Source organism: Acanthochromis polyacanthus, chromosome 6, assembly GCF_021347895.1.
Source record: "Acanthochromis polyacanthus isolate Apoly-LR-REF ecotype Palm Island chromosome 6, KAUST_Apoly_ChrSc, whole genome shotgun sequence".
Taxonomy (NCBI): Eukaryota; Metazoa; Chordata; class Actinopteri; family Pomacentridae; genus Acanthochromis; species Acanthochromis polyacanthus.
Genome location: NC_067118.1, coordinates 31,646,599 through 31,759,606, shown reverse-complemented (window position 1 = coordinate 31,759,606; position 113,008 = coordinate 31,646,599). Strand labels below are relative to the sequence as shown.

The following is a 113,008-nucleotide window of genomic DNA, read 5'->3' as shown; positions in this document are numbered from 1 at the left end:
AGTGATTTAATTGGTTATACGTCATGAATAAAACTCCTTTAACTTAACATCTGTAAACAAAACAAAAACGTATTAACAAAAGTTTTCTGTTAAAGCTTGTGTTCTTCTAAGTTTAAATCCAGGATTTGAAATACTTTAATTTACTGCAAATGAATATCTCCTCCAAATGTCTCACTAATAATAATTATAAATCCACAAAGCACCCCTCTATACTGGACCACATTTAGTACAGTCCAGTTCTCCCTTCTATAAATCTGCTTGGAATCTTCCACTTCCTGCTTGTCAAAGAGGCCTTCTACCTGGACAGGTTTTGTTGGAGCTCATGCAACAAACATTTTGAGTAACTGCACTTTAATATGAATGGATGACACTGAATTAGAGTCTGTTTTAATGAGACTGAGTTCAGATGTGTAGCTCTGTCATTAAATAGTAAATTATTTCTCAGAATTCACAGAGAAAAGTAAGAAATGTTTGCTAGGTTAGCGTCCCACATGTTCTTTAGCTCAGCTAAAGCTAACTCTCTCCAGCTTCTGGATCTCTTGAGTTGCTTGTTGTTCAAATATCTTGCTAGAGGTGCTGAAGCTCAGAAAGTCTGAGATGTTTGTTCAAAATAAGCTCATTCTCAAGTCTTATCTGAACCGCAATCTTTTGTTTGAACTTTCCCTAAACTTAGGAGTTAATAACAAAGCAGCACATCCAGACTCAGTCTCATTTATGTAGAGTTTAAACTTCAGTGTCATTCATTGATGTTAAAGTGAAGTTTTTCAAATGTTTGTTGCACATGCTCCCAACCAAACCAGTCCAGGTGGAAGACGAGGTGAAGAGAAGCTCCAGAGGATGAATATCACACATTTACGTTGGAAATAAATGTCCTTCGATTAGACATTGTCATGCAAAAGTTGGATTTCCCTTTAATGATGTTCAAATCTTTGAGTGTTTTGTTGATGTTGGTTTCTAAATGTTTGACACTCGGCCCCAAAGATTAAAACCTTTTACAGCTCACAAGCTGCAACAATTCACACATTATCAACTATCTTTCTGACTAAACTAAGATAAAAAAGTGAAAAACTGAAAACCACCTTCTGATACCTGGAATCTCTGAGTTTTCACACATAGAACACCTGAACATGTCAAACTGGTTTCATAGAAGAACCTTCACTGTAAAAACGTCATAGTATGGTGTGTTGCTCAAAAAACATTACGACCAGCTGTCTAGGGTCGCCTAGGAGCAACACACAAACAGGACAAACACTGGTTTCCAGGGGGTTAGGCAGCTATTGATTTGAAAGAGTAAGTTTACAACAACACAACATGTGAGCAGAAAAGTCCGTCTTTAGTTCAGCTGAAAATATTAGTTTTTGTCTTTTTTATTGACCAAACTTTTCAGGAAGTAGGTGAAGAATAACTAAAGCTCTCATGTAGAAGTCCAACTTATTTTGGATCCTTGTGGAGAGTTCAATCTTAGAATTTGTAAAGCTGTTGGGTTTTTAGAGTCACATGGATTGTTTTGACATTTAATAACCAAGTCCTGAATTAAAATTACAGTTGTGGAGTTCTGTCATTTAGTCTGGACTAAACAAATAACAGCAGCATAAATCTCAAACGTCATTATAAGGAGTCTGGTTTGAGGTTTCTCACTTGATAACGATCAAGCATGAAATTTAGGTTGGGTTAAAGGAACATTCCGCCTTTGGTTTCAGAAAGTACTCCACCTACAAGGTCCTCACACATCCACCTTAAAGGAACATTCCACCAAAAATCCCTTGACATGCACCTACACACGTGGACAAAATTGTTGGTACCCCTCAGTTAAAGAAGGAAAAACCCACAATTCTCACTGAAATCACTTGAAACTCACAAAAGTAACAATAAATAAAAATTTATTGAAAATTAAATAATCAAAATCAGCCATCACTTTTGAATTGTTGATTAACATAATTATTTAAAAAAACAAACTAATGAAATAGGGCTGGACAAAAATGATGGTACCCATAACTTAATATTTTGTTGCACAACCTTTTGAGGCAATCACTGCAATTAAACGATTTCTGTATTTGTCAATGAGCGTTCTGCAGCTGTCAACAGGTATTTTGGCCCACTCCTCATGAGCAAACAGCTCCAGTTGTCTCAGGTTTGATGGGTGTCTTCTCCAAATGGCATGTTTCAGCTCCTTCCACATATGTTCAATGGGATTCAGATCTGGGCTCATAGAAGGCCACTTTAGAATAGTCCAACGCTTTTCTCTCAGCCATTCTTGGGTGTTTTTGGCTGTGTGTTTTGGATCGTTGTCCTGTTGGAAGACCCATGACCTGCGACTGAGACCAAGCTTTCTGACACTAGGCAGCACATTTCTCTCCAGAATGCCTTGATAGTCTTCAGATTTCATCGTACCTTGCACACTTTCAAGACACCCTGTGCCAGATGCAGCAAAGCAGCCCCAAAACATTACTGAGCCTCCTCCATGTTTCACCGTAGGGACAGTGTTCTTTTCTTCGTATGCTTGGTTTTTGAGTCTATGAACACAGAGTTGATGTGCCTTACCAAAAAGCTCCAGTTTGGTCTCATCTGTCCAAAGGACATTCTCCCAGAAGCTTTGTGGCTTGTCAACATGCATTTTTGCAAATTCCAGTCTCGCTTTTTTATGAGTTTTTTTCAGCAGTGGTGTCCTCCTTGGTCGTCTCCCATGAAGTCCACTTTGGCTCAAACAACGACGAATGGTGCGATCTGACACTGATGTACCTTGGCCTTGGAGTTCACCTTTAATTTCTTTGGAGGTTGCTCTGGGCTCTTTGGATACAATTCCAACGATCCGTCTCTTCAATTTGTCATCAATTTTCCTCTTGCGGCCACATCCAGGGAGGTTGGCTACTGTCCCGTGGGTCTTGAACTTCTGAATAATATGAGCCACTGTTGTCACAGGAACTTCAAGCTGTTTAGAGATGGTCTTATAGCCTTTACCTTTAAGATGTTTGTCTATCATTTTTTTTCGGATGTCCTGGGACAATTCTCTCCTTCGCTTTCTGTTGTCCATGTTCAGTGTGGTACACACCTTTTCACCAAACAGCAGGGTGACTACTTGTCTCCCTTTAAATAGGCAGACTGACTGATTATGAGTTTGGAAACACCTGTGATGTCAATTAAATGACACACCTGAGTTAATCATGTCACTCTGGTCAAATAGTTTTCAATCTTTTATAGAGGTACCATCATTTTTGTCCAGGCCTGTTTCATTAGTTTGTTTTTTTAAATAATTATGTTAATCAACAATTCAAAAGTAATGGCTGTTTTTGATTATTTAATTTTCAATAAATTTTTATTTATTGTTACTTTTGTGAGTTTCAAGTGATTTCAGTGAGAATTGTGGGTTTTTCCTTCTTTAACTGAGGGGTACCAACAATTTTGTCCACGTGTGTAAAATGTTGGTTTAACCGAGTATTCCATCCAAAATCTTCAAAGAGACCTGAGGGGCTGCTGAAAAGGAATATTCCACCTAAAACCTCAAAAGGGTGGTTTAGAAAAAATCAGAATGTTGTTGACATCACTGGCTCCAAAAATCCAAGATGTCAACCAGGAAGTAACAAAATCCGGGCTTCATTTTCTCAGTGCAGAAACCAATGGGTGACGTCACGGATGCTACATCCATCTTTATATACAGTCTATACTTACACCACTACTGCACATGGGACGCAGTGCTTAGCTCTGTGCGGGTAGAGGCTCAGAGCCCAAGTTGGGAAAGTTGGGCGGGATCAAAGCATTTCTGAGGCAAGATGTATTTTTGTTGTTAAAACATTACGTATCAACCTAGTACTGTATGGTTTTTACACTTTTCTGGTTTGTTTAAAAAAGGACATGCAATACAAAAAAATCTCTCAAATTTTAGGGGTGCTGGGATTGAATTTAGGGGTGCTTGAGCACCAGCCAAAATGGGCTAGAAACGCCTATGTTTTTCATTATGATAACTTGGACACTGTAGTTTATTATGAAATGAATGAAAATTTGAGATTTTATTGTTGACTCCTTTTATAAAGGACAAATGGGCTCAGAACAGAGAGCCACAGACGATGGCACATGGACAAGCAAGCAAATAGACGGTTTTTATAAAACAATGTTCTGTATTTTTAAAGAAAGATTTTAGCTTACATACCATGTGGTCACATTGAAGACTATAAACCATAAAGTACAGTATAAAACAAAGCAAACAACAAAAAATAAAATGTCAGCTTTCCTACAGCTCTTGGTCTGTTGGGTTTATTTAAAAGAGCTGCTACCATACAGTAAATATGAGGCCACTGCCAGTAGCTAGTTTGCTTATCTAAGCTCCAAAAACTGGAAACAGGGTGAATGTGGGTTTTGCTATGTCCAAATATAACAAAATCCACTCAATCAGCGTCTCTAAAATTCATCCTTCTTTCTTTTCGCATCCCTAAAATTTATACAGTTTAATTTGTACAAAAAACAAATTCTAAAAGAGGCAGTTCACTGTTTTCTGGGAGCTATGTGTCTATTTTTTGGTCTGCAGTCGTTGCCAGGCAACCAGCAAATACTCCAGGAAGTGACTGCGTCCAGCTGTGACACATAACCTCATGCAAACCTGCAGCTTCTCATTTTTACCCACACAGGCTAAAGAAACAAGGTTTTATGAGTTAATCAGTGAGCTAACTGGCTGCAGCTTCAGAATTACTGAGCAGACATGAGATAGATCCTTTTTTCATTGAATTCTTGGCAAGAATATACATGTTCCCTAAAATGTTCATGTATTTGTGCATCCTTTATGCAGTGGTAGAGGAAGAATTAACATCCTTTACTTGTGGTAAAAGAATTAACATTCCACTCTGTCCTGCATTTAAAATATTACTTGAACGTATGTAATCAAGTACTTAAATTTAAAGTATTTCAAATTAAAGTACTCATTGCAATATCCCTCATGACTGTTACACCATTACATGTTATATCATTCAATTATTTTTACTCACACAGTAATGGAAAAGCTGGATTTTTCTGTTTTATTTGGTTGAGGAGGAGCTCTTTTTGTTCTATTTTCTGCATGTATTATTTTCATAGAGGATCTATTGTTTATTTTCTGCAATAAACAGTTCATGGTTTGGATGATAAACATTCTGAACAGTGAGAAATGCTGGTACAGTTAGAGGACAAAGTGACACCTTCACCTTAATTTTATTTGTCCAACGAACAGTCCAAACCTCAAAATTAATAATAATAAAAAACATTCCATTTATTAAACTAACTCGGCGTATAAACAGAAAATTTATATTTGTGAAGCTGGAGCCGTGAAATGTTTCTGCATGAAAAACAGCTTAAGCTTGCTGACTGGTTTTAAAGGCATGCTATCTTTAAAAAAAAACAAAACAAACAAAAAAAATCTCCAAATTTACACCATTTATCAGAGCCAGAAACAGAGAATAGTGAGATTTTAATATTTTAACAAATCACGAAGGACATGTGGTATAATAGTCAAATCTAAGCTTAAAAATATATTTAATCAAAAATCACATTTCTAAATTGATCAAAAATCAATCATTTGCACCAGACCCTATTAAAATAAAATAAAAAACCCCACTGTAACTGAAAAGTCATGAGCGACTCAGCAGCGAGTAAGAGTCATATGACAAAAATTCAGGGACTTTTCAGGTGAACTGCAGGTTGTGTTTACTCAGAGCAGAGATGAAACAACGAGAGAGGAAAATGAAACCCACCTTATCAATAAAATAAATGCAACATGGCTCAAAACAGAGGATCAAGTTGTTGGAAGATACTTTCAGCATGGTAGAAGGCTGTTTGCTGATTTGATGCGCACAGAGGTGTGAAAAGAGGTTGTAAATAATGTAAAACTTTTGATATCTATAACATGTGGAGCCCCCATGTTTCTTCCAATATTGGTAAAACCTGCAGGCATTCAGAATAATATTGCACATATTGATTATAGGCTTTTTCAATATTTTACCACCTTTTATTCTTTTTAACAATTAATGGAACTATAATTGTGTCATACTGTGCTTCATTCTATATTTTGTAGTTTTTAATAGTTCTCCCTGCTTTAAGCTAAGTTTATTATATTTGCATTTATGTGCTGGACCTCTTATTGCAATGAAAATGAGCTTACATTGAGCAAAAAAAATGCCAGAAAGTACATTTTTCCCTTTGAAATGTAGTTGAGTATATAATTGAGTAAGTATAAATTGTTTCAATTAAACTACAACCTCAAATTTGTTAAAGTAAAGAGTAAATGTAGTTAATTTCACATCAACACTTTCATAGGTCATCAGTGCAAACTATCTCAGCGACATAAATATCATGTGTGACTCTCTGGATTGCTTCTAGTCTTTATTCAGCTGCTATTTATTACACATATATAATCCACAATTACTGCACTCTTTCCACAGTCAGTAAAAAAAAAAAAGATAGCAAGTCTCATTTAGAAATATTCATTTTATTTTGCATATTTGTTTAAAATGTGATGTATGGCTTGTGTTAAGACTACTAAATGGCGCCACGGCACCAAGAGACTCCAGTATCAGTATTCGGCAGCTGGGAAAAGACAAAGAAACAACTCTGACCAGTACAAGTGGCTGGAAAAGGAGCTTCGTCCTGACACTGGCATTTACTGCATCGCTCTATTTCTCGCTTACTCTCACACACACAGACAGCAAACACGCACTCACACTCACTCACACACACACACTTCTGGAACACATTTACTTGATATGTATCGACAACTATGTAACTAAATATCACAAAACTGAACAGTGCCCAAAGTCCGAATCCAAAGACACTCCTGTTCCAAACGTTGCGGTCTCGAAAGCCTAATACGCAGCTACAGGAAATCCATGTGATGAATCTTGTGTTTTAAGTGTTAAAGTTGTTCTCTGAGTAATGGCCTTGCAGTCGCAATACAAAAAAAAAACAATATACCAGTGTTGTCTACCTTATTCATGCTCATCCACTGTCGTCAATATTGCATATTCTGTGATAATCACCATGTAATAACTTGCCAGCAGTAAATGAAAGGAAATAAAGGGAGTACAATAAACATTTTGTTCATCTGACACAGAGACTAATAAAAATGACAAACGGAACCAGGTACAGAGAGAGAAATCTAAGGCCATAGACAGAAAGGTAACCTTGAGGAGGAGGTAATTGGACCTGTGTTTCTCGAAGAGGAACTGGCTCTCAGCTTGGCTTAAGTCCAGCATTCAGCTCAGTACCTGTGGAGAAACTGCAGCCACAGCATCATGTCAAACAGACATATTTCCCATTGTCTTTACCCGCGTGCCTCCAAACTCAGCGGTAAGAGCGAGACATCCAGAAGATTACCAGTCGTCTGATTCCAGTCCCCAACCGCTGCCATTTATGAAAAACATTCAGTGTATGCTGATGACAATAGCAGTAGAACATCTTTTGTTACCTATTACAACAATAATATATATATATAAAAAACAGGAATGAGAGTGCTCTCGAAAAGCCCTTTTGATTACATCACACTCTCTGATCCAGTCTCTCCCTGATGATGTCACAGGTCAACAGTCAGGCTGTTTTGAATCATCAGGTCGGCGGCCGCAGCTCGGCTCACTGCATGCGGTCGGGCTGGTGCAGAGGGTAGTGGAGGAAGGCCTGCGGGGCCGACACAGTGGTGAGCGCAGCCAGAGGAGGGTGGATGGCAGCTGGAGGGTCGGGGAGGCGGTGAGAGCCGGTGCTGGCGTACCGGGGGAGAAGCTGTAGCTGAGGTAGCCAGCGGAGGGCGACGGCGAGGGGGTGTAGGGGTACTGCTCCAGCCCTGTGGGGGCGTAGGGGCCGTAGGCCGAGCTGTAGTCCAGGTAGGGGGATGTGAGGGCTGCCGCTGTGGGACTGAGATGAGACTGCAGCAGGAGGCTGGGCTGGAGGAAGGCCTGGGGGTAGACGTACTGCTGGGCCAGCCTGGAGGGACAGACGGACACAAAGTCAGGGTAAGAGTGAAGTCACCAACCATTATTTTATTATCTATTAACCCATGATGCCTGAATGTATTCATAATTACATAAAAAGCTTTTTTTGTGTGTTTTTGCTTGCCAGCTGATGCTAAAATAAGCAGAGACTGTTAATTTATCTATTACACATAGAACAGATATATAATAATAATAACAGATATATAATCATTAGGTCCCACTCTGACTGGTCCTACAAGAAACCAGTGCTTGCAAAAGGTTCCTAGGTACGTATTAAATATGCACAAATCGGCACTGGGGAATGGATACGCTATCTTGGCTGCAGTCTGAATGAAAGTGGTATGTTGTGAATTCATGACAATAGGCGTCAACGGGTTAACTGCATTCTCTTTTCTAGACAATAGTGAAAAATGTCCTTCACAGTTCGCTAGAGTACAAAGAGTTTATCTAAACAACAGTATAAAGCCCAAAATCATTCCGATGACTCTAATGTACAACAAGGAAAACCAGCAAATTTCCACTTCTGAGTAGATGGAACCTCAAATATTTCAGATTTGTTCTTGTAAAGCGACTCAAATACAAAAATTATTGTCGGCCGATCAACTACTTTGTTCATTTACTATCATAACAGCTCCATGTTTACATATTGACCAAATAATGAGCATATACAAGGACTCCATTTTATCTTTGCTCTCGAAATACACAAAAAAATGTTTTAGACAAGGGCAACAGGTTAAAGAATGGAAATGAGTGTTTAACTGCTGTCTGCTATCTGTAAGTTAGGATTGTTTACGAGGATAAACTTACAAAACATCAAGCTTGGCTGCGGGCGTTTGTTTTCAGCTGAGAAGTCTACCGTGTAAATGTAGTTTTTTGACCTTCTCTGTCACTTTCTTGGTCTGTTTTTAAGCTCTTACCGCACAGTTGTACAATTTTATGAGCAAAATAACAAACAGAAGGGCTAAACAAATCAGGCAAACAAAACAAAACATGTGGGTCAGTGTACGACATGAATGGTTAGGAAAGGAGCATAAGAAACAAAGCTGATACTCCTGTTGTGCCTCAAGAATAACAACAGTGGAACAAAAATTACACACACAGGCCACGTCTGTATCTGAATATCCGATGGCAATGTCAAACAATGTGTGTTCAGAGCTGCTACTCGGCTTAACAACAGTAATAAGAGACACTGTATGTACAAACACACAGTCAGAGATGCAAATGGAGAACAGCTTCTTCAATAATTGCTCCTTTTTATTATATCCCAAATACTGACTCCTATAAAGGCATTCTCCTTTTTTAAGAGCAATTATCTGCACTGTTGCCTTAAAATAGAGCATCTCCCTTGTGTTTAAGTTTAATTAGCACACTGCCTGAGAATTCTTCAGAAAAGAAGCTTTGATCCAAATGAAACATGTAACTACAAACACTAAAATGAAAGAAATGACTAAATATGGTGTATGAAATGGACACCTGTGCAAAAACACACACACACAACTTGCCACAGCAGATGAATTGCATGAGCTCATTGGTACTCTGGGCCACAGAGATAATGAGAGAAAAAAAAAAACACTCCACTGTCCTCCTGTATTCAGTCATGGCTTTGCCTAAGGCTGCCCACTTAACCTGAACTGCCTCAGTTACATCTGGCAGGAGCAACTGCGATCATATCAGAGGAACAAGGCTACGCTGCAGTGCTTAAATAAAAACAACACAACATGACAGTGTTTAACACTTACAGTCCCGTGATCAGCGCCTGCAGTCAAACCCATTAACCTGACAGTAACCTTGTCACTGAGTCTGAGCAGGTGATCGGAGCCGCGGCCTGCTGCTGCTGTTTAGCCCCAAACAGGGATCAGGTGTGCTTTCACAACAAACACCGAGTCCGGGCCTGCTCACATCAATTCTGTTGTATACACACAAACACACCAGTACGAGCAGGGTAACTGCCAGTATATTCCAGTGCCGATATGAGCATTTTAAACAAATCTGATCCAATTTAACTAACTTACTTTGAATTTATTTAACCCTGTTGTGTGGTACTGTTAACACTCCAAATGTTTTCACAATTTATTAAAATATTTTGGAGCAGTGAGTGACTTGTCAAAGTATTGGCATGTATATTGTCTGATATGCGTTGATATGAAAATTTTAGGGGGGTTTGCTACAGAAGATAATGCAGATAAAGATAGCGGCAGTTTAGAAATAGTGTCAAGATAGATCCAGCAGAGTGCGACTTCTTTTTGTACACAACTCCCAGTGTTGCAGCACATGTAGCAGGGTACAGTGGTGTGGAGTTAAGCAGTGTGTTCATGGGACGCTGCTAAATCCTTTGTGAAATACATTTGTGGACAGTTAACAGTAACCACATTAGGCTATCATTTCAATTCCAGTATTAGTCAGGCTGTATGTTTTAAAGTAGCATAACGACTTACTGTCTGACCAAGTTTACTGAACTTGACCGCTAATAATAATTGAGTCAGTGACTCAATTGACGCTTTCACTAGTTTCAGCTGTAGTGCAGTAGTTTTACATGTAAATGAACATCTGTTGCATTCAAGTCTTTACCCAACAATAGACAATTTTCAACTGTAGTGAGTCGGCGACAAGCAATTTTGAAAGTGATGGAACCTGTGATTTAAAAACTAAGGAGGTGTCCAAAAAGGTTTCTGATACTTCAGGTATAAAAACAAACTTTATGTTCACAGGAAGGATTACAGTCAAAAAAAAAAGGAAAGAAATCAACAACGAGGCATACATCATAAGAACATGTAAACAGTGTTTGTCATTGCTCTCACTGCCAGTAAAAAGGCCTGCACTGCATGTTTAAGTCCTGGGCTATTTTTTAAAAATCCACTTTAAAAAACATCTCCGAGGCTGTGAGGCCAAATGAGTATCTTAGGTTCTGTCAGTTAGAAATGCTTAAAATGCACTTAATGTGCCAGGTTTCGCAACCTTTGAAAAATGGCATCGGGCTACATTTTAATAGCAGGATAAAGCTGCTGACAGTTAAGTATTTTATTATTATTACATTTTAGTAACTGAGCAAAAATCTGCCACAGTTATTCATTAACTGTAAACCCAATAAGAAAAGACAGGACCAAAAATGTCAAATAATCAAAAGTTATTCATACTAAATAAAAAAGTGTATATATTAATGTTGGATATAATCAGTCACGATAAGAAGCTGAGTGAAAAAAGAGTTTAAGGAAGTTCTGGCCAAGAACGTGTGGCATTGATAAAACTTGCAGAATAAGGACACGCTACAAAATATAAAGCTCACAAATGAAAGGCATCATCATGCACTCTGTCCAGCAAGGGGCGTTTACACGTAATTGTTTTACAGCACACTCAGCACTGCAGCACATGCAGCAGAGTACATATCACAGATGAGCAGACAGCGGTGCGGACTAAAGCTTGGTCTTCACAGTGAGCTGCTAATTACATTGAGAAATTAAAATGTTTTAGATTACTGGAAAGTTAATAAACAGTGACTTTTTTCCTTCTCGATTTTACTTATTTTTAGCTATGTTTCTCATTTTCAGTTGGTAATTACATCTATTATTATTCTCATTACACTTCACTCATTGAGAAACAATCAACCCTAACTATTCATTAATTGTAAAACCAATGAGAAAAGCAAGAACCAAAAATTTATAATAACTACAACTTTATATGTATGAAAAGCATATATTCATGTCGGACAACATCAGTCTCTGTAAGATGCAGATTTTGAAAAGAGTATCAGGGAGTTGTGGGCAGAAAAGCAACACAATGAGAAAATCTGCAAATTAATGACATACAACAATACTGTGTATAAAGCCAACACTAGAAAGGTGTCATCACACAGTTTGCCCAGCAGAGTGCGTTTACACACCAGCACAGCAGCACATGTAGCAGAGTACATATCACAGCTGAGCAGACAGTGGTGCGGAGTAAAGGCTTATCTCCATCTTAGCAGCACAGTGATGTCATACTTTTTCCTTGTCAACATTACTTGTTTTTTTTTTAAATATTTTGTTTTTGCCATTTTCGGATAGTTGTAGTGAAGGCAGACAGAAAACGGGGGAGAAGAGTTGGGGGAAGACATGCAGCAAAGGGCCGCGAGCAGGAATCGAACCTGGGCTGCTGCGTCGGAGACCAGCCCCTGTACATGGGTCACCCACTTAACCTGTTGAGCTGTACGAGCGCCCAACGTTACTTGTTTTTAAGCATTAAGCAGCCATGATTCTTCTTATTACACTTTACTGAAAGATTAATCTTAGTTATTTAACTGTAAAACCAATGAGAATTAACTGACCAAAAATGCAAAATATAAAACATTTTTTTTGAATGTATGAAAAGTGTACATTCATGGAAAACATCAGCCGGTGAGGCAGCTGACTGACAGCAGAGTTTCAGGGAGTCGCGGCTGAGAGAGCAAGGCGGTGATAAAATCTCCAGACTAATGACATCCAACAACATTTAAAGCTAATAACACCCTCCTCCACGACCACTCTGTATCTCCCAGAGCAGAAGTGCAGTGTCATTCCCACGGCTGTGTGCCGCTGCCTGCGCACCGGCCTGACTGATCCAATGTGACAGCGGCATCATACGAGAGGGAGCTTCGCCTCTCCTCTCTCCTCCCCGTGCCTGGCATCATTGCTGGCTGTCAAACACACATTTATATATATATATATATATATATATATAGTCACACACAGGAGATGTAGACGGACAGGCACGCAAACACTACATTACAAAGCACACAGTGAATCACACGGTCGAGCTGATCACATCCAGAGAGAGCCAACATGCACGCACGCGGCGCACGTACACGTTTAACAGGTTGTGTGTAGTTAGTTAAGCAGCTCAGAAGAGGGTATGTGGATGTATCTGTGTGGTGAGTGGGGGGGTTCAAGCATGGCGAGGCTAATTGGCGCAGCTGCATGGGTGTACGCTCACTAACAGACCCATGAGAGCAGAATAACCTCCACCGACTCCCCTCTCCTCCCTCCCCTCTCTGGGTTTACTCCCTCACAGCCATCTTCCTCTGCTGCACTCCCCCTCACTGTCCTCTCTCAAAACCCGGCAGTGGGATGAAAGAGATAGGATGCACTGACTAAAGAGAGCAAACTCAAAACATCCCCAGTGTTTTTTTGTAATGCGTGGGTCAGTGTCAGGACTCCTTGGATGAGGAGTGAGAGACGCTGAGAGGTGAAGGATCAGCCATCATATCCTTCATGCCTCAGGACGGCCTCGCCTTTAATAGTTCACATGAGGGATGTGAGGAGTGTGAGTCAGTCAAAGAGACACACTGACGGACACGCACGCGCTTGACCCTCCGTCCTCACTGATGAAGGCACTCGGCTGCAGGGAGGGTGAGCGATGGAAAGGCCAGCATCAGCGATGGACACTCAGCTCTCATGTCAGCAAGCGAGAAACACATTCAGATTGATTCATTCCAACAGGCTCGCATGAAATGGAGGAAATGTGATGTAACTCACAGGTTTACTGAATATGAATGTCATCATGACTTTAATATGTCACAGATTGCTCAAGTTTAACCCTACATTTGAACAGATTTTGCTGTCAGTATAATGGAATCCAAATAATTTCCTTCATAACTTGCTGCTTATCCAACAAGCTTTTAAAAAATATCCTGTTCTGGTGTCGGATCTATCAAACTATTTAAAGAATCTGGTGTTTTTTTTTTCAAGTAGTGTCACAGACGAATCAGTATAGTCATATATATCATCTGAAATGCATCAATAATGTTTGTAGGACCATTTATAAAGAAAAAAACGCTGCATTTAAATGCCATTTTATACACCACTATCAGCAGTGCAGCACATGTAGCGGAGTATTTATCACAGCTGAGCAGACAGTGGTACGGAGTCAAGCTTTGTCTTCATAGAAAGCTGCTATCTAGATTTTAAAACTACACCACTAGAAAGTAAAAAAAAAACAAAAAGAAAACATTTTTTCTTCATCACTTGTTGCTAATCCAACAAGCATGAAAAATATATCCTGTTCTGGAGTCAGATCTATCAAAATGCTTAAAGAATCTAATGTTCTTTAGTAGAGGCCGACCCATGTATCGGCTGATGCTGGCCTGTCACACATCAGTACAGTCATATGCATATACAGTTGTTCGATATGCGCCAATAGTTCTTCTACAGATCACATTTAAGGAAAAAGATGCTGGATTACTATAGCAGTGTGCATTTAAATGCCATTTTATACAAGATTATCAGCACTGCAGCACATGTAGCAGAGTACTGATCACAGCAGAGTAAAGTTTTGTCTTCATGGTTAGATGCTACTAGTTTGTGAAATGCATTGTTGGAAAGTTTTTAAAAAAACAGTGATCTCATCATTCCTTATCACAGGACATTCAAATTAGATTCCTTCGAACAAGGAGGAAATGTGAGATAACTGATTTCAATGTGTTGCAGATTTGAAGTGTAACCCTCCACTGGAACACATTTTGCTGTCAGTGTAATGGAATCCAAATAATTTCCTTCTTCACTTGTTGCTCATCCAACAAACATTTAAACAATATCTGACTCTGGAGTCAGATCTATCGAACTGCTGGGATTTTGAACTTTTTGGGGTAAAAATTGTTCAGTTAAAGCTGCTCATCATATTTCTGATGATTTATAAACTCTTAATTGTAAGAAAACTCCACAGGTCTCTGACCTCTGGTGAAGATTCAGTCATAGACGGCAGATGGTCAGAGACAGATGCGACACACATGTCACAGTATGATGACAGGCACCATGAAATTAGGACGGTTTTAGTTCACCACTTGCACTTCATTTCAGCATTTGATAGATGGTACACTCTTTTATTCACTTATTTATGTTTGCTTTAATCTCGGATGCAAACATCATAAATAAATTTAGCACCAGTGGAACTTAATTTACTGTTAATCTAAGGGCAGCTTTCAACTAATGAATATTTCCTCCACTAAATGTTTTGGTCAATAAAATGCCCATCACAATATTCTGGAAACTCTTTCAAAGCTCATTCTGTCTGAATTGAGCTTGTGTTCAGTTTACAATCATATAACAGAGAAAGGCAGTTACTCCTCCCAACTGAGAGTTACTGCTAAATGTTCAATTAAAATAGTTAACAGAGCTCCAGTCATGCAACAAACAACTGCTCACTCAAACAAGAAGCAAACCAAAAACTGTGCAGATGATCCATTTAGAGCAACTTTTATCCAGTTTTGACTGCAGTCGTTTATTAAACACCACATGTCTGCAGCAGCGTAACAATGAGACGTCCTCCTCACTGCTTCATGCCTTCCTCTCATCACATTTCTGGCACTTCGGCAGGTTTTTGTTGTGAGGCGCCTGCAGGCACATGATATACACAGAAGTGCTGATTTAGCCTGAAATGCAAAGTCATTGCTCATTAAAAACTCGCCTGAATCTATATTTTTATGCACTTTATTTGTCAACATCCTCCAACAGAAGACAGAAAAAAGGGGAAGCAGCCGTTGACTTTAGTGCTGAAATGCTCGTCACAAAACAACAACTGCAAATGCAGATCAAAATGTGAGTCATCTTTTAACAGACAACTGAACAAAATGGGAGCTTTATGTGCCATGAAAAGCTTCCAGTGTGGTATTTGGACGTTTTTTTTCCCCTTTCTTCTGATGGATGAAAAATCCAACAGAAGTGCCTCTCCTAATTGGGTCCCTGGGTAAGAGGAAAATCCACCTGAGGGTTCACCGTCTACCTAAACCCCTCGACAGACAGAGAGCGATAACTGCAGGCTGAGAGACGAGGGAAGAGAAAGAGAGATTATCGAGAGGGGGGAGGAAGGCACAGGAAGAGTGAAAAAAAATCAGACAAAGAGAGAAGACAGTCGAGGATGTGAGTGGTACTGATGTGTCATTGAGAGACATTTCATAATAAACGCATTTCACACACACACTAAAAAACCGAGCCCCAGCATCTGAAGCTTCACTGAACCCAGCCACAACTACACCCTGACACAGGTGTGATCTAAGCCTGTATCCTCCCCCCTCCTCCCCCACCCTGTTCCACCCTGCGCCTCAAACAGGAAGCTCCCCTCCCTTCACCTTAAACAGCCTCACCGCACATCCATCCCCTTCCTCTCTTTTCTTTTCTGTCAAAAAAATAAATGGCAGTGTCTCGCTTTTTTTTTTGATTCTGAAAAAAAAAAAAAAAAAAAGAATCTCGCTGCTGCCAAGCAACCGCGCTGATGTTGGGTGCTGAAGGCAGACGGCAGGCGGCCACGGGCGACAGATGCCTCCCCCACCACTGTCCCCGCTTCCCCTCCAGCGAGAACACCCCCTCACCCCTCCCCAACCCGACTCAGCCGTACCTCAAAGCCACATTTGGCATCAGGCCGTCCTCTGTCCTCTTAAAACCTTTAAGCAAACACGATGAAGCCACAGACAGAGCTGCGCTTTGTTTGACTTTATCTTTGATATTTGCTGTTTACTGTGTGGCTTCGTCTGAGCGGACAGACGCAGGAGCCCACTGGAGCTCCACATGTGACGAAACGGGGGCAACAAAACACCTGCACGAATGGTTTTGGGAAACCACATTTATTTGCTCTTTTTACTCTGAGATTCACATAAATTAATCTAAACCTTGCTCATAGAGGATCCAGGGAATCCTTGGATCTGGTGGGTTTTCATGGATATTTTTGTACAGTCAAAACTTTAACTCATCAGACTAATCTCCAAAATTGTAAACACTGTTGTATCTGGGCCATAGCATCATATTAGTTTAGCTAAGTTCCACAATTTATAACACCACAGGGTTTTTAGCTTTATTATAACATGAAATATGAGATACAGTTTGTATTTAAACAAACAATCACAAGTGTCTTGGGCAGAGCTAAGTGAAGGATGCAGCAATGGCGCACCCTTAAAACAGGTGGATTTATTTTGGCGGAACATTTGCACACAGGGAGACGAGCACTCTCACTAAAACAGCAATTTACAGAAAAACAATTGCAGGGCACAACTGTAGTGTGGTAGGTTGCTGCTCAGAGGTTGTTGTTGTTGTTTCCCATGGTGAAAAGGATTTTGAAAATGCTAACATGTACAGTTAAAATCACAAGTTTGCATACACTGTAAAAAAACAACCATAGCCTTTTCCCCTCATTGTCTGACATTAAATCAGACTAAATTTTTCCTTATTTACTAAATACTAAGGAAATGTATGTAAACTTCTGGCTTTGAAGACAGTAATAAAAAATGTCATTATTCTGGCATTTAGCAAATAGAAATATTTTTGGTAATCCTAACTGATGTAGAACATGAAAAGTTTTATTTGATTTATTGTTTGTCAGTGAGGGAAAAAAAAGATTGTGTCTTTTTATGCAGTGCATGTAAACGTCTGGTTTCAACTGTATATAGTAGAAAGGAAAGAGAAAGCTGCGTCAAATGCACACCCAATGAAAGATTCATTCCAGCAATCCCCATCCAGTGAGTCAGACTACATGCTGTTGGCTTTTCCCAGACAATACACACTATCATTAAGGTCTACATACCAGTGATTTTACATTACAGTCAATCTGATGTAGCAATGGTTAAAGGTTCAAGCTTGTGTTTTGTTTATAAAGGATGTAAAGGAAAAGGAATAGCTTTTCACATCATTGTCAACTTATACAGTATTTTCATCTTAACTGGGTGAGGTCAGATTGTGTTGTTGCTATAAGCTACAAACCATAACTTCAGCTTTGATGACATTTGTCAGGATATTGAATTTAGGACACATAAACATCCTCTGTGGCTGATTCTCCCTCTGATCATTATTCCTCTAACGCAGCTTCAGTTTCAAACATTCCTTCGCATCACACAACTTGATGCCTCACACTTTCTTTGTGAACATTGCTTTTTAATGTATTTTTTTAAAGTGTTAAAATTGATTACATCTAACTGCTGTTTTTACATCCAGCAGACTTTCTATGGAGTTTACTGATATTTCTGTCGGGTATGCCGGCTAAATAACACTAGTTTTTATCTAAACCATTAAAATGCGACTGTCTCAGTGATTTACTTGTTGAATAAAAAGGGAACAATATTAGAAAAAGTTGAACACTTGTATCTGTCATTAAAATCAGATTCTAAAAACACATCTTGTCAAATCTTCCTTTATAACTGTATTTTAAAGATTTTTTGTTCTCTCGAAAATTCGTTTATATCAAAATTACAAACTAATGGTCCAATTTTATTTGTGGAGCACATGACATGTGGATGTTTAGTGTATAGAACTGCAAAAAAAAAGACAGCATCTTATATAAAGTCATCCTAAACAGTTCAATCAAGTGAAGAATAAGGATTTTAAATTTGGGAGAAAGATTGGCAGCTGGTGCTGCTTGAAGATACCCTGAGTTGACCAGTGGAAGAACCAGTAAACTGCGATTCAAGACTGGGAAGGCGACCATTCTTTCTCAACAGCACCAGCCTGTTGAAACCTTGAGCTATTTCTTATTGTTCCTAAAATAAAAGTCCTTGAAGTCGCCAAGTAATGCTGAAAACTGACTGCAGTCATACTGATCATGTCAAAGACACACTGAGCCTCGGAGCAGAGAGATGTGAGCTGGACAGATGTACCCTGTGCAAGTACAAAACTGAGGAATATAAAGATGTCACGGGCTGTAACGTCTGTGTGTCCTTTGTTTAAATGTGTAATTTGTGTCTGAGCTGCAGTTTAGAGTGATTTAATTCTTTGTTTAAGCAGTTAATATTAGCTCAAGTAACTTTCTGTCTGTCTGCTGTGTGGTGGTCACCAGAGCAGGAGACATTCAACAAAATGATCTGCAAGGCTTCATTTGTCTTTTGTTCTGAGGAGACAAACAGCAATGCTGCCAGTGCAATGATAACAGAAATTTAAAATCGACAGCTTCCTGTTGAGAAAACGTGAATCGGCCACTCAGTCAAAGAAGCACACCTCTTGCAGCTGTGCAACGCTCAGATCTCCTGAGGTTAACGCTGCCGCAGACACCGGTATCGCTTCTTCTTCTGCAACAGATTTTTCCCTAAATAAACTGAACCATGTTTACATGACACACCGTGAACAGATGTTGCATTGAAAATGAAAGAAACTGTGTGTAAAGCTGAAGTGATGAACTGATTCAAGGGTTTTTCCTCACAGTAAGTTTTACGTTTTCACCGAATTGTTGGACTTGTGAGAAATTAACGGATGTATGGGCAGGATCTGATGAGTAGAAGCTGAGCTACACAAACACTGAATCCAACAACACAATGGAAATAAGTAAACACATAAAAAAAATCACTGGATAAATCTGAATTTTAAGGTCAAAGGAGCCGCTACTAACCTATTAGCTGACTGACAGCAAATGGACAACAATTTTAATGGTTAATTTGTAATTTGCATAACGAATCAAGTTAAAAAAAATCCAAACATTTGCTGCCTGCAGCTTTTCAGATGTGCTGATTTGCTTTCCCCCCCCCCGTTTTGTATCAATGCTAATTAACCACGCCTGACGTACACGTCAGTGGGGTTACTGCATTCGCTTCGGTATCTGGCTGGCTGGCTGGCTGGGTAAGTATGTATGTATGTGGGTGTATGTGTATGTCCGGTCAGATATCTCTGCAAGTGCTGAAGTCAGGATGATCAAACTTGGCACTGACGATCGGTCTAAGGTTCTCTGCTCACTTGTGGAGTTAGAGGTCAGAAGATCAAGTAGGGAGGGATATACGTAGGATGATCCAAATTGAAAGCTACATGTGTGACGGTCAGTTCTGCACAGTGGCAGCCAGTAGATGGTGTGGTTCTGCCATCTACTGAGGGCTTGTCTAGCTATTCATGTGAGTGATTTGGAAAAAAAAACTGACAGATTTATAATACAAAAAAAACTCATCATAATACTCCCTCTAAATAAAAGCTACTTAAAGTTACTTATTTATCACTCATAGATGGATAGATAGACTTTATTGTCTGCCTGAAACGGTGACAGAAAATTCACTTTTGAGTACGCTCCAACAATAAAAATGCAACACATCAAAACACACTTAGGACACAAGCTCACAAATATCAGATGTCTAAAGGAAATGTTAAATAGAAACAGCAGCCGATTTTAAAAAAATGTACATGTCAATGTCTTATTTTATTTTGTTCAGTGTGGTTATTGCAGTGGGGATAAAGGATTCTTTATAGATGTTTTTGCAGGCCAGTGGGACTACTATGACTAAAATGGATGTAAAACGGTAGCTTTTTGTTGTTAAAATGCTGCTATTCTCTCTCTAAACTACAGTTTTAATTGCAGTTAAAATGAGACTTTTTCAAACCTCACTCTGGTGTGGTGAAAAGGCTGAGGAGACTTATTGTATTTCAAAATTCTTCCAAGTGTCTCTTATTCATAGAACCAAAGGTTGTTCATTTTGGCCTCACAGTTTTGAAGATGTTACTGACTGAATTGGGTTTTTTTAGTGGTGGAAATTTCAGAAAATAGTCTGGGGCTCGAGGGGATAAAAGAAATTAATGACTGTGTTAACTGTGAGCTTGATGGCTCACTGCAAAAAAAGAAAACAACACTTTGTCAATGACTGCAGTCGGCTCATAACCTGTCAACCCAAACACTTGCTTTATTTATGCTTCATAACAGCTTATTACTGGTTGGTTAATTACTGGCAGTGTGGCTTGTTGTGAAGTTCCAGCATTTGTCTGAATGGATCCAGTGTTTTCATGCTTTTCAGTGTGGGGATGCATCCATTTAATTCTCATGTTATCGTACGAATTTGAGCATCCATCAGTAAGGAAGTGTATAATGCTTTGTCACAGTTTCCATAAAAAATAAAACAAAAAAGGAGCCGGTTCATGTCACAAAAGCAGCAAATATTCATCATTCTTTTCGTGACTAATGACTCAAATACCTCATAATTAAAACAGGTCCACACAGAGCTCATTTGTTACAAACATTTGCACAGGGACACAGTGCCACCTCTTCTCTGTGTGTTTGCCTTTGGGGTGTGGTAGTTAGTGAGTTCGCCAGGTGATGTTTTGTTTCCGTCTGCGAGGTGTCAAACTGTGACTCTTCCTAAAAGCAGAGATTAAAAGACGGACTCCCTCTGCTTCAAATGTCCGCCCTCGCTCTGGGAGACTTTCTATCAACCCTTCATCACTCATTCATAGACTCATCTGGGTCAGCCTCAATTCCCTCATCACTCATTCAGAAATTGAGGACTGCAATATTAATAGCACTCAGAACAGTTGAGGTTTTTAATGGACTTCACTGTAGCCGCAGGATGAGAATTTGTCAGCCTGCAGAACTTAAGAGTGACAAGATCTTTTCCAAAACATGACATCTTGCATATTCCTTAAAATACCTGTAAAACATAAAAGATCCAGGCTGAAAAGCTTCAAATTTTTTGTCAACCAAAGACCAAAAAGCCTTAGAATCAAAGACAGTGAACACTTTTCCCCCAAGTGGCAGCTATTTCATTTTGAAATGACGCTCCAAAAGTCAACAGCTCACCCACATACGCGGGACGAAATCAAGCAGACAGCTGTGATAGTTGACAACATCCTCGTCTAAGATCACCCCGGCAGCAGCAGCGATACACTGAATATCTGAGTCAAGCCTAAGGAAGAGCTGTCAGAAGAGTCATCCATGCTCGGCTTACACAACAACACAACGACTGGGCTCGACCTGCAGTGTTTTTCTCTGCAGTCTGTAACAGTCCTGGATATGAATCATCCTCCATGTTTCACTCAGTAACTGAGTCATTAAGATTTTCTTTCATGCTCAAACTGAAACTCTGTGAGAGTGGATGAGGAGGCAGAATGTCCGTCACATGTGGAATACATTTTTCCAGCAGTTTTCCAGCAGGTCAAGGTCTTCCTGAGAAACCATCAGCATAGGGTCACATGGGCAAAACTCTTTGATATGTATTGTGATATTATGTATTTTGCAATATATGAATAATCCAAGATTGTGAGCAGTTACATCAAGGGATCGCTGCTATGGATCGCTGAAGGGATGTTAATCATTAACAGTTAATCTACACATGTATGTCAGAAAATGTACTGTAGATAAGAAGAGAGCACTGTTGTTTTTTCTCTATAGTGAAGGGGCACCAAGACGTCTGTAACAGTTAAAGGGTGCTGGCCTGGATTCAAGCATTAGCACTAAGCTAAGCTAAGCTAAGCTAATCATAAGCTATTTGAAGGGCTCATACCCATATGTGAAATAATGTCTATTGTAGTCAATTGGTACCAACTACAACTAAGAATAATGTTCAGAATTAGCAATCCTTGGTGCCACTATACAATATTTCACCAAAAGAATCACAGCATAGAATAATAAAAATAATTTCATGTTGCAGAATGCTCCTTGCTAACAGCGTGGTGATGGAAATGTTATTTGCTTGCTGTACTAGTATCTTGGCAATAAATAAATTGGATTACCAAGAAATTTTGAGCAGACATTAAGAATACCGAAAGGAAAGATTCCACTAACTTTGGTGATGCCCTGATTTTTTTGTTTCACCCACCAGTAATTCAACTCAACATCTGGATGGATTAAGATTCCTCTGATATGTCTTCGTGCACCATCATGACGCTGCTATTTGTTGTTTTGAGTGAAATGTCTTGCCAGTTATTGGCCAGAACGCCATGAAATTTGGTACAAATAATCTTGTTCCCTTCCGGATATACCGCTGATGAACTAGAATGTGTGCAACACTGTTTCCTGCAAAACTACTGATATCTTTGAGCTCTGAAAACATTACACTAAAACCGACTTGATGCTCTAATCATTATGCACATAAACTGTGATGTCAATATGGTGCGCTTCCTCTTCCAATTGATTCCTGTCCCTGCAGACAAAAATACAATCTATACCACTAGATGAGATATTATAGAGATCATGGACCTGGGCTATAAAATATCTGTCTATCATATGTGAGACACGGACAAAAATGATCCAGTAGATTGACGAAATTAAACATTTTATCGTGATAGACTTCAGTGATGTCACTCAGCCCTTGCAGAAACATCTCATCTTTCCCAGATTGTGCAACCATCTCCATGAGTTCTGTGCCATCTGACGGTTTTGGCACAGGTTATGAAATCTGCGATACCAAAACACACCATGTGCCAGCAGTGACGACACATTTTTCAAAGTGCCAACGAGGGCAAGCATGAGCTCCACTTGATGCTGAACATGGTAAACATCATAGCATTGTCAGTGCAAGTATGTTAGCGTTACTGTGCACTTTTGTTTTTCAGCGAGCATCCTGTGACCTCTTGAAACCACTGTGCTAATTCACCCAGAGATATTAAAGGGTTAGCTGCCGTCGTGTTAACAGCGTCTCTTCATATTACACAACTGTATGTTGACTCATAAGAAGCATGATGTTGATGCAACAATCTCTGTGTGCACAAACGCGTGTGTGATGGGAAAGGGAGACGGGATGGAGGGAAGTTTGCCTAATTGGCTTATTGCCTCAGCGGAGCCCAACTCATGCGTGAGTGAAATTCAGAATTGAGCTTCTCATGTGTTTAATGGACCAGAGAGAGCAGATGACAGAAGACGCATCAGAATCCAGTGTACAGATACGGTTAGAGACGCAGGGCTGGAGACATACTTGAGGTGCTTAAACAAACATCATTTGTGCTGTGATGGCCTTTTCTTTCTTTCACATTGGCAGAGTGGCAGTAACTACCGGAGCCCAAGTGTAAAACAGGAATGAGTGCTCACAAATGTCAAGGACGGGGGAGTGAAATGTATTGTGTTGAGGAGGAGGCAGGTAAGAGAGACAGAGGGAGAGAGGTGGAAATAGTGGTATTGATTCTTCTTTGTCTTACCCATATTGCCTCTGAGCCCATGTAGGATGGACTTGCTGAACTCCAACAGAAAGACCTGTAAGCAAAGACAAAGGGAGAGAGGCAGCGGTAAGAAGGGATATTTTAGCTATCGGCAGCACACACAACAGGGGAGACGTTCAGACAAGGACAGAGCCGATTCTCTCCCTCTCCGGCTCTGTTTGTTTCGCTCAGATGTTAGCATGTATACGAGAGTATCACAGACTGACTGTTGTTCCCTCGGCACACACTCACACAAATAATGATGCACTCTTTGCTCACAAACATCTGTGACCTCGCTGCCTCCACATTTCACCAGGAATCAGCTGAGGCTGAGTAAGAAAGGAGAAACTTATCCTCCTCCTCTCTGCCCCTCATCTGACTTCACTTCTACATTCCTCCAGCTATTCATTCCTTTCGTATTTCGCTTTTCACTATGCACTGCCATGACTTCATTATTCTTCTTTTGTTCAAACTCGTATATCTAAATACATTTTCTTGCTGCACCAGGACAAAGAGGAGACAGGCTCGCTGTTATTTCTTGCTCTTAACAGTCCCATCCCCACTTGCTCTTCGCATTCTCTCCCTCTCCTATTCTCTTGCACACAATAACAAAATACCAAGCGCTGCCATCTCCCATCAGCTGCATGCTTGGGGAGTTGCGTCGCAGTGCTGGCCCAGGAATAAGGACACACAGTCAGTTGTTGTTGGCACCGCTGTTTGTCAATCACACCTACACTCCACTGTATTGCAGCCAGCGAGCTTAAAATGAACCAGTGAGGGAGAGCTGCTGTCAAGGTCTGGTGTGCACCCAGACGTCGGAGGGGAAGCATGAAGCATGTGCGGTGGTGGTTAACTCTGAAAAAGCCCAGCGGCAGGAAAGCTGTGCATAAATGCAAGTAAACAAAGAACAAATATATGGTGGGAATGAGCAGAGACAGCCGGCTGGGTGACAAGCATACCAGTGGTTTTCCATGATTTATCCAACTCACCACAAATTTGTACATACATTTATCGGCTTTGAGATTGATTTCCTATCATCCAGACAGCCATCCATTTCAGTGAAACATAAAAACAAACATGCAGAGACTTGAAACCTGCCTGAGATCCATTAACTTTGAGCATTTAGCTGCTTTTATTCTTTCGTTACGGTGAGATCACTCAATTTGTCATGAGCTCATTCAGTCTTATCCTGGTTTTGATCACAGTCAGGATGTGGTGTTTACAAGCTGCAAGATTATTTATATCTCTGTATGCATGATTTTAACAGCCTACAGACTTCTGAATGTCCACATGTAGGTTTTTTACATTTTAGCTATTTAACCCCCTCCTGCATTCAGCTTCACTTGTATAGGAACATAAGCATGACACAGAAAAGAAAGGGCTGAAACCTGCACATCCACATCCACCCACAAATAACTGGGACACTTGATCACAACCAGGACACTCATGCAAATGTAAACACATTCAGTGATGTTGCAAGCAGGGAATATTTCTGGCGTTTTCCTGCGCTTTTAAGATGCTGTGATATTTAATATGAACCTTTGTGAAGCAAAAATCCTCTGTACCACGTACACACCATCCTGAGATGCTTTGGTTGCTAAGATACAGAAAGTCTGTGGAAGTAATGTGTTGCCAGTATCAGCTGGCTGACTCGGCTGACTACCTGGTGGACCCACAGCGAAGATAATGTTCCTCCAAACATTACTTTCCACATTAATATTGTGGTAGTCCAGTGATTTCATGGACAGACATGGACACTCAGAAATCAGCATTAGTAACTTCCACTACATTGTTGTTTAAATTAGAATGTGATGGTTGGTCGATGTGATATTTATCTAACCTTCACTGTGATTGGATGAGTGAGTAAGGAGGGATATTAATGAGTACAACATTTTACCCAACGCTGAACATTTTTCAACTCTGAGCTAGCAAAAAAACATGCAGCAAATGCTGTGAAATAGACACTCAATGCCTTGTTGCACTGCTGGCATGTTTAACAATAAAAAAAAACAGACTGGGTACAGGATGAAAAAAAAAGCTTTGAAAAAATAAAGGAAAGCGTTGGTGGACAGACCACCTAAACTCTCTGCTATATCCAATAACTTGACTCAACTGACCAGTAACAGCAACCAAAGATACAATGTTCGTTTTCTCAATTAAACCCAAATAAAACAGAAATTCTTTACATTGGACCTGATCTGCCACAATAACAATCAGTCTGTTGCTCCATTTCACTCAAATATTAAACATCAAACAACAACCATCTTTAATCTTTGATTATCATATCACTTTTGACCATCATATTAAGAGTGTCAGTATAAAGTAAATGAATTTCTCTTTTTGGTTCTTGAAGAGGCCTGCTTCAGCTTTAACCAGTCGATGGGAAATCCAGATAATCATAATTATATATATCATCACCCCAAAATCATATGGATAATCTCTGTCTGGACTGGTGTTAATAGTACTGGAACTGCCAGATCAGGGAGGACTCAAGGTGTAAATGGAGGTGAAACTTTGTGGAGAGGAACCTCAAGACTGCACTGGAAGTACCTGATAAGTGGTGTCGTATATCCCATTAATTTATATATGGCTGTTCAGGTCAAACATAGATGGCTTCCTTCACTCTCCTTTAAACCTTCTTTCCTGTCTGTCCAAACCTCTGCTGTCCTGAAAAGAGTGTCCTTCATCCCATAAACGCAGATGGACTGCTGAGTTTTGTCTCATTCCTCTTTTTACCATTAAAATCAGATGCCTTCTAATGAATATCAGATTTTTATTTAATTCTTTTATTTTCTCTCATTTAAATGACAGTAATTCACTCTTCATGCGCCTCAGTCCAGCTGCTCTAAATCGACTACAGTTAAACTGCAGCTGTCGGGCTATTAACTAGAACCATCAGTCCCACATTACTCCTGTTCTTGCATCCCTCCATTGGCTTTGACAAAATTTTCAACAATGATTACACATTTGACCCTGCACGGCCTCGGCTGCAGTTATTTTTCTGATTTCCTCTCTCCTCATTCCCATTCTCAACCACTACGATCCTAAAATCTCAGCCTTTTATCTGTCTCTCACTCCAGCTGCAGAACAAGAGGTGATGGTGCCATTGTTGTTTTAACCCTAAACCTCTGGAATCCTCACATGTGCTGAATCTTTGGACTGTTTAAAAAATGTTTACATTTATAGTTAAACCTATTTAGACGTCTCTCCCTGTCTTGTGTTTTTGTTCCTCTGTCTGTACCATGTCATTTTCTAATTTATTTTTGCATGTGTGTGAAGCACTTTAAAGAATCTGTAACTGTGATTTCAAAAGTGCTGTACAAACTAAGCTTTACCTCCTTAAATATTTGTTGCGGTGCGTTTGACTTTGATATGATATGAGCCATCCGGCCTCTGTACAACCAAAGTGAGAGCTGTGTCCGCATACTCGGCACAAAGTCAGACAAGTTTCCAGCGGGTTTTGGACTCTGCCAGGGCTGCCCCTTATCGCTGATCCTGTTCATGGTTTTCATGGACAGGATCTCAAGGTGCAGCCGGGGTAAAGAAGGTGTCCAGTTTGAGAACCTCAGGATCGAATCCCTGCTTTTTGCAGATGATGTGGCTCTGCTGGCTTCCTCAGATTGTGACCTTCAGCACGCACTAGAACAGCGAGGATGTGGATCAGCACCTCAAAGGCCGAGGCCATGGTTCTCTACCAGAAACGGATGGATTGCTCCCTCTGGGTCAGGGGGAGATGCTTCCCCAAGCGAAGGAGTTCAAATATATTTGGATCTTGTTCACAAGTGATGGGAAAATGGAGCGTGAGATGGACAAGCGCATGGGTGCGGCGGCAGCAGTAATGCGGGTGTTGTATTGAACCGTTGTGGTGAAGAGGGAGCTGAGCTGCAACTCGAAGATCTTAATTTACCAGCCCATCTACGTTCCAAACCTCACCTATGGTCATGAGCTCTGGGTAGTGACCGAAAGAACAAGATCGTGGATATAAGAGGCTGAAATGAGCTTCCTCCACAGGGTAGCTGGGCTCACCCTTAGAGATACGGCGGGAAGCTCATATATGCAGAGGGAGCTCTGAGTAGAGCCACTGCTCCTTTGTGTTGGACGGAGCAGGTGAGGTGGTTTGGCCATCTGACTTGGATGCCTCCTGGAAGACTTCCTTTGGAGGTTTTCCGAACACGTCTGTCTGGGAGGAGACACCGGGTCAGACCCAGAACTCACTGGAGGGATTATTTATCTCATCTGGTCTGAGAACGCCTCGGGATCCCCCAAGAAGAGCTGGAAAGTGCTGCTAGGGGGAGGGATGCCTGCTTCTTTTGCTACCTCAACAACCTGACCCCGGATAAGCGGTTGACAACAGATGATGGATGGATGGATGTGGTTAAAAAAAATCATAGACTTCAGCTGCACTGCAGATGTGTTTGTACAGAATAAATAGGAGGCATTTACAGAAACAAATTAAAAATGTAAGGAATAAAATATCAATAGTATGTAGAGTCACCATTTTTTCCAGCATAGGTAACACGTGAAGGCACTTGGGAAATGTTGTACCTGTAGATTCCATTTTTTTTCAGTAAAATAAATAATTAAAAAAAACAACAACTTTTATTTTGCCTTTTTGAGGATTTATGACAATATAACTGTATCATACTTTTTAGTTCTCTCTACTTCTCGCAGTTGTAGTGCTGTTTCTATAGAGGTGAAAAAGTTTATATTGCTGAAAAAAATGGGTCCACAGTGTCTAAAAATTTGACAGCAGCAAAAACAACACCAGGAGCACTGCTGCTAGTTCAGAGGATTGACATTCTGAGATTTCTTGTACCACCACTGCATTTCTGAGTAGTTTGATAAGGTGCTCTATAATTAAAAGGCATTTTCAAATTTATTTATCTACAACCAGCAAACGCACTGCTAGTTTGTGATTCAGTAACATTTGCTGAAAGCAGTAGTGTCGAGCAGGGAATCGTTTGGCATTCTTCAAAAAGTGAAACTTTCTTTTATTTGTGACCCAATTTTTAAAGGTTTATGCCTCCAGCAGGAACCAGTGGGCTCGATGGGACTGAGTGCTGCGAACAGGCCAAGGAAGCTGTAAAGTACTGGCAGGTGGGCTAATGTGCTTCTGAATTTTTCATGAGATTTGCTGACAGTCGAATAAATATAAAATAATGGTAGAAGTACTAAGATTTGCAGGAGGTAAACGCATAATGTCACCTGTGATTCTTGTACAGGTACTTACTGGTCTGTGAGCTGCGAGGCTTCGCTCCCAGATAGGCCAGGTTCACGTTGGCCTTCCTGCCGTCGATGATGGGGTTTGCATCTTTGCACGCTCGCTCTGCCGCCCCTCTATCCACCATGGTCACCTGTTGACAGGATCACAACATGACTGATTAATATCACCGGTAACAAAAACCCATAAAGCTACAGAACTGCATCACGTCAAAGCTTCTCTCTCTGCATTCCAACATGAGCAACGGACACACAGAGTCATGACCCTGAGGGAACAGCTGTCCTCAACTCTCCTCCAGCGGCTCAATCTTTTTTTTTTGGTAAAATGCAAGAGAGGAAGCTGACTCCACTGCATGAAAGGAGCAGTCAGTGTGTTTTAAAGCTGTGTGTTGGGTCTGGTGTGGGCTGATATGTGGGAGGCAGATCTGTTTGGTTCACGCTGGGCTGCCAAGGATGAAAAAAGCTGGAGTCTACCTTGAGGGAGCGATTTGAGGAGTGGGCAGATAGAAACTGTAAGAGGTGATGAAGGTTCAGACACACACATAGTGCAGCTGCACTTAATGTACACGGTAAACCACAGCTGCACCACCAAAAAAAAAAAAAAAAATGGATCAGTGAAAGTATAAAAGCAGCCTCGCTTGCTTTCGTTTCACAGCATCAGACTCTGGACTCTTATGCAAACAGAGGCAGCGGATGGTTTGCAGAGAATTAAGTCTGCAAAGGGAAGTCAGGGATGAAATGAGCACACTGTCCCAAAGTGGAGAGAGCCTCAACACACACACATACACCCACATACACACTGCTCCTCGCCTCAGCTGATCAGACATGCAGCAGACAACTTAAAGTCCAATACACATTAATCGCTCTTTTCTTATCTCTCCGTCTCCTTCACATACACAAACTCGCAGTCAAACAAACAAGTGAAGCTCTCCTGGCAGAGGAAGGGGGAAGGGCTGCGAGGGAGGAAGTCAGAGAGAAACTGCAGCCTTATCTCACTGAGCCAACTGACATGTCACACCTCAGAGACCAAAGACCCCCCCCACCACCACCACCACCACCTCCTCCTCCTCCTCCTCTGCTCTGTTTTCTCTGTTTTTGCAGAAACACAGCAGAGAGAAACATCTGTCCACAGCTGCAGCAGCTCATCACCAACTCAAGTGTGTCTCTGTGAAGGCTGCACGCACAGCTGCACAGTGTGCGTCTCATCCCGTGTCTGCTTGCATCAGTATTTTAGGGAGAGTGGAGATAATTGATGACACACTTGTAAGAAATAACCTGCTGCTCATGCTTCAAGCATGTGACTGCCACCACCAGACACTCTGCACATGGCTGCTGCCTGAACAAAGTGGCATTCAGTGCAGCCTCCAAGGCCAAGAAGAGGGGGGAAATCCTGCAGGAGGTTGTGAAATAAAAAAATTAACCATATAGACTCAGCTGCGTAAAGTCAACACTGCCTGCAACAGTGTGTTTGGAGCTCCCAAATAAAGTGATAAAACCAACTCTACATGCTTCTCGTGTATTCTACATTGACACAGATGAACTTAGATTAACTCACAAAGCCGTATCCTCGGGATTTTCCCGTCTGTTTGTCCGTGATCACCACCGCCTCGTCGATGTCCCCGAAAGTCTCGAAATATTTCCGAAGTGAAGCGTCGTTGGTGTGGTAAGGCAGGCCTCCGACAAAGATCTTGGTGTAAGTTGTGTCTTTCTCCATGGTGGGGTGCATGATTTCTAACGGAACCCCGACCAGCTGACCTAAAAACAGCGGCGAACTCATGCGGCTTGGAGGATATTTAAAAATAAAAATAAAAGAAAGAGAATGTAACACAAAGGAAGAAAAAGGAGGATTAACTTTACGCTCCGTGGACAGCTTATAATAACGATAAGAGCGCGTCCATGGCCAAACACGCAGCCTCCGGTCGCCTCACATGCAGCTTCTGGATGAGTAGTCCTCCTGACAGGTGTCTCGGACCCTCTTGTCTCCTGTCCGGGAGAAGAGAGAGAGAGAGAGAGAAAAAAAAACGCACAGTCTTCGAGCCTGGGTAGGCGCTAACGTGCGCCCACTCTGCGTCTGGTCCAATAGACGAGCGGTGCGTCTTTTCCCATCTGCGCATCCCGCCTCCTGCTCCACCCCAAAGCTGCTGCGCGCACACGCAGGAAACCCCCACATGGCCGCTGACATAATGAAACGGAACAGTTGAATAATTTGATATCTTGTGCAGCGGAGAGGAGGGAAGACCAAATGTCTCTGTAGAGGCTGGCGAACAGTGGGATTCAATAAGGATGGGGTTTTGTAAGCGGTTGGAAGAATCAGCTGATGTCCAGCCAACAGAAAACACGTGAGAACCTGGCGTATTGAGAAAGAAATTACACAACTCCAGCACCAGATGCCTCATTTTTAATTCATGATTTTATGAAAGCATTATTTTTACTTTGTGTTTTAGGAGCAGAGCAGCCACAGAGGGGCTGCTGGATGCTTCTGGGTGGAGCTACTGTATGTTGAATCATAAAACTAAATAATTTGAAGGCTTTTATTGATGAAAAAACAGGCTTTGCTTGACTGAGAACACACAGGCAGTGTGGGCCAACTGCAGCTACTTTAACTGGTATAATTTGAAGAAAAGTAGCAGTCTACAGATATGCTGGCAGATCTGTGAAGCTGAACAAAGACTTACATTTCATGCCGAAGGGGACATTTCTGTCTAAAGTACATTTCATGAATACACTGGAAGAAAAACAAAGGTTTTGACTGATTTTTAAAGCAACTTACAGTTACTGCTACCTGTTTGTTTAATCACAGCAACAAAATTACAAAAAAAGGTATGAATGCTCACATTACAAACCTGTATTTTGACCATAAAATGATCCTTTTAAACAGTTTTTAGTCAGCACACATTATTGTTGGTTTACAGATATTTGTTATCATTTGAAAGAACAGTTATGTATATTATAGGATTGAAACATGGTAAATATTTTTTAAAAAGAAAACTTTATTTCACAGATTTTTCCTCCAATTGTTAAATTACAGATGAAGTCTAGTAAAATTACGGGAAACAGTATTCTGTTGTCTTTTAAAAACAGCCAAAACTGTAAATAATGTCAAAAATCTGTATTTTTAAAAGCAGTAATTTGTTCTTTCACAATGTGTGAATGTAAAATAAATTATATTCTATCTAAATCTGGCAAAAATATAAAAATACAGATATTTCGAGTAACTGACCATTTCACATTTTTTAATGCTACAGGATTCCACTATTTTTATGTATTTTTTTTCAGCCAGACTTTTTTTTTTTAAACTGTGTGTCTGTCCTGTACTTGTTTCTAGTCAGACATTTAACTAAAAGACAAAAATATCAACCTCATGGTTGGACTAGAAGTAAAGTTAAGGGACCAAAGTCATCTGATGTCATGCTCTGCACAAATCTGCACACAATTTCATGGAAATCCACCCAGTAGTTCCTGCGACATTTTAGTCTAAAGTAGTTTACCAGTAGACCAAAGCAGTTTTAAGGCAGAACTTACTAGAACTCAGAAATATACCGTTTTAGTGACTGGAATCTTAACCATTGCTTTGTGCCTGAACTGGGCATTGCACTTTAAAAGGTTGATCGAGTCAGCACACACCAACCTGGAGTCCTTAGAGTTAGACTGCAGTTTGTGTGTCATCTAGGTAAGGACAATCCAGAGAGCTTCATTAGAAAAAAACTGAGACGTTAATCAAGAAGTGAAACGGCGTCAAGAAGCTAAAAGAAAAGTCCAGTTACTTTTCCTGCAGCTCCCAGAATGAAAAGAAAGTTATTTAAAGCTTTGAACAGGCTGATGGGGGGCTGCAGGTTTGGTACAGTAACAGCAGCAGCAGCAGGGCTGGGAGGATGGGACAGCCTGAGGGGGGGTGTGTGAGATCTTTTCACAGGGGGCAGAATCATTAAGAGGAGCGAAGAAAGTGGGATGATTAATGACCAAAGCTCACTGAGGGGGAGGTGACCGGTTGCAGGAAACAAACAGCAGATGAAAGCGAGGCTGCAGACGGCACCGTGGACGTGAATGTCACTGACAACAGCCAGTCTGAGAGGAAGCCCGGGACTTGAAACACAGACGTCCTTCACACTCTGAATTCCCTCCACACGTCGACAGTGCCAATCCATACAAAATCACACTCGTCGAGAACTCCCTCTGCTCGTGCCCCGAGCTGGTGGCTCCTGAAAAGGCCTGATTACTGCAGAGAAACGCTGTTTGAAGCATGAGAAGGCTCCTCTGCCGGCTTTCTGACAGGATGGATTGTTGCTGCAGCGCTGGAGATTGATGAGTCACTGCGGATCAAACTTGCAAAAACCCACAACACAGACACTGTAATGTTTAAATATAAATTTGTATTTACATCAATATTAACATCAAGAAACAAGGTAAGAAAAAATGCAATAGTATTTTACATCCTGTAACAATGACTGTGTTTCCCAGATGTTGATTTTCTCTTTTCTTTAGCTCCATCGATTCACCACTGAGATGATTTTCTTTCCTTTAAAGCAAAACGCAGACTTTTTTTTTTTCGTTTTGTTTGTTGAATATTTGCAGATGAGTCTTTCATATTCATCATTGAGACTGGTGTTTTTGAAAGAAAACGACTCCAGGCAACTATTTCTGAGACATAAATGACATCAATCATGAATGAAACCTCCTTTTCCGGCTGAAAATCATTCTCCTGTGAAATTAAGGTTTGCAGCACCACAATTCAACTGGCCATAAGGTCTACAGAAAGGAAGAAACAATCACAAACAAAAAACTCAAAGCACCTCAGCAGAACCAGACTCATCTCTACTCTATTTCATACGGATGGGGGTATAATATATGCAATTAAACATACTTAGCTCGATGTATATTATAGGTTATGTGCAACAGTAAAAGCACACATGAGTACTTGCACGATCTACGTCAGGAACTGTTTCTACGCACTGCAGAATGACAAACAAAAATCTTTGGATTGAGCATGTGTTCAAAGGTAGATTTCTCCACAAAAGTTTCACAGGAAATACAACAGAAATCAAAGGCCAACTAAAAAAATGCCACTGTCAAGACTGACAGGTAATTAGAGGGTTCAGACTCCTTCCTGTGTTGCTTCCATCAGGAATAAATGACTGCTAACAAACCAAACGTGGACAGTTACACAAAGGGACTGATTTCTGCGAGTCTCGCGTCTGAGGCTGAACGACCAAATCGGCAAAATTCAGAGCACAGAAACCTCAGGAGTGAGTTGTAAATGGAAGCATGAGGTTAAGGAAATATCAACCCCACATACTGGTAAGACATCTGGGCCTTTAGAAGCCTAACACAATCATGTGTCAACTCTTTTTGTATAGGCATATTTTGTGTTGTTTTTAAAAGTTTTTTTGTCGAAAGAAAAATAATTTATTTTAAAAAAAAAAGAAAGAAAATACCCACTAGCACCTCTGTAGCTAAGACTATGTCCTCAGGAAAATAAAAAGTTCATGATTTGAAGATCACAAATTAAAAAAAAGTGCTTTCTGAGAGAAGGAAAAGTGGCAGTGTGAAAGAAAATCTACATGTACTGCTTACCAAAAAACAAGAGGCCCTTCCTTTCCAACCAACGGTTAAAGTATTGAAAATAAAAGCTGACCTATGACGGAATAAGAAAATTACGCTTTTAAATATTAAGCCTTACAATCTGTGCAAAAACAGTATGTGACCTACAAAAGCATATATATATTTATATATAGTACATTTGAAGCATATTTACAATTCATATTCACAGGCAAAAGGAAAAAAAACTCAAAAAGTTCCAAACAAGACAGCATGTCTAATACTGCAGTACCGTTGCTTCGAGTAAACGATGCTTCAGCTTTGTCCTTAGAGGAAAACCAGGAGGAAGGATTATTGCTAGAGATCTGCATGCCAACACTGAATCCCTTTCTCTTCCAGTGCCAGCTAATCTGGATGTAATTTCATAAGTGGCAATCGATTTTATTTCTGCACTTGTACTAACACTGTAAACTGGTGCAAGGTAACCAAAAGATCTGAGTTAAAAATTACCTCCTGAATGATAAAACAACCACCTCGTGAATCTGTAGAAATATAAGTGGAGTTTCCATCATTAATAGGAGACTGTTTGCTTCAACAGTGAGTTTAAAATGACTTAAAAATTGTCCCTGTTGTAATAAATCTGTAGATGAGAGCATTGGATAAAATCTGTGCTTACTGCCTTTCTACTGGTTCCCACTTCAGAGCAAAGATCGTCAAGTTTACTCATTTCCAATCAAAAAAAGTCCCCTTTTTTTCTCAGTGAGGAAAAACTTGGAGAACACGCACACAAAAATAAACAGTAAAACGTTGGCTGCTATGCTTTGATTCTTGGGTAAAAGGCCTCTATATTGCCACAATCCTTTTGATGTTGGCTTTTCCTTAAAGTGCAATCAGCCAACAAAGTAATTCAGTCGTACTTCAGCCTGGCGGCGCCCTGGAGGACGAATCAATGTGCTACTGCTTTAATGACATTCATGTGAGTGTCACAATCTGACGGCTCGTCATCGAGAACCGAGTTTACTGAGATCCTCCAGGAGCAGCGGAGAGGCGGTGGAGGAAAAAGCCCACGGAGTTCAGAAACAAGAGGAGGAATCCCGCATTTTAAATGTGTAATACAGCTTCATGGTACATTCGACAAAGGAGAGGATGTCTTAGCAACATTTGTCCACCTTCAGCGTTTGGTCCAGCAAAGTGATGTGCATTCACCGAGGCACGCACACCGCTCGGAAAGAGAGGAATATTAAACTACAGTCTATGAGAGGAATCACAGGGGTGATCTTTATGTCTTTGAGTGTGTAAAGGAGCATTTCCAAGTTTTTGGAACGCAGTGTGTTTTCATGTGACAGTCGGTGTGTTTATTTCCTCGGGATGCCAGACTGACATTACTGGCCGAGAGTCCAAAGGGAAGTTCACTCCCCCGTCTGGTGGGAGTGCAGCACTACACACCTCCTGCTCTACTCCACACACATCAGTGCTGCAGTTGACTCCCATCTCAGAACGGAGATCACAGTGAGACAAGCGCTTCAACACTGACGTTCAGCAGTATTTCTAGATAATTGTGAAGGAAAGAAAAAAGAGAGTCAGTTATCGCAGATCAAACAATAGCTTTCCTTGCCATAGCTACCAGAACTATACAGGATAGGTGCACATTTTTGCAAGTCTATTTATAAGCACCAAGCCTATATTTATGTCAAAACAGTCGCTAGTTCTTGTAACTGTTTCTCCTGTTTATGATTTCAATCAAAGCGCAGCTCAGCTCAAGTTAATATAAACTTTTAGCAGTCTGGCTGAAACAAACAAAGTGGTTATCATTCACAACTGCAGTCTTTTTTAATCCAAAATTCCCTCTTTGTGTCTCCACAGTGCTTCCTTGCTTAGCTGCAGCAGACTAGATAGCGACACAGAGTGGCAATTTAAACTAAGAGACAGTAAATGCATTATTTATTTAATATTTTATTTAAAGAGGCAGTGCAACTGACAGAATGCTCTCAGAAGGGACACAGAGAGTTCCCACCTTCATGTTTTATATTCAAATCAAGAATAGAAGTTACAAGCAAAATTGCAATTTGTTTCAAATATATCTTAAGATTGAGAAGTGAAATGAGTGATTGTATTTTAAAAGCTATTTTTGCTGTTTTTTTCCATTTCTTGTGTCTGGAAATATTCTGTGACTTGACTTTTCAAGTACTTGTATTGACAGAGCAATGAGCAATAAGTTTTAGAGATAAATTCAATACAGTGCAATCCCCAACTTTTCAGATAAGATGCTACATGCTAAATCATCATCATCAAATTCAGACATAACTGCATGGTGTAATTGTTCTGCACACTGATTTCATATTGGTGCTGGGGGTTTGCTTGTCAGATGTTCCACATCGGTCCTAAAGGTGAATCTAGTGTTCATCTAGGTGCCCAAATACTTAGAATATGTAACAAATTTAATCTAAAAACCCTGAACAGTGTGGACAGTAGGTTGGAAACAGAATTCAGAACAGAATTCAGAATTTAGGATAAGCAAAGTTTTGTGAAATGTGTCAATAGCAGGCTGCTGATTTGCAATGGCCAGATTAAGAGGATGACCTGTGGTGTATAAACTAGTACAATGGGTGTAAAAATTACAATTTGGAGTGTCTGAGATGATATTATTTTCATATATTGTGAAAAAAACAGAAGAACGAGAATAGAGCCCTGTGGAGCACCTTCAGACAAAAGCTAATGATATCTAGTTTATATACATGTGAGCTTGTAACCATTAAACAGACTTCAAAAATATGAACCTGTTCTTCAACCTTCTGAACAATAAAACACAATGGTGGGTTTAAACTATTGCCAAAATGACCCCTTTTATTAAAGCAAGAAGCAGATAAAAGGGGAGGATTTTGAACTTCTTCTCTGTGACATGCTGCTCAATTGGGGGAAATTAACCAAACCTTAGCATAAATTGAAAAAAAAACACTAGAATGTCAGGGCTCCTTTATGCTACCAAAAGGCGATTGGTGACTCAGATACAAGAAGAGTCATGAGACAAGAAAATGAGGAGTTTCCAGCTGCACGAGGATTAATTGCAGGCTGTGCTTTCACAGAGAAAATGACAGACAAATAGAGAACAAATTAAAAATGGAAGCAGTAAAATATTTATACTATGTAGAGAAAAGATTTTTCCAGTATTGGGAACACCTTTTGGTACTTGGAAAAATGTTGTTCATGTTGATTCAAGGCTTGTTTTCCAAATGCAATATGTAAAATTAATAATAAAATAATTTAAACTTTAGTTTTTTATGATTAACAGCATCATAACTTTGATATACAGCAAAACAGACATTTTGGAGTTCTCCCTACTTCTGGCTGTGGTTGTGTAGTTTCTATAGAGGTGCAGGGACTTGACCTTACATTAAGTAAAAATATGACAGGAGCAAAAAAGTAAGCATACTAGTATTAAGTATTTAAACTCTGCACTTACCTGATCAGGCCCCATAGGCATGCGTCCCATTACCATTGGGTTCATACCCATCTGCCCGCCCATCTGACCCATGTGACCTCCTCCGCTGCTCGGCATGCCCCCGTTCATCATCATGCCTCCATACTGGCCTGGATTCCCCTGTTGCACAAACTGCTGCTGCCCTGGAGGTCCCTGCTGCCCGAACTGCTGCTGAGGGTACGAACTGGTGAAGAAGAGTGACAGGAAAGAAGAATGGTTAAACTGAAGCCTTTCTCCTCTGTTGACAGCTAGGTGTAGAGTAGTAAATGTGTCACACCTGTTACGTCCCATCCCTCCCTGCGACCATCCTTTCATATCAGCCCCCTGGTACATAGGACCACCCTGTGGGTGCTGTTGCATCATGGGGTTTTGAGGTCCCAGGCGGCCAGGTATCATGGCATTAGGAGGGCTGCCCCCTGATGGGCCGAAAGAGGGGTCTCCCTGCTGGCCCATCCCTGTAGAGATTATTCACAAAGCTTTAAGTCACTCATTCCCCAGAAATTAGAAACATAACAAATAAAAAAAGATAATGTCCTGTAGCTTGGGAATGTGCTACTTGACTTTATTTTTCTGATACAAGGCAGGTGCATGTAAACTGAAGTCTGACAAATATTTTTTGATATGAATCTTGTCTCTTAAATGACAAATGTGACGCAAGAAGCCTGCAGTGCCTGGACTCACCACCAGGGAGCAGCAGTATTCTGGCTCAGTAAACTCACCGTAGTTTCCTCCATAGCCAAACTGCTGGGGGCCCGGCTGGCCCATGTTTGGCCCCCCCATGGGGTTGTCCATGCCGCCAGGAGCCGTGACGTTGGGAGGGGGACTGAAACCTCCTGCAGCCGCAGCAGCAGCTGCTGCCGCCTGCTGCTGCTGTTGCTGCTGCTGCATCAGCATCATCATACGCTGCCTCCTCATCTGCATGGTGACCATCTCCCTGCTGCGCTGAGCCATCATCTGAGCATTTATGAAGCCCGGCTACAAAAAATAAACACACAATCAGTCATTTTTGGCGTAAAAATATTTAGAACGTTCATAAAATATAAATGTTCTAAAAGCCAAATACATTCATAAAGCTGTAACTTGTGAATACTTGCAGCCTCCAACATTAGAAAAAAGATGCATCAAAAACACAAGAAGTGATATAATTACACCAAGACTGAAAGTATTTTTAAGTGGTAACTGGCAAAGTACATAATTGGCAAAGTAGATAATTTAAAAGCCATTAAGAATGTGATCATTTCTATTAGGTAATATAATACTAGAGACGATAATCCAATAACAACTTGCAAATACTACCCAAATAATACATCAAGTCTGCAGATATATATATATATGTTCACATTTATCAATGCAGGGATTTGGGTCCAGCTTTATCTGTAATGGAGAGTTTCTGATAAATTAATGTTATATAAAGGAAAGTATACTGCTGGAGGACAAATCACAGTCATAATTGAAAAGTTATTCAACTAATAGCATGGGATTATGAGTAGCATTATTAAAGGCATTAGTTGAGACTAAGAAACCTTACATAAAAGGGATGATTAATTATAAAGTTATATCACTCTCAAGGGCTTGAAAAAGAGGTAGGCAGACCACTCACACCAGATGCTAGAGATCACTTACTCCCACAAGTCATAATGCTAATGAAAAGTTAGCTCACATAAGGAAGGACTGAGCTTATATACATCAGCTACAGTTTACAACAGGAGTGCACCCCTGTGAAGTATTGCTAATGTCAAATTATTCAAAATTATATAACCTCTCTATGACTGCATTTCTTTTATGTTTAACAGTAGGATATTTACTCTGTTGTCAAAATATGTCACACTGTGTTATGGGTTATTGTGTTTACAGTTGTAAACTGTTCTAATTAAACTGTTTCATGAATTACCAGATTCCACAGATTTTATATCTGGACTGGAGGGTTGGAGTTGTTCTACCGTTCTCTTCAAAATACCCCAAATATGTTCTACTGGATTCAAGTATAGGTAAAGTAAGTGACAATAAGTTATAGTTTTGACATTTTTCTTCTTTAGAATCGCTTGTATGATTTTGGTAGGGTGCTTTGAATTGCTATCACGCTGGAAAATTCCTCTTTTGTCAAGTTTCTGCAGACCATCGGTCATCATGTCAGACAGTATTTTGTTGTATGTATTAATACAGTCCCAGATCATCACACTCCTACCTCTGTGCTTTATAGTCAGGACTATGCATTTACTGTGGCATCCCTAATCAGGTTCATACAAAACATGCTGGACCACATCTGAGTTGAACAAATTTATCTTTATCTCGCAATATTCATCAGGTTTTTTTACATGTTCTTTAGCAAAGTGCCATCTTGCAGTCTTGTGCTCAACAGCATAAAAAGTTTTTTTTTCTTAAATGCTATCCATAAAACTTCATGTTATACACTGTAATTCAAACTATCTGAGCTGTCAAAGAAACTCTTTCAGCATTTCAACTGATGACTCCTGTGCCAAGTCGGAAGCACTTGTCTGCCTGGTTTTCAGAGCTAGACCGTGTAAATAGCATGTGATGTGTAGCTTTATTTTAGGGTGTGGCAACTGAGGCCCTGATTAGTGGCATAAAAAATCTTTTGATATGTCCTGATTATGGATACAACTGTAATCTACTGATTTTTACTTGATAACAGACACTCTTTCAACCTTTTCATCTTTGTAACGTCTCAAAGTCAACTTTCTCATGATCTCTGACATTTTCTTTGCCATGTGGAGCCATGATGCAAACATGCAGACAGCAGATAGGTCCAAAACTATAAAGATTCTGGTGTTCACAGATCATTTATAACCGTGTTCATGCAGTTAAACTGTTTAAAAATGTACTTAGTTCCATTTTAGTGATTACAGGTCTATTCATTTATGTTGTAATGTAGCTTCCATTTTGGGGGTGTATTTTCAATACAGTCTTTTTAATGGTGATATAATTTTGAATCACAATTAAGTGATATTGCACATTTGTTTACTTTTGTTCTACACAGTATATCTATGCTATGATGTAGTGCTTAGCTACAAGCTACAGCTAAAATTTGTTCTATTTAAACAAAATAGTCTTATTGCAAGGACAGCATTCCAATGATTTACCACTAAATAGAAGCAATAAGGATTTTGTCACCTACCTGCCCTCCCATGCCAGGCTGCATGCCGGGCCTCATGCCAGGGTTGCCCCCTGGGTTCTCCATCTTCATGGCCATGCTCTGTCGTGTCTGATTCATAAACTTCAAGAAAGAGATAACATAAGAAGTTACAGCAAATGTTCACATTTACCTGACAGAATAATCATACGCACTGCACATAAAACCATGCATGGTGCATGAATATGTTATCTTCAAGAAAAGAAACCCACTGAATGAACTGTAACATTTTTGTGATGACAAGAAAATCAAGGATTAGACATCACTCGAGTCTCAACTCCAGGATGCTGCTCCCAATTTCAAAATGAAAAAGCCAATTTGTGTTTTCAAGGTCAGGCAGTTGGAATATTGCATTTGATATTTCCTTGCTTTCTCTGAGATGTAAGGCATCTGCTGATTTTATTTTAAATATTATTACACCTGAATCTGTTTTTCTTTCAGTGTGAATAACCTGCATACATTTGTAGTGAGATGAGATTTACAATATTGGGACAACTTCAAGATAAGCTTGTTTATGTGTAAATTAATAATCAATGATATTTTTGGGTTCGTACCTGTTGTCCCTGCAGTCTCTGTTGCAGCTGAAGCCTCATTGGCTTGTTGGCACTCATCATCCTGGGTCTCATCATGTTGGCACGAGGATGCCCCATGCCCCCCATTCCTCCCATACCAGGGAAGCTGCCCCCTTGGCCCATCTGTGAGAGAATAGGCCCAAAACCGCCCTGCTGAGCCTGACCCTGCATAGGGTTCCCTCCATAGCCAGACTGCATAGGCATGGCAGGCGGTCCAGGATACCCTTGTCCATACAGTGGCTTCTGGTCGAGCACCATGGAAGGGTCCTGCCCAGGAAAAGGCTCCAGCTGCTGCTCTGCTCCCTGCGTCTGGAGTAGACAGGACAAGAGGACAAAAAGTGAGGTTTGTCAAACTTCTTCCTCTAATTGATTAATTTTCAATTGGCTGGTTCTGTAATTGTCTTTTTTTAAGCAGCACAGACAGACTCCTCTGGGCTCATCTATCTCTTTTCAGTGAGAGAACAGTCTGAACACGATGAGTCATGGCTGAAATAGTGAATGCAAAGACGAACATAACGCTCGCCTGTGAGTCATCATATGCAAACTGATCTTTTCTCCTTTTAAATCACTTCAAAAGAGATCTAGACGAGCACATAGATGGTACATTGGTTAGCCAGGGTCTTTAAATGTTTTGTTACCTGACTGACGAGGTCTGGGATGCCCAGAGCTCGGTCAATCTCCTCCAATGCGATGCCATCTGTATTATTCAGCAGAGAGTCCAGCTGGTCCAGGAGCGCCCGTTCATCGCTCTGACCCTCACTGGTGGTCGGTGGAACCAGAAGATCATCCAAAGTGTTGCCAAACTGGCGTCTACAACACACACATATATACTGAAACTCACCACAAGGTTCAGGATAAACTATGTCTTTAGCCCATTTAAGCTGTTAAGGATTAAACAGAGACCATAATGGATGTTGCACTGACCTGTTGCCCTCCATGCTCATCATGGAGTCTGGCCAGGAGGGGGACTGGTTGGGTTGACCCTGCTGGCCAAAGGGGCTCATGCCCATCCCCATGTCAGCAGAGCCTCCTAAACCAAAAAGACAAAATCATTTATACATGTCGAGAGTGTCTAACAGTCAGTCGACACAGGTGATACAGACAGAATGTAATGAACAGGGACAACCTCGATGTGTTAGTCTGTTCATGTCATGTAAGGCTGCCTAAAAATTTGGTGCATTCCCCCCAAAAAACAGGCCAGTTCATAATCTTCGTCCAAGATCTAGTGGATTTGTGCTTTGATCACGTTTGTGATATCCATGGACCAGATCTAAAGGGGCCACTGGGGTGAGAAGGGTGTTTAAGTATCTCAGGATCTTGTTCACAAGTGACAGTGAAATGAAGCATGAGACAGACAGACTGATTAGTGCAGCATCAGCAGTAATGCAGTGTTGCACCAGACTGTCGTGGTCAGGAGGGAACTAAGGCAAAGCTATCGGTTTACAAGTTAATATGCGTTCGAAAACCTCACTTATGGTCATTAGCTCTGGGTAGTGACTGAAAGAATGAGGTCACAGAGACAAGTGGTTGGAATAAGTTTCCTCTGTAGGGTGGCTGGGCTCAGCCTTGGAGACTGAATGAGGAGCTAAGACATTTGGAAGAAGCTCAGAGTAGAGTCACCGTTCCAGCAGTGGAGGTTCGGACATTCGATAAGGATGCTTCCTGGGCGACTTCGTTTGAATAGGAAGACACTCTAAAGCAAACCTCGACCTCACTGGAGGAACTACATATCTTATCTAGCCTGGTAACACCACTGGAATTGGAATGTATTGATTGGGCAAGTTTTGTCTGGAATGGCCTGCTTGGCATACTGCTATCATGACTCAACCCCAGATAAAGGGAAGAAAACAGATGGACTAGTGCCGCAACGCAATGGATGATAATCCATAGTCCGTAGTCAGTGAGCTGCTTCACTTCTTTGCTTCAGACAGAAATATCTCAATGACTGTCATGAAGCATAAACCTTCATGTTCCCCCTAGAGTGAACTGTAACATAATGCCATCATCAGATTGAAATTTCAATTTCAACTTTAAGAACTAAACTTTTAAGAACCAATGCAATCCCCATCAGCCATAGCTGCACGTGTTCAGTTCTATCTTCCAAATGTTAGCATGCTAACAGGATTAAATTAAGATGGTGAATATGGAAACATGCTGATGTTTTCATGCAGCTCTGAGCAGTGCTGTGCCTGAGTGAAGCCTCACAGAGCTGCTAGCATGACTGCAGACTTTCTAAATGTGTTTTTTGACACTTTCACACTTCTCCCTGGAATATATCTTCATGTAGCTCTGTGTGTGAGATATTTCCTCTAAAGTCATCAATATGACAGACGAACCCATATCCATTAGCTGTTGCTGCAGCATCGACCTCGTTCCTGGTAAACTGTTGGACCGGCTGACCATGGATCCTGACATCATCTTGCCATTGTTGTACTCCATGCCTGGGCGCATCATGGATGGGTGGCCTGCTGAGCCCACAGGGCTGGCACTAGAACGGGGCATGCCCCAGTCCCCTGAACCCCCCATGGGAGACCTCTGGGGAACCATGCCTCTATTCATTGGTCCTGGTAGCACAAAAACACCCAATGTACATTTGTCAGAATCATTAAAGTGCTTAAGGAGGGCAATATGTCCGAGTCTTGGTCCTTAACTTTTAATTTTTTAATAATTTCTTGAATATGTTCGTCATGTAGGCAACAAGAAATTGAAATATCATCAAGGACCTGAACTGAACTGGGGAACAAATACCCAAAAAACAGTGCGAGGAGAGAGGCAGAGAAACAATGTAAGGAAATGTGCTGAGAAAATAAATGCTGGGTAACATGAACACACCCATGTTTCCTGGGTAGCCATCTGGGCTGCCCATCACGTTCTCCTGCTTGATAAGCATGGGGCGTCGACCTGGTCCTCCAGGCCCACCAGGAGGCTTCCCATCCATAGACATGGCCCTTTGGAAGGGCCCCCGAGGTCCTGGACCCATTCCTGGACTTCCTGTACACAAAAAGTATGAAGCGTTGAGAACTGTTAGTGATGTCTGTGTAATTTAAGTTAAATAAAAATATTCCAGCGCCCTGTGAAATTTTGAAAAAGACTGATACCTTATCCATAATATTTTTCACATTTTTGATAGATAGATAAAGTAAGTAACAATCAAAATTCTACTTCAAGAGGACCTTCAAAACACAAAAAAATTATATACAAAATAATCAACACAACAAAACTAATAGTCAGGCCACTAATAATGCAGAGAACAGACAAATACTCAACAGTAAAATAATATAGTTCAGATGAAAAGGAAGAAACAATCAATTAGAAAATGCAAATTGGAAACCAAATCTTTTGAAAAACAAACTTTGAAATGCACTTTATTTTGGGCAGACTCCCATTATAACTTGGTGCTGCTAAACTCAGTCACCTTTTTAGCCTCCCAGTGTACATAGCCTTATGAGTCATCATTTATTCAGAGAGTGAAGATATAAATGCATTTTCAAAGTATTCAATACTCCTGCACTTTTAAACAGCTTTTCTAAGTGCTGCATTTGAATCCAAAGCTTTGAATCTTCTAAACATAATTAAATTCTAAGTGTGATTCCATTGGGAGTGATTATAAGCCAGAGTTTAGCTTTTTGTTAAAAAAAAGTTTTTTTTTTCTTTCCTTTGAAACTAAAGCTGTACTTTTTGCCACTCTTTTGGTCAAATGATCAGTTCAAAATCTTGCAAGGAAGGAACAGACTTCATCACAGCTGAAAAAAAACCCGACACAGGAAAAATAGTGACATTTGTATTTGCTGTAGGAGTAAAACAAAACTCAGAAAAACAGCATATGATGGTGCCAGGCGCTGTTTCAGTGGCATTTTATATTGATATCATCACATATGATGTTATAACACCCGCCCTCTGTGTAACTGTCACTTCTCATAGGCGTTGATCCTTGAACCACTCACCCTGCAGGCTGTCGTCAAGGCAACCCTGGGATTTGTTTCCTGTGTCGTTGGTCCCTCCACCTCCAGCCTGATCTGGGTAAAAGTCAGAGCTTGAACCTCTCAGATCTCCCAGGATGGACTCCAGGTTGTGCAACTGTACATTAAAATAACACAAATTAGTCATTTCGTCTGTGAAGGTTCATACTCATCCAGATGGCCAAAGACAAAACATTTAATAACGACAAGGTTACAGTTACAGTAATTCCAATCTTACGTCATCGGGTGGTTCGGACTTGATTTTGCTCTCAGGATGTTCTGGTGCAGGGCCAGACCCAGATCCGGGGCCAGACCGTGGTGCACCACTGCCAGCTCCTGGTGGTCCCTTCCCCTCCAGCTCTTCTAGTTTGGGTTTGACATCAACTGGCTCTTTGGAATCATCCTTGTTGAGGAGGTAGTGGAGGAGGGCATGGGTCTTCTCCTTCTTGGGACTGTGCTGCTCCTGTTTGGGGTCCATGATCAACCCAGGGCCTGATCCTGCCCCTGAGCCTCCTGCTCCAACCTCACCACCTTCCTGCCCGCCGAGTGACACCTTTCCTGTAGCCTCTGCTGTGATCTTAGCAACTTCATCTGGAGTATTGCCGTTTTGAAGAAGCTTGTGGAGGATCTTGTGCTTTTCTTGCAGTGAACCTGTATAGTGGGCTGATGACATTGATGCTGACACAGCCCCTGGCCCGGTCGCCTGGCCTGGATTGGCACTGGCTGAAGAAGAAGAGGACACTCCAGTGGATGAAGGGCTGGTCATCCCTCCAGTGGTATCCTTACTGTCTGCGCCTGTAGGAGTGCTGCTGCTGGTTTGTGGAGGTGGTACAGGCGGCCCTGTTGGCCCGCTGCCACCTATTCCCAGCTCCTCAGTGGGTGAAGTAAGCAACTGAAGCAATTTCTTGTGGCCTTTACTGTCTGGCACCCTCCGTGGGGGTTCGGAGCTCGCCACCCCCGCCTCATTGCTTCCCTCTCCAGACTCTTTAGTCCCTATAGTTGCCTGGCTGTCTGGTCGATCTCCAGAACTCTCAGCCTGAGGATGCTGAAGATGGTGGTGATGGTGCATGGGGTGATGATGGTCGCCGGGTCCGGGCCCTAACCCTCCAGCTGGGCTTTTCGAGCCATCTTGGCCTGGTTTGGTCGACTGACTGGGTTGGGAGGAGGAGGAGGAGTGGATACTGGGAGAGCTGTCTGGTTTGTGGGCTGGTGAAGGGGAAGTTAGGGTGGAGGGGAGTGAGCTTCCTACTCCTTCACTGATGGCTTGTAGCGCATTTAGGGAGCTGCTGGAGAAGGTAGTGGAGTTGCCGCCACTTCCTCCACCACTGCCAATGCCACTCAGAGGAGAGTGCATGCCTGGAACAGGAAGAAAAATCATAAAACATCCAAACAAGCAGTCAACAAATTCATCAATGAAGCTGAAGTCACCAACAGACTTACCTCCAGGTGAGAACTGGTTGGCCCCCATCTTTGGGCTCCCTCGGTTACGGGGTGACATCAGGAGCCCTTGCTGTGGGCCGCCCATTCTGGGGCTCCCCGAGGGGCTGTTCATGCCACTGAGCCCAAACCCACCACTGCTCTGGAAAGGAGGCTGCTGTTGGTGCTGCTGCATGCCTTGACCTGGGTGACTCATGGGACCCATCTGATTCATGTGCCCCACTTGATTCATCTGCCCCATCTGATTCATCTGCATCATGCGGTTGCCCATTCCTCCACCTCCACCTCCTCCTCCACCACTCCCTCCGTACATAGAGCTGCCTCCCATCTGACCCATGTGACCCATGTGGCCCTGCTCATTCATGCTGAAGCCCCTGTTCATGCCACCCATGCCCCCCATCCCCATCCCTCCACCGGTATTCACATTCATTTGGGCATTTGGGTTGGGACCTCCCATGCCCTGTTGTCGCATAGCGTTTGGCATCATGTTCCCACCTGGTGCTGAGCGGTAACCATTTGGTTCCCTGTGTGGAAAGAGACAGAAAACTATCAAAAGGCTGGAAAAGTGCAAAAAACCTTGGAAATGGAAATCTTAGATTGCGGAGGTTCAGCCTGTGCGGAGTCTTCTTACTGTTCACCGACGTCGGTGTATAAAAGCTACTCGAGCTGCTACTTGAGCTATTTATGTGGAATGAATGCCTATGCTGCTTCACACAGACATGCTGGAAGTGCTTCTTTTTGTTGTATGGCAAATGAGACATACTTTGCTGTGTTAGAATGCTGCGTTTGTATTTCCAGTTTCTGACCTCTGTAGTAGGTGAGTGGAGATGAAGCCTTGAGGCTCGTTGCTCATGGGGTGACGGTACAGTTTGCTCTTGGTCTGCGCTGTGACTGGAGTGCCGTCAGACAGGGAGAAGCGGTACAGCGGCGTCTCGGCATGACCCTGCAGAAAGGCTGCACAGGCAGATAAAAGGACAGATTAAACACCCCGAAACACTTAACCGATAACAAAGGTCATCAATCACTGCCGTTATGTTGAAAGTAACTCTGCAATTACAACGAAGATCAATGTTGTAGCGCTCAGACATTCTTATTCATGAGATCAATATTGAACTACTAATGCATGAGGTGCGTATATGCGTTTATGTGTTTAAACAGCAGGTCTCATTGAGATTCTGGCTTTTTTTTTTCCCTTGAAAAGAGAAGCAGCAGCAACTGTTCACTGCTATCAATGCAGGCCTATAAATTAGACTAAACAAACTACAGAGTAACTTAAATGCAGCAGCATCCTTATGCCTTCGCCTCCAGATCTTCTTCAAAAAGTGGCTGATTCCAGCTGTGTGAGTGTTCATGTGTGACCCACCCTCATGGTAGTGGCGTTTGTGCGACCACGGCTGCCCGTCACTGTGCTGAAGGAACATCTGAATGCAGCGCCTCAACAAATCCTCCCAGCCGGGACGCATCGAAGCTCGCAGAGAGTTCTGGTCGATCTGAATCAGTTTACCTGCCGGGGAGGACAGAAGGAGGACAAGTGGAGAGAGAAAACAGGGAGACGCAAGAGGAATAAGTCAAAGCTGTTAATGGATGAAGAATGAACATCGTGGCCTGTCTGAGTTTCTGTGTTTGTTTAGTGAGGATGCAGCTGCTCACCTGAGAGCTCGTGCCGGGTGTTGAAACTCTCCGTTCTCTCCATGGCTGTCACTCGACGGGCCACACAGATCATACATGACTGGAGGTCTGCAGGTGAGACGGCGAGTGTCACTATTTATTACACGTACGTAGGGCTTACTGTTTTTGTTTTCAGCAGATCTCACTGAAAAATGACAAGAGATGTTTTAAAGGAAGTTTAAACCAAATTTAGACAAATGAAAGTGCAAAAGTTTGCACTCCTGAGCCCAGTGGGTGTCAAGATGAAGAGTTCCACATTAATGTCACTTTAATATTCTAAATTGATTTGTTTTGCATCTTAAGAGTTTCTTCTAGGTTTTTGTCAGACATTTGGCATTTTCTCAGCGACATAAAACCATTTTTACTGTATTATTTTTTGTTCGCATGCAACAAAAATCAGTTCTGTACCTGAGCACCTTTAGGTAAAAACAACAACAAAAAATTATATAGCTGTTTCGTTGCATTGGTATGTTTTATTTCCAACATTCGTCATTTTTTGATGTATTTTATTATACATTTAGATATAAATTTCTCTGTCTTTTAGATTTTCTCGTCAACTATGTTTAAGGACATAAAATACTGAATAATTGTGCATCGTGATGGGGTTTGTCTACAAAAAATAAATTTAACCTCCCCCTCCCCAACACATTGACTCAATTTGCCTCACTGAGAAATATATATAAAATAGTATGCAAATGTGCAAATATTATTCATTTCGAAGGTTTAACCACTACTGACAAGATGTGTTGAACTTTACTGTAAAGTCTATTTTCAGTCTATGTAGCTGTAATTTTCAAAATCACACCGACTATGATTCACAGTATCACGCTCTGAATTGAAGGCGAGCAGCGACAAATCTTCTCTCTTCATCTTTTACATCATTCTGCACAGTGAGAGTCAAACATACAAGGTAGATCACACTAATCATAACACATTTTTGAGTGTAGGAGGATGTTTCCGGCTCCCTCCTACCTTCCCCCTCCTCAATCATGGCCTTGGGCTGGGTAAGAGCAAAACACTGCATGGTCTCGTAGCGTGGCCCTCCTGGCCCCTCCTCCATGGGGCCGTGGCCATGGCCAAATTTGACCAGCATCCGGCAAGTGAAGGTGTGACTCTTCTGTCGGGCTGCCTCGTTCCCCACGACACTCCATTTACTAAAAAGGAACGCAAACAAAGGGAATTTACACTTGGGAGTAACACGGAATGAAGCTTCTGGGATTGAAAACCACAGACACAGCTATGAATGGATTGCCTGTAATCAAATATCACAAACAGCTCACACCCTATCCTGCCACAGATCCACACACACACACGACAACAAACAAAACAAACAAACCACACTGCAACATGTATTTTCCCTCTTAAATTGAGAAGCAGAAGCCTCTCCTGCTGTTCGGATCCCTGGCTAAATGGACCATGGGATTAATGTAGCCAAGGTGTCGATTTCCAATATCTTTCCCTCTCAGTCTGCTCTGCAGTGGGCAGAGGCCAGGGACACTCAGCCATCTATCCTCATTTAGACCCTGACTCCTCATCACGGCACGCACACACACACATTTAGACGGGGTCACCTTCACAGGGAGAGCGAGAAAAAGGGAGAGGGAAAGGGGAGCCAAACTTCAGAGAGACATCCAACTGTCCTCCAAGGTCTGTGTGAAGCCTTATCGGGGAGCCTTGAGCTGGCTGGAGGTTTCTGTCTGGCAGGTGCAGGGAGGATACAAGAGAGGACCCAGGAGAGCGAGACATGTCAGGGGGTAGCGTGGTAGTGGTGGGGAGGTGCTGTGTGATAGTGAGAGGTGATTTAACAAGGCCTTGGGTTTCTCTCCTCGACAGAGAAAAAACAGCAGTACAGTCACCGGGGCCGACATCTCCCCTCAGACGCAATTAGCTAACAGCGAGGCAAGACAGAGGGGTCAAAACACGGGGGCCAGCAACAAAAGCTCACTTCATGCTCTGCGCACGGGCGTGTGTGTGTCTGTTTTTGTTGCATGCGTGTGTTTCTGTGTGTGTATTTAACTATAGCTGGCATGGTCAGCGGTCATCCCACAGGAATGTGCAGCGAGAGCGCATTTCATTCATGGGCCCAAAAGATAATGAAGGGGCAGAGCAGCAGAGCAAGACACAATGAGGGGTGGGAGAGCGACGAGAGAGGCAGGTTGAGGAACAGACAACCACAATATTCATCTTCGCAGGCAGCCATATTAAGTATGAATGAGGCGGAGAAGGAGTGAGTTGAGAGAGACACGGGGGACGCTCAGAGGAAAAGTAGATAAAGATGAGTCTTAAAAGAGAGTGAATGAATAAAGGAGCGTGCAAGGGAAGAGGAGGAATAAGTGAGAGAACGTGTCAATGACATGCCGGAGACGCCAGCGCTCAGGAACATTACTGCCGAGTTAATCGACTAGCAGGTTCAGTCGAGCACACATATCCATAATTAATCAGCTTTATAAATAGTGCTCTGTGCACATACTCATGGGTTTACACGCACACACAGCATCCAAAAAAAACACATTACTGCCAAAGTCCTTGAGTAAAGTACATCTACTGAAGAACCGTGCTAAAGAACAAATAATTTCAACCATGTTTATGCAAAAACATTTCCTGCAGTCAGCCTCTTAAATGTGTTGATTTTCATTAAAATTACTGAAATGCGTTTTTTAATAATTTTGAGATTTGAACCGCTGTTGTGTGTTAAAGTGCCTCTTTAGTTAATCACAATGGGCAGTTCTTATTATATTCAGATTTTTTTTAACCGAATAAGCAAACAAGTCAATTAAAAATATATCAAGTATTAATACATAATGAAAATTATTAGTCGTAGGTCTATATAAAATAATTGTAGCACCCACCTCAACGAACCACAAGAATAAAATGCTGCTTACGCAATAATTCATGAAAATCTAATGATCAGCAAACCACTGGAGTCATTTTTCTCAACAGACATTTTTCTGATTATACTTACATATGTGTATTTAAGCAGAAATATAAAGATATTTAATGCAGGACTTTTAATTTGAAAAGCACATTTCTCAGACTTACAGTATTAATAGTATTTTGACTTGGGTCTGAATACTTCCTCCATAACTGACAGCAAGTCACACACGTGCACATGCAAACACATAGTGAATTAAGCAGAGGAAAGTGTGGAGGTGCATTATTCAGCAGTACGTAGTTTCCAGATGGCTGCCATGGGATCTGAATAGAGCCCGGGCCTGTTTTACACTGTCTGGACCACTGAGTGTGACTGACAGCTGCGCTACGCTCTGCCTGCTTAGCACCGAGTGGGTGGGTGCTCCTGTGCACACGTGTGTTTTGTCAGGTGTGTGTGTGTGTGTGTGTGTGTGTGTGTGTGTGTGTGTGTGTGTGTGTGTGTTTCTGAATAGCTCTCATGCACAGGAACCTTCTTCCCAGGAGCTCCTCATTATAACAAGAGATGGAGTAAAGACCGGAGGAGCATGAATAAATAAGTCAGTGAGTTTACGTTGACGTGTGCACAGAGGTGTTGTAACCTCTCAAAGTTTGTTCTATACCTCGGCCCTGTGGAAGATGTCAAGTAGGGTTTACTTCGGAGCAGATGTGCAGCTTCCCCCGTGAGTGTTTCTTTATATATGTGTGTGTGCGTGTGTGTGTGTGTGTGTGTGTGTGTGTGTGTGTGTGTGTGTGTGTGTGTGTGTGTGTGTGTGTGTGTGTGTGTGTGTGTGTGTGAGAGAGTGTTTCTCACTGTTGGTCTTGGGCAGGTTCTTGTGAAACTCCTCCCTGTCGTCCTCATGGAGAATGTTGTACACGCTGGTGTTGATGAGCTCCTCCTGTTTGTACTGCAGGTACTGCGTCACGTTGTCCGACACAAACACGATGCTGCCCTCCCGGTTCACCACAAACAGGAAACCGTCCAGAGCCTGGCAGCACAGAGAGAAGAAGTCACCACCTGCCGGCTGCCCGATCAAAACATGAATAAACATGGCATGATTGACAGGGCTGAGAGAGCTGGACTCACCTGCAGCAGCAGCGGCCCCAGGTGGTCCTTGTCGATGACCCCTTGACCAGTTGAGGACACGTCTGACTTCTGGACGTCGTCATCGTTGGAAGAAGCTTTTCCTGCGGGAGAGGCAGGGTAAGGTGAAGAGAAGAATGAGTTACAAAGAACATCACAAACAGCCTCTTGAATCGCAGCTGCCTGCAAAGGAAGCAACAAAAAGAGCAAAGGAGAAACACAAGGTGAGAGCCACGATACCTGAAACTCGAGGAAGCTGCCAGTCATTCACTACTCTAGCCGCACCAGCAGGGGGCAGCGTTTCTCAATCTTCACTTTTTTTAGGGAGGTGGGGGGGATTTAAAACTACAGGTGAGGAGGGAGATGGACGGAGGCAGGTTTCTCTGAGGAGCCCGTCAGGAGGAGTAGAGGGCTGGGTGCATGTGGAGCAGGTAGCTGCCGTCCTCATGCTTTATATTCAGTGTCAGACTGTGAGGGACTGTCTGGTAGGCTGGGGCTGAGAGAGAGAGAGGCAGGAGAGAGCTAGAGAGGCTCTGGAAGCTGTAATGGTGCAGGGGCAGGAGCTGAGACACCTGAATTAATGGAGGGGCTGAGGCTGGGAGAGGGAAAAAGGAAGACGGAGAGAAAGAGGGAGACGGGGAGGTCCGGGGCTGAAGACGATGCTTGCGATAATGTTTGGGTTGTATTAATACAGGGCTTGGTCTGAGAAAGAGGCGGGGGCTGCTTGGCTACAGGAATCATTCTATTTGATTAGCTCCCAAGGGGCACGGATACCCACACAAAGAAAGAAAAAAGCCACTGTTGCCTACAGACAGGCACTGTAAAGTTAGGTAGAGAAGGACTGAACGAAAGAGGGAAAGGAATGAGACAGAAAGAGAGAGGCTGCACTCAATCAGCTCATTCAATATCTTAAGATGCTGGGAGCAAACCTAAAGATGCTGCAACTCATTGTGCTGCAATACAGATGAGACATGAGGGGGGAAAAAAACTGAGAAGCCGAAGAGGAGGAAGACGCAAGAGCAGAGAATATTAAATCCCAGCCAGATGAAAAACAGGACAGAGTGATGGAGAAAAGAGCAAAATGAAGACTGGCAGGAAGAGCAACTGAAAGTGAGAAGAGGAGAAGAGGAACAGGTAGAAAGCGAGAGACGAGTCTAAACGCCCGTGTCATTTCTGTCTTCACTTCCTGTAACTATGGTAACCTGTCAGCAGCCAGTCAGGGCCAGCTGTAGCCTCTTCCCCTTCCTGTCGAGGTGGCAGACACTGACTGAGCTGAGCAGAAACAAGAAAGAACAAAATTCACCACCGGCTCTCCCCTCTGATCTCCAGAAATTCATCTCGAATGGAAAAATTCAAACTGACACACGTCTGAATCCAGGAGTTAAAATTCGTCAGCATGTGTCCCTGATGGTGCATCTATCTGCAAAGCAAACGTCCCAGCCGGCAGCTTTCTAAATTGTTTGCTGCAGAAATGACCGCAGCATAATGGAGACGGAACTGTGACAACAGCAGATGTAACTGAACTAATAATTTGGCAGTTCAGCAAAATGGATGGGCATGTGATTACCTGCAAACATCCAATTAAACAGCCCCCGGCGAGGCCAGCTGTGCATGGCCATAATACACATACATACACAAGAATGACAGGTTCACGGAGCATTGATGTTTCGACCCAACCATAAACAGTTAAAGCAGTGAAATTTGTGGGAGATGAATGACTGATTTGTCCTTGCACCTGGGCTCTGAGGAGGTACGTGTGCATTCTAACCCCCAGCTGTCTCCACTGCTTCCCTCCCTCCACAACACCTTTCCCAGTGTTTCCTACACACACTTTTAAACAGTCCACCTAACTTGCAGTGCACCTGTCCGGTTCCAACCCTCAGCAGCCTTCACCGTTCAAGACAACTGTGTCCACCACTCACCCTGCTCTTTGATCTGGCGGATCTGGCGCACCGTCTCTTTGAGGATGGCACATTTGTCTGGTTTGACGTTGAAGCTGTCGATGTCGCTCAGGTTGGCAGAGATCAGCTCCGCCAGCTCTTCAATGTATTTGCTCTCCTGCTCCCGCCGCTTCCTCTCACACCTACAGGGGGCAGTGTGAAAAGATCAAAGCTAAGCTAACATCACTTCAAACATTTTTCCATCCATCTATCCATCCATCCATCACCTCTCCCTGCTTTATCTTGTGTAGGGTTGCAGAGGAGCTGCAGCCACTCCCTGCTGACTCTGGACGGGGTAGACTCCCGACAGGCTGCTAGTCGATCACGAATTAGCTAACCACCACACTACTATGTCATCTCCAACAATACTCCACTTCTGCCAAATTACTTGTTGTTTCTTTATCTGAAAGCTATGCAGATAGATGAAAAGCTCCATACTTCTGAGTACAATGTGCAGCAAAACATGTCTCATCGGTGGGGTTTGCTGCAGTTTGAGAACGATGATTTCATCAAGAGCTGCAGCCTCGAGTCCTTCGCTGATAGTGGTAACTGGACATTGCGTTAAAAAGCTTTCAGTACTGTCACCTTTCTTCACAAGAATTAGATGAGAACATCATATTGTACTTTATTTGACCGCTGCATCAGAGGCATAGAAAGTAAATGCAGGGACAGATAATTAAATGCTGATACAAGGCTGGTGGAATTTGGCATTCATTTTTAAAAAGTGTGCAAAAATTTACCTTTCAATGTCATGTTTTTTTACCTGATCAAAAGCATTTTTTTTATTTATCTTGAAAAGCAAATAATGAGCCCCATGATACTTTTGCCTGAAATAAAGGTAAGAAAATGACAACTTTTTAGAGTTTTTTAACCAGCAGGAATAAGGGAGAAATATTTTGCTATCAAATGATGAAATTCAGTGCAGATATTGATTTTTATACCAAAACTACATGCAGAATCTTCTTACATTTTTCCACACTGTTTTAGCTCTTCCTCATCACAGCAGACATCAACAAACTAGCTGCGTGGCCCGGACTCAAGAAACCACTGACCCAGTAGCCCACTTTCTCTCCTCGTTTGCTGATCTCACACACACAAACACACACTCACCCCAGACCAGGCGTGTCGCAAGTGGAGAGTTTGCGTTTCCGGTTTTCTGAGCTCAGAGGCTCCATGGAGTTCTCCCCCAATCCGCTCATCGTGTACACATATCAGCACCTGCGTGGAAAAGGAGCACACGCAAACACAGAGTTGTAAATAAGACTTTAATGCAGGCAGAGAAGGGATTATATAGTCCCTCTTAGCCTTTTAGCCCTTATTATATAGGTAATTGTGAAGGGAAGAAGACATGGGAATCATCCTTTTGAACTCAGCGAAAATAACTAAAACACAGGCAGGTTGTAAAGCGGATCCGGCACAAAACAGTACACAGCAGAGTAAAATATGCTTATATCATGCAAATTGTATTCTCCTGGCAGAGACTGACGAACATAAACATGTCTCGTCGGCCGCCTCCTCCTCCTCCTGTTTGGAGAATATGAGAGTAAGCATGTGAGGTTGTGTTTATTTGTGTGTGGGCCTGTGCATGTATGAGTTCATCAGCTCATATGGTGTACACACACACACACACACACACACACACACACACACACACACACACACACACACACACACACACACACACACACACACACACACACACACACACACACACACACACACACACACACACACACACACACACACACACACACACACACACACACACACACACACACACACACACACACACACACAGGATTAGCAGTGTCTCTGATGATAAGCCACGCTGCACAACTAACCCTGTTAGACAGCCGTCTGTCTCCCATAATGCATCACATTTCGTCTCCAGGAAGTGAGCTGATAAAGGTTGTGGGGAAGAGAGGCAGATGGGACGAGAGGAGGAGGAGGAGGAGGAGGAGGAAGAGCAGAGAACAGAGGGAAGGAATGAAAGAAATAAGTGAGGGAGAGAGGGAGGGAGAAGCCGGTGCTGTGAAGTGAGCTCTGATTGGTCACTTTCTTTGCCACAGTGACAGCAGTTGACACTGGGGAAAGGTAGGAGGGAGGGAGGGAGGAAAGAGAGGAAAGTAAATGAAGGGGAGAGAGAGCACAAATATAGTGGGAGACAGAGGATATACAGAGAAAATGCAGAGGAAGAAAAAAATACAGAGGGGGGAATCAGAGCAAAAAGAGGCGGAGGCAGTAGGAGGGAGTGAGCTGAGAGAAAGAGAGATAAAGGCATGTCAAAGAAAGACGGGAGAGAAGGCGAACAGGTGAAAAGGAGGAGGAATTAGAGGAGGAGATGTAACATTCAGACTGTCTGGAGTGCGTTTTGAATGCATGTGTGGCACACAGAGTGGGCTGAAAGCCTCCAGTACCCCTCTTAACCTTCACAGCCAGAGCAGCTTTTTCATTCCATTGATTACATGGTTATCCTCTGACCAGAGCACCGCCGCTCCTGCATAGCAAATCAGGCCAACGGCAGGGGAGAGATGCCGGCCTGTTATTTAATCATCATGCACCATCATTTCAGGCTCCTCCTTCTGAAATAAGATTCCAAATTTTTTCAGGGATGTCCATGGCTTTGGGTAGACAAAGCAATAGTCTTTTTGACATGCAACAAGATCATATCCATCTGAAACAAGCAGGAAACGCACCTTCTTATTGAGGCAGAATCAATATGAGGGTGTCTTTCATGCATGTCTTCGAGACCAGGTGAAACACAAGTGTATTCTCTTGCAAGACACCACTGAGGAATACTCATGAGTCTTCTTCTAAAAGCAAGAGACACTCTGAAATCGTGCACATAGTCTTGCTCAATCCCTCCCTCTTTGAGTTTCTTTCAAATTTCTCTTTTAATCTCTCCCTTGAGTCCCTCCCATCTGACTGTCTGTCTGTCTCAGTGCCTTTGTCTGCTTGCCTACCTGCATCCCTTCTTGCCAATCCTCCAGTCTGCCTCCCTGTGTGCCCGTCTACCTGCCTCCCTGTCTGTGGCTCTTCGGAAGACAAAACCCCCACTTGCTGTTGTCTGATGAAACCTACCACGAGGGAGATGAGGAGCAGTGGAGGCAAAAATGAGAGAGAGGGGAGGTACAAAGTCAGAGGGTTCAGAACTCTAAGAGCCAAAGCAAAGTGTTTGAGTGAAACTCTGTCTTTGCTCCTACGCTGATCGAGCCCACCGCCTGCCTGCCTGCCTGCCAGCCTATTGATGGAGTTCTCAAAGGGGGAGTTGCTCTAATTGCGGAGTGAATGAGGCGGCCCCAGAGAATGGTTGATTAGGAGGTTGCTGAATGCCCCAGGGAAATGGGTCACCTCCAGCCTGGCGCGGGCCGCCCGCTTTTCCAGTGCAGGGAGAAAGTCAATTACACGCTACAGGCAGTGGGGCCTGGTGGCAGAGAGGCAGCAGGGCTGCGGTGGGTACAATACAGCAGCAGGGGGCAGTGGGAATGAGACGCGTAAAGAGAGAAATGGAAGAGGGTGATGGTGTTATTGAGGGCAGCAAGAGGGAGTGGAGAGACGGGCATTAAGATGCCAATTTAAAGGAGAGACTGAGATGCTGAAGATGGGAGAGTGCATGGAGCAGAAAGCAGACAGTAAGCTACTGGGTCATTTAGTATCAGAGCACTGAGAAGACTGGAGAAGAAACACTGGAAATTAAAAAAAAAACTCTGACAAGTTACTGTATCAAAATTGATGATGAAAACAGAAATGTTCGACAGAGTTGGGAAATAGAACTCATGAATCTAAAAAAAATACTTAAGAAAAATGTAAGTGCAGGATGTTATATTTTATTAAATTCTCTCTCTTTTTTTAACCTAGGAATAATCATTGGTTGTTCGAACACACAGCATCTTTAAAGCAGAACGGACGTCATGAAGCAACCAAGCATGGACTATGTTCAAGAAACAAAGAACAAGGATATTTATTGTCATTGCATTTTTACAACAAAGCTTTGTTGGCACTTTTAAAAAACAACACAGTATAACAACAACAAACAGCTTCATAAAAACGAGTATTAAAAAATAAAAACAAGTATTTTAAAAAGTGTAACAGTGCAATGAGCTGGGCTTTTTCCACCAAGTTGGAGGTGTTAAATGTCCATTTAAGATCCTTGATAATGTCAATGCCAAAGAATCTGTGTCCACGCTCTCTACTTCTTCGCTGATATGGAGTGGGGACTGTGTGACTTTTCTGGTCCTCCTTAAGTCTACGATGACTTCCTTTGTTTTGGTGGTGTTGAAGACCAGGTCACTGTCTGCACACCACCCTACCAGATGTTGGACCTCCTGCCTGGGCCAGGTCTTGTTGTTGTCCCTGATTAAGTCTACGAGCTTAGTATCATTGGCAAATTTTATCAGGGTGTTGGAGGAATGGGTGGGGACACGGTCTATGGTGAAGACGGTGAAGAGTGCCGGACTAAGCACACATCCCTGCGGTGTACCTGTGTTCATGATTATGGTGCTGGATGTCAGGTTCCCCATCATAACGTTCTGAGACCTGTTGGTCAGAAGGTTCATAATCCATGAGCATAGTGTGGTGGAGAGTCCAAGGTTGGTGAGTTTGTGTACCAATTTATGGGGGGATTACAGTGTTGAAGGCAGTGCTAAAATCCACAAAGAGCATCCTAACGAAGGTATCCGGCTGCTCCAGGTGGGTTAGGGCTGTACGAAGTGCAACCAAAACAGCATCCTCTGCAGATCTATTCATCCGGTACACAAACTGATGGCTGTCCAGATATGTAGCGATGCTTCTCTTGTTGTGTGCCAGCACCATCTTATCAAAGCATTCATAATGACTGGGTTGAGGGCAACTGGCTGGTAGTCACCGAGGGTTGTATTATCAGACTTCTTGGGCACTGGGATGATGGTGGTCGATTTGAGGCAGGTGTGGACTGCAGCTTTTTGTAGGGAGAGGTTGAAGATCGTCATGAACACCCCAGCCAGCTGGTCAGCACAAGTCCTCAGTAGGCGGCCTGTCACTCCATCCGGTCCTGCTGTTTTTATGGTGTCGATCTGCTTCAAGCCAGTGCGAGTGTACGCGCTGCCATCATGTTGGAAATGTGCAGATCAAGAATGACGTCGCAAACCAGAATTCACAAGTCAGTGTATCCACCATTTGTATCATGTAATGCCACAAATTTGTGACACGTAGTCAATAAAGTTGTTGGGTTACGGAATATCATCCTACTCTTCCTTAGGGGTTGATGAAGTTGGTGGACATGTGGGACAGGATTACGTTGTCGGATAATTCATCCAGAGCTGTCTGAACGGATTTCTCAGACAAAAATGGTGGAGCTGTGGACAGCAAACACCAACATACTAGCATCCAGCCAACAGCCTGCTCTTGTCTTTCTCGTCATCTCTGGCATCCTGTCATTTGAATAAAGCTGCATTTTGAAATGGCCTTTTATCGTCTGTATGCTGGTCAGGCTAATCTGATCATTGTCCTTTAGAGCAACACCTAATGAACGGTGTGGATTAGCTCAGTATTTGAGAATTTGTCACCAGTTAAACAGCCCAAAAACTTTTTGTGCACAGTTGGCATAAATTTAATGCTAAATTGAATTTTACATTTCTAAACATGAGAAATACCTTTGTTAACCTTTTCTCTATGTCTGAAAATAAGACCATTTGCATGTCCTCTTTATATTTGTGTTCAGTGCACTTTAAAATGAAAGAAATCAGCTATTTGTAGTCAGTGGTTGCAGGATACAGTTTGATAAAGGCCCAATTTGGGGGTGGCTGTCGCCCACCGATGTGAATGGACGGCACAAACTTCATCAGTACAGCTGCTCTTTTGATAATCTTTGACCCTCCTACTATGTAATGGAAACACTTTAATTATCGTGCAGATTTTTTGGAATAAATACTCAGGAGCACACCTAGCATGATGACAAAGAACCTAAAGAGAACTGAGATGTAAAAATAGAGCGGAACTAAGTAAAAAGGGGCTTTATTTGTGACACAAGAAGAAAAGCATCTTCCCCAGGCCATAAGTTCATTTCAGTCTACAGACTAAGTCATATAGTCGAAAATTTCTCACAGGCATTAATCACAGCCAAAGGCAATTGGGGGAAGCTGTTAATCAGGAGGGTTACTAAGCAGCAGAAACACAAATAGGAGCAGGGAGAAAAATTTAGCTCCCAGCTGGCTGAGCCGTCATGAGAAAGTCTTCTGTTGCACTGACAGTCACAGGTGAGAGCATCCATGCAGGTAAGCAGCTCTGAACTCTGGTACGAGGCTTGACCCAGTTCTATACCCTGATCTTGACCTGAGTGATTTCAAGGGGTCACCACCTTCACGCTGACAGTTGACCCACATATTTTCCAGGTCATTAGATGGGTGCAACGGGAGGATCCCTCGGGTCAACACTGCTGTGGTGAAGCTAAACTCTGAGTTCTGCTACAGGACAGTAGCCTGCCAGTGACCCTGGAGCCAAGAGCCCAGTGGGAGCATGGCTCACCAGGAACCACAGACTTTATGGCTTTATGGCAAAACCAGAGGAAGCAGGTCACCTCGTAAACTAGAAGCGTGCAATCCAGTCCCAATAAAGTTCACATGCTACAGGACAGGCGTGCGATGGCGAGCTGGGTAGGAAGAGATGTGATTCACACACAGATGCGTTGTTAAAATATGCTCCCAAGCACTGGACAGTCCTGAAGAACTGCACAGATTCTTTAGTCTTAGCAGTCAGAAGAAGCACACTGACCGATGGGTAGGTTATGACCTCAGTGACATTGCTAGGCAACTGAAATCCCGTGAGAAGCTGCTGCTGTACGTTCTCATGTTTAAAGAGCAGAAATGAAGATTATTCAGTGAGAAACCTTCTTCTTTTATACTATAATCCACACAGCAAAGATGGAAAAATGTGCATAACGTAGTGAAACGTAAACACCAAACATATTAAGATGAGAGAAAACTCCATAATCTCTACATCGGTGCTCAGGAGTTCTATTAACTGATCTAATACTTTTTCAGATTAACAGAATATTGAACCATTTTTTACTGCCATTTAAAAGAAAATCCTTATTTCTCTCACGAGCAGCTGTTTTTCCACGCAAATATCAAGAAAATTTGAGGACTACTTTCCAAATAAAATTAGTTTCTATTCATTACTTGCTCTGGAGCGAATAAACTAGGATGCACAGGGTCATCAGAAGGTGGTGGTGGACAAACGTCCCATAAGGCCGTAATAAAGAGAGTAGAAAGAGAAAAGAAGACAGAAATAAAACTCTAAACAAACACTGTTGTATTCCAACTACTAAATAACCTCGAAGAAGAAGACAAAGATAACTCCAAGAAAATGTGTTGAGAAGTCTTCAGGAATTAGATTCAGTTAGGCAAAGTTGTAATAATTCTGTCATGTCAGCTGGTATTGGCCATGTTTCATGTTCATGTCATGTCATGTCCAGAAATAGACGGCAAGAGAAGCTGAAACAGTTGATCAATTATTTGAGTTGTTTACTACGTCAGAACTTTCTCAGAAAAAGTGTCTCCATCTCATGCCAAAGGCCACCTCAGGCGAGTGTAGAGAATTTATTGTGAAATTCAAGAAGTTTTCCTGATTGTGTTACTACCACCTACCATTTCTAATGTAATACTTCATCTTGCACCGAGGAATACGTCACAGAAACATTCTAAATAATCTTAATTATGGTCGGCAGAGACTTTAGGAAAAATTAATGCCACACACTGAACATTTTTTTCTCTGGACTGCAAACAACAACCAATCAAATTCGCTTTCATCAGTCGTCAAACTTAAGTCAATGTCATAAGTGGGTCACAAGTCATAATATGTGTCCCCAAGTCCAAGTTTCTTCCTGTTCAGTCATAGTCTGTGTAAACACGGGCTATTATTACTGTATGACTGTTTTTTCTTTCCTTTTTTAACCTCTTTTAGCCCACATTGCAAGGGGTAAAAACCATTTTCATAGAGTAATCCAGCATGATATGAATCTCCTCCACAACTTCTAATTCACAGTATTACATCATTTGTGAAAGTAATTTAATTTTCTTTTAGGTAAGGAGGCGATACATTTATTTCAGTTATCTTAAAAAGGCAAACAAGGCATGTTTTTAATTTCTATCTGTGAACCTTTTACCTTTCCCTGCTTCAGCTTTTACATTTATCTCCCCGCATGTAATTCTGAGTTGCACCCGACCTAATAAGACTGAAAAAGTGAGATTATTCCTCACAGCAGGAGACCAAAATTTAAAGCTGCAATCAAATTCATTCTATGAAGTGCATGTCTGAAATAGGCATATGTCCTGAGAGCGACCACAGTCATGCTCTCCCCAGGATGAACCGTCCTCACTGTGGACACACCATAAGAGAAGCAATGTGGTTTTAATGAATGATGGTCTTCTAGCACGCCCGTGATAAATGCTTTATTTTAGCTCCTCTACTGATAACACCCAGAGGAACACAGTTGTCACAGTTTGTATAAATAGGATGCATGTGAAATTTCTATCTGTGTTTCACAGAGCTGAAGACTCTCAACCAAAACTGGAGCACCACTGGCAAACTATACATCGCCTGACATGCCTGCTGCCATTCTGGACCTTAGGAAATGTATTGCAAGGATACCAATCAGATATTTGCTTTCTGACATTCAGTTTTAAGTATTTGGGATGAAGAAGAGAGTTTTGTGCAGATAATGTTAACATAAATTCATTTGTAGAGTCATTTTATTCTTAACGTCTGCATGGTTTTGCACTGAGGAGCCAAATTCCAGAAATAAGTATGTTTTTTTTTGCGTTACAGTGTAAACAATAAAAATGTGCACAATAAGATGTGGACCACTTCAGTATAACTGGTAAATTCAACACATACACACTACATGAGCAGATTTCTTTTTAAAAAAAGAACAAAAGCAAAAAATTCAAGTTTGGGGAGACAGCAAACAAAGCGAAGAGACGACAGACCTCCCACGACAGCATGAGTCAGAGCGGAGGGGAAAAAACAAAGCAACAAACAAGAACGAGTCGGAAAGAGTTACTGGGTTCCAGACGATGAGCGAACGGGAAAAAATGAGCAACAACAAATACAGCCTTGATCGATGTTAATCTGCCTTGTACTTAATTTCTGTGCAGGCAGGATAATTCCTGTCTGAATGTCTTGGGATTCCCCCTGACAGGATTCAGTCAATGTTAAAGCTTCATTCAGGTTCCAGGTGAAACTCTTAGTCTGCTGTGCACAAGAGAGCTTCAAGGTTAAGACAGAAAAATCTATTTAGAAGCTAAAAATGTGTCTAAAATAGTGTTGGGCTGAATATAGCCATTCACCATCATTAAAATGCTGGTTGCCAATAAACTTTCTACGTATGTTTTTCCATCCTTCCTTCATTGGGGGCGACGAGACCATGAAGGCGGGAGGTTTGGGCAGGGTGAGGACTGTTGTTGGCGGTGAGAGGGAGGAGCAGACAGGAAGGGAGAGCAGGGGGGAGAGGGAAGGTGACAGAGTTAGAGGGGCCGGGTGTTGCAAACAGCCTCCCTCTCCTGCCCGCCGTGCTTTCATAATCTCTGTTGACAAAATAGAGGCACACGGCCGGGTCTGGCCATGTAAACCCACACTAGTGACAGGACGAGAGCTGTAGCTGCTTCACTTTGACTGCTTTCACCATAAACCATCAGTTTATCCTAAAAAACATGGCTCCCGATCGATGCCTGATCAGAACCGAGTTCAGATGTGTCGATTTGAACTTTGTCTAACCCAGACTTAAGTTCAGCAAAATATTTCCCACTTCCTATATTTTCTTTTAAAAAAACAACAGCGACCGTTAAGACTAAGAGAGTTTTATTGACTTTGAATGCAACAACACAACTGAAGGAACATCTTTGATCAAGTCATTCAGGGATCTAAAAGTACAATATCAAAGTACCATTAAAATTACAGTACAGTCTCTACCTCTTTATTATCCATTTGTCTCTTTATATATTTTTTAATGTTTTTTGTCTTCTTGTTATTGCACAGTCTTGAGGAACAGTCACTTTGCATTTTACTGGTTACACTGTATGAGTATGTGACCAACAGTGTCTTGAAGTACTAAATAAATTATATGAAACCAAAATATTGCAAAGAAACAGGAAGGTTTTCTGGATAAATTAGGCTTATGTTGTGACAGTTTTGAATGCAGGTTCAGGTTATCATTAACTGAACTTTATAATAAATCAAATGTAATTCTTGGACTGATGATTCGAAGCGCCCCAACTGCCAGTCACCTCGTAAGTACTTTCTTACTTCTAACTTGTTGTGGAAGAATCCTACAACCGCCTACCCCTCCTCATCTTCAAGCTCTGAGGTTTACCTCCTGTTCAGGACCAGTATCTCCCTCCCCATGAACAACTGGACTCTCCCTCTTTCTCTTCCTCTCACCCAGTCACTCCTACTATCTGTGCAAAGCCAGCACGTTTGCAGAAGCACGTATGTGAAAATGCACGTGAACGAAAGAGAGAATGTGGTTTGGTTAAGTCTGGGTGCGCTCATGTGGGAGTGTGTATATGTGTGTGTGTGTGTGTTGTTGTCACCTGCAGACAGGGGTAAAAGATTAATGCTCTCTTTCAGCCTCTGTGGCAGGTAGAGCGCAAAGAATAATTTGATTTCTCCTCCTGTCTCCCTGCTGTCTTCGCACTCTTCATTTTGTCATCTGCCTGAAAATTGTCCTCCGAACCCTCTTTGTTTCCCTCACCACCACCACCACCAGTCTTTCTCCAAAACTATTCCACCTTCAGAGATCCAGACCTCAAACACACAAAAAGACAACACCTCCATAAAACATTTGCTTCAGAAAACACGCAGTGTTCTCTGCATTTCAGCGCTCAGGTCAGGAGGATGTTGCAAGAGTGTGGCAACAACAAGAAACTGTCTCCGACAAACCGCTCAACCTAAACCCAGCAGGCCGTTACCATGCCAACCATACAGGATGTTAGCCCACCTTGCGACGGCGCCAAGATGATGGACGATCTGATGCCCCCCTCCCCTCTCTCTGGGGGTGTGGTCCGATGTGGGCTGGTCAATGGAATCTGGAGGCAGAAAAAAAACAACAACACACACACAAAAAAAGTTTAACAATCATCCTCAACAGTGCACGTTCATTATATTAATGAATAACAAGCAGCATTATTAATCAGCAGCCTGAAGACACATGCACAGGAAGCAGCATTAACAGCTTAATGAGGGATCCTGAGCCTTGCTATGAGCTTTTGTCTTCATTACGGGTGCACGCGGGCAGAGCAAACACACACTGCAGCTCCTGTGCATTTGCATTAACACACAGACCACTCCCACAGCCAGACCAAAAACACACACCACACAAAAAAAGGGATGTTGAGACACAAGTTTTACAGGAAGCCAAATGGTTGAAACCAGAAAGTGACGCCACCATGCGATCCACAATTCCGCTCTAACTATAAAAGGTAAAAGAAAGTGCTTCCACGTCTCTTCCACTAAACGAGCGCAGCAGATCCATACGAGTGGATTTAAACGTCAAGCCTTTATTGGCAAATATCTCCCGTGCTGTATGGACTCAGCGCAAGAGTGCAAAAACAGACTATTAGGCTAAATCACTGCTCTAATCCCAAAAGCACATAATAGGCTAATTTGTGTCCATTTAGATCCTGATAAGAAACAATGTGTGTGTGTGTGTGTGTGTGTGTGTGTGTGTGTGTGTGTGTGTGTGTGTGTGTGTGTGTGTGTGTGTGTGTGTGTGTGTGTGTTTTGCCCACTCTGAATTGTTGCAGAAGCTCAAGTGTTCTGTCTGAACAATCACAAGAGAGTATCCCGTAGGGGTAAACAGTGCGTAACCATGGAGAATGCAGGGCGTTTCCATGACACCCTGTCATCAGTGAAGCACACCACCAGGATGTCTCATGTTCATCTGTCACTGTGCCTCGATGTGTGCGTGTGTGTGTGTGTGTGTGTGTGTGTGATGGAAAGTAGGTTTACTTCCGTTTTTATGAAGTGGATGCTGAGAGCGTGGTGTCAGAGGGCATGTTTACAACTAGTTCAGTGTGAATGAAAGCGTGCGTTTGTTGGGCCTCGCGTTGCCTGTGTTGTGTATCCTTACATGTGTGTTAGCACGTGTCTGTATGCCGCTCACCGTCAGCGACCTGACCGCTGGCTGCACCCGTGATTGGGAGCAGATGGGGGCTGTCGGTGTGTATATGCGTGTGTTGGGAGGCAAGAGGAGGGGTGGGTGCTCTAGTTTAGGTGATGTATGGACTCGCACACCAACAAAGACCCTCCTTCAACCTTCAACCGATGTGTTTCCTACTAATTGAAAAGGGAGAAAAATAGAGCCAGAGACTGACTGTTTAAGTAGGGAGAATTTATAGCTGAGTGATGACAAAGACTGACTACATTTTTTTGTGCAAAAGTTCAGAAAAAAAGTGCAGCGTTCACAAGCGGGGACAAGAGAGCCTTCAGTGTGATCATTACTGCTCTTTGTACTCACTTTGACACAGCCATGAAAACCGGAGTGAATAAAATGGTAGTTAACGGCATGTGGCGCTGCTCATACCGGTGTAAAGCCTTGAATATAAAAGCGGTGTGAATGAGCTTAAGATGCCAAGTCAATGGAGAAATCTTAAGCTCGCAGTCGCAAAGGCCTCTCTACAGTCCGCTCTCCTATGAACACGTGTCTGTTTATCTCCTCGCTCTCTTCAATTACTTGTCACCGGAGAGCTAAACAAGCCTTCAACCTTGTACCGTATGAATGTGTGCTTGCTCGGCTTTCATCAATGCACTTGAGCAACACAATTAATATCTTACACGGCGGCATCTTCCTCTTGTTAAAGCAAAATGAGCCTAAAGATGCAATAAAGATGCAGCCAGAGTTCACGGTTTACTGTGCTTATACAGAGGCTGTTAACTTCGCCAACTTGAACTGTGCAGTATATCATGAGCAGCAGAGAGGAGCTGATATTTACTGCACAGATACTATCTCCGCGGCAGATCTGCATTTCAAAGCTGTGTATGCAGAAGGGAGTGTCAGAGAAGCTGATTTAACTCAGCGGTCAGTTCAGTGTGACTTTTGAGATTTCTTCCTCTTTCTGTGTTACAATAATACTGCAGAACTCATGGATGATGAATCATTGTTTACTTGACCTCTTCTTTGTTCCTGTATGTCTCCTTATGTTGCATTAAAGCTCACTTAAAGCTAGTGATAGTCAGATCTCTAATAAAGGGGCTAATAATGCTTGAAAACCAGATTGAAAGAGAAAAATTCCTGAAACAATGGTTTAAAAATGCAACACTAGGTTGAATCAGCAGCTCTAATACTCTAATCAACCAATTCTGGGCGGTTGAGACAATTAGAAGAAGAAAGATACGTTTCCAGTGACTATGGATGGTGATCTAAATCAAACTTTCCACCTCTAATGTGGCCCTCAAGCTGAAAAACAACATACAGTACACATCAGTGCTGTATGATTATTGCTCTGTCACTGAGCCATTGTGTTGTGTCTCTCTTGATCCAGACTTACAAGAAACACAACAAGAAATAACAGACACTTTCTCAGTTTGTGTTTTAGTGACGACTATAAAACTGCACGCAGCCAACAAACAGCCCTGATAAGCTCAAGATGGTAAAACCGCACACACGTCTCCATCTGTCACCTTCAGCTGAACCAGGAAGAAAACTGAGAGTCACGTTGCTCTGCGAGAGACGTTTTCCTCTTGCCAACAAAGTCCACTACAATCTGGATTCTATGAGGCAAATCAGTCAGTGTGTGATCGTTGTCAAGTTGATCTGAGGCCAGCAGACGGTTAAGAAAAGAAACATCTACTGTGGGTAATAGAGCTTCTGGTGGGGTTTTAAATCTCAGACTATATTTTAAACAGGCACACGAAAAACATGCCCAAACCCAAAGTTTAAAAAAAAAAAAAAAACTTGAAGAAACCACTCAGACCCATTAAGATCCAAGAAATATCAATAAAAACACCATCCATACCTTGGAAACAGCACAGGCTCATACCTGGACCCTGTTAGGATCAGGATACATACCGTAGGTGTTTTGGTAAAAAAAAACAAGAAAACATCCTTACATTCTAAAATCCATCAGTTTACTTCTGCTTATCCAGGACTGTTTTTCAGGCTAAGCAGGGTCTTCCAGATGTGCCTCACACAGCAGTGTTTTCCAGCTTCTCCTGGGGGATCCAAAGGTTCACAGGCAAAATGAGACATGTCGTCCCTTAAGTTAGTTCTGGGTCGACCCTGAGGTCTCCTCTCAGTTGAATAAGCCTGAAAAACCTCCAAAAGAAGACTCCCAGGAGGCATCCTAATCAGACGCTCAAACCAAATTGGCTGGTTTCTTTCGACATGAAGGAGCAGCAACTCTACTCCCCCAGGATGTCAAAGCTCCTCACTCTATCTCCAAGGCTGAGTCCAACCACCCTATAGAGGAAACTCAATTTGGCGATTTCATCCTTTCGGTCATTCATGACCATAGGTAAGGTTTGGAATTTAGACTGAATTGAGAGTTTTGCCTTCTGAATCCGCTGCTTCTTCACCACAACGGTCCAGTGCAGCATCCACATTACTGCTGATGCTGTATCAATCAGTCGGTCCTTCAAATGCTGCATTTTCGCGTCACTTGTGAGCAACATCCTGAGATACTTAAACTCTTCCATTTAAGGCAGCAGCTAATCCCCAAACCAGAGGGAGCAATCCACCAGTTTCCACCAGAATACCATAGCCTCAGATTTGGAGATGTTGGCTCTCATCCAGGCTGCACCACACTCAGCTAAAACCACCCCAGAGCTCAAGAATGCCACAGTCTGATGAAACCAACAGAACCACGTCATCTGGAGACAAACTGGAGAACTGACTATGAGGTTCCTTGATGGGACATCCCCCATGAATATCTCAAACAGGATCAGAGACAAAAGGACATCGCTGAAAGAATCCATGACTACATCAAAAGCATGTTTCTTCCAGGGTGCTGGAAAGAAGGTTTTGATCAACCATCAAACCTCAGATTCTGGAGAAACATTCTAATAATGGAAGAGAAAATTCCATATTTCTGTGTTCTGAGCTCAAGGTAAACAGCTGACATGTTGAAATTCATGTTATAAGATTCTCTTCATAGCAGCGTGTTTGGATGACGCTGCTTTACAATTTTACCAGAGCGAGCTGCATTCAATGAAAGGATCATTATGTCAATGGATAAACCTCATTTAAACCAATCAGAGTTTATCATTTAATGCAGGGCTTATACCAGGTTCTGAAACATAACTCAAAGGTTTTCCAAAAAAGAGAACAACAAAGGCAGGTTAAAAAAAATGGAGTTGACCAGTTGTGTAAAAAAACACAAAAAACAACTTTACTAAGGGAGGTTAAGCAAGCCTTAAAAAAATCATCCTGCTGTGCTAAAGCCAGCCTTTGCACAAACTGCACTTAAAGCCTAATGCAGCAATGCTAGGCCTTAGGGCTCAATAACATTTTACTGAGTTTGAATCCAGTAGGAAATCCTCTTAGCGAAGCCCAATCCTTTCCAATCTCTAATCAAATCTGATTAAGTTTAACTCCAAACATATACAATTAAGTGAAGTTGTAAATACCTAAAACTAAAAGATTTACATCAAATCACCCTCTTTTAGATTGAGCAGATGGTTACAGTGCCGCATGTCTAGTTAACACTGTGAAATCTATCTTTTTTTATACAAAAATTTGACTATTTATAAGAGCAACAAGCTGTGAAAACATACTTGTAACTTTCTGACTGTCCTTGAACTAATCATGTGTGGTTACGTAAAAAAAAAGTATCAAAATTCCGCTTAAGATCGTGATATTTAATCAAGATCACTTTATCCTACATGTGATTCAAAATTAGCTAAAAATAAGCCAAATCAGATTCTGTAAAAACTTAAAAAATTCTGCACTCTTCTGCACAAACAAAAAGCCATCAGTGACTCAGCCAACAGTCCCACGGCAAAATAAATTCTGCTACTTTTCGACTGAACTGCAGGTTGTGTTTACACAGAGCAAATGGGAGGCTTGAATGGTATTAGTGCAGATGTGCAAAAACAAACACTGAGTCAATTTATTGTGATCGGATTTTAAAAATCAATGCTCAGACTATGAAGAAACATTATCTGAATGTTTTGTGCATTGCCAGATACTAGCAATAAAGAAAGGGGAGAGATAAAACATACTTTGAGAAATTTCTTGATATCTAAGGCTGGAGAATCTGTGTTTTTGGAAACTGAGTCACAGGTGAGTCTTTAGCAGACCCTGAAAAACATTCATGTCCAGCCAAAAAGGATCTTTACGAAACATCTCCAGGCGCCTGATAGGGACAGAGGAAATTCAGGCAGAGTTGTTTCTTTGTGAGCTTTATTCTCCTCCCTCACTTCACCCCATCTTACTTTTTCATAACACGATTTTTCTCTCTGTGTCTATCTTCTGTAATGGCTGTGAAGGAAATTGTGCGCACTCGTCAGTATACACAACAGCGATGCATAAAAGTACATTGTGTGAGTGTGTGCATGTGCATGTGTGCCTGTGTGTGTGTGGTTGTACTCTGGGTGACTTTAGTTTTGCTTCGCCCAGTCCCCCTCCAACAAACCCGGCACTCACACTGGAGCAAAATACGAGCCAAGCCACATCTTGGCACCTTGCCTCCTCTTAAACAAATCAGACCACAGAGGCTAATAAAAAAACTCTGAGTCCAAAGCTCGCCTCCACAGACGAGGGGGTACCAAAGAGGGGAGCCATTCTCGGCTAAAAACGAACACTGCTATTCACCTCGAACAAAAAGTGCCAGTCTCTCCACTGTCCCCATCATCCACACCCCTTTTCTCACTGTTGTTAAATGGCGCTTTGGTGCTATATGGTTCTTAACTAGCCTCGCTAAAAGTAACACTCATTGGACACAAATTGCTCCTTAGTTCAGCGGCAAAGTGAGAGTGAACTTTCCATCTTTAGACCAATTACGGCTATCATAGCACAGAGCCCGCCGCTTCAAACCTTCACACTTCACAGAGGGATAAGAGGGGGTGGAGGATGAAGAAAAGCAGAGGAAAAGCGTCTGGCTCAGGGCAGAAATAGGCCAAGCAGGTCTAAAACTAAAACTCATCCAGCCATCCAGGGTGTGTCTGTTGTAGGCTGCCTTCAAACATGCATTTACATATTCAAAAAAGAAACAGGCGTTTGCATGAGTCATCCTTTCCAAGAAGGTAGAGAAAACCCAACTCACAGCTCAGTGTGCAGTGTTACAGTGTGAAGTGTGAAAGATTTAATTAACCTTAACTCTAATAATTAATCAGCTGTTAGACAGCTAAATGAACTCACAAGAAGGACAAACTATTGTAAAGAAACAACTGTAAAAAGAATGAAAGAAAAATGACTGGATCAGGTCTTTGTAATAGCTCAAGGCCACTTTAAAATGACTTTACGGTGCAACATCTGTTTTGAGTACAGGCTGACACTCCGTGTAATAAAAAATGCAATTTTCTTCTCTTAGAATTTACTGGGTATAAATACCATAAGACCATGTTTGAAGATGAAAAAAATCAGGGGATCACTTCACTCACGCATCACTAATCCTGAGCTGCTTTATTTCTGTTATTTCTGCTGATGAACTTAGCTGTCTGCGACTGAACAGCGACAACTGAGATAAATGAATCTTTTTCTTTTTGATTCGTGTCAGTTGCAATATGGGGAAAATACAGAAATAATAGATGTATAGTTCGGCAAACACTGAAGCTGCTATGTTCATTTATAACATTTAGCACAGCAATAGGTGTTAAGCAGTGTTAGTCAGGCAACTTCTTTTGTTCCGACTAAAGTACTGACCGTAACTATTTGAAGGTTTCCTTTAAATTAAATATTTGTTAATATTCGATCCTTTCAAGATAAACTGTCATAACTTTGTCAGACCTTTAGTGCTTTCGTTTATGACCAAATATTTTCAAAACTAATGACATTCTCATCAGCCTGAGCTGCTTTCTGTGATAATTAGCAAATGTTAGCATACTAATATGCTAAACTAAGATTTTCAAGAGTAGCAAAAAAAAACTTTGCTGATCTAGACGAAGAAGTGCTTTCGTCAACAATATTTAAAGCGCATTGTGGCGTGTGGGAAAGAGTGTCTCTTTGAAATGTGGTTCTTGACAGAAACTTAGTGAAAGTATCATAATGAAACTGATGCTTAACAGCTGTATACACTGACGTAAATGTTCTACTGTGACTCTCTAGCCAGTGAAAAAGTCAAGATATGCACGTTGAACCAAAAGCAAACTGGAATTAACACCAGTCCAGAAGCAGAATGTTGTTCACATTGTTGGAATAAGTCATTACTGATTAACTATACCAGTTTTTAAACTTTCGGCAGAAACATCTTGTCGTGACAGAATCAAATATAATTTTTTCAAATTCTGTAGTTCAAATTAAAAGATTTCGACCAAAATAAATTGCTGCATGTGTAGCACTGAACCTCAAAACCCTTTGGCGGGTATGAAAAGCATGTTGTCTTTCGAACTTGCCAAAATTACACCATTTATCAGTGAAACAGATCAGCCAATTATGAACTTTTCACTGGTCCTTAAACGACTCATCTGTGATCTGCTGTTTGTTGGGAACTAAATCTAAGCTTAAAATTGTGATTCTGATGCACTTACAAAAATAATTTGGCATTCTATGCATCCCATTTAAAACATTGCCATTTGTCCTAACCAAATTCTGCAAAAAGCAAACATTTTGCACTCCTCAGTGTAACCATAATGCCATTGGTGACACATCTGCAACCAACAGTAATGTGACAAAAATTCCAAGATTTTTCAGTTGAACTGCAGACTGTGTTTACACAGAGCAGATAAGAGACAAGTGTGGAAACAAATAAAATGTATGTAAGGAAAAGACACATAACCAAGGGTGAAAAGTGACTTGAACAGGAGTTAAAGTAACTACAAACTTTAAAAACAATTGTTGGAAGATTCAGCAGCATCTCCATTTTTCCTTTCAGTTAGTGACCATGTGTCAGTGTTATAATATATTCTGAGGTGTCCAGAAAGGGAAATAAAGAACTTGCAGGAGGAAACACCACCCTGCTTTGCATCACAGAGTTCTTCAGTTTCACTTTGTTCTTTATTTTCGTGTGTTAGGTTATGCTGTCATGCTACTGCTTAAATATACTGACGGATGATAAATTAAATCAACATGAAGTCTCCAAAAGTCACCAGAGCAGTGTTAGTGTTGAATGGAAGCATCTGTGTTTCCACATTCATTAGGTCAGAGTTTTCCTTTAAATATGTCACACAGTAGTATACTGCTTATTTTTCTTTGTCAAAATTACATGAACTTATAACAAAAGTGCACAAGTTGCTCTCAGTGTCAGTAGTTGACGTTGTGTTTGTGTGTAGATCTCAGTTACCTGCGAGAACGTGAGCTGCACAGTATCACTGCAAATCAGAGTTGACAGAGATCATTAAAAAGCTTTGCAGAACTGTAATCTTGCATTTCAATCAAAGCCTGACAAGCATAACAGCGCTTGTTGTTAACAGCAGCTCGGGCTATTTCATTTGAGCCACGTGCTCCACATGTGTGCAGAGAGGAGCCGCTTTATGAAAGTTTGGACGCATTCTTGTGCGTCTGTAGCCGACAAACAGCCCTGATAAGATCAAGACAGCAGAACTCCAACGTCCTCATTTCATCACCTTCAGTTGAACTGGGAGGGAAACTCCACGCAACTTTGTAAATGTATGTTGTGAGGACCTTTAATTTAGAGTTTGACACACAACAGTTGAACACAGCTGCATAGTCAAACACAGAACGAGGTGAAATAAAAAGCCTCTTTGGAAGCCATCAATTACGCAGGGGCTGTGCATTATCATAACATAGAGCACCAGTTCTGTGAGTTAATTAACAATGAACCAAGAGGCATGGCTGTCATATCTAAGAGCGATGAATGACTGCAGCTTGGGTAAAATACTTGAAAACATTCTAGTCATCACAGAGCGTAAATTACCTGGTTACAGACTTCATGGGGTAGACAAAGAAAAAAAACAGTCGTCACACGCTTTTAGTTAGCTGCTGTGAAAAGAATTTAAAATGAGGTGGAAAAAAAGACCTCTCAGTGATGTTGTTGTATAAATTCATTCTAATTAGCAGAAGGAGTCTATCAACAAGACACTCCCCTCCATCTCCAACCACACCCTTGATTGCTAATCTGCTGCCATGGCAACGATCCCCCTCTGCTTTCCACCCACTACAGGAAATTTACTACTTTTAAATGGTCATCCAGTAACAGAAACTGAACAATATATCTTCGATAAAGGCTTAAATATAAGAATGACAAATTTTCCGAAATACATTACAATACAGTATTAAACTAGAATTCAAGTTTAATCTATAAAATTAAAAGAAGATATTTGTGAAATTATGACAATTTGCAAATGCACGGTAACAAAATTGAATTCCCTTCAACAGATTTTTTCTAATGTTATTTAACATTAGGATAGTATTCACAGTTGATTTTTGTAAAATTACTGATAATTTGTGGATGCTAAAAATACAGGGGGGAAAGAATCTGCAAAATAAAAACGTAAAAATCCATAAAACTATTTCTTTCTTTTTATTTTTTTACAGTGTAACCCTTTTGTATTCCTAGACCCACAGTGTTTTGAATTTACAAATTTGTTTCAGTGAAAGTTGGAAATCATTTTGGATAATTCACACTGTGTAAAAATAAATACATAATTACTAGTGTTGTCAAGTCACGTGGATTCATTTAGATTAATCACGGTTAAACACCACTCATTTGTAATCTATATTAATCACGTTTCATTTTGCATGAGCAAACAGACTCAAGAAAGTAGGGAATGCAGATGCACTTTAAAGGTTCATGGTAACAAAAAATTTGTCTCATTTTCCAAACATTTATCCACATTCAAGTGCATATTACTGTCCGTCGGTCGACTGTTCCGTCTTGGGTTTTTTATTCAAATTTCCCACCGAGAGTAACTCTACTTGGACAAACTGCCTGAAATGCACTGCCAGAGACATTTCAGGGATTTTGGGTGATTCTGTGCTGCAGATGGGTTAACTGCGTTAATTTTTTAAATCATGATGATGGATTAATCCGTGCTACTGCGTTAATTTTGACAGCACTAATAATTCCAATTTCTATTTAAAAAAAATCTAATCTCTTAGCAGTGTTTTGTCTATTTGCAGAGCAATTTGCCCAAACTGGACTCTCCAACATTCAGCCACGACCCAAGTGGAAGAAAACAGGACAGTTCACATCTGTGCTAACTTGCACTCGCTGACTTCTCCTCTCAGTTTTGCTTTCTGGACTCCTGACGCTGCCGCTGGTGATCAGATAGGCATCTCTGCCTCTGCCACAATTAATACTTCCTGCATGGCTGACACCACAGACGAATGGGTCTATAAGATAATGTTTGGCTTTTCATTGTATGGGATTGAGATTCATACTTTAGACATTTATATAATCCAAATGTTTTACCCTGTAAAACTAAAATAAAGGGAGCTGGTATTATCTCATCATCCTGTCTTCTTGTTTTGAGAAGGTTTTAAAAAGCATTTTAGAGTAGCTGTAAAACTCATGCACTCTTAAAACACTTCAGGCAAAAGGACAGATCATAAAATTGGTAGTGGTATCAACCGTTTTAATGTGCAGTTCAGCACAGACATCTCTCACTGTGAAGCAGTGTCCTGGGATAAACTTGCGTCTGAGGCCGGTGTGAACTGACTTTGGAATCCTGAACTCAGACTAACCCGAGTCCGGATGCTGCCCTGCTTCGCTGTGAAATAAATATCTCTTTCTATGACAACTACAGGATTATTTCACAGTTACAGCTGATTTACAAAATTACTGCTGAATCTCCAGTGACAAATCTTAAAGATAACACCCATTTAGAATGATCTTTGCTGTATAGTTCTTAGATTTTCTGTCAAGCAAGGACACATACTTGTGCCGTGATGGAAAGTAATAGAGTGCAATTAAAATTCAGTATTCTACTTTAACAACAGAGGTACTTTGCTTTACTCTGCCACATTTAACAGATTATTTAGTTACTTTGCTGGTAAATGTCTTTTAAACAGACGATAAGCTACTTAAATGATACATTGTTATGGATTAGAACAGTCTATAGAGTAGTTCACATTAATCAGCCACAACTATAAAATGCTGCTTACATCATAATCAATCAGTGGAAGTAATCCGATAAATAAATAAAATGCTCTTTTTTGTAGAATCTGTACACTGTAAAAGACAATTCAACAAAAACGGTTAAAAATGGTACAAAGGGAGCCAGAAACACCATGTTAAAAAAATGTGGAATACTGCTACATTCAAAAACTACAAAATAACAGCAATTATTAGAAAAAACTAACAAAAACAGATGTTATTTAGCTATTTGGCTTCTAGATTTTTGTTGTGGACACCGAAATTTTTGTCTTGCTTTTTTACAGTTGAGGGGTCAATTAATTCTTTTTCCCCTGATTACAATAGTTTATCTAACAAAACAGGAAAAGTCTGTGACATTAAAGTACATTTTTCTGTTCTTTTTACAAACATTTTTTACAGTGTACTTTTCAGACTTCACCAACAATCTGTGCTCTTACTTTAAGAAGACTTTCAATGCAGTGCTTACATTTATAAGGGAGTATTTTCACAGTGACATGTTGCCACATTTGCTCAAATAAAGGATCAGTGTTCTTCCTTCACTTCTGTATGTGTGGCACTAGATGACCTGGATACGGTGTAAATGGCGACAAAAAGGAATTAACCCACTTCAGGTGCGAACGGTCAAACATGTTTGTATTAAATGTAGGTTTGTGTGCAAAGGTGGTGTAAGATCAAGAGCAGGATACAATAAATGAACCTTGGAAGTGCTGAGAGAATGAAAAAATGAGGGTGGAGTTGGGGTGAAAGAACGGTATGTGACTGTAAAGGTGTTTTCCTCACAAGGTAATTACATGCAGAGAAAACTGGAGCTCTTCCAAGTTGCCAGAATAAAGAATACTCCTTCCTAGAGATGCGAGTGAATGTGTTGGAGTGTGCGTGTGAGTGAATGAGCTGCGAGACTTTCTTTGGCGGCAATGGGACATAATTGGCTCACAATAACCCATCAGTGTGGTCTTGGTGAGAGTACACCATCTTCTCCCGCACCTCCACCTTCCTCCCGTATCCTTTCTCACGCACTCGGCTCTCCGTGGCGACAGTGAGGGAGCAGATTCACCACATAAACACCCTCCTCCCGCTATTTATTTGCTCAGAGTCCAAAAACTGCACAGCATAAGGGGGAAAAAAAGATAGCGAGTGGGAGGGGTGGAGGAAGAGGAGAGAGAGAGTGAAACAGGACGGGAGGAAAAGGGAGGTAGATACACAAAACACACACTGCAGATTCAGCTGCACACACGTGGATGGGACGCGCACGCACACATGCACGGCACACACTCCTGGTTGAGCATCTAAATCACATTAGCTGCCTGCCTGCCATCCATCACTCCCACAGACAAAAGCACATGCCGGAGAGGCAGGGAAACTGCATGGCAACATGCATAACCACCCACAAACAAACACACAATCGGTCACAGAGCAGCCCGACACACCTTGAAACCAGACGACAGCGTGCGGGAGAAAGCAACCCCTCCATTGCACGCCGCACTCCCCAATCACAAATCAACTTGTATTCACTCCCATGCACATCAATGTCAGCACACATCAATTGCACGCTCAGGTATCCACTCATTTGCTGCCTCGGCTGCTGCCGCCGCCGCCGCTCTATGTGCTCAGCAAAGTTGCGCCGGCATCAAAGAAAATCAACAATTCCGTGATAACACAATGAAGGGGAGGAAAGAAAGAAAAAAAACACGGTTGCTTTAAATATTTAAAGCAGAAGGAGCTAAGCAGGGGCAGAGCGACATCTTGAGAAATCTCTCTTTTCTGTCGGTATCAATCTTCCTTCCCATTAGAGGGGGATGGGGGCCCTTATCTGACTGTGTGTTTGTGTGTGGAGAGCCAAATGTTTGTTAGAGGTGCCTCTTATCTTGAAGATGGTGCGTGTCAGTGGGGTGCTCCTCACCTAATGGGATGCATGGTGAGCCTGTGTGTGTGCGTGTGTTTGTGTGTTTTTTATCTAATGGGCTGTCTCTTGGGTGAAGTAATTGGCTGGTAAGACTTGGAGAGGAAGGGGAGAGAGTTGGGGGGTGAAGGCGGCGAAGAAAGGGAAAGAGGAGCGAAGATTTAGGGAGGCAGGACAAAGTTGACGTGTGCTCCATATATTATAAGACCATATGGTGCCCACTGTGCAGCATGAGCAGGCAGAGCAGCCTTCATCCACTCGTCTATCGAGTCAGTCTCTCAGCTCCCACTGTTCTCCCTCCCTCCCTGTCTCCGGCTCTGTCTGGTTAACTCAATAACATCCACAGCCTCCTCTCTTAGCTCACTGTTTTTTCCTACTGGCATGAAAGCAAAAAAAAAAGTGTCTCAGCCTTTTTCCCCTCCTGCCTTCCGACTCACACCTTTTCCCTCACTCGTAGCCCCTTCAACTCAAATTTTAATCCACACCAAAAAGGATTACTTCAATCGCATTAAAATCAGAAAACTGACAGCGCTCTGGATTGCGCCACCTCAGTGATGACAGACTGTTTTCACACGTGTGTGGCACAAGAACTTCCACAACTGTCTGCTTGAGAGCGGCGGCGGCGGCGGCAACAATTAAGACGCTGCTCCACCGCCACACTGTGCCGTTACGAAATGGCTAATCACTGGATGCAGCTGCGAGCCCGTGCGTCTGCGTTCGCGCACGCGGCATCAAAGCAGCCGGCGAGTGGGCTGCTCTTTTAGTTGGCTCATGAAATCACTTAAAATCGGCCCGCTGCACACAAACACACACTCGCGCACACCCCCCCCCAGCCGTTTGATGTGTAATGAGAGAAACCATTAGCAGTAAAAATGGGCTCTCCCCGCCCTGCTGCTCAGCAGATCTTAGTCAGAGCCACAGTTACATGTCTATTTATACATTCACTCCTCTTTAGATTTTCTTCTTCTCTAACGGGGGAGCAGGCTGCATTCCTCCTGCCCCTCTCACACTGTCTTCTTCTTCTTCTTCTGCTGCTGCTGCTGCTTCTCTACCTCTGTCTCCTGCTCCCATCCCCCCTCTCTGGCTGTCTCCTCCCTCTCTATACCCTTCCCCCAGCTCTTTCCTGCTCCCTCCCTCCCTCCCTCTCATCAGGCTATATGCAGCAAATTCATCGGGGGGCAAAACGAGAGAGGCAGCAAAGGAGAGCTGGAAGATAGAGGGGGAGGTTTGAAAAGGAGAGATGGACTGAAAGAGAGGAAAAGCAAGAGGGAGACTAACAGAGAAGGAAAGGAGGAGGAAGGGGCTCGTTGCAAAGAGAGAGAGAGAGAGAGAGAGAGGAAAGGGGGAGGACGAAATGAGGGTGGGTTGCAGGGAGAGCGGTGCTGAGGAGGAGGAGGAGGAGGAAGCTCGCTCTCGTTACAGCGATGGGCGTTCCTCTCCCCTGTTCCTGCGAGGTCAAAAGTTTACCGTGGTTTTAATTTCACCTTTCAGCAGCCAATCAGAACACGTCTCCGGCTGCTGGGGGAACTTTGACCCACTCTGAGAATTTGACGGTAAAGATCTGAAACTCGCCTCTGCTGCTTGGGTTTTTCCCCATTTATGCTTGTTTTTTTGTCATTATTAATATTATTATTATTCACTCCCACCTTTTTCCTAGCAGACCTCCCCCCTTGCCTGCATGTTTAGTCGAATGATGACAAAGGACAAAAAAAAGCTGTTTTCTTTTTGTGCATTTCAGTACTTTTCCTCTGCTTCTCCCAAACACATGATCTACAGCTTCTCCTCCAGGATGCACATCATGGCAGCTCTGACACAAGCCCATGTTGGTGGCACTTGATCAAAACACCATACATATAAATACTCACAAGCCAGCAGCGGAGACACGCCCCACACGCTGCCAGTGTTGCCTGGTGTGCAGGCATGTGAGTGTAGAGAGTAAGTGTGTGTCTACCAAGGGGGAGGAGGCTGCAGTTAGATCATAGCATCAGAGAGGGGAGGGGCAGCTCTGCAAATAGAGCGAGCAGAGAGTCGGCATGACTGGCAACGGCAAGCAGAATGGCTTCAAGCCTCTTGTAAGGAGACTAGGCCGAGTGGAGTGTCTGTTTGTCTATAGCTGCTTCATCCCTGTGTGTGTGTATATATATTTATGTGTGTTTGATTAATTAACAGCTACGGTCACTGAAGTAGCTCCCTGTTGTTCTATTCTCCCCACATCAACAGCACAATCGCCTCCACCCTGCTCCTCCATCCACCTGACTGCGATAATAAGACACATGCAGGCGCACACACACACGTGTGTGTGTGTGTGTGTGTGTGTGTGTGCCCATGTTTTTGCTATATTGTGGGGACCAAATGTCAACTGTAGGAAAACCAAAAACTATGTCACTTGTGGGGACCTCATTTCGGTCCCCACAAGTTTAAACAGTGTTTTCTTGGCCATGTTGTTGTTACTGAAAAAAGTAAAAGTGCAAAAATGTTTCTTTAGGGTTAGCCATTGTTTTGGTTAGGGTTAGGGTTTGGTTAAGGTTAGGGTAAGGGTTAGATATGGTTGGGAGTCAATGGTAAGTCCCCACAATGATAGAAAAACATAATATGTGTGTGTGTGTGTGTGTGTGTGTGTGTGTGTGTGTCTTGCTATCATTACTATTCATATCTAACCCCTAACCAAAACAATGGCTAACCCTAAAGAAACGTTTTAGCATTTTTACTTTTTTCAGTAACAACAACATGGCCAAGAAAACACTGTTTAAACTTGTGGGGCCCAAAATGAGGTCCCCACAAGTGACATAGTTTTCGGTTTTCCTATCGTTGTGGGGACATTTGGTTCCCCACAATGTAGCAAAAGCTAGAACACACACACACACACACACACAACACACACACACACACACACACACACACACACACACACACACACACACACACACACACACACACACACACACACACACACACACACACACACACACACGTGTGCAGATAAAGTGTAGACGGAGCAGAGGCGTGCAGTCACCTTCCACCTGTAGCTGCTCAGACGCACCTCTCCACCCACAAAATAAAACGTGCCAGCTGGACTTAAAGGCGAAATCCAACAATGATTTAACCTCATTATCAAGTCCGCACAGCCAAAATGTGATGTATTTTGCTCCTATGTGCCCCTACTGGTGCATTAAAACTATCATACCGCAATAATGAGCTACACTTTTGCACAGACTGACAATTTCCTTCACCATGATGGAGGCTGTTTATTTTCAGTCAGACCCACCAACGCCATCCGGATGCCAGAAATACTCAGTAAAGCACGAAATCCAAAGCTGAAAATAGCCCCAACAAATGAAATGTTTGCTTTGGTTTTAGAATTTTAGATTGCTCTTTTATTAAAAATAAAGATCTTAATTAACAATATTCATTTTTGACGACTTCAGATATTTTTCAAACCACAATTGCAGAGAACATCAGCTCTGTCCTGTAGTGGAACTTGCATACTTTTTATCCTGACTCTTATTGTGCAGACATAAATTTGAATTTATGGTCAGATGTAGACATTAAAATATGGCAAAAATAAGAAAGCGGCTTCCAAAATATAAAATGTGTTAGGCTATACCTTTAGGCTGCTTCATGTTTTTTTCTCTTGCTTAGAGTCTGAGTTTAAATATTTCATATTTTTTCATTCAGTTGTAATGGACACATGTTTCATGGGCTTTACATCAGGTACAACTAGACAGATTCCTCTTGATTTTTCTGTGACCTTGATGGAGCAGCGGGTTGTTTTGATGGAAAAAACTACTGACATCAAGGAGAGATATGAAGGAGAAATGAGAAGGTTAAGAAAATACAAGAATTGAACTCGATTTACTCTTAACTGTGAGGCATTTTAAGTGATGCCGGCTTGCACAAAGGGCTGCAAATGACAGTTCTTTCTATTTAAGTGAAAAATAGTCTGTTAAGTGTTGTATCAAGCCCATGTCAGAAATTCTCTGGTTGCCCCAAAATGAACTCTCAGACTTACTATTAAATAGTAAGAAATGCTCATTAGGGTTCAGATGTTGTCACATATGTTCAATTTCCAGTGATATAACATTGTAAAGAAGCATATTTTTACATTCGTGAAGCTGGAGTAAGAAAATGTTTGGCAGTTTCCAACATAAATGACTTTCAATGATTGTCAAACTTGTTGCTGATTGACAAACGGGACAAGTGTTTCCGCCAGTCCCACAATGTAAAACCATCACTTTTGTTCTGAGGCTAAAGGAGAGAAAAAAACTCACCAAAGCATTTTCTTTAAATATGAAACTTTTGGTTCAATACCAAGCTAGAAAAGAGTAAAGGAGTGTGTGTTTTGGAACCGGTTTAGATTTTGTATTGTCTTGTATTTGCTTTTTGCTCACAGATGGTGTCAACCTAACTTTACAAACTACTGTAAATTTCCCCGCAGTGGAATTAATAAAGGTTTAATCTATCTATCTAGCTATCCATCCAGTGACACAAATTCATCCAAAAAGCACTTAGATAGCTGAGGCCATTAAAACACCTTCAGCATCTCAATTATTTGGATCATCTTTCACCTCCTCTCTCCTCTTTCCCTTCCAGTGGCGTTTAAGGCATCTTCCTATCAAAGCGGCCATCAGCTGCCTCTCTTATTTTTTCCCCATTTAGCCATTTCTAAGGTGTTCTTGGGTCAGATGGAGGAGCAGTGGGTTGCTTTGTGTCAGTCCTGCATTCAGGAAGGTTGATGGTGGGGGTGAAGGTGTGAGAGGACTTTAAATGCACCTCATGTGGTGCTTTCTCAGTGAACTTCAGCTGCAATTTGTGTCAAAGCTGTGAGCGTTAAAACGTTGCTCAAGTTTCTTATTTTATATTCAACATGGACATTAAACACCATATGAGGAAAAACGCACCATCTTCCTAAACCAACAGAAATCAGTGAAAGGTTCCAGGATAAACCAGAGCACTCTGAGTAAGCTGCGGTCGTAAAAATGGTCTGTAACACCTTGCCTGAGGCAGAGAGGCCTCAGTGTTACCCCAGGGTTTAAGGTTACACGGTAAATGGACTGTTTGAAAAACACTTGAAATTTAACAATGTCAACTGCATTGCCTACTCTTCTGCTGCTTCGAATTCTCAACCCCCCCGTGGCACTAAAACCAAAAAAAAAAACCTCCCCACATCCCTCTTCCTGCCTTCTTTTTTCTGTGTTTTGTGCAGCGTCATTGTGTCCCTAACCCTTACCCGAGACGTCAGTTTGTTTAGTTGACACACACACACACACACACACACACACACACACACACACACACACACACACACACACACACACACACACACACACACACACACACACACACACACACACACACACACACACACACACACACACACACACACACACACACACACACACACACACACAGCGCTTGCCATAGCACAGTAATCACACAGCAACAAGTTGCCCAACCCCCTCCTCTTCACCTCCTCAGGCTATATTTCTGTTCTTTTGTGCAGCTGAAGTGTGTCAGGACAAAGGTTAAATGCAGAACAGTCACAAATTAGTCCTGGCCAGGCACAGCTGAATATATGTGTTTGCTTCTGAGAAATTAGGTGTCAAAGGGACACGTATACAGCAGGCAGCAATGCAAAGAACAAAATCAGGAACGGCAAACATGGACTTGTCAGCTTGTTAGCTTTACAACCAGTTTCCTGGTTCACCGACACACAATTCTGCACAAACTGTCATCCAGGCGGTCTGTTCTGTGCAATAGTTGGGCTGTAAAGCGAAGTTCCTGGCCAGCAAAATGCTTTCAGGAGACAGCAGAAAGTCTTCACCGAACAGATACAAGCCTCACTTTTTCTTGTTTCACACCTGTTTGCTTGCGTTTTGTCAAGACTGATGACAAAGTTCAATCCTGTTTGTTTTTTAAAACGCTAAACTGACAAAAAAGTGCTGAAAGATAATGCAACTAATAAAGAAGTCAGTATACTTGAAGAATCAATGCCAAGGTGCACCGAAGCTGCTCTTGCACATAGAGGTCCGACACCTTATTATGCAGGAAAAACCTGCATAAAATTATGCAGGTTTTTCCTTTAATTTGTCACCTGTCTGAATTACAGGCATTGCTCACCTTGTTGTCTGTGCTTGGAACCATGGCTGTTTTAGCTCTGTACTATTTTCTTCGACTATGCAACCAACCCCCTGCTTCCTTGTTTACACTGGCACCAATATTCAGAGTGTAAGTGAACATTTGTGTGATTTTAAGGCATGTTAGTGAGCACAGAGATTATTTCTGAAACTGGGAGGACATAAAACTGGGGCTTTATCCTGTACGTGACTATTTTTACACAAGCACCTGCTGCCTTTGTCAAAAGTTGGGAGACTTTAAGTGAGATCGACGTCTTGTTTACAGGTTTATTTTCTACCTTTGACTCATTTCTACTTCTCTTTTCTTTTGCATCATGCATGAAGATATGATAAAACAAAGTACTTGTTTGAAGCTGCCTCCTCCTCATCGCTCAGAGTGCATTTTTTCTACTGTTTAAACCTACAGATGGCTTTTTACTCAATCTGAATCCCGTTCTAAAGCTGCTGAATCCTTTTAAATTGCTAATCAGATCTTTCAAGGTAGTTTGCTTGGTAGTGAATGAGGACATCTTTGAATACTGTTTGCATTTTAGCTGGTGCAGTAACAGAACACATTTAATGCTTTTAAAAGACGACGTAGCTTATAAAGGTGCACTTGTTGCATTGAGAGCGGTAGCAGAAAGGTGAAGGACAAGCTGTTACTCAAGATGACGGTTTTCACTTGATTCAACTGATGGTTTTTGTGCATCCACACTTCAACATGTTTAATGGCAGCCTCGTATCTCTTTCACAACTGTAATGCTGAGAAAACAGACAATAACAATGATCTACCACAACAGTAGGGTTTCCCCCTATTTAGCACCAAAACAAAATATTTGGATTTCAAAATTAATATTCGGATACCATTGTTACGGCTAAATATTCGGATATTCAGGTCCAGCCCTACCAGAAATGCCCCACAAGACCTGCTGCTGTGGAGATGCTCTGATCAAATCATCTCACCATTGCAATGTGGTCCCTGAAAAAGTCCCTCAAATCATCACGCTACTCATTTTTCCTGCTTCCAACAAATCATCTCCAACAGCTAGCTGTTCTCTTGCTGCCTAATATATCCTACAAGGTGACAGGTAACATTGTAAATAGGTAATCACTGTTACTCACGTCACCTGTCAGTAGTTTTTATGCTGTGGTTGATCAGTGTATATACATGAGCTGTTTTTTTGTCCTTTTAGATGCCTGAGGTGTCAAAGCGAGGCTGGAAGTAATGAAAAAAGAAGTATTTAGAACACTTGGAACCAGATCCAAAATAGAAATGGCTACAGTAACCCATCAATACCGACAGAGTGGAATAAAATTTTAAAATATTCAAAGTTAGCAAGCCAACTGAATGCAAGCACACATTCCTGTCAAATGACTTTGTAATGTAATAAAAGGAGCAATCTTTTTTCCTCGTTATCTTCAAAAAGTGCACAGCTCTGCTGCATTTGTCAGCTTCCATCTCATGCATGTTTTACTTAATATGGCTTTGTTGGATTATGTCATCTTCTCACTGGTACCTCTAAAAAATAATAAAAATCACAGAGCTATTTTGGGTTTGAAAATGCCCACTAAGCACCTGAGCGCACCTGGCCGTTCGACTGGCCGTGGGCGCAGCCTTACAGTCAATACACAGCAGTCAGATCATGCGAAAAGAGTTTCCAACACTGTACAACATTCAGCACAATGCTTTGTTCTTTGCTGACCAGAACTAAAGGTCGAACTCAAAGTGTCCTGCAAGTAAATTATTAATGGCTTGTTGTCTTTTCCTCCCCGACACCTCTGCTCTTCCTCCGTCCATCTCCTCGCCCCTTTCTCTTGCTCTGATTGCTGTTTTCTCACTCTCATCCTGTCATCCCCACCTCCTCCACTCCTCCTCCCTCCTTCTCTCTGTCTAAGTCTAGCAGAGGGATGGTGTTATTTTTAGCAGTGGTGAGATAGAGAGAGAGAGATCGTGCTGGGCTAACACGTACTCTCCACAAGGCCTTTACTGGAGACCTGTCACTGACGTGTGAGAGAGAAACGGTCTTCAGTTAACACAGAGTGTGCATGTGTTTCCACAGAGTGCGTGTGTTTACTGCGGTTTCATATAAATATTACTGAGCTGCTTTCATTCCAGTAGAATGGACAGTTCCTATGATGGCATATATCATCCATTCAGGTACAACCTTTGATTTAAATGTAATCAAAGGGCATCACCACTAACAAAAATTAAAACAGGATGAGAACCTTCATTTACACCAGTTATGTCTGACAAGAGAGCTGAACAGGCCACACTGAAATGTTATACTGAGTAGTAGGGATAGTGAAGATGATTGTAAATTTAATCCACAACAGATTATGGTGAAACATTCGTAGGTGTTGAGAACCTTTTTTGTCACAGCGAAACCCAAATTGAATTAAAAACAATAACACAAAATGAGGACAATGAAGAAGTATATTTTTTGTCAAAGAATAAAATCTAAACAAAAATGACAGACATTACAGTGACGCAGCTGCTTGCTCACTGATACTTTATGTGACTCGCTGTGATGCGTGTCATTTACGTCATTGCAACACAGCATTATGTGGGTCTTAAATATGTTGTGCTTCCTATCTAAATCGAATACTGAAATGCGATGAGGAGGGATAGTTAAAACTCAACAATTCAAATACAAGGCATCACTCAGGGAGGATGCATTTTATTTTTGAGGGATAGAAAAGTATTTGTGCAAGAATCTGTGATGGATTTATTAAAAGTCTGTTCAAGGTAGGACAGCTGCGTCTTTATTCTTCCTTGTTGGTATTGTATGTAAGGTACAGAGATGGAACGCTGTTGCTCCTTTAAGCCAGTAGTAATAATAGTCAAATCAGTGTCTATGCACATCTATTTCTCACTCATGGCATTATCTGAAAGAATTGCGGTTTGAAAGAGCCAGACTTAAGTTTTGCTCTCACTTCTTGTTCACTTTCGGTTTTAAATTGCTCTTTGGATAAGTTTGGGCACCAAAACTACATAGTTAGGTTTAGATAATTTGACAGCAACAACTGCTTGTCAGAAACTTGGGTAGGTTTAGGCACCAAAATTGCTTAGTTGGGTTTGGAAAATGTGATGGTTTAGGGTTAAAATACAAATTTTTTTGTCACATGTTTGAAGCTTTTCTGCTATTTATTGGGCTATCAGGGTAACCCATCCAATATATGATTGGCTGGGTGAAAAGCAACAACAGTGAGCCAATAAAATGAAAGATATACTGATTGGAAACATATTTGTGATTCATTAGAAACAAGCATAACCTGACAGAAAATACATGTCCCTCCAAATGTTACACAAAATGTAGTTTAGTTGTATAGAAACTTAATTTTGTGGAGACAGCATGACGATACTTGTCCCACATCACACTTCTGAATCCAGACCGCTGCATGGACATACGACATAAAAGCACACACTAGAGCGGTATTACATCGGATTGTTTGGTTCAGACTGAATAAGCAAAGACAAGCAACAGCAGCATATTCAGGGGGTCTTCTCATCTCTCTACTGAGGTGCACTGTGATATCTGGAAGCAATTTTTTTTCTAAATACGTTCCTGTAAGTTGCGAGTTGGAGCTGTCACAGATCAAACTTGTTCTAGCATATCCCCAAACATCCCGTTATTGGGTGTTACCAACACTGTCACTGATCGGAGCATTGCTGACTGGGAGCATGTCACAACAGAGATGCTCCGACTAGTCATGTGACAAACGTAACAATTGTGTGGTTTTGTCAAAATGGTTACATAATAATCAACATCCTTGAGTGTTCATAATGTTTTGGCTCAGTGAGATGGCAGAGCTGCATGCCAACTTTTCCACCAATAGCACTGGTCCTACTAACTCTTTCGGGTGATTGCACCAGTTATATCTTTGTATAAGCTAGTTTTGCACTGACGCTAAGATTGACAGTGCCTAGACACTTCACATTTGCAAATATTTAAATCCAAAAATATATACATGTTGTTACCAGATGTCTGACATCACTCCAATAAACTGAGCACAGGCTAAACTCCTCAATTGCTGAACATCTGCTTACTGATAGACACCACACTTTACCAATGTTCCCTAAATGCCTCACATGCTGGTGAGGCTACACACTAACCAGGCAGCTGCAGTCCACTTAGACAGATGCATGACCAAAAATTAGTTGGAAAAGAGTGAAATTGGGCGTTCTGGTGCCCAAATTGAAACTAAGTGACTTTATCTACATGAGCTGTTTCCTAAGAGCAGATTGCATTTTAAATGGAAATATCGCAATTGGTCATGATGATTTAACTGTACGAAGCAAGAATCATGACTGTTTTTAGTATTTGTTTCATGTTTTTTAGCCCTAGCCATTGTGACTTTTTCACTGACTCAGTAAAACTCTCACTGCCTCCATCTGCACTGATCATCAGATGTGTCTGCTTTGGGACCGTTTCCTCCTTACCAGAATCCTCCTCTCTGTCCTCATGTTTTTTTTTGCAAATAATCAGCTATTCAACACAGTAATGGCAAAATGGATTGTTTCACATGTCAGACTGAGCCAGTGAGGACTAAAAAGCATTATTTTAATGCACTCGCTGCCAGTGCTGCTGATTATTAACACTCACAGAAATGTAACCATGTGAAACTTTAACTCTCACACTCTCACAAAAAGGAGGTAAAAAAAATGTCTATTTTTCACTTTCCCTCCACACCTGCCCTCTTAATAAGCCACAGTCAAAACTTTTCATAGGTGTTTGACTCGACTATGTTTTTCAGAGTGGGCCAAGTCGTAGTTGGAGAGGGATCAACACTCTACACCTGAATCTACCAGCCAGTCTTCCATTAGTCTGGCTTGATCGGCTCTATAAACATCAACAGAAGCTTGGATCTGCGAGTCAACGCCGTTCACCTGATGGTTACCTGAGTGGGCAGCCGAGTCCAACAGGAGATGATATTTCATCCTGAGCATCACGTCTAAAGCTGAACTGAAGCGCAGGAGCACGAACACACAGTGAGCTTCAACAAACCTTCTTTTTGGGTAAAGTCTGATTTGCTGAACAATAACTAAAAATACACAAACAACAGCTATAAAAAGCCTCTAAAAGAAGAACACAAGAGGAGCTGGAATCTTTGTCTCACATTGCATCAAATCAATATTTAAATTCTGGCCCCTTTTCCTCTACAGAGAGCATGCGAATGTCACTGCTTGTTTACTACGACTCGGATCTCGCAGGACTAACAGGCTCGTTGTGAGCGAGGGAGAGAAAATGAGAGGTGTGGGGGTTTTTAGAGAGGAATAGCTGATTCAACCAAAGACACTCCCTCTGCCTGAGCTGAGGCCGCTGCATGGAGGGTTTCTTTCCATTTCCAAGCTTGGCAGAAACACACGGATAAAGGTAGTAACTCCGTTTAGACCCATGCACAGGAGAATGTGAAATCAGCAGTCTGACTAAAGCCTGAGCCTGTGTCTTCTCTGCACATCATGTGAAAGCTTTCAAAATCTTCTTAGTCATGTTTGTTTCACTGAGCAAGATGAAGGTCTCTTACACAACAGTTTCATGAGGTTAAAGCCAGTGATGTCTCTTACTGAGCCAAAGTGGGATCAATAAAGGAAGGATTGGAGGCTTACATTCCGCTAACTGCACTAATGATGAATGCAGAAGTTTTCCTAAATTAGAATAAACCAGAAGTGATTATGAAACTGTGGAGAGAATCTTCACTAATGACATGGTGAGAATGAACAAATGAGTATCGAACAATTCCAAAACTAAATGCAATGCTCTCGGTAAGAATGTTCTCGCTAAAACATGCCACCCAGGTTGTATATAGCAGAGTTAAGCAACCAACCACGAGCCACTGAAAGACTAAACAATCTGTCTTAACGGGGCCAATAGTGAGCCACTAACCACCACTGTGTCCTTCTTTCTGCTATGGTATATTTCCTGGCTGAAATTCTGTTTTTAAAGCACTCCAGGTTTTTATCAAATTATCCATTTCTTCGCATTACAAAGCAAGAAATCATTGCGATTGATGAATTATAGGTGAAAATTCATTTTTAGTGGTTGTTATAACCTTGACAGTATAGAGTAAGACATGAACACATTTACTTCTGCCATTCCACATTTGTTTAGCTGTCAATCACAGATGCAGAGAGAGTCTTCTTCCTGAAGGGGGCGTGGACAGAAGCAGCTCAGCTACGTTTAAAGTTTTAATGATGCAGCCTGTTAAAGCCAGGAATTATACAGTCATGTTAAAATACACCACCTGTGCAGTATTTTGAGCTTAAAAATTAAAAGACGTGTACTGGCAGCATGAAAAGTTGGGCAATATGGGACCTTTAAATCACAAGCCAACAAGTAATTCCTGCTAGGCGTATATAGTTTCGTCACTCTGCCACTGATTCCTAAAAAGTTTAGAATTTTAAAAGGTACCCTTCAAATTCCATTAACAAAAAATAAAGACAATTAAAAAGCACATTGTTGTTGTTAAACCTTCTTTTTCAAAACTGGTACACAACTGTATCTTTCTTTCCATTCACAACACTCCATGAAAAGCAGAAATGACTTATTTAAAGATTTGATTTAAGATTAATGAATAAACTTCTTGGAGTCATGTCTGATATTAATGTACTTTTCCACGTGCTCTGATCATTCTGCATGGCAGTTAGAGTTTAAATGATGACTCACACAAATCAACAGCTGCTGTTTTTTGTCCAACTGTGTGGTTTCTTCTTCTTTACAATACATTGAGGAACCACACAGGACATCTTGTGTGCTTCTTTTTGATACTGCTACGCATTTGCTTTTTGTGGCAGATTGATTGTTCACCCCTCTGATGGAAAAAGATTTTGGATATATTTGCATATTCCGGTTGATGTGTTGTCAGATGGCGCTTCAGTCTCTCTGGCTTCAAGGCTTTGTTTGATATAAACTGAAGAGAGATCACATGTTGCGTTCTCCTGTTGCTACTCTCAAAAAAGACAAACTCGGTGTAACTATCAGGATATCTTCCTGGTTTGGCAAATTTGGGCATTTTATCCTCTATTGACAACTGCGAATTTAAGAATTTTTCCATTATGAATAGCTCTCTACAAAGCCATCTAGCTGAATCAATCATCATGGAGTTGATTGATTCACCCCAGTGGTAGCAAAACTGATGTGGTGTGAACAGTTTTATCAGTAATTAACAGATTTTTCGAAAAATTATTTTATGGAAGCCTTTGGAAAAACTACTTTCAGGATCCAGGGACCCAGTGTGGAGAATCTGTAAAGCTTCCTTAGCCTCCTTGTTTAAGAAAGTCACAAAATAAAAAAGAAAGATTAACCCAACATACATTCTAAATGGTTTGTATTGTCTTTTTGTGGACATTTTTGGGAGAACGTTAATTTGAGTTTATTTTGTCTGCAATTAATTTTATTCAGAGATTTCTTTTGGCTTATTCTGTCTTTTCATAATCTATGGATACTGTGTGGTTTCTAATTGTTGCATGTTTTTACTGCTGTTTTTGTGTGATCATGTTGTGTCTTTGGAGTCAAATACGAATGAAAAATGAGCTAGTCACTGATGCTCTGCGCTCATGCAAAGGTGCCATTGTGTACCGTACGTGGAAACTGAGATAAACAAGCCTCTATGACATCACAGCACCAACATTGCGACCTCGTAGGGGACGGCAGCCAATCGGATGTAGCCTGCTCAGCCAACGACGTGCTCCAGACCAAAGTGATGAAGTGGGAGTAGCAGACCTTGGCGTGCTCCTCACGCTACAATGAGGTGAGTGATGCTGCTGCTGGTGACACTGGAGAAAGGAACTGGTCGAGTGTGTACGAGTGTGTCCATGTACGAGTGTGTCTGTGTGTGCCGTCGGGGTGGAGTGATATCGGAGGTGTAGCGGTGGAGCGAAAGGCAGGACGGGAGTGAATTAAGTTGAGGAGGTGGTCACGTAACAGTCGGGTTCAGGCAGAGTTGAAGCCACTTGCTGGCTGTGCTGCAGCTGGTAACATTTACCTCAACTCCTACCTCATAAATGTTTGTGAGTGTGTGTGTGTGTGTCGTTATGTGTATGTGTGCGAGGGCACGTAAAGGAGCTCTAAAACACATAAACTCAGCCTGGGTTTTTACAATGGAATACAAGTAAAAAAAACAGAACTCCCCTTGTTAGACACACACACTCCTCTGAGGACCCTTTAACAAGCATCTATTACCTTAGAGCAAAGAGAAACGTGAAACTGACCCCCTCCTGACCCCAAAATCCAACTCTCCTCTTGATTGAGGCTCCCAGAAAGGTGACAAATTGTGTTTTTGTAGCTTTTAAACAGTGACACACCTGCTCAACACCATCACGTCACTGACCACAAAAAGGGACGTGAGATTTTATGTTTGGTTTGTGAAAATCCAGCTAAACTCTGTGTGCACCCTGCAGACAGCACAAAGAGAAAAGCAGAAGCAGCAGAAGAAAAGCACCTTTATATTAGGCAACGGCACATGCTGTCTTTACATTAGGTTTTGACAGATAAAGTGCTGATCTGTAACACTTGACAGGGCTCTTCTCCTGTCTTACCTTCTTGTGTTCATGTGGGATTTCTTGTGAACACTCACAGAAATTAAGTGGAATATTTAATATCTAAAGTTACAAGAGGCAGTGACGACTGATTTGGAACATTAATGACCAAACACAGCATCAATGTGAGAGATTAAAGCTCGTGTCCGGAGTTTGAATCGCAGCGTCTCCCAAAACACTGGTGGTCCCACCCTCCATCCCTCTGATTTCACCCCTTTATTTGCGCACGCACAGTACCTGAGAGTGCCCGGAGTGCTGCAGCATCTCGCCTGTTTTGCTGTTTTCCACTCTTCTACATTTAGTACATTTAGTAAATAATAAAGGAATTACGTTAGAATTCTGTATTGAGTCTAACTTGTCCTAATACCAAAATAACATGAATCTGCTAGGACGAACGAGTAAAGTTTCAATATGTGATTACACTCGTGTATCCCTCTCGATGACGTTGTTTATCAAACTTAGTGCATTTACGCGTGTATATGCGTTACATTGTTTATTTATTTCTATCTAGAGTTCAGAATTGCATGACTCCTCTGACGAAGAGAATGTCCCAGACGCCCCAACATCTTCCTCCAGAGGTCGGGCATCTAAACGAAGCCGTCAGGCGGGCTATGGAGGCTGTAGTCGGGGAGCGACGCGAGCACCCCGAGCCAAAAAACGTCCTGCAGTCTCTTGGCCTGACAAGCCGTGGGATTGGTAACTTTTCTGGAAGTTGCTGATCCCTGATGCTCTCTCATCTCCTCCACAAGCAAAACAAATGTGCTCGTGGTTGCGTAGTGCGTAGCTCGCCCACCTACCTCTGCATGGGCTTGCTTGCTGTGCGCGTAACCGTTGACTGACAGCATGACAAAGCTGAAGCTCGAACTTGATTGGTCGGCAGCGACCGGCGCTTTTTGGAATAACATGGGGGTCTATGAGAGGAAGGCGGAGCTCAGGAATAAATTTTCATATCGCGTCATACTAACATTATATTATAGTATCGAACTAGACTAACACATTTAAGCTTTGTTAAACAATGATACATAAATTGAAAACAAACGGAAACTCCAGACACGAGCTTTAAGGTCAATTTATCAAATTGACTGGTGCCATATTGTCCTCTGTTACCAACAAACTTGATTTTTAAACATGCAAGTCATAATGATGTTTCAAATTATTTAGTTGAGACACTGTTATTCATGGCAATCAGACCTACTGAGATCAGGAGCTCAATATCCCTCTTTAAACCAGACAATATTGGGAACATGTCCGATAATTATCAAACTTCAGCTTGATGTTTTACTGTTGGTGTTGCTCTGTTGTAGAGGTGAGCTCTCCTCACATCTAAAAACAACCATTTGCTGGTGATCCAATAGCCAGGTGATCAGGAAACACATCATATAGGCAAAAAAAAAAACCCTGAACTGCAGTTCCATGGTTCAATTCCAGGCCAGCTAGACCACTTGCTGCATGTCATTCCTTTGCTTCTTCCTTCACAAAATAAATCTTTTTTTGTTAAAAAAAAAAAAATGGCAGATTGAGTTATCTTATTCTGCTGGTTGAAACTTTCTGTGGGTGATCTGCTTCCCTCAGGATTAATGCTATTAAACTAGGTCTGGGCGATAAAACGATAGCGATATGCAATGACGACAGAAAGGACAATACAGTACAAATTCAAACAATAAGAAATTTGCACAGTAGACTGTCCGATAGTGTCACCTAAATGCATGGAATACAAACAGCCCAACATATATGCTACTCAGCATCTCTTTTGAGCGGCTGCTGCAAAGGTATCCCTAGGCATGCCAGTCCAAGCTGCCTGGACCTCTTGTCGTCCTCATCCATAACCGTAAAAAATCCCCTGGCAGAGGCTCCAGCCTAAAGTGACCAGTGGTTGCCCTTGTGAGACGGATTTCATGGTAAAAAAAAAGTACCCACAACACAGTGTCTCTCCAACAACCTCCAGCTAGGCGACGAACATCTGACGACCTACTGCGAGGGGCGACTACCTTTATTTTGTGGTGCACAGTTACCATACAGATATTAGGGAACGTTATAGCACATTTTTGCAGCTTCGCCCTGTTCCCTGCTGTGCACCTCCAGGGTTCATGTGCATCAAGGTTTATCTGAATTTTCCATTGTCGTGCTAACCTTATAATATTTACATGTTAACCTTGATGAATTGGTTGAAGTGGTGCTTCAATTTAGGTGTTTTTTATTCTTGTCTTCATAAAAAAAAGTACCTAATTTAAAAACAAAGAATTACAAATATTGTCTTTTTTTTCTGCAATATCACCCAGCCCAATATCAAGCTGTGATTTTTTTCTAGCAGTAATTTCAGTGTCACTTTCAGCTAAGTCTACTGTATGCAGTCATGGCTTAAGTGCATCACCATGTTTCAATACTGTTAATATCATAAGACAAACCTTTATTACATTAGAGTTTATCTAATACAGATCGCTCTTGAAGATGACATGCCTCTGCCAGCCTATTTTATTGTATTCTAATATGATTATTTTAATTAATAATATCCGTCCTTCTCTCTACAGCCACTGGATGCATTGCCATGAAATTTTGCACAGACATTCATGTCCCCCTCAGGATGAATTGTAATCACTTTGATGATCCCTTGACATTTCCTCTAGCATCAATTTGTGCAATATTTTGGTTTATGACCAAATAACCTGCAAAATTAATTACATTCCCACGAGCCTCAGGTATACTTTGCCTTTAGTGCTAATTAACAAACACGGCAAACAAATATGGTGAACATGGTAAACATTATCCCTGCTAAACATCAGCACGTCGTCACTGTGAGCCATGCTAGCGTTAGCGTTTAGCTGAATGCACAGCTATGAATAACCAATTGCACAATCTAGCATGCCAACACAACTGATATCACCCAACGCGGATTGTTAAGATTTTATTAGGCCCACTTTCACACGGTGTGACATACAATGAAGCTGCAGGATTGTTGCGATCACACAGCGTGTTAGAGGCCCTTTAGTGTACAATGTGTGCTGTCAGGTCTGGCAAACATGCAGCAGAGCCCCCCGAGGGATGCTGCTGCAGCCCTCTGAGGAGAGAGGAGGTAGAAGGAGCCCCAGGTAGCCTCGCAGCAATGCACCATGAGAGAAAGGAAAACACAAAGCCGGGCTGTGCTGCTCGCTGCCTTCTCCAGCCACTGTATTCCTCTCTCTCCCACTGACCAGCTAAATATTTTATCAGCTGGCAAAGGAGCCTACAAGCCCCAAGGCCAGGGGTTCTTTTTTGTTTGTTTCTTTATTGAAGAAAGTAACTGTGTGTGCGTTTGTGTGTGTGTCTATGTGGGGGTAGATGGAGAGAGGAGGGCTGAGTTTGTTCGCCAACCACAACGTCACTGAAGTGCTTTTGATTGGTCACTTTGAAGTAGTTCTTCTTGTGTTTTTCGCTGCCTCTCTCTCGCTCCGTGTTGCATCCTGTGTGCAGCACGCCGCCTGGTTCAGAGCTGGATGAACGACCTTGAGCAGGCGCGCAGGGCTGTGTTGCCATGGCAACCAAAGCCTCGCGCAACCAGTAACAGCTGGATGCAACAGCACTCCCTGAATTTTAGCGGGAGTCGCCACGTTAATAAAACGACTCTCCACGTCTCCTCCCCCCTCGTCTACTCCTCGCTCTCTGTCCTCCCCGCCTCCCTCCTTCATCTCTCGCACACATTTACTCACACACATGGACCAACACAAAAGAAACCCATGGTTGTACAAAAAAACAGTCGGTTTGATATGAACAAATAAACTTATTTATCTGGATGACTCAGGCATAAAGAAATTTTTTAAAAGTCTTAATTGGATGCCGCGAGAAAGACAATCAAGAAGACAAAGGCTGAGGTGAACGAGAGGATGAGGGAAAGACGGAAATCAAGAGCGAACCGCCAGTAACAAAACAAAACACAGAACGGCGAGAAGCGCGCCGAGATGGGCACTTGACATTCTTCTCACAGAAGAAATAGCTCTCAGAAAAATAAAGCGGCAGAGGACATGAGCCGCACTGAGGCATTCTGGAGAAAGAAAGGAAACAGAAACAGAGGATACACTCGACAGTTGTTCTGACAGTCCATCAGCTCATCCCGCTCTCTCTCTCTCTCTCTCTCTCTCTCCTCCCACCTCCGTCTCATCCCTCCAGCTCTGTTTGATATTTAGTTACTGTGTTATCACAAATTAACCACTTCTCAGCTCCCTGTCTTTGTTGAAATGACTAAAACAGATCACCTGGATTTCCTGTCATTTCAAACAGCACGTCACCGACACGCCGATCAATTTGAGGTCAATGCATCGACATAACTAGTGAATGGTGACAGTTAGGTGACCTGCTTTCACTGCTCTCTCTCTCATCTGCATTTTTTTTTTTTTCGGGGCTGACTAGAGTGAGCAAAATAAACATTACGAATCAAATTTATCTTGATAACATAGAAAAATTGATATATATTTGGAACACTAAGCATCCATTAATCTGTCACTGCATTTCAATTTAATTACTTTTTCAGTCTATATAATGTCAAGAATTGCTGAAAAATGCTCATCATTTGTCCCAGACTGAATCTTCAAAATCTCCAAAGATAATGAATTTACAACAATATTAACAACAAAAAAGCAGCAATCATTTGTGAAGCTTGAAACAGAAAATGTTTGAGATTTTTTTCTCTGGAAAAACAACCTTGAACAATGAAATTATTGTAAATAGTGGCACTGTCAGTGGCTGTTGTACCTGCTGTTCGTCACATACATTTACTGAGAATTGCAACTGCAACTTCGGATCAGCGAGAGGCTCGTAACGCCACGGGAATTCAATCAGTGTTGTTTATAGTCTCGCTTTAGGTTTGAAACTGCTTGGTTTTAGTGCACAACAGCGAGGACATGTTTCTCTAATAATTTTACAGTCGCCAAGAAATTACTAAAGAATCAGTGTAATAAAAATAGAAGATAGTGAGGTGCCTTAATGGGATTCCACTCGTCACTCCCCACGTTTATAGCCATCAATCCACTGCTGATGAGTTAAAAAAGGCACAAAATACTCAAAAATATACATTCAATAATGACCTTTCCAGCAGTAAATTTCATTTTTTACAAAAAAAAAATCTTTCAACTATGATTGCAGAAAGTTTCAGTCTTTAAAATCTATGAGTTCACAATCACACTCACCATTCTCCATTTAACTTTTCAAATGTAAACAAGGGCTCATATTTAGCAGTGAAACCTACGTCACATATCTCACTTTCACATGTGGTCTTTCTTTAGAGAACGACAAACTGTGCTGAAGACAACCCCAACTGTAGCTCCCGTTTAATAAGTATTTTCTTCCATAATTGAATTTTTACTGACATTTCTTCCATGAAATGTTTCACTTCATATTTCTTCAAATTGCATAAACCAATAAAAATGCAAATCAGTGCAGAAACCACTTATTTACGCTCATAGTCAATGTTCTCCATTCTTAATAACTGTTTGGCAAGCCACTTAAGTGTCATCTTTCTGCGAGTCCATCAGTGATAGATGAGAAATGGGCCAATCCCCTTTGGAGTTTTTAAATGTTACTTCTTTTTCTAACTATTCTTCAGGCCTCTGCTTTTCCTTTTACACATGGACATTTACTGGTGCTTCCCTGGTTGCGGGGTTGAGATAGTTTTTCAGCTGTCCTTTGTCTTAATGTGGAACCCTGGAGGGAAATATGTTCATAGGGAGTACAAGAAGAAAAAAGTGCTAAGTAAATTTAAAAAAAAAACGCAAAACGTCAGTATTGGTAAGTCAAACCCGTCAGCATTCAGAACAGCAAAATATGTGTCATTTCTGTAGATTATAAATAAAAAGTTTGACATTTTATGTTGTTAGGAATATATTTTTACTTTAGCTAAAGAAACATCTACAGATAATGCTGGAAAACTCCAAGGACAACTGATTATAAACATTTATTTGATGTACCGGTATTTGGATTTTCTAGACAAAGTGGCTTTACATCCTGGCTGGTACATGAGGGACTCCCCTTCTCAACTTTAATAGAAGCATCAACTCCAGTCAGACACCACACTTATCAAACAAAACAACTACACAGTTATTAACTTTTAAAAGCTACAGCACCGGTTAAAGTGTAAACACTGTTAACTTTAGTGCAGCTGGCTGTGGTTCCACTGACTTCCTGATGTCAACATTCTGCATCATGTTTACTGAAGATAAAACATATCTCCCATGTTTCCTTACATCCAATGTATCAGATCTTTTGAAGCATCTGAACTATCTTGACTTGCTATTCTGAATAGATGAGCCTCAGTTTGGAGATGGACAGTCAGCCACTAGAAGATCTTATAGACACAAATGATAGTTTAAATCACTCTCCCTTTAAGTAAACTATGGTTACTGCAGCACAATGGGCACTGGTGGTATAGTCGTAACTTTAAACCACGTTAAATTATGGGAAAATATCAACAAAGAGTACAGAAAAATGATAATATGAATTCAGCCTGGACAATAAAATGAGAGCGACAGGCACCAGCAATAGACACTTCATGAATGAGATCGATAGTTTCACTTACAACCATCAGTTGCAATCTGCCATTAAAGCTGAAAATGACAAACACGAAGTTTAGTTACAGGAACAACCCCAAACATGCTCCATGCCTGGCTCACAAATGGCCGACACTGTAAAAACTTTTTAAATTAGTTTTTTTCCGTTTTGCTAAATTACAAAAAAATTTGTAAAATTATTGGGGGGAAAAAAGGCACTAAGCGTGTTTCTTTGGCAACCCAAAAAAAACCTGTGGAAAAACCTCCACGTTAAAAATCTGCATTGAGGAGCGACGAGGTCAAAGGCTAAATGCAAAACGACAGCATTCAGCAGTTATGTGTTTCTTCAGTAATGGGTAATGTAAGGGATTAAAATTTACGAAACATTATATTACAGTTACTAATCCGACAAGCACAGCATTACCAAAACACATTGTTTGCCCCTGTAGGCTATCTGACGATAACATGCACATGGCAGGTCAAGGCAGGTCTTGTCAGCTGCTAACAAAAAATTAAATAACAGATGGAGAATGTCAGGTAAACTTTAGCAGCTGGAAGTATTGTCATTATTTGGAATTTATCTCAATCAAAGATGCAAAGAACATTGTCGAATGCTGTAAACTTTGTGCCACTGGTATAACGCTTTGAAACGCGAAAAACAGACACCGGTATTAATCAGAAGACCTCTACTGCCAGTGATGCATCTACATCGGCTTAACACCACAAACTGGATTTCAAGGTAAAGCACGTTAAGTAGACAAGATTGGATGAAGCTCAGATAAAGGAGATGCTACTTTTTCTGTGGTTGACCGACCCTTATTTCAACACATTATAGAGGAAATACCCACAAAAAGCAAGCAAAGATGCTGCAGAGAAATAGATTTTTTTGGTCTTCTCGAGGGTAAATACATGTAGTTGGAATCTAATTAGCTAAAGTAATACAGCAATATGACAAGTAAGATCACAAGTCAGTTTTGATACTAAAACGTAAGTATAAAATCTTTACTTTTTAAAAGTGTATTAAGTCAAAACAAACTTACTACACTTCTTGAGTAACTTGACCAATACTGAACCCTAATGCTGCAAATATTTTACATTTATTTCATGCTGAGAGTTAGAGGATCAACACTACATTCTGGTAAATATGAATCAATGATGACTTACCTTAGCTTAGCAAAAAGTATCTGCCATCAAACCATCTTTAACGCTCAGTCATTTACATACTTGCCCAATCGTACAAAAGCTGAAGCCCAAGTGTTGTCACCGTTCAAGCAAGGAATAGTCAAGTAAATATCTCTCCATGAAATGTCATTACTATTGGTTATATTTGGGTTTTTGTGTGGCTTGATCTGAACTAAATTTAACTGCAAAAATGTGAAATTTTTCCCTTAAAGACTGTTTTAATTTTACGTACCCAAACTGGTTTTTCTATTCCACTGTTTTGGTTGACGTCGTGTAGCATCTTATGGTGTCGACTTTGAAAAATGATGGCTCTGTGTCTCTATAATTCCGTCCTGTATTATTTTTGACTCATGAAAGCACGACAGCTTTTATGTGCAACTGCTGGAGCATCGATTACAACACACACAGCATCAGTTACACCACTTCAACAGCATGCTGAAAGGAATCAACAAAAGAAATACCAGCTGTACTATCTAAAGCATAAATCAGAGTTAAAAGTACTCACTGGAGGATGAAACAGAGGGAAAAATTATCTGTAACAAAAACTAACAAGTAATTAATATAATCTTTGATACTTGAGGATTCATTTTCATCTCTAATGTTAAATAAATGAAGCTCAAAGCCTTCAAAGAAACGCCATGAAGTACTGCCATTGATGGTTAAGTGGAGAGTGCCTTGAAAATAACTGAGATGTTTCTTTTTTTAAAGGCATTAGAGATTTAATTTCCTACAACTTTGAACGTAGCATGCACATGCGCACATACAACCTCTCCCTCACCCCCCTCTAACCTCCGCCCTCTTAACATTTACGAAGAAACGCCCCCTCCAGAAACTATCGTAGGACCCGTGAAGTTGCCTACAGCCGCAGTATAATACAATAATACATTTTACCTGTCCAGAAGGAATTTAGCAACCAAGGCATCTGTCTTTACGTCCATTTGTTGCTTGAGCTGATGCCATCGCCCAAATGACTCGCAAATAATCACTTTTGTTTTTGCATTTTCGCGATCCAGTTGTCTTTTATTTTCTCTGACCTCAAAAAAATGCCTTTCTTTTACAGCTTGGTCCCACTGGATCTTTATCTGCCATTATGTAAAAAAAGATGAGCAAAACAAGTCGCCAGCTAACTACGAAGCTATACCAAAGCAACACATACAGAAAACAAGTAAGTCCAAGACGTATGTCTGCCATGTCCACAGTTATTTATTTATTTATTTTTATTCTTTTAGAAACTATACATACAAGTCCACTAAAGGTCAGTATATTCATTTTATGTGAATCAGACAAATTAAACAACAGAAACATCCTCCATAATGCCTTTAATGGGATGTGGGTAGTATTTGTAGTTTTAAACTGCGAGCTGTATGATACAATAGAGCTCATTTGGGTGTCAAAGCTAAAGCCAACATATAAATTCCCTGTCTGTCTCCAATTCATTATCAGAAGAGTAGCGACGAAATGTGTCTCTTGATAAGTTCACAGGAAGAGATGCTGGTTCTATAGGAAAGCAGTGAATTCTAACATATTAACTTAATGGATGCAAAAATCACAGGTGGGACACATCAGAATTCTGCCTTCGTTTGATTTTTGTTTCCCCGTCAAGGTTATCGAGGACGAACCGAGTGATGCAGAAGCCACTCACAGCTGGGCATCAAACCTCAACACGGAAATGTGTATGTGCATCAGGAACACGATGCCAAAAATTTGGAATCAAAACCTGGTGAGGATTGGACGTTCTCTGAACCTTTTACCTGGTGCTGGACGTCTCAACAAGGAAGAAAGCTGTCGAACTGTAAAGAAAAGCAAGGATGGTATAAAAGCAAAAGTGTAACAAACAGATTAATCTACACTAATGTGAGCTGTCCAGGAAATTCTATCTTATAATTGTGCATTTCTTAGAAGTCTAAAGTAGTACATTAGTTCATGGGGTCGTAGGTTACAGATTCCTCTTGGCATTGAGGCACGTCAGGTGATCATCCTGGAAGCATTTGGTCTCGGAATAGTGACACCAAACAGGGATGTGCTGGAATAAGATACTAGTTTGGTCATTCATTTTTCCTCTAACACACTTATAACACCAGCACTAACTAGCTCAACGATGCTGATTTAACTTCCTGAGGACGTCTGAATCCACAGTCCCCTCCCTTTCAGTTTGCTCATTCACACTAAATCAATAAACATCGACATATTTGGTATTGCAGGATACAGGGAGCTCTCATCTTTACAAAAATAGCATCATTTTTTTTTCATTTTATATGTATTTTGCACAAGACAAGCCTAAACGCATCATGCCAAGTCTCGATAGCCACTATGTGTCCGGTCGTGGACCATTCAGACCGCAAACGTTTCATAAGTTAAAGGTGACAGGACTTGAAATTACATATTTATGCTAGAAACTTTTTTATCCTCAATTTTCACCCATTCAAAAGGCCACCTGCTCTGTTTCTGCATCACCCTCCAGTTTTCTGACACTTTTACAAGAAACTTCGGGTGTTTTTCTTTCTGGTAAGACCTCATTCATGCATATAGTCAGAATGGTTCAGAAGGTACAGCCACTTTAATTTGGGTTGGTCGTTTCAGCCATTTTTGCTCCAGAACAGGAAGACAGTGGGAGAAGTTGACAACATAATTTATTTAGGAAGTTCTTGTAGAGCTGGTTTTGTGAGTTTTGTTTGATTTTAGTCGAGGGTTTATAAATGAACAAGTCTGTATAAGGGTTGGGTTGCTGAAAGTAAAGTATTGCTTCGGTTTGGATACCAGAATTCAATTCAGTTGGTCAGTAATATGAATCGATGCGTTTGGGAAAAAACAAGTAAGACCACATCACTGCTGGGCTGGAGGTGGTTCAGTAAAGGACAAGCGGACAAAAATGAGCGAGATTTTTTTTTTTTTTTTTAAAAAAGGATCCCTCCTCCACAAAGTGAAATCAATGAGAACTGCTGAAGATTAATTCCTGTTTAACACATCCTGACACATCGGAGAGGGGCCCCAACAACAACAGGACAACAGTTCAGCTCACTGCACTGCAGCTGGGGGAGGCAGGCAGGCGACAGCGAGGGAGACACATACCACAGAGAGTAGAGAGCACAGCGAAGAACGTCTGAGTCACAAAACTTCCTGATTCCACAGAGGAGGTGGAGGAAAAAAACAAAACTAAACAGAAAAGACAGAGCAGAGTCGAGGGGGACAGAAGCAGGATCAACTACAGACAAGGATGGGAACGTAAAGATAAAAACGTCAGGTAGAATTCCAACATGAAGCTCCACCTGACCCCTCCTCTCTCGGCACACACCCTCCTCCTCCACACTGAGCTGCCCGGTTGGTGTGTGAGGTCCTTGCCTTTCTCTCTCTCAGCCTCTGGAGCCCTGCCCCCAGCGTCTGACCCAGTCACCAGCATCTCCTGCTAACCTCTGTCCCCTTTTCTCCCATTCAGCAAACATAATGCATCACTGTCACCCTCCTCCTCCTCAGCCATCGCATTCAACCCGCCATCCGCTTAGCGAAAACCCCTCGTGGGTCCGAGCGACCGACCCTCAGCCCTCCCTCGTCCACGCTCGCTTCAGCTCCCAGAGAGCAGGTTGCAGGCGTGCGTTGCGACCGACCGCACGTGTGCAGGAGACTCGGGGCCACAGAGTCGACTGTAAATCTGTCAGGAGAAGGCCGCCGCCGCCACACCCCTCCAGTTGGGCAGCAGACACATTCAGGACGTGGAAACGATTAGTGGAGCAGATGAATCACTGCTAATGTTGATGATCGGTTCATCATTTAAAGCCCCTTTACAAACAGCAGCCAATTAAATCAGAGAGAACTCAGGGCTGACAGACAGAACAGTGAAGCTTTTCTGCTGTCGAATGATTTAATAACCTCACATCACCGCAGCTAACGGCAAACAAAACAGTCCCCTGACCAGAAATGGAAGGCAAGATTATTTTAAACAACCTTTAACCTTTCAATTGTTTTCTATGTGAATAGTTTTTTAAAATGTCCAGCAGTGTCCCTGGGCCTTGCGTGATGTGTTCAAGGGTCTAAAATGAAACTCATTCGATGATGTGATGAATGACAAAGAATCAGCAGCAAGAAAAGTAGGAATTTATTGTTGACAGACTACATTTTTTGGCCCAATAGGCAAGGAAAAAAGCTCAACTTCAACATGATGTAGCATCTTTAAATTTGAATCAGCGCTGATAAACTTATTTTTAACAAGAAAATCGCTTCATGACTACTGTAGTGTTAAACGTAGTTGATTCATTTTATAAAAGAGGGTCCTTTTCAAACAAAAAACTCCACCATTCTACAACTGAAGCTCCTTAATAGTGACTTTCTGCTGACTTTTTGAAAATTGACTGTCTTAAGTAGAAATGTCTTGCTGTTTTCAAATGTCTTCTCTTGTTTCACCAACTTTAGAGAAAAAAAGTCAGATAGAGGAGAATAGTGTCTTTAAATTTAGATTAGCGTTGATGAATTTCATTTTAACAATCAGTTCATGACTATCGTTGTGTCAAATGTAGTTGACAAATGTCATAAAAGAAGGCCATTTGTCAAACAAAAACTCCACTATCCTGAGGCTCCTCAGTAGTGATTTGCTGCTGATTTTATTTAGAAAAAAAATATACAACTGAGCTTTAAATGCATCCATGTTTTCAAATGTGCACTGTTAACCCTTTTTTAGACACAAATCTAATTGCTGACATTGATTTCAGCGCAATTAACTTACATCTCTCACCTGCAGTCCACACACACACACCATCAGCATCACTTCATTTCAACTTGTGTTGGGTTGCTGCTGTTGTACAGTCTGAGCTGGAGCTGGTGTCACGCTCAAGGACACACACACGCACGCACGCGCACACACACACACACACACACACACACACACACACACACACACACACACACACAGAAACACAACTGGCTGCTGGCTGTTAGATCAAACCGTGGACCTTCAGAGTTGCAGGGCGGCGTGTGCGCACAGGGCCACGCTGCTGCCCCCTGCAGATCCACAGCGAGACACGTTAGCGAGGATGAAGCAGCTGACAGGAGGGGTTAGACAGAGGGAGACCTAACAGGAAAGACACGAGCACGACGACCCTTCACTCTTTCACCTGGCACGTCCAAAGCCAAAGCATGACCCAACCAGCCCCAGCGCACCCACTGGCACGTTGGAGACACACAACACAAAGCTGCTGCACTTTTTTTTCCGAATCGCTCCTGCAGGCTGACAGGGAGGCTGTTTGACTGACAAGCATCGCCTGCCGTCCTTCCTTCCTTCCTGCAAACCGGTGAAATAAAGGAAAACACAGCTACTAATTCACCCAAACATGATGCACAGCTGTTTGCGCGCCCCAGATCAACAATTCGGTCCAAATTCCCTCATGTCGCGTCAGGCTCAGCTGTTGTACAGTTTCCCACCGACTATCGCGGGCAAGTCAGCAGCCAAAGCGACGGGGAAACTGTTAAATCTCACTCTGCGCTCAAGTCTTAAAGTGTGCGTTCTGGCCCCCCGTCAAAAAAACTTCCACGATGCTCTGGAAACATATCAGCCGGAGACACTTCTGTGATCCAGCGGCTTGTGCGTAAAACTGGCCGAGGCTGCGCGATCAAGTTGGGGAAATGTGCCACAGCGTTGAGCCGTTTTTCGCAAACAAACATGACACCTAACGTGCACTTTCATCACGAACGGGACAAACCTCCGCTGTCATGCACTCCAGCACCATGCACGCTGTGCCCTCCGCGCCGCACCGATGCCAATATTGTGTGTTTGCACCGCCGCTGGAAACCAAAGTCACTACGTTTCCGTCCTCTATCGAAATGCAACAGCGAAAAGCAAAGTGGGGATGAAAAGAGCGGAATTGTTCGCGAAAACGTGCAGCGCGGTCCTACCTGGTGGACGTATCTCTCTCCCCGGATCGATAATTTCTTCTTTACACCATTAACTCTCCGCCATCTTCGGCACTGTTTGTTTAAATGGGAAACACTCCCGAAGCCCAAGAAGCCAGTTCTGTAAGTTGAGGCGTCGCGGGGGCTTCTGGGTAAGCGAGTTCGCCGCGCCGGAGCACCGCGCTTCCGTTCGCCTCGTCCGACGCGCACACGGACTACAGGCAGACTCCACCACCACCACCACCGCACCGGGAGGGGAGGGGAGGAGAGGAGAGGAGAGGAGGAGGGGGTGAGGCAGAGGTGAGGGCAGAGTGGGAGGGGAAGCAGGCACCGTCTGTCTCGCAGCCTGCAGACTGGTGACAGAGAGGATGCCACGGTGGGTATTTATCAGCGGAGAGCAAACACTGACCTGTTTGTTTTGGTGAAGCAGGAAAACAAAAAACGCACTTTTTGGGGGGATGGAATCAAAAGAGGGCTTTATTTGGAGGAGGTTAGATCTTAGGGTGAATTAGGGCGCTATGGTCTTATCCTTGTGTGATAAAGAGGAGTTGGTTCATCTGGCTGAATTAAAGCCTCGCTTTTGTGCCAGTTCATTTGAGGCTGAGATTAGCTCTCAGACTTTCAAGAACTGCGCTCAGTGGTTTTGCATGTTTTCGTCATTTCACTTTGCAAAACAATGCTTTTCTGTTTTTAGAAATAATGGGTGCATTTTAATGGTATTTTTCCTGTTTCAGTTCATTTAAACACATGTAAGTTTGTGCTTGTGCCTTTTAATAGACCTTTAATGCTCTTTTAATTTCATGCAAGTTTGTGCAAAAACATTCTCAACTTTTAGCTGCAATCCAACATCATCCAACAAGGCTTTTCAGTAGCAGATCACATGCATGCAATAGTGCCTTCCTGGTACAAACCTGTAAAACCGTCTTTAGATACAGTCAGGAAAAAAAGTATGTCACAGTGCATTCGACATTAGTCAATGGATAGTAGACCTGAGGTACTATATGTGGTATGGATGGCCAAAATAAGGGTTAAAAGTACCAGAAATATTTAATTCAACAAGTTTTTTAGTTATATTTCATATGTGAACTTACCTGCACCGTGGATATCTGAATATTATCATCATTCTTCAATAAACACATTTATGGGATTGTTACTTAAAATGGTGATATATGTAAAAATGAAAACAGACTGCTATTTAATGATCAGAATTCATAAATTCTCAGATATCAGTGTCAGTTGGCTGCTAGCTACAGCTCTCAGTGCATTTGTAATAAAATAAGTTTTCTGCTTTAGACATTTTGACGGTATTTTAATGTAATGTGATCCTTTTTCAGTTCATTTCTGCACACAGAAGTTTTGTTAACTGTGCCCAGTTATTTATTTGATGCATGGTCGCAAACAAAAAATGGAAACCGGCTCAACTTGCTGCTACCCAGTGTCATTCATCATGTCTTTGTGGTGGTTAATCAAATACATGCAAGCGTGCATTTGTGTTTTTAGTCTTTCTTGCAATTGCTCGGATGAAGAATAAAATGAAATCTTGTCTGCAAGTGAAGAGTTTTCAATGTTGTAGCCTGAATGAACATCCTGGATCACACTTCAGTGTCTGACCTGCATTCTGAAAAGGAAAGTTTGGGCTAAAAAATGTTTTTTTTTTAAATGTCTAAATAAGACTCAACAGTGTGGATCAAAGTTAAAATAACTTCTGTGTTCGGCCAGTAAAAATAGGGTAAATTAAAAGCCATACTAAGTATAAGTATGAACACATTTTTTTTTTAAGCTGGCAAATTTAAAATAATATGTTGCTCCAGTGTTAAGTACGTAAGACAGGGGACTTAAAATTATGACCACAGGAAAATTTATTTATGTTATTTCAACTTAAATTTAGTCTTAAATCAACTACAGCAAAAAACTGTTGAAAGGTGTCACAGTTGTCAGTTTTTAAATGATATCATGCAGAATGAAAATGAAATTTAATGCAAATTTCAGTAGTTTTGTGCTCAGTTTTCATACCGTACAGAGAACAATGGAATCCAAAATGCACAGACTGGTAGAAAAGTAAATCTGTTTAAGATCTACTTCATTTGTTGTGGAACTAAAGTGGGGATAAAACATTTCTGTGATTATCTATTGAAATAGCCTTTGTCCGTATCCTATTTATTCCTACTGACATGTCTCCATGTATCAGTTTTGCTGCAGCAGTGGTTCCTAATCATTATGTCTTGTGACTTTAAAACAAGCTAACTTGAAACCTCTTATCATTGTGAGCTTTGACCCACTGTAGGAACAAGTGCTTTCTACCTTCTCAGACTGTTGCTGGAACTAGTTTCATAGGGTTGAAGAGATAAAAATTGTTCAAAGTTTAACAACAAAACAGCAAAGAATAAAAATAAAATAGTTAATTATCATATTAAGACTCATCACATCAATCTTGTAACTCTTTCAGGACTCTCATTGTCCGAGTTGGGAACCACTAATCTGTCATTTTCCTACAGGAGTTCTGTGGTTCTGAGGGAAAATGTCTCAGATATATGTGATCCAAACCAGGTGTAGGCTGTAATAACATCCCACACTCCCATAGCCCTCTAACGTAAGAATATGGAGACACGTTAAATATCCCACAGTATGTGAAAATGTAGTGTATAAACAGTGGAAACTATAAAACATGAAATGAGCTCCTTTGGTTATTCATTCATAAAGTCAAAAAAAAAAACCTAATGTGTAAGTTATGATATTTAGTTACATCTAGTTTATGTCTTTACATTAGTTATATGGTTTCTATTGTGGTTTTAGGTCAATAGAGATATATCACATCTGAAAATCTAAACCAGCTGTGTCTTTTTCTTTGTGCACCACACTGTGAAACTTTAAGATACAGTCAGAGAAAAGACAGAGACAAAGTTAAACTATGTGACATGTGTTAACTGTACACAGATATCAGTCAGTGGACAGTATACTTCAAATGCTGTGTGTGATATTGATGGCCGATAGGTTAAAAAAAATGAAATGCAGAAGTGCAAAGATATATTGTTCAACAAGTGTCTCATTTACATAGTTTGCTGACCAAAGAGCAGGATTTTTGAAATGTGAGCTTACCTGCACCACACATAGCCTCATACTGTTGTCATTCTTTAATAAACACATATGGCGGAGTGTTATTGAAAATATTGATGAATGTAAAGATGAAAATAGACTGCTGTTAATGATCAGAATTGATACATTTTCAAATATCAATATTAGTTGACTGTTAGCTGCAGCTTACGAGTCAGAATAGAAAACATTTATATGAAAAAGAATTAGACAATAGTTGTTAAACTTTTGTTATGTCGTTCAAATATATTACAAGAGACTGATATCAATAAATGTTCGCATTAGATTTTCTTGCATTGATTTATGGTTTGGTTTACTGAATGTAGAAAATGACTTTATAGTTTCAGGAGGCTTCATTAATAACACAGAATAGCAGCAAGTAATTAATATTTTCTCTTTCTTTGTTTGAGTCCCCAAACCTAATTGTAAGACAATATATTGACAAGTTATCACATCAAGTGACCTGTATTAATGATATAAATCCTATTTTATGTAACGTGTGTCTGTATCTATTACAGATTGTTGTAAACAGGCGAATGCTGAAATGTCACTTCACATCCCAAAGCCTTTTTGAGCCGGCCTTCTGTGAACTGGGATTGTTTCGCCGGAGGCCCTGCGGCTCCTTCAGGCCACCTATCTCTTATGGATGAGGCCCATATGTGGGCTCCATATGCGAGCTGGCAGGGTCAACATGGAGCAGTGACGTCGGAGCTGGGTGGCCTATGAACTGGGACACGTCAACACAGCACCTCGACTGCTGCCAAGATTTACAAGGCAGGGGCAGATAGTACCAAAATCCGTCACCATGGTGATACCAGGCAGACAAGAGCACAGATAGATGGATAGATAAGCTGCACATACAAACACAGACACACGCATACGGACTGAGTGAGGATCTTGTTGTGTCAATGACAGTGAGAATAGAAGAAGAAGAGGAAGGTGAGAGAGAGAAGTGAGACAAGATGATGAGATAGTGGAGTTTAGTTTAAGGCAGTTTACAAAGACGCACAGACAAGATCACAGATAATGATAAATGGTGCCTATTCCCTGAAGAGAAGGATAGCTGGGAAAACCTATAGGTGTTAAAGACACAAAGTAGAAAAAGAGGACAAAAGTGTGGAGCTGTTGATGTGATGGAGGAGGAGAGAGAGCAGCTCAAAGTAAAGGTGCAACGACAACAGTTTTATTCAGAAAGTAAGAAACTGATGAAACAGGTTTGTTGAGGATGTTTAAATCAATTAGCCTCACGGGTCAGGCATAATTCATCTAGAAAAACTTAAACACTCACTAAGGAGAGGAAAATGCAATTAGAATTTAACTCAGCGACAGATGCAAAAATGTGAATGTTCCTGAAGAGCAGAAATTATGTTTAGGAGATCCTTAGAATTTAATTTCAGCCGCTGACTATTTCTGAACGAAATGTTAAGCGTGTTTGGAAAAGCATGACCCAAAAACATTATTTCAAATTACCACTTTTAAACGTTCCACACACAAAGAAAGCAGATGCTCGTTACACAAAGACAAGCAGTCAAATAAATGTGTATGCTTCATGTTCACCCTGTACCACACACATGCACTCAGAGACACCGCACACACATAGATAAGTCCTAGCCAAAGGATTTAGAGACATTTAAGCCTCCTTTAAAAGAAATTAGACTTGGAGCACATTTGAGGTCCATTGGCAGGCAGCGCCGAACTAAAAACTGCAAGTGTAAGAGCTTAATGCAGGTAAAAGGTTGAAAAGAAATTGAGGGAAGCTGATAATGTGGACTGCACTTGAGACAAATGAGCTTTGATGCATTGTTCCTGTTAAATAAAGCAATAGATAAATAATAATTGTATTACATGTCCACTTTGCTGTGCATTACTAAAATGATAAGATAGAAGTTTATTTATGCCAGAGGCAGGTCTTATGCCTGATGTGTCTCAGAAAGCAAAAATAATATACCATGAGAGTAAATGAGGCACCTAACAGAGAAACAGTATGATACAAGATACATTACTGTTTAAAATAAGTGAACTAAAATAACAATAAGGGCCCAACCAATATGGATTTTTGAGGCTGATGCAGATTCCAATATTTAGCAGAAAAAAATATAGATAATATAAAATATAATAACGGATTAATCCGACACTAATGTTCCTCCATACCAACACACAGTGAGTTGTTGTTACAGCCTGTGTCATGTTACAGTATTTTCTGGCAAAGTAAAACTAATAGTGACATCATGACAGTTGCTGAAGACAGACGGTAATTTTAATCATTTGAACTTTTCCAGCCTCCTTATATGCGCACATCGCTCCTCCTTAAATGTGCCTCAACACGCAGCTGACAGAGCGATAAGCAGTCGTTCTGTACTCTCAAATATTTTGTACGCTTACGTTTTTTCTGTAGTTACTTGCTAGGTTTTAAGCTGTTAACTACCGCTATGCTAGGTTAGCATAACTACAGCGATGTTATTGCTAACATAAACAGACAGGGAGTAACTTAAGCGAGGCTAGCACAGCTTTAGCAGTGCAACGTAAATGAAAAGCATGACCGACGACGCAACGAAGCACACGTCACTTGTCACGACACGACATGGCAAAGAGAGTTAAACTAAAAAAAAAAAAAAAAGAGAGAGAGAGTTAAACTGAAACAAGAGACATGTTGAGTCATTGTTTATGTCAATATGAACTTACCTGTCGACTCAGCCCATTCCTGTAATGTTGCCTGGCTGCAGTGCTGCCAACTCCTCAATAAGGAAAGTACGTAGCTATTGGCTGTCCTAAAAGTCGTTAGAAGTCGTTAAATGACGCCATCGCCTAATTTGCATGATTTTCGTTTGCATGTTGTAGGAGAGAGGAATAACGTTGTGGGAGAGACAAAAAATAGGATTAAGTCGCCAATAAGTCGCTAGGAGACTGTGGAAAGTCGCCA

At 41.7% G+C, this 113,008-nt stretch overlaps 2 protein-coding genes across 2 annotated transcripts; both read right to left on the bottom strand.

The window, feature by feature from the left end:
• Positions 1-6,427: 6,427 nt before the first annotated feature.
• On the bottom strand, positions 6,428-31,072 carry rbm38 (RNA binding motif protein 38). The gene is given in 5 exon segments (XM_022189753.2): positions 6,428-7,694; positions 7,697-7,932; positions 23,744-23,798; positions 28,974-29,097; positions 30,519-31,072. Coding segments are annotated over 5 exon segments (747 nt in total). The 5' UTR covers positions 30,741-31,072; the 3' UTR covers positions 6,428-7,584.
• Positions 31,073-33,313: 2,241 nt separating this feature from the next.
• On the bottom strand, positions 33,314-107,214 carry LOC110948294 (nuclear receptor coactivator 3-like). The gene is given in 24 exon segments (XM_022189754.2): positions 33,314-36,046; positions 37,959-38,160; positions 38,254-38,431; positions 38,696-38,951; positions 41,113-41,211; positions 41,682-42,008; positions 42,338-42,509; positions 42,624-42,729; positions 44,036-44,263; positions 44,532-44,690; positions 45,644-45,776; positions 45,897-47,014; positions 47,099-47,619; positions 47,902-48,049; positions 48,459-48,599; positions 48,746-48,832; positions 49,736-49,900; positions 49,903-49,917; positions 52,485-52,659; positions 52,758-52,858; positions 54,677-54,837; positions 55,805-55,912; positions 65,667-65,754; positions 107,002-107,214. Coding segments are annotated over 22 exon segments (4,593 nt in total). The 5' UTR covers positions 55,894-55,912; positions 65,667-65,754; positions 107,002-107,214; the 3' UTR covers positions 33,314-36,034.
• Positions 107,215-113,008: the final 5,794 nt, after the last annotated feature.